At 41.7% G+C, this 138,068-nt stretch overlaps 18 protein-coding genes across 32 annotated transcripts in view; 7 read left to right on the top strand and 11 right to left on the bottom strand.

Moving 5' to 3' along the window:
• Positions 1-8,126: 8,126 nt before the first annotated feature.
• Positions 8,127-12,580, bottom strand: LOC105458414 (zinc finger matrin-type protein 1-like). The gene is made up of 8 exons (XM_011703707.1): positions 12,303-12,580; positions 9,925-10,425; positions 9,734-9,807; positions 9,437-9,589; positions 9,255-9,349; positions 8,687-9,063; positions 8,536-8,607; positions 8,127-8,436 (listed from the first exon to the last, which is right to left on the bottom strand). Exons 1-8 carry the CDS (start codon positions 12,340-12,342, stop codon positions 8,276-8,278), a joined length of 1,473 nt encoding a protein of 490 aa, XP_011702009.1. The 5' UTR covers positions 12,343-12,580; the 3' UTR covers positions 8,127-8,275.
• A 145-nt stretch (positions 12,581-12,725) lies between these two features.
• On the top strand, positions 12,726-14,734 carry LOC105458415 (UPF0415 protein C7orf25 homolog). The gene is made up of 4 exons (XM_011703708.1): positions 12,726-13,302; positions 13,448-13,880; positions 13,983-14,503; positions 14,594-14,734. The coding sequence occupies exons 1-4, from the start codon at positions 13,141-13,143 to the stop codon at positions 14,678-14,680; spliced, it is 1,203 nt and encodes a 400-aa protein (XP_011702010.1). The 5' UTR covers positions 12,726-13,140; the 3' UTR covers positions 14,681-14,734.
• A 4-nt stretch (positions 14,735-14,738) lies between these two features.
• LOC105458419 lies at positions 14,739-17,895 on the bottom strand. Its single transcript, XM_011703712.1, has 5 exons — positions 16,287-17,895; positions 15,707-15,836; positions 15,441-15,641; positions 14,964-15,356; positions 14,739-14,885 (listed from the first exon to the last, which is right to left on the bottom strand). Exons 1-5 carry the CDS (start codon positions 17,442-17,444, stop codon positions 14,815-14,817), a joined length of 1,953 nt encoding a protein of 650 aa, XP_011702014.1. The 5' UTR covers positions 17,445-17,895; the 3' UTR covers positions 14,739-14,814.
• A 552-nt stretch (positions 17,896-18,447) lies between these two features.
• On the top strand, positions 18,448-25,241 carry LOC105458413. Its single transcript, XM_011703706.1, has 3 exons — positions 18,448-18,672; positions 23,654-23,878; positions 24,216-25,241. The coding sequence occupies exons 1-3, from the start codon at positions 18,600-18,602 to the stop codon at positions 24,395-24,397; spliced, it is 480 nt and encodes a 159-aa protein (XP_011702008.1). The 5' UTR covers positions 18,448-18,599; the 3' UTR covers positions 24,398-25,241.
• A 1,333-nt stretch (positions 25,242-26,574) lies between these two features.
• LOC105458412 (uncharacterized protein DDB_G0283697) lies at positions 26,575-47,970 on the bottom strand. 3 transcript variants are annotated; one of them, XM_011703704.1, is made up of 8 exons: positions 47,657-47,970; positions 38,686-38,732; positions 35,642-35,781; positions 34,317-34,532; positions 30,792-31,450; positions 30,461-30,660; positions 30,207-30,372; positions 26,575-29,820 (listed from the first exon to the last, which is right to left on the bottom strand). In XM_011703704.1, the coding sequence occupies exons 2-8, from the start codon at positions 38,723-38,725 to the stop codon at positions 28,065-28,067; spliced, it is 3,177 nt and encodes a 1,058-aa protein (XP_011702006.1). In that variant the 5' UTR covers positions 38,726-38,732; positions 47,657-47,970; the 3' UTR covers positions 26,575-28,064. The 3 variants fall into 3 exon arrangements, with proteins under 3 accessions (XP_011702006.1, XP_011702004.1, XP_011702005.1); XM_011703702.1 differs by lacking the exon at positions 47,657-47,970 and adding an exon at positions 39,778-40,211; XM_011703703.1 differs by lacking the exon at positions 47,657-47,970 and adding an exon at positions 39,473-39,756.
• A 2,915-nt stretch (positions 47,971-50,885) lies between these two features.
• LOC105458410 lies at positions 50,886-54,785 on the bottom strand. Of its 6 annotated transcripts, none has more exons than XM_011703695.1 (5): positions 54,306-54,785; positions 53,998-54,072; positions 51,692-51,814; positions 51,264-51,365; positions 50,886-51,178 (listed from the first exon to the last, which is right to left on the bottom strand). In XM_011703695.1, the coding sequence occupies exons 2-5, from the start codon at positions 54,070-54,072 to the stop codon at positions 51,101-51,103; spliced, it is 378 nt and encodes a 125-aa protein (XP_011701997.1). In that variant the 5' UTR covers positions 54,306-54,785; the 3' UTR covers positions 50,886-51,100. The 6 variants fall into 6 exon arrangements, with proteins under 6 accessions (XP_011701997.1, XP_011701999.1, XP_011702001.1 ...); XM_011703697.1 differs by lacking the exons at positions 53,998-54,072; positions 54,306-54,785 and adding exons at positions 52,504-52,856; positions 53,010-53,282; XM_011703699.1 differs by lacking the exons at positions 53,998-54,072; positions 54,306-54,785 and adding exons at positions 51,997-52,100; positions 52,681-53,277.
• A 3,698-nt stretch (positions 54,786-58,483) lies between these two features.
• On the top strand, positions 58,484-66,206 carry LOC105458409. The gene is made up of 5 exons (XM_011703694.1): positions 58,484-58,979; positions 62,291-62,504; positions 62,926-63,123; positions 63,456-63,602; positions 64,071-66,206. The coding sequence occupies exons 2-5, from the start codon at positions 62,373-62,375 to the stop codon at positions 64,593-64,595; spliced, it is 1,002 nt and encodes a 333-aa protein (XP_011701996.1). The 5' UTR covers positions 58,484-58,979; positions 62,291-62,372; the 3' UTR covers positions 64,596-66,206.
• A 13-nt stretch (positions 66,207-66,219) lies between these two features.
• LOC105458408 lies at positions 66,220-67,577 on the bottom strand. Its single transcript, XM_011703693.1, has 3 exons — positions 67,293-67,577; positions 66,980-67,186; positions 66,220-66,858 (listed from the first exon to the last, which is right to left on the bottom strand). Exons 1-3 carry the CDS (start codon positions 67,395-67,397, stop codon positions 66,625-66,627), a joined length of 546 nt encoding a protein of 181 aa, XP_011701995.1. The 5' UTR covers positions 67,398-67,577; the 3' UTR covers positions 66,220-66,624.
• A 1,697-nt stretch (positions 67,578-69,274) lies between these two features.
• On the bottom strand, positions 69,275-72,992 carry LOC105458407. The gene is made up of 2 exons (XM_011703692.1): positions 72,434-72,992; positions 69,275-70,272 (listed from the first exon to the last, which is right to left on the bottom strand). Exons 1-2 carry the CDS (start codon positions 72,759-72,761, stop codon positions 69,944-69,946), a joined length of 657 nt encoding a protein of 218 aa, XP_011701994.1. The 5' UTR covers positions 72,762-72,992; the 3' UTR covers positions 69,275-69,943.
• Positions 72,993-75,092: 2,100 nt separating this feature from the next.
• Positions 75,093-76,551, bottom strand: LOC105458406 (protein lethal(3)malignant blood neoplasm 1). Of its 2 annotated transcripts, XM_011703690.1 has the most exons (5): positions 76,448-76,550; positions 76,240-76,372; positions 75,980-76,111; positions 75,692-75,895; positions 75,093-75,615 (listed from the first exon to the last, which is right to left on the bottom strand). In XM_011703690.1, the coding sequence occupies exons 1-5, from the start codon at positions 76,460-76,462 to the stop codon at positions 75,233-75,235; spliced, it is 867 nt and encodes a 288-aa protein (XP_011701992.1). In that variant the 5' UTR covers positions 76,463-76,550; the 3' UTR covers positions 75,093-75,232. The 2 variants fall into 2 exon arrangements, with proteins under 2 accessions (XP_011701992.1, XP_011701991.1); XM_011703689.1 differs by having other exon boundaries at positions 76,240-76,551.
• Positions 76,552-78,879: 2,328 nt separating this feature from the next.
• LOC105458404 lies at positions 78,880-80,557 on the bottom strand. Its single transcript, XM_011703685.1, has 4 exons — positions 79,951-80,557; positions 79,507-79,744; positions 79,351-79,445; positions 78,880-79,282 (listed from the first exon to the last, which is right to left on the bottom strand). The coding sequence occupies exons 2-4, from the start codon at positions 79,709-79,711 to the stop codon at positions 79,067-79,069; spliced, it is 516 nt and encodes a 171-aa protein (XP_011701987.1). The 5' UTR covers positions 79,712-79,744; positions 79,951-80,557; the 3' UTR covers positions 78,880-79,066.
• A 98-nt stretch (positions 80,558-80,655) lies between these two features.
• Positions 80,656-84,353, bottom strand: LOC105458405. Of its 3 annotated transcripts, none has more exons than XM_011703686.1 (5): positions 84,103-84,353; positions 83,871-84,012; positions 82,678-83,243; positions 82,288-82,425; positions 80,656-81,788 (listed from the first exon to the last, which is right to left on the bottom strand). In XM_011703686.1, exons 3-5 carry the CDS (start codon positions 82,904-82,906, stop codon positions 81,574-81,576), a joined length of 582 nt encoding a protein of 193 aa, XP_011701988.1. In that variant the 5' UTR covers positions 82,907-83,243; positions 83,871-84,012; positions 84,103-84,353; the 3' UTR covers positions 80,656-81,573. The 3 variants fall into 3 exon arrangements, with proteins under 3 accessions (XP_011701988.1, XP_011701989.1, XP_011701990.1); XM_011703687.1 differs by having other exon boundaries at positions 82,678-83,201; XM_011703688.1 differs by lacking the exons at positions 83,871-84,012; positions 84,103-84,353 and adding an exon at positions 83,361-83,864.
• A 1,584-nt stretch (positions 84,354-85,937) lies between these two features.
• LOC105458403 lies at positions 85,938-93,770 on the top strand. 2 transcript variants are annotated; one of them, XM_011703684.1, is made up of 3 exons: positions 85,938-86,939; positions 87,129-90,998; positions 91,088-93,770. In XM_011703684.1, the coding sequence occupies exons 1-3, from the start codon at positions 85,967-85,969 to the stop codon at positions 92,920-92,922; spliced, it is 6,678 nt and encodes a 2,225-aa protein (XP_011701986.1). In that variant the 5' UTR covers positions 85,938-85,966; the 3' UTR covers positions 92,923-93,770. The 2 variants fall into 2 exon arrangements, with proteins under 2 accessions (XP_011701986.1, XP_011701985.1); XM_011703683.1 differs by having other exon boundaries at positions 85,938-90,998.
• Positions 93,771-94,400: 630 nt separating this feature from the next.
• LOC105458402 lies at positions 94,401-95,547 on the bottom strand. Its single transcript, XM_011703681.1, has 4 exons — positions 95,307-95,547; positions 95,181-95,218; positions 94,807-95,072; positions 94,401-94,732 (listed from the first exon to the last, which is right to left on the bottom strand). Exons 1-4 carry the CDS (start codon positions 95,350-95,352, stop codon positions 94,597-94,599), a joined length of 486 nt encoding a protein of 161 aa, XP_011701983.1. The 5' UTR covers positions 95,353-95,547; the 3' UTR covers positions 94,401-94,596.
• A 929-nt stretch (positions 95,548-96,476) lies between these two features.
• Positions 96,477-104,888, top strand: LOC105458401 (chaoptin). Of its 2 annotated transcripts, none has more exons than XM_011703680.1 (12): positions 96,477-96,720; positions 100,228-100,485; positions 100,604-100,891; positions 101,104-101,341; positions 101,413-101,659; positions 101,734-101,988; positions 102,092-102,408; positions 102,483-102,780; positions 102,876-103,356; positions 103,487-103,750; positions 103,875-104,103; positions 104,220-104,888. In XM_011703680.1, the coding sequence occupies exons 2-12, from the start codon at positions 100,236-100,238 to the stop codon at positions 104,563-104,565; spliced, it is 3,213 nt and encodes a 1,070-aa protein (XP_011701982.1). In that variant the 5' UTR covers positions 96,477-96,720; positions 100,228-100,235; the 3' UTR covers positions 104,566-104,888. The 2 variants fall into 2 exon arrangements, with proteins under 2 accessions (XP_011701982.1, XP_011701981.1); XM_011703679.1 differs by having other exon boundaries at positions 100,225-100,485.
• A 2,720-nt stretch (positions 104,889-107,608) lies between these two features.
• On the top strand, positions 107,609-132,347 carry LOC105458400. The gene is made up of 8 exons (XM_011703678.1): positions 107,609-108,024; positions 125,902-126,003; positions 126,084-126,193; positions 126,374-126,549; positions 130,446-130,676; positions 130,774-130,921; positions 131,081-131,225; positions 131,332-132,347. The coding sequence occupies exons 1-8, from the start codon at positions 107,919-107,921 to the stop codon at positions 131,577-131,579; spliced, it is 1,266 nt and encodes a 421-aa protein (XP_011701980.1). The 5' UTR covers positions 107,609-107,918; the 3' UTR covers positions 131,580-132,347.
• A 190-nt stretch (positions 132,348-132,537) lies between these two features.
• Positions 132,538-135,665, bottom strand: LOC105458399 (methylcrotonoyl-CoA carboxylase beta chain, mitochondrial). 2 transcript variants are annotated; one of them, XM_011703677.1, is made up of 10 exons: positions 135,511-135,665; positions 135,171-135,273; positions 134,587-134,840; positions 134,237-134,508; positions 134,007-134,154; positions 133,529-133,944; positions 133,301-133,435; positions 133,085-133,221; positions 132,926-133,011; positions 132,538-132,858 (listed from the first exon to the last, which is right to left on the bottom strand). In XM_011703677.1, the coding sequence occupies exons 1-10, from the start codon at positions 135,519-135,521 to the stop codon at positions 132,741-132,743; spliced, it is 1,680 nt and encodes a 559-aa protein (XP_011701979.1). In that variant the 5' UTR covers positions 135,522-135,665; the 3' UTR covers positions 132,538-132,740. The 2 variants fall into 2 exon arrangements, with proteins under 2 accessions (XP_011701979.1, XP_011701978.1); XM_011703676.1 differs by lacking the exon at positions 135,511-135,665 and having other exon boundaries at positions 135,171-135,502.
• Positions 135,666-136,841: 1,176 nt separating this feature from the next.
• Positions 136,842-138,068, top strand: part of LOC105458398 — a 1,641-nt gene continuing 414 nt past the window's right edge. The window contains exons 1-5 of one of the 2 annotated variants that reach the window (XR_975532.1): positions 136,842-137,082; positions 137,334-137,368; positions 137,464-137,575; positions 137,655-137,727; positions 137,849-138,068. The exon at positions 137,849-138,068 is cut by the window's right edge and continues 9 nt beyond it. Coding sequence is in view for 1 of the 2 variants with exons in the window: in XM_011703675.1 (XP_011701977.1) it covers positions 137,044-137,082; positions 137,334-137,368; positions 137,464-137,575; positions 137,655-137,727; positions 137,849-137,986 (397 nt within the window). In the remaining variant the exon portion in view is untranslated. The remainder of the gene's footprint in view (positions 137,083-137,333; positions 137,369-137,463; positions 137,576-137,654; positions 137,728-137,848) is intronic. The other variant, XM_011703675.1, reaches the window with a different exon arrangement.

Below are 138,068 nucleotides of genomic sequence, written 5' to 3'. Positions count from 1 at the left end.
TTATCGCTTTTTGAACAGACCGATTAGAAACACGCATGAAAAATGAATCCACTCGAGGCTTGACGCATAATGGGAAGATACGAAATTTCGTTCATCAAGGCTATTCCCATCATTCTCTCACTCTTTCTCTCTCTCTCTCTCTCTCTCTCTCTCTCTCTCTCCTCTTTTTTTCTAGCCGCAACTGAATTACAATTTCCGATAACAGAAAGATTAGCGATCTCCGTTGATCCGGCCCGATACCTATATTCGTCGGGCGCGCCGGAAGCATTAAATTAGTTGCCATAATTGCGGCAGATACGGCAGGGAAAATTGTAATCGTCGCGGACGATACGAGTTATGGTTATTAGGAGCTCGTAAACGTTGGATAGTGATGGCTCGAGCGATCGATATAAGTGCTGAGAAAAGACATACGATGGCTCTCAGGCAGAATCGCGAATGTTAGCGATTAATGATCGTTGCAAGACACATCGTATATTACATACATACATCGCCGATTGATAACACTCTGAGATAATCTATAGAAAAAATCCTATTCCGCGATAAAATGTTTGCTCGATATCAAATCGTTCTACTTTGTTGCAAATCGAATTGTCAGTCAAATGGATAGGTTTTACGGAGGATTAGACTGAAATAATTGTATTACAAGACATATATTATATACATGTATGTACATTTATCTGTATATGTACAAATTATACACATATATCGTGTGTCACAGATCTCAATGTAAAATAAAAGATAATTTTTCTTACTCAACAATAGGATGTGCAACAATGGAATTAAATATGTTGAACTGTAACAAGTACAAATACACTCCAATTATACAGCGCCCATACAACTAATATTAAGAGAAACATTATTGGGTTCTTGAATTTTTTATCTGTCTTCGTTTATTTTAATACTCTCTTATTTATGCAATCTCCGAGGGAAGTCTTTTCAGACACAACCACTTTTAAGACTTCATAAATATAAAAGTCTTTCTCCAATTCCAAGTCTTTCTTATTTAAGCCATTCGCGTCAAACGACTTCGATAAACGGAAAATAGACTACCGATAACAAATAAAGTCAACTAAAAATAAATTATTTATCTCACGGTTGCTCCGCCGTCGATCGATGCTTCCCTGGTCCTCTCCTCCTCTTGCCAGACTCCCTCGTTGTACTCACACTCATTCGCGAAGATTAATTACGCGCAGACTAATCACCGCAATACGATTATGTCGCGCGACACTTTATACGGTACTCCCGACGACACAAGGCGTACGTCCCGTTGTATCGAGGCGGAGAGTTAACGAGAGAAGAGCACGTGCAGTCGCGCGAAGCTGCGACGCGACGTCTCGCAGCTTGATGGACGAATGTCGGACGCGGCGTTCGTAAATTCGCGCGGACGACTTCACGCACTAAAGAGAATTACTGCGGCGCGACGCTACACCTGTTGCTCCCCCGCTGCATTTTCGCGCACTCCCCGCATTTTAAATAATATATAATAATTAATGTTTCACGGCGATTGCTATAATCTGTTACGATATACAGGCGAATAAATACGAATTAAAAGATTAAAGACACCAAAGGCACGATAAACGGTACGAGTTGAAAGATTGACGATGGATATTCGTGAAATGCAGTACGATTGTCTTTCTATCCATTGTTCGCGCGATATATTTCGGATCTCATTTCAACGAACATTTTAAAACAAATGTGCAAACGCCGAATCTATGCTACATAATTGCCAAATATGGAAACTGGTTAAACGTGAAGTTAACGACGACTGTATATACTTACTAATTAAACGCGTTCCAATGCTGTCCAAAACAGCGCGTTTCGCAAACCATAACGTTATAACGATGATTAAAACGACGGTGACTTCACTTTGATATTACGCGAGTCAATGTTTAATCTAGTCAATGTGCTCAATAAAGACGCAATTAATTATCTAATAATGTATGTACAACCGAAACTAAATATTTTCCATACAATATCGAATAAAATCACTGACAAAGTCACGTCTTCCTCGTTCTCGGAAGTCTATATTCGTTTACATATTACTAGTAAATAATATATTATATGTGCAGTTCTCTCGTTCAAGTCGATTGAGCGTGTGATAATAGTAATTCCCATTCCTTCGATTCATTCAAATATAGATAAACCGCGCGAAACGTAATTCCTATCGATTCCGATAAAGCCGTCGTCTTGATACATTTATCAATCGTCACGGAAATTGATTGAATTTCATGATCACCGTGTTCGCGCTCTCCTCGGGTCTCGTCGCGACGCGTCTCCTGCGCGAGAATAACAACAATCTCGGGACCGCGTCGTTGCCTGCCGACTCGGACGATAGCGCGACGACCTTGTGTACACAATGGAACATCGTACGCCGTGACAACAAAAAATATCAAGCATGAATGCGTACCGTCGAATTCGTTTACTATTAAGAAATACGTAAATACGCGCTACGAAAAAAACGCTGAATAACTTGTCCTTTTAAAATGAGATTTTTTTTAAAGTCGCACGTAACTGCCTGTGCCTTTTTTTCTGTGATGCTACTTTCCGATGAGAAATGATCGACAATTAGACGTCGAATTGATGCCGAATTAACGTCGAAATAACACATCGCATCGAATATCGATTCGACATCAATTCGATGTGTTATTTCGCACTGGATTAGTCATCTCGATGCATGTCGCACTTTATTTCGTACTCCGTGAATAGTTGTCATTGTGTATTTTAACAATATGTACGTATGTTGCGTGGTTAACGTATGGTGCGTAAGTTTATCAATAGATGTTAATAAGCATCAACAGATGTTAATAAGCGTTAACGGGGTTTAAGAATTAATATACTCATTAGTTATTCGCACACGATTTTGATTATTTTCGTGAAATTTTTGTTTTATATTTTTTAGTCTACTTATCTTTCAAGAATTATTTTAATTGATTTCTCTCGAAAAGGTAAAAGAAATCGTAGGAAAAATAACAGGATCAGATAAATTAATTTCCGTAAACGCTTTTCCGATTAAGACAACGGGCTTCGATTGGCGTCGATGGAAACGCAATTAGCGTCGGATATGTTTTTCCGTGGCTTCAATCTTGAAAATTGGACCCACGGAAATTATACCGGTTTTGAGCTATCACGGGCTCTTCTTCTTTCGTAGCTGAAGTGAGGCGAGGAAGGTAATCGTTCGTGATCGATCGAGATCGTTTCCCTCTCTATTCCCCTCCGGTCGTGGTTGCGGCCGCGGCGCGGCCCGACGAGTAGACGGACGGCTATTTCCGCATGACATCACACCGCCCGCATTTAGGGAGCGCGCCACGATTTTCTATTTTCTCGACGGCACGACATTGGTGGCCCGCAAAGGCCGGTCCCACCGAGATGCGCGTCCCGATCAGTTTTTATTGCTCCCCCTTCCTCCTTCCTGCCCTCCGACTTCCTCTCAGCGACACGCACCGCGTTCGCCGCTCGGAGCGATGTTCTTCCCACCCCGTGTCTTCCTCCTTCTCGGAAGTCTATAATCATTTACCGCTGTTAGGAAATTCCTAATTTAGTGCCGTATATGAGATTGCGGGTTTTTAGTTACACCACGATAATGTTAAGTGTTTAGATTAGATTGGGCTAAGTTAGCGTCGTTATTCATTTTTATTGTCTCCCCTTCCCCCAACCGCGACATCCTCCTTTCCTCTCTTTCTTCTTCTCCGTTTCTGTTTGTCATCGGCTCATATTTTACAAAGTAATGTACTGCCTAAAAAGGATCATGTTGCTGGAATTCGTGATCGACGAATCCGCGCTAGTTCTCTTTCTATCTTACAAATGAATAAAAAATGTTATATTAATTTCGGGATCGCCCGCAACGTTTCCGCAATTGGACGAAGTTACTGTGAATGACGGAGAGCGATGGAGAGCGTAAAACTCGACTCAATGTGAACAGACTTGTCCCGTTAACGCGTCGGTGATCTAATCTCGAGCAACGATCCACGTCGCGACTCGCCTTCTCCTAATCGAGAAATAATTATACGAATTTGTCGGGACGACCGCCGCCGCCGCCGCCGCCGTCGTCGTCGTCGTCGTCGTCGTCAACTCGCCGTGGAGATTCGTGCGCGTCCGCGCGTCATCGTGTTTCTTCTTCAAGTTTTTTCTACGCATCGGCCGGAACAATGGAATCGACGTCGAGACAAAGGAGCTGCTCTACTCTCTCTCTCGTCCGGTCTGCTCCGGTACCGTTCGACCGGCGCTAACTCGGTTAGCCGTTCGTTAGCGATATTAGAAAAGATCGCGCAAAAATAACGCGCTTTAAACGGGCCGCAGCTGCTTGATTCGCCGACGAAACGCACGAGACCGCAATTAGCTCGGAAGAGCGAATGAATATTAAAATGGAAACCCGCGCTCTCGTGTACACTGCGTCGTGTCGAAAATCTATAAATATATAGATTACACCTGCGTTTTCTTTCACAAATACATGAGCTGTATAAATTGATCCCCCCTCCCACTACTGAAAATTCAAAAACGATCATTACCACTCGATTGGTGGTCATGTGGTAGTATTTGGTAGTCCATTCTCGATGATAAGTCAAAGTTGAACTATCAAACATTAGTAAACGATCATCAAACGAATGCTTACAGTTATGATTACTTATATAGTCTGGAAAGCCATATTTTACGAAAGGAATAACTTTACGCGCGTATATTTTTATTCATATTATTATTTACTACTTTGACTACCAATTATTGAGAATGGACTACCAAATATTATTAAACGATCACCAATCGAGTAGTAATGTTCGTTTTTGAATTTTCAGTAGTTGGGGGGGACAACTTCACACAGCTAAATACATGAAATATATAACTTGATTTATCTAAATTCAGCAATTGATTATACAAGAAAATGAGTGTTATTACAGATTTACGTAGAAAATTTAAGATTTATGTGTTCCGGAGGACTCCGTAGTTTGGAACACTCTCTCGTGTTTATAATGTCAAATCGACATTACATCGCGGTAGCTCCGAACAGGAAAAATCTCGGTAGTCTGCAGGGTAATTTATAAAGTCGGAGTCGTCGAAGCGAGTCTACTCTCGCGCGCGGTTTCTCTCTTATTAATCACCATCGTTTACACCTTGGAATTCAGCGATTCAGCGGAGCCGATTGCTCAACCCGCGTGCATATACCCGAGTCGCGACGCGCGACGCACGGCGCCGGCCATCCGAGACGATCTATCGACCGATCCGTATTCCCTCTCGATAGAGCCAGATCCAATCCGCGGACCGCGGAAGAGGATTTCTGCGCGAACGATTCCGTAACGACCGATTACGCCCCGTTCGGCATCCCGTCGGCTCCCTTATACGCGGTGTAATCCCATTCATCGTTCGTTGCAACATATCGGCCGGACGCGGACGTCTCTTATGCGGAGAACGAGCATCGTCGAGAAAATCGTCGGACAAAATTTCTTTTCAGCAAAATTTCTTTTCAGATGTTTTTTCATGAAACACGAAATGAAAGATATAAATCATGAAATATATAAATTATAAATGTACACAACCATCAGTCCGGTTATATTTGAATCACTTTACGATATTTTTTCCATCTTGTACTTTCCACCGGCTTTACTTGTCGAAAAAATTATTTTTCAGAGACTCGCGACATCATTTTTTTTTAAAGCACTTTTAAGTTTTGACAGCTTTTCTCGATATGCCATTATATTGCGTACCGCGCTCTTTCGTACGATTATAATCTTCTGCGAGAGAATAATCGCAATCGCCGATGTAACGTTTTCTTTTCACTCTTGTTCCCTGGTTATTCATGCGTTCCTAATAGCTCGTAGCGTTGCGCAGCGACTGCGATTTTCTTCACGAGTCACGGCCGATAGGTGATTTTTGCGTGTTACTCTCTCTCTTATCCGAGAGAACCGAGAGCGCAGATTCGAGAGGACAACGACGAGCCGATCGCGGTGGAGCCTTGAACGAGGGAGCGATCGGTCGGTCGATCGATTGATTTTTTCGTCACGGCGTCTGGTTGCACCGCTACTGCCCGTCGCAGGTGGAAGCGAACTCTCTTGCTCTGACCCGATCGAGGCTTCTCAGAAATTCTCTCCAGTCATCGAGACGAATTCCACCGAAATGCGGGGCGGACGATTAATGGCTTTATACGTTCCTTAAAATCTTCGCCGCGTCACAGATTAATTTGTGTTTTTCTCCCTCCCCCTCCCCCTTAACGCTTCTCATCGGCTTCGAAATCGAACCGTGTCATCGTGCTTTAATCATTCGACGAGAAGTTCGCGCGAGTAAAGAGCCACAAAACGCTCCTCCTCTTCTCTCCGGGAATTCGGCCGTTTATGAGGGTAACAACTACCCTTATACTTTATGTGCACGTGTGTCCGCGTGTAATCGGATGCGGGGATAATCGGTAGAAAACGCGTACTTCCTGTCTAAATGTTTAGACGTCGTGATCATTGATCATTGATCATATACGAGAAACGGCGACGCAATCTCAGAACTGGAGCTGATGATATTTCATCGTAGTTTGAGGCATATCAATGCCCCATATTAACAACAATAAGCAATAATAATGATAAATAATAATTGTTAATGTAACAGTGATACGGTTTCTCGAATAATCATTGGTCAACGACGCGCGGATGTTTAGACGGGAGACGCACGCATGTGCGAATATGCTCCGGTTACGCGGCGCATATATTCCATCCGTTCAGATAATTTACGACCCCCGCGCATGCGACGAAATATGGTGCATTACATACAGAAGTGACTCCGCTCTCGGGTTGTAAAGAAAAAGGCGCGGCGAGAAACCGGCGTCTCCCGTGGGAGACAAAAGGACGGAAAAGGGACACGGGAGGTAGGTGGACGTGGCGGGAAATAAAACGAGAGCCGGTCACAGCGTTACACGCGCGGTGCGCGGTCGGGTCGTAAAAAAAATCCGAAGCGCAGGTATAAACCGACCGATCTACAAGTCCGCGCGCGAGGGCGATCCTAATCTCGCGCTGCTGATGCTCACGGCGCGGGGGGGGGGAGGGAGTCCAGCGCTCGGAAAACCAAAAAGAATACCGTATCGAGAGGTGGAGAACGGGAGATCGAGGGGGCCGCGAAATTGCCGGGATTCGTTAGAAAATCGCTGGTATGCGGCGCGTCACGCATCCGGGGCGGCAAGGGGAAAGGAAGAGGCTGCACAGGGGAACGGGGGGGGGAGGGAGGGAAGAGATATTAGAGCCTCGGAGGAATTTCGAGTACACGGCATCGCCCGCGGCGTCAAGATTTCTCAACCCTCTCGCGCGCGCTCGTTCTTACCTTCTTGGCCCTCGTTCGTCGTGAGAATTTGCGGCGAATTCGAAAATCCATGTTTGAAGGCCGCCCGTTTCCTGCGCTACCATTTTTGGACGCCCATCATAAACGTCGTGCTGTCGCTGTGCTGCTGCCCGTTTGCCTTGCCCGGGTACTTCATTGTTGATTCATATCGCTTTACAGCGACGTTTTTATTTCCGCCGCCGTTCTAAGAGAGACATATTCGTCGCGACTGACAGTAAAAAGAGGCGGGAAATATCGTTCCGCCTTACGTATCTTATGAGGTAATTAATAGACGAGAGTTTAGCTCGTTCACTCGTCCATAAACCGCGCGGCAGACGATTGTGTGTGTGTGTGTGTGTGTGTGTGTATGTGCGTGTGTGAGAGATACATAGAGAACGAACGACGTCAAAATGTTATGTTGTACCGCACGTTATATACACGTACGAAGATTTCGCGAATCTCGCGACGCCGACGCTTGTCGCGAGACTTGAAGTAATGATCTCGGTAATTGAATAAATGCGAAAGACGATTAGTCGCGGCGCCGAGACGCGTTTTAATGAGCCGCCGTCTAAATCACCCCGCGCTCGATTTACTACAAATTTAATCTACAGTTAATCGGCATTTAATTTAGATACTCACCTCGCGTAACTAACAGACTTACGTTTCCCATCAGTCGCTCGATCTAACTTCGCGTTAATTCGCAATATTCGGCACTTCGTCCGTCCGCGGTCTAATGAAATTCGCTGGAGTATACCGGTGACTTCAGACTTGGGAAGCACCGAGAGACGCAGTCACTTTTTTCTTTCCAGTGTGTCTCGAACAAGTTATAATTTATTGCACTCAACTCAGAATGAATTTCGTGTATTTCTTTGTCGTACAGCTGTGACCGGCAAAGCGTGTACACGCACGAGAATGATGCAAGGTTCAAAACTGGAAAAAAACAACAAAAAAAGCTGAAACGCTGTGGCATTGTATTAGAAAGTAATGTCATTGTTCACGGTTTTATTTTTTTCTTGAATCTGGCTTTCTTTGCCGCCACCGCGACGTTGGGTAACTTTGGGTTAGACTGATTTTTGTGTTTCTTGCTTTCTACGTGCTGGGCGAACGTGGTCTCCGAGTTTAACGATAGATTGCACGGCGCGCAGTAATACTGCCCTGCAAAACGAAAACGTCGTTCAGCAATCGTTGCACCAGCGTTGCAATATCATGAAAAACGGACTTTTCTAATCTTAATATACCGTAACGATTTCTTACCTGACGGTGTCCGATAAATAGAATAATCTATAAATAGAATAGGTTCCGAGGACGCGTTCTCGTTTTCGGCAGCTGAAACAAAATGCGAAGAATCAATTGAGTAAACACGACACACGTATACATGTATACATAATATGTTTTTTTTGCTCACCAATACTCCCGGATTCAGGTACAGGGAATCCACTGAGCCTGAGCATTCTCAAATGTCGGGCTCCGCGTTTGTGTGTCTCCAACTGATCCTGACGATTGGCCGAGACTCCGCACAAGTCGCAGCGCAACATCATGCACGATGGTAACGTGTATACGGATGGCACCGCGGTCGGATTCGGCACCGCGGACCGATTCGCCACCACGGCCGGATTCGGCACCGCGGTCGAATTCGGCACCGCGGTTGTACCATCGGGTACAATCGGTGTCACAGCCGGGGCGGATTGCACGTCCGTCTGGAAGGCCATTCCAATTCCGTAGCGACCCGTCGAGTCCACCTGATTGTACTGATGGTTCTGTGTTTGCAGCTTCTTCGACGGCCTGCGGAGTCGCAACGGTCTCGTTATTATCACGATGAACATAACTGAACTCGATCGTTACGTGATTTGTTACGCGAGCTACTGAATTGTTAAAATAAATAAATTATTAAATTACCGTCCGTAATTTATCGATCGTTATTAATGTAACTATTATTAGAGAGAGAGAGAGAGAGCTTGAATACAGATCCGTACCTCACACGAGGCCCGCCGTTTGCCGCCCTAATGTGCTTTTTGCCCGCGTAGTGTTGCGTGGCGTCGGTAGGCGACGTAAACCACGTTTTGCATATCTAGCAATGTAGATCGTATGCGAGGTACATTAATATGCGACTTATGTATGTAAATACATAACTGTAGGCGAAACATTGGCCTCTTACATCACAGTAGTTTTGCCAGTCGGTATTGGTCGTACTGCTCACTTGGCCGTCTTCCGTTTTCTGTTTTTTAACGCTCTGATTGAGAAACATCGATACTTTTTTCTGATGCGGCTTGCCGTCATAATGCAATTTCGCTTGTAGCGTGGAGTTCATCTGCAAAGTACGATATCGAGAGATACATACGATGCTCATAATTTTATCGACATGAAATCTACGCGGAGTTATTCTCGGAATAAAACTAGATTTAAACGGAGAGAGGTCTCTAATTATCCAATTATGATATTAGCCGGGTCTTACGACTGCATTGCATAGATCGCAGTTGAGCGGTTTCATCAGTGCCGACAGTTCTCTCTGCGCGCTCGCCACTTTCTCTGAAAAATATATAAACACAGAAATTAATATTTTACATATTAATAATTTGCTATCTATTTAATAATTTTCTCTCTCTCTATTATTATTATTTTTCATTTTTTAAATGCTCCAATTACCTGCATCCTGTGCGGGATCTATGAACTCGTTTTTGCGCTTGAAAAAGTTCTTGCTCTTGTTCTTCCCTATGACTGCGGTCGCCGCGGGAGATGCCACTGGCGCAGTAGCTGCACCCTTGTAAGCCGGGTCGTACCACGGAGTGTAAACCTCTGAGGTATCGCTATCCGGGGGTGCCCACCAGGAGGTTGCCTGCTGCCCGGTCTGCGGTTGCATCGTCGGATGCAGCATGTACGGACTCGGTGGCATGGCGGGCACGGAGTTCGGGAACGTACTCAGGGGAGTACTCGGACAGGCCCCGTCGTTCGCGATCGCTACCGGCGCGGCGACGGTCATCACGTTCTCGCTCGTTGTCGCCGGTCGTTGCTGTTGCGTCGTTGTCAACTGTGCATTGCCGTTCGGGGGTTTGCTCGAGGAAGACGGCGGTGGCGGCGGCGGCGGCGGGGGAGGCGGTGGTGGCGGCGGCGGCGGTGGCGGAGGCGGTGGTAGAAAGCATTCGAGTCCTGTTGCAAGAGAGAAGAAATGGTAAACCGAAGAATTCTATATAAGTCATCTCTGCGCTCCCAAGAAAGGTGGAGAAAAAAAAGGGATCCTCGACACGCGGTGGTTACCACATTTTTCTCGTTTCGAGACACACAGGAATTTTTGCAAAAATCGAAAGTTATAGATCATGCGACACCCCGCGGTTTACCCCGCAGCAACCTGTCACGTTATTGTCATTCTACAATGTATTGTGAAAGGAAGACCTTTCGGGTCTACAACATGGTGGGCTAATTACGGCAGCGGTACGCTTCGTACCCCGTATTATTTATGTCGAATTATTTTTGTCAGCTTGTACCATTTTTTTACTGAGCCTAACGGTAAATGACAGCGAGGATGGTTACGAACAAAGGGAGGTCCGAAAGGACCGTCTTCAACTTTCGTCAAGGGCAAGTTTTCTTCCGGACAAGTTTATTAGCGTATCCTACTCGCGGACTTGCGACAGTATATTATTCTTACTGGCGAACAGGTACTCGATTCGCGCGCCGTGGCAAAATTTCACACAGCGTCGCGCGGCCTACGAGATTTACGATCGTGATAATGATCGTGTGGTGACCGGGCAAGATGATTCGCTTTCGGCGAGAAACGTAGGTATATAGATAAGTCGGGCGCGGCGCCCGTTAAAACGCGATGCCTATCGCGCGCGGCTCTTACACAATTTACGGGGGTATCGCGTTTTTAATTGCACGCGCACGCAACGTACACGTCGCGTTGATTCGCGCGCGCGGGCGACCGGCTGATACAAAAGACCTGCGCGGCATTACGCGATAATACATCTCCCGCGCCCAGACAGCGATACATATTTAGCTTATCACACGTCCGCGCCGCGCTGCTGACGTAATTTATTTCAGCGACCGTATAGCTGCTCTCGCCGTATCTTCGATATTACTCGCATAGACAAGACTTACACGATCGCGTTAGTTACATAATCGGTATATAATTATAGGGCGACAAAAAAATGATCGCGTTTTACTTCATGGACTACGCTATATTGCTGTATTTTAATTTGAGGAAATTAATGTGTTTTCATTTATTCAGAACTACGACATAGTTCGACAGTTAATAAATATAGAATTTTGATACACAATTCCAATTATTACACCCCTTACGTTTGTTGGTGCAAAAATCCATTATTACATTTTACGTTTTAAACGACAGACATTATCGTGTTCATGAAATGGGAATTCATTTCATTTCGTGTGCGTGTGTATATATTTACATTTGATTACCCTCAGTCCTTTTCGGACAAAAATTCGCAAAAGAAAACATGCTCCGAATTATATCGACTGATTGCTCTGTTTACAAAATGACCGTAAGCGCGTTTTAAATGTTCCGAAACAGAGACAATCAAATCATAGATTCGATCTGGCATAACGTAACATTATAAGCTCGCATGTTCGTTGCGTGACCCATGCACTCTTCGACAATGCCGCGTAATTCACTCGTAATGTATATACACACACACAACACACACACACACAGACACACACACATACACACATACACATACACGATAATCGTCTCGTCCGGCGAGTCACGATCCGGCAGCTTTGGAGCTTCGAATATAATCCCGATTATAATACAGATCGCGCGCTTAATTGAGATAATCTTCCGGACCGACGAGACGTTCCGAGAAATCGACGAAACATCTCGCAACGATGCGTCTCGGGACTGTACATGTTTTTTTTCTCCCTTTTTTATTTTTAGCCCCGTTACAGACACACGCACATTATTGCGGAGTCGAACACGGACGTCGCAGCGGAGACGAAAGGGAGAAGGATCGGTCCCCCCCCCCCACCCCCCCGAGGATGACAGCTAGACGACCTTGCGGACGACTCACCCGGCACTTCTGGATTCTCTATGATTTTGACGCTGGACATTTTCCACCCGCTGCGGAAGATTTTGACTCCGAACTCCGTTTCCGTCGAGAGCAGGGGGGTCCGCGCCGCGGCCTCACGTGGACGTCGCGATTCCGCACCGCGGATTCGTCGTCCTCGTCGTCGTCCTCCCGCACGTCGTCGTCGTCGACGTCGTGCCCGTCGTTCTCGTTGTCACGCGCTCGTCGACGACACCGTTTCGCGTCACGTAACGGCGCGTAACGTCCCAACGCGGCTCGCACGTCGGCATCGACTGTCGCTTGTCGCGAGTGCCGGAGCGAAAAGTTTTTACGCGCGAGAGAGGTTAATTGAGGCGAGTTTGACACAAGAGGCCAGAAGCCGACGACGGCGACGACATTACGCGAACGCGTGATATTGACCCACGGCGCAAGATGGCTGCACGCATCACGCACACCGCGCGGGACTGCCGTCATGTGCGACGACCGTCGTGGCATTCGTGTTTCGTGGACAGTCGCGGGGGAGGTTAGGAGTGTTGGGACTTGGGAGTGTTGGGACTTGGGGGATTCTTTTGCGAGCCATAGACTGAGGTGGACGTCTGTGGCCGAGAATTCCATCAGCACGTTTTAATATTGCATCATTCAATTGATTCACTTATCAAGATTTAGTACTGCATCATTCATCTAAGTTGGAAAGACTGGCCAAGTATACCCCTGTACAGGGGACCAGGGCCACCCAAACGAAAAAGAAGAAGAAGAAGAAGGGAGTGTTGGGACTGACTTGGGGAAGGTTCGATTCTGCTCGCACGTCCGACGGGGGACCGTCGACCGGGAGCTCCTCACCATGGCGATGGAGGACGAAATGGGCGACGAGCTGCTCCAGTGCCTCGAGGAGAAAATCGCCAGTGGCCACAGCTTGATCGAGCGGCTGAAACTCATGGACAAGATCGACGGGATTGACAAGCTGATGCGGAAGATTCAGCAGGAGATAAAATTTCTGGAGAAGGCAAGAGATAATTAAATTTCTAAAACGAATCTACTGCGATCTGGAGTTTTCAGAGTTGAGGATTAAATTCTTCTCCATCTGGATAGAGATAGATTGGCACGTTAAGTTGAATTAGCATAGACTGATAACCTTATGCTTCTTTCAGGTGCAATGTATGGGAAACTTGAATAAGAAACATCTCCAGGGCTCGAATCTGACTCATCTCGACGCTATGGTGGCTCGGCTGTCCTGTGCAAAGGATCCCAGCAGCGTGATGAGACCCTTCAAGTATCAGAAATTGCGTCTGGAGGTTGACATAGTGTGTAACAGTGGCGCTTCATGGGTGAAAGTTATAGCGAGAAACGCCAAAGCGTTAACGCTGATATCTCTCGGCAATGGAGAATACGGGCAGAAATCTGTTCTGGACCAGGCCAATTCGTATCTTGTATGTAGCAAGTGTCATCTGCATCACTACAGACCGCCAGATGTGATATTTCATTTTGCTTACGGCGTAGAGGTTCCGCTAGCCTTGCAACTGGAGCAAATGGGCATCACGGTGGAGGGAGACAGGATAGACACGAACGACGAGAATTCGAACAGTCAGTACAATTTACTTCTAAATAAATATTTGAAGAACTAGATCGTGTGAAAGTGTAACCTTATGTATACTTATTGTTCTCTACTTATTTTTTTGGAGGTAGAACAAGATGAACTGGATTTGTCCAAAGGATCTACAAGCGATTCCGAAAAGGATGTGGATCTGCAGTCATTGAATACATCTGTGCTGTCAACCGAAATCAAACTCCTGAATCTGGATGTGTCGGCGCTACTGGCTTACGTTACGAATATGACCAATGGATACGATAACTATATTTATCGGGAGCCACTGCTTACGCAACAAGCGGAAATGGAGAGGAAACGTCCCATAAAACCGATCCTCGAGAATTTGTTTCGCGACAAAGAACTGATGGTCTGCCGGACGGCGTATAACAATTTTATGAATATCATCGACGTTATCGGTGGTCCGAAAGAGGCGCAGCGTGCTCAGGAATTGTTAAAGAAAGTCCGAATCGTCGACGACGTGACCACTGGACGAATTATGGAGCTGCGTTTAGGCGGTAAAATTAAGGACCGATCGCGATTGATTTTTGCAACGGGCGAGAGTATGAAAAGCATCACTGTTTCTGCTAACGAGGGATTTGTAAGAGCGGCGCGCATGCAGGTAAATACATTCGTCGTACAAGATTGTTTCACAAGTTTCACTAAGACAGTTCTTAGTCAGTGTTACACAGATATTGTATTTTTTTTTCAGGGCATCGAGTGTACAGTTTTCTTACACGAACCAAGGTCTCTGTCAGAAATTAAAGAAGGTAACGCAACAAGTATAGAACAATCTTGATATTATTTGGAATATCTAGGCGATCATAAAGAAAATATATACTGATACTAGGCATTTCTATTGTTAATTTATTATATTAATTTATATATATATTACGTAAAACGGCGTTATTTCTATGAAAAAAAAAGAAGCTACTATATTTCATCGTCATTGATTATCTGAACGTTGGACTTGTTAAACTGAAGCTCTAAATCTTCCTGAAATTCTGTAAAATGTAAAATAAGTCGTTACGTGAAAGGGGATGTAAAGTTAAATTTTAAAATTAAAATATTCGACAATATACCATTGATAAACTTGCTGAAATGAGGATTCCTTTCTTTGGCCATCTGTATATATTCTTTACTCTTCTCCTTGTTTTCGAGATGCATGTAACACTTGGCACTATTCAAAAGAGCTTTTAAATTTGAGTCATTCAGTTTTAACGTCCACTCGCAGTCGTGCAAGGCTTTCTCGAATAATCCGAGATGCATGTACGATAACGCACGGTTATTCCACAATACCGAGGAATCCTTACGTTGTTCTAATGCTTTGCTGTAATAAGTCACGGCTTTCTCGTAATCACCTTCTTTAAACGCACCGTTTGCAATTCTCTTTAACGTTTCCGCCCGTTCATTTCTAATTTTGCGATCTTCAGCTCGTTTTTTAGCATCCTTTTCCACGCTCTTCATGAATATCTCTGTTCGTATAAATCGCGTTAATTTATAATTTATCGCTACGAATGGACGAGACAGTGATATATAAAACAGAATGAACAATTTACCTCGCGACATTTTGTTCGGGTCGTTATTTGAATCATCTTTTGACGGATATTTATTGATTAATGACCGATCAGTTTTAATTTTTACCTCTCCGTGTTCACAGATTTCTCTTTCGACACCTTTTTGTAAAATTTCATCGGCTAACTTTTTCCCGCATTCTTGCTCCTCTTGATCGGAAGATGCCAACTTTTTCACGATTTTTTCTTGAATGAAGAATTTCATTGACAGGTATAAATTTACACGATATAATCGCGCGTGTCACACTTACCCACTTCAGTGACACGATGCATGAAATTTTGAAACTCTTCTTCCGTTACAGGGTTTAATTTATTAACAATATGATTTGCCTGTTCTTCTTTATCACAACTTACTTTATTCTGCATATTCATATCCATTTTTTATGTAAAATCGTAGGAACAATTGCAAAAACCTTTTCTATGCATTATAAGGAGAAGTTTGCTTCCAAGGAAACGCTATATAACCGAGTTGCTATGGTTTGTTACGCTATATATCTACTTATGTATATGTATATGTATAATCAAGCCTAAATACATTATCAATAAAATTGTATAAATAAAATGTACATTAAAGAATAATCTTTCATATCATAAATACATATAGATCTTTAAATAAGTTACGATTTGCACAGCTTTATTATGAAAAACAGCAAAGTTATGCAACTTTAATAAGAAAACGATGATCGGTTAGCAACAGTTTGGAACTTTGAATGTTATATGTATGAATATCAAAATGTAATATGTGAGAATAACATGCAATGAGATGTGTATATATATATATACAATTCTTTGTTAATTTATGAAAGTGAGAATAACATTCTAGTCATATTAACTATTTGAATCTTTTCTAGATGAGAATTCCATATGAGAATGAGTGTTCTTATTTAACGAATGGATCATCATCTGAGAGAAAAACTGTGGCGTAGTTTTACTGCTTTCCAAATTGTCATTGTCAATCTCGTCGACTTCTAGAGGATCCATGTCGACGTCTTCTTCCACGTCCGAACATATATCGATTTCGTCCTTTATGTAAACTGTACTTAAATTGTTATCCTCGGCGGAATTCTTCTTAAATTTTCGCCTGTCTAACGGGTCGTTTATTTTATTATCCGACGCAGAAGTGGATGGCCTTCCCGCTGTGATCTCTACCTCGTCCATGATACAACGCACTTTCTGAGAAGACAACGGCTTGCTCGTTATCGTGGAGAGTACACTCGGCCAGTTGATCTCAGGAATCATCGGAAATTCCTTCTTCTTGAGCAGTTCTCTGCGCTGCATCGGGGACGCTCTTCGCACTCCTCTACTTGTACTCGGCTCGTTAATGTCTATAATACTGATACCAGAGTTGCTGGTCTCCAGCCGTTGGCACAGCTCGCTTATGTTGATCTCCTCGCTCTTCGACGTTTCCTGAGGAACTTTGGCCGCCGTTTTGTATGCATTCATCTTCGAAGCAAGCCTCGTCTGCGGGCGCTCCTTACCCTGCATCCTCGCGGCCGTCTCGTGCTCCGCGACGACATTTCTACCGGGCGTGTTCTTGGTTTCCTCCAGCCTCACCCGCGACACCGTCGTCGTCTTCTTCAGCGCGTCGTAGTGCTCCTTGTTGTTGGAACCGTCGGACAGCAACGAGGGCGGGATGTGTCGCAGACCGGTGACCTCGAGGATCTCGGCGAGCTTCAGCAGCCGCCTAACCTCACTCTGGACTACTTGTATCTCGCCGCAGTACATGAAATTCACTATAGTCTTGAGATCGTCGGCCTCGATGTCGTGCAGAACGATCATCGGATGCGGATGATCGTTGGCCAGGAGCAGCCGGCGGAAGAAGGAGCTCGAATTGGCCAGTACCATCTTGTGACACTTGAGGATGGTGCTGTCCTTGCACACCAGGGAGAGATCGACGAATTGCTGTTTCTCGTAACAGGTGTCGAGCGAGCCCACCATGTGCGACGGGAAGCTCTGCCACTTGAAGCTCAACACGGAATCCTCCTTCATCGTGACGCTTTTAAGTCAATTCTTCGAGTCAGGAATCGCGCGATCGGAGGTGACGCGATCAAGGTTACTCGGTTAGCGGCCGCGTTTCTAACAACAGCACTCGCCGCTAACCACGTGCCGCTGTTATCGTCGTCACGAAGCCATCCAAGGATGGGGATGGAGATGGAGGCATGGAGCCGATCGAGGGACAAATCTTCCCGGCGGGACTTTCCGTACGCATGCGTGAAAACGTCACCCCGCATGATCACGTGATAAATTCCTCCGTGGAGCCTTTTATTCTAGATTCGGTGCGCGCGTGCCCGTTTCTTGTACGATGCCGTATCATGTTCTTTATCTTCGTTGTTCGCTGAATGTCAAACAAGGATAAAATGATGCATTATGCGTATTGTACGCGAAACGGAACGTAACTTCGCACTTTTAGAGGTCCACGCTTTCAAGCTTTTCAAACCCATATAATATATATATATATATTTACACACTGCCTATTGTAAGCTATTGATAGCGTGCGCGCGGGAAATAATTAATCCTCGCGTTCCGTACCGCGAGAACGCTATTTCTACGATTTCTCACGATTTCGATTTCGAAATTTCCGCGGAATTCGGGCGGCAACGCGCAGTGGCGCCGGCGCGAGATATCGAAGTCTCGAAAGTCGCGAGGGGTCTCGAAGAGGGGTCGATCGACCGCAGCGCAGCCGGCGGCGACTTCTCGCCGCTCCAATTGGCCTCGACAATTGCAAATGGTCGTTTAATAAACAGATGATTGAACGCGTTCCGCGGCGCGCGGCGTGGCATTTATCTGTCAAAAGCGGTGGCGGCCGGCCGACGAACATTGTGATGCGCCGCCGGCTGACGCGCGTCCGTTGAACGTTGAACCGGCGAGGCGTGGACCCGTGGACGGCCCCGTGGGGCGACTCCTTGTTTTCCCGGCTCCGGCGACGACGGACGGCGCGGGCGACGGGACGACGGCGACGACGGCGGCAACGACGCGGCGGGAGCGAGAGAGCGACAGAGAGGGCGAGACGCGCGAGAGAGCGTGCGGAGCGGGCGACCTTTGAATAACCGACGCGCACGTTTATTATTATGTGATCCGCGGGTCGCGCGCGCGGGTTGACGGCACAAAGAGAAGGTAGACGACAGGAGGAAAGCCGTGGGGAAAATGCGGAGCACCGACGTTTTCTGCTATCTCATCGTGGCGACTCTCGCCGTTCTGTCGACGCTCGGTCGTGCAGGTAAGTGCATACACACACACACACACGTTGCATTTATTCTCGCGTATATCGCATCGTGCAATACGCCGGAACAAAGAGGCAAAGGAGAGCGATAGAGTGAGAGAGAGTGAGAGAGAGAGAGAGAGAGAGAGAGAGAGAGAGAGAGGAAGAAAGTATCATGCCAGGCCCGCTGTCTGGTTGGCAAATTAAAGCCCGAGCGGCCGCGAAATTGGTTCGTCCGAGCGAGCCGCCGCAGTCACCCCAACTTAGCCACAATAGTCTTCTTCCGCTCTTTCTCTCTCCCTCTCGCTCTTTCTTTCTCCGCGCCTCTCTCGTCCCCTCCGTCTCTCCGTCGTTCCTTCTTGAAATCACGGATCTGAAGAGCACACCCTCGGCTGCTACGCGGAATCGCCCAGATCAACCCGCAACACGTGTGACGCTCTCGTTCTTGCGTTTCCGGCGGTTCCACACTGGAAACGTAGTCAAAAACACGTTTTTCCCAACGCGAGAAATATCCCGCGAAATATATCCCGGGAAATAGTCGTTATCCGTACTTTTATGCGTTATTTTTTAGTATAAATTTGTTTTGAATAACCATAATTACGGTGTAGCTTTTACGCGCGAGATGCGTCTTTAATGCGCTTCGCAGAACTGCAGGAAGTACCGAACGGCGATAATTTAGTAATATCACATTTTACGATCTGTCGTCGTTACGCGTGATATGATAAAAATGCAAATGATTGGCGCGATAACGCTGCCGAGAATTACAAGTATTAAATATGGTATCTGTGGTTATTATTCCGGAAAAAAAAAACGGCGAAATAAGTATCGATGAAAATTTCGCTCGCGCCGTTCTCTATCGACGTAATCGTGACGAATTTTTTTACAGATAAAAATACATCGAAGTAAATAGACAAATATACATTATGCTTCGCATATTGCCTCTGTCGATCGAATGCTAAATATATATACATATATACGTCTCGCGTCCCGATTTCCGCTGAATTATTTTTCCTCGCATCGTGCTCGCGCTGATTTATCGTCTCTCGCATTTTTACGTTTGCGTCTAGTTCATTACGAAAGCGAATTCGAAACGCTTAGTTGCGCGGGTCCCTGCTGTTTTTTTTTTCCGGATAATTACGACGTCGAAGAGAGAGCGCGCGCGCAAGAAACTCATCCGCGATAACGTATCGTCTTCTAAAGATATTTTTTTTTATTTTACCGCGCAATTTACAATCTGTGCATACCGATGTACTTCCCTTTTTTTTTATCGCGTGACATAATCGTCGATAGCTTCGGGGTAGAAATCGGACCGTGACGCAATTAGTGCCGCGTTAATTTATTACGTTGTTGAAATGCATGCTTTTTTGTATTCCTAATTAATGTGCTGGATATTTTTACCTCATACATTATATGCCATATAAATGACACATACATATGTAATGCCACGATACATTTATCGTTTCTTTTTGTATCATCGTTTTTTTGTGAAATATTCTGCTTGGTTGCGTTTTCGTGACTTTCCGTTTTGTTACTGTTTTTTTACTGAACGTTTTTTAGATTCTTTCTGAAGGAAACGTTACACTTTGAATTTCTACATTTTTAGTGTATTTGAGAACCGTTTCGTGTCGGCGACGAAGTTCCTTTATCTCGGGAATTGGTCGTTCTACGTTTTTATCACGTAAAGGTTTTTCCGGAAACCTACGATAGTTTATCGGCCACGTAATCGCACGGATCCGCGGCAATTGGCTTTACGACGTGAATGTTTGACGTCGTTTCATCCGCCGTCTGTTTTTATTGATCGTACATCTGGTATATACGCGGACGAAAACGAGATACCGCGGAGCTGATACACGCCGTACGTTCCACATTACAACGGCCCCGTATTAATTTAAATAACCGGAAAGGTTATATAAGCACGCGCGCGCGCGCGCGTCGAAGAATTCGCCGAAAAGAAAACCGGCGGTACGATATTTCGCGTACCCGGCGCGTATTTTAGCCATAGCCTCGTCAGTGGGCGAGGAAACGCGCGCGATTTCCTCCGTCTACTTTGCTCCTACGGTCATTTACACATTTGTTTATTTGAGTTACTGCACGTGTACCGCACGTGGCCGCCCGCCCGTGCATTCATATGCGATAATATAGAGTTAATAACGAAACACCCTGTATACGTTTCTTGAGTCGGAAATAAGTTCACTTGACCGATACCAGGTCTCTCGATATACCAGCGCGTTTTACGTCCCTCCCAAATTCATCTACTTCCCTAACCAATTTCCTTAAAAGGATATTCTATATATAAAATACGCTCCGGGAAATCCCAAGTGAAGACTTACCCGCTGTCCTTCCACGCGGGTATTCACGGGCTCGTACATAATAAACGAGCCCGCGAGGGGATACCGTGTTACGCGTTGCACGTGAAATCCTTCGGTGAATTCGCGTTTACGTGGCGAAACTCGGTCGGATGAAATTGGATAGTCGACGCGGAATTGAGCGAAGACACGCGAAGAGTAGGTACGCCTGGTAGCTTTCTTTTCGAGTAACATTTAGTTTTATGGATATCATCGTAATACGAGTTTTCACTCTGGGAATATTGAATCTGCGCCGGGATCTGTTCCATACAGACTTTTTATCGTACTTTTTTTAAGCATATTTTTTTTGCCGCGCTCTATCGTATCAATCGATATTTAAAAGTCACGGTAGAGCGATAGCGGCGAGTCGACGATTACATATCTTTTTTAGTCACACAAACGAAATTTGCGGAATTGCATCGATTTCGCGTCTCTTATCAGAATGTTTTGTTGTCGATCGCGATGTTTTTCAATAATTCGAGATATGAACTGACAATTGTATCTATCATGCCACTTATGCCGTATGGAGTATCGGCAAAATATCAGTCACGCGAATCGTTTTTCTGTCAATTTAATGCTCCATCTTTTACGTATTAAGGAGCAACGTTTTTACTCATCTACCAAGTTTCGATTCTAATAACCGTATGAAGATTTTATGATAATATTCGTCATTATTCTGAATGCGGATAATTCGGGACCGCTTCGATCTTAGGTGATCGTTCGTTCGCAATGCTTATGTGTCGTTCCATTCTCCTCCGATATCGCTTCGGATCTTATATTATCGAGAAGGAAGATACTTACATAATCCCGGTGTAATCTTAACCCGCGGTAGGAATATCTTTTCGAATGGAATTCTCCTTCGATTCTCTATACGTACGGTTTTCGTACGGCGGATCGCCCGTTGCGGGACTTCATGAGAGCCAGATGAACAGACTCTTTGTTCACCCGAACGATCCGACTTTACGACGTTATCGCGGAAAAGTGATCCGTATTGTGCGCCGCGGCTCTCCACGAGAATGCAATAAACGGATCGAATATGATATCCCGAGATTCTGAAATCGTTGAAACTTTACACCGACGACGACAACGGCGGATTCGCCGGTCTGAATTACGTGATTATATTCAACGCGTCTTATGATCAGGCTGACGTAAATTGTGGCGGCATTGTAGGGTCGTATTTACGGCCGGAGATGTGTATTGCTAATTTTATTTGCGAAGGTGTATAAACTCGTGAGGAGGAATTTTTTTTCAACGTAAAAAAAATTTCCTTTATGGCGAACACACGTTACTGTTTATTGACGACAATTTATGACGTGTACATTTCTGCGGATATCCATGTCGATATTTCAACGAGAGAGAGAGAGAGAGAGAGAGAGAGAGAGAGAGAGAGAGAGAGAGAGAGAAAGAGAAAGAGATCACGTAGGACGACGTTATAGGATTAATGCAACGGCAGCTATTTAAATAAAAAATAAGTCCCATAATACGCTTGATTCAGCCTCAGTGCGGTTAACATCCCTCGTATGTGCTGTTGATAAAACGAATTCATCTCTATTAACTGATTCAGCCAATCACGCGTCACGCGGGCTCTCGATGGAGTTACGAAAATGCTATTCATCCTCGTGTCTCTTTGTGTCTTCTATTCTGGATAAGATAATGAACCGTGTGTTGACCGGCGATAACGAGAAGGATAAGGAACACAGTGTTCGATTAAGTCTCACATGACGTGCAGCTTAATCATTGATTTATACATATGTAGTGTACATGTTGCATTGTCTTGACAATTACATTGGCTTTATCTCTACAAGATTACACGGGCAGTCTCGAACAAAACTTTCGAATCGCACATAATTCACAAAATCTCTTAATTTAATGTAGGATTTATTTATAACATTTTATTGCGTTTTCGAACGATAAATGCTTTTTTAAATGAAATAATTAATTTTTTTAGAATAAGAATCAGAAAGTGATCTATAATGACAGAGTATGATTCAAATTTTCCTCTTTATTGCTATCACAAAATTGTCGCGTTTATGATTGGATTATAGTTTAAATGTGTATCATAACAATTATAATTTTGAAATTGTATGCCGTATTTGAATGTTATTTATGTCGATTTTATGTTTACAAATTGAATTAGCGTTATTTCAGCAGCGAGTGAGCTGGAAACGAATCTTTCTATTATTTCGACAGATAAATTGGCAGCAAATATTTTCAGTTGACAAGATTAACATGCATAAACTTTATATTATATATAGCTTGACAATTCGTACTATTGGTTATTATTATTATTATTATCTCCTTGTAATATCTTTGTGGATTTCTCAGCAATTATTTATTTTCCGAGCTGTTTTAAAAACGCCTATAGGTCTATTTTCGCACTCGTGTATCATGCTTATATGAAATATTCAATAATAAATGTAATTATTTCTTGAACTTATATTATCAAATTACAAATATTTCACATAAATGTTCCTTTCACATGTGAAGGAGTATTCTGCTTTTAATTCGTTCGATGCGTATAGCTGCAATGTTAAGCGGAGATCTGTATCGCCGGATTTACGAGAATACAAATTGGAGAGAGTGCTGGACGTTGTCGATTGACTCATTCTTGATGATTCATTTACCTTTAAAGTGTTGGTGGCGATTCTTTTCAGAAAGCGACGACGAAGCGCACACGATACGACCGTGTAACACTTCGGAACTCATCCTTTCGCAGTGCGGTAAAAATCAGAGGTGCCACGTGAGCAGCAATGGCCAGCAATTGTGCGATTGCCAACGTGGTTTTGATTTTGTTCATGGCGAATGCGTTAGGGCTACATCCACGGTCGTCGACGTACTCTACACCACCCTGAAGCCAGAGCAGAGGACCGAGTCAGGAGGTACGTGCACATCGGGAAATGCGTTGCTGAATGTTTGTTTGCTTTCTCACAGATTTTACGATGAAAATCAATTTAGAGATCGCGGTTATTCCGTTTAAAGAAGATATATTTCGGAAGACATTTTACGGACAATATCCGAGTGTAGTCGTCCGTCCTTGTTTACGAGCGTCTTTAACTCACGATTAGATAACACCACTTAACTTGCCTATTATTCATTCATTGATATGATAAGGAAGCAAGATACACAGGAAGAAAAAGATTTGTTAAAGCTGACGACTACCAGCAGTAGCTAAAACGCCAACGTTTGGCGACTAAATTCTCAATAAATTTGATTTAGGTAGCTCCGTAGCCGCCGGTCTGCTAATACCCACCTTCCTCATAGTAGTCGGTGTGCTACTGTACTTCGGCGCGAGACGGTACAAATGGGTGCAACGATTTCGGCAGTATCGTCACAATCGTTACGGCAATGTCATAGTCACAAGAGATGACGATGACGACGACGATCCACCGATAGCGTAAATATTGATAAGTAAAATGTATGAGAGAATTATAGAGAGAGAGAGAGAGAGAGAGAGAGAGATGCACTGGCCGCGTGTACCAAACGATCGAAACTCGAATAGATGCGGTGTATACTTGTCTGTTGATAGAACGTACGTAGTTACGAGATACACTATAGAGAGTGGACTTTGATACGGGAGTACACAAATTATATATATAGTCGGTCCGGCGACGCGCTCGTTTGATTCCTTTAGGAATCGTTACCGTATAATTCCGTGCATCTATCAGCAGGGAAGTACATCTAACTAGGTGCACGAGAGGCAAGGGATGAAAATGAATCACGAGGCCAAATGTAAAGACGCACTTGCGCGAGTAATTATGCTTTTATAATTAATCCGGAGATGGATTATCAAATCACGTCGTGTCGGTCGTCAATCCGATGATCGCGGGGATATACAAATATTACATAGTTTATATAATTATAATGATTGCATCGCGTATAGAATTGTAATAATTACTTGCAGCTCCAAGAGATGGAATATTTTTTGGCTAGATTTTTACCCATCGCTTATCCTTTATCCATCGCGGACATAAAAGCGTTGTTACTCTCACGCTAGTTGCCGAATCTATATTTATATGTGATGGTTGGTTAAGGAATATAAAGCATAATGGAACTACGTTTACGATAATTCTAAGCATTCACTGAGAGAATAATTTTTTACATTGATATTAAAATAAGCTGGTCAGTAAATCTTACATAATATTAATAGATGTATAATAATCAGGTGATCGTTTCTTTCGTCACCTTCCTCGCTGTAGCTGAAATTTAGGAAAATTATATTAAATGTTGTGTCATTATTGTGAATAGGATTACGTCTGTTTTAAAATAATATTCGGTGACATAATATGATTTACACTAAATTTGTTCCTTTTTAAATTTTCTTAAATTACGGTTAATTTTTGATCTCTATAATAATAATTACATTTAAGCATCAAAAAGGATATTTAAATTTAAGTATTGTAATGCATAATAATGCATAATAATGCATAATAATTACTATAAATATCTTTTGCAATTTACAGGCAACACAATCTTTCTATTAATCCATCACTGATAATTAATTTCTCATCCGGAATACCTTGTTTTTTCGTGACTCTTACTTTTATGACGAATACCAAATAAACCGAATTATTTTCATGGATCCAAATTAGTACTTACTTTAACTGCAGGAAATTTGGAAACGATTGCATTTATACCAAAAAGGATGCAGGCTTTTTAATCTCTTTGATGTTTCTGTAACATAATAAAATTTGTAAATACTATTTACTTTGCTATTCAGGATTGCATACTCTTGCCAGGAACAATTTCTTCCTATAATTTAATCTAATTGTGATTGGAAAATGTATCTATATATCATTTATGACGAACGTGGGCTTTGGCTCGTAAAAGATTAATAAAATAAGCTTCCGAGAATTATACATATTATATACGTATCCTATTCTTGTACTCTATAATTTTTGTACAGAATCTATTAGAGAAACCCGAGGGGATCGCGTAGCAACTATTCAGTGCATAGCAATGACTTTGGTCGCCGTCTAGATTTGATATTTTTATAGTTCGCAAATACAAATCTGAGAATGGCGAGTGGTACTGGCGAATTAATACTATTACATTAGTTTTAATTACAGCGACAACTCACGTTTATTATTGATCCAAAGTATGGCTAGTGCTGTCTGCTCATTTGTTATTACGGTCGGTGCATTTAATTGATTTGACTGAATATCCTGTTACTATTGCAGCCACGTTTATACAAAAGCCATGGTAGATATTTGTGTGTATATCAGTTCTTTGTCAGAAATGTATTCAAATGTCCCATGTGTTTTATTTCTATCGAAAAAACTGAATATTTACAACGATTGCAATTTGTGTATTCGTGGCTCCGTTAAGTTTTCAATCAAGTCTCTGTGATGTATTTTATGTTATGACTGAATTTTTATTGTTTTCTTGATTGCACTTTCTCGGCACAATGATCTAATTTTGAAATATTTCCGTGTAAATATTACATACTGTTGCTGATACCAATGTCCGATACATTTCTATTATTTTATATATAGGGCGTTTCTGAAAAATCTGATTAAACTTTAAGCTTATTTCCATTAATCTTTATAGGAATAAAAAAAATCGACGTTGATGCACATATATTCGAAAAAGCTTTAATTCCGTATTACAGTTTTTTTATTTTAATGACAATTAAATTCCAGATCTTTCGAAAACACCCTGTATACATTAACAAGCAGTGTACGTAGCAGCATTATTTAAGATCATTTCAAAACAATCGTCGCTTTAAACTTTAGTACGAAATTACTCGGTTGCCTTTACAATTAGCGAATTTCTCGACCTTGTAATATTTATGAATTTCTTTTAATGGCAAATATTTGTTGTGTAATTTTTGTCGTACTATAAAGTACAAATAAAAATAAAAGTCCAAAAATTTTGCTCTCCAAAAACATTTTCAAGTGCTACGTTTGTGTAATACAGCCATCAAGATGTGAAGAGGGGCAATGAATAACAAGTAAGTATATTTCCTCGCTCTTTTATATCATACGTAAATATCGACATAGCTTTAAGACAAGATATACGCTCAGGAAGACTTATCCGCTAGTAACAGCTATCGAATTCGACAATAGAACTTAATGTATACATGTAGTTTCTTTTTCATACAGGACCGCATATTTCGAATTGCATTTTAACTTGAACGAATGTGCATAGCATGTAGAGTTACACGGTTATTTACAAGTTTGTTTGTATAATTCAGAAAAATGGAGATATCTTTTCAGCACCTCTGAAACTTCAGTGACGATTTCGGCTAATGTGGATGACACGTATTAATATCGCAAATTAAATTGTTATTAGAATGTATCACGTTTTAAGCTCTATTATATTGCATCACGTTGCCAGCTCAGAGGAAACGAGTTTACTGTATGACATATGCTATTGCATCTCTATAATGCTACATTATTTTAAGTGGATCTATGTGTAGTCATTCACAATTTCTCTAGCGAAGATCTCAGAACGAATTATCTATGATCGGCGTTATCGTTGAACATTAATCCTGCCTTTGCTTTTCATCGCGGTACGTGTGGATAATAATGAGTATCGATGAGCGTGTGTGTGTGTGTATGTGTGTGTGTGTTAGGATGATTAATATCGCATTGTTCTCTGTGTTTGACTATCGGATTGTGATTTCTTTTTCAAAGGTATATGGCATAGCGCCACTTCGCGATTGACAATATATAATCTCTCGTCCCTTTTCTAATTTGCAATAATTTACATCGTCTCGAAACCACGCGAGCTATTAATACCTAACTGAATCGTCTGCAGATTATTTTCTACCCTCAGAGCGGCGCGACGGGTGCGTCGCGCGTTCTTTGGAATGAAAGACACTCGATGATCTGATCGCAACGGGGCTAAGGGTCGAACGCGATGGGTCCGTTCGCGGAAAGCCAGTTTCATAAAAGAGCGCGGTGTTTCTCTTCCATGAAAGTGTCTTTCCCAAGTCGATTGGTGGCAGTATATAAATTAGTCGTTTAACGCTCGCGAGGCAAGATGGTACGGCCTCGTGAAACCTCAAACGCTTCCTCGTATAACACTCGCAATCACGTACATCACGATGTATATATATCTCTGTTAGTACGCCGTGTAATCTTGCCATGGTCTCTGGTGTCTGTATTGCGCTCCGCTGACCTGTATAGCCTCCGGCGTTCTGTAATACACCGTTCGGCTCCGATCGTTATTGCCGATGTTCGTCGGCAGGAACTGAGGACTCGGAACGAACGATTTTTGTTGATGCTGATGTTGCTGCTGCTGTTGCTGTTGCTGTTGCTGCTGCTGCTGCTGCTGTTGCTGACTGATCGGCCGGGAGAGCTTGTAATTGTTTTCGGAAGGCTGCAACACGGTGTCTCTACTCAGCTGTCTGTGAAGTGGCAGGACGAATCCGCTCGGCAAATTGGCTTCCTGAACCAAGGTCGGCGTCAGGGCGTCATTCAGAGTAACGTCGTACTCGCTCTCGGGGATATCCTGAAGGGTCACTTCGTTGATCCTCTGCTTCGCTCTGTAGCTGCCCGGTCCCGACGGTAGATCCTGAATGTCCTCGTTCCTGTACGTCGAGCTGTAGATGTTCGACGTGGTCTCGACGGAGGGAAGTCTCACCTTGCTGCGGATCGGAGAACCCGAGGATGTCTGCACGTTGCCGACATTCGCGTGCTTCTCGCTCGAGTAATTCTCTATCCATTTAGGCGGTTGATTCTCGATTTGATGGTTGCGCAAATCATACGATTGATTCTGAGTGGAGTATCCTCTGGAGGAGTTCGATAAATCTTCCGGGCCTCTCGAGACTTCCTCCTCGTTGTCCTTCTCTATCGGTTTTCGTGGCGCCGGTCTGGATATCACGCTATCGTACTCGTCTTGGCGTTGCTTCTTCTGAAGGTCACTCTGGACGGCTTTGTAAGCGTCATACGTTTGCTTATTGTCCGCTCTCAGGGGCGGCTCCTGATGATTAACGTTTCTATTATCTTCTTGTTCTTCTTGTACGTAGTAACTCCTGTATTCGTTTTCGCCTAAAGTGCTTCGGTGGTCGGTCGTTGTTTCTTCGTCTCTTCTGGGCGAATGCGGCGCTTTAGAGCCGACCGGTGATAATCCCCTCGGATTGGGATTACCGCCTCGAGACGGTAGGAACGGCCTTTTCACGATGCGAACGGTGGTTCGAGGTGGAGGAGGAGACGGTGGCTCTTCCAACGGTTCGTCGTAATACTCGGAAGAGTACTCATCCGGATACGCGACTTGATGATGACTCTGTTCGTTTCTACCTTCCAGGTCTCTATCTTGGTAATCCACTTGCTGAGATGTTCTCTGGGATTTATCGGACAAATTTCTGTGATAATCCGGAGTGTCGCTCACTACACGACTACTTTGAGTCGAAACGGGTCTGGCTGGTCGTTCCGGATAAGACGGCTTTTCCGATCGATCAGTCACCGTGTCTTTAGAGTCGTCTTCGGGCTTACGAATAAGCTGTTCTGGTAAGCATGTCGTCGTAGTTGTTGTGGTAGTTGTAGTGGTGGTTTTCTCGGTTGTTCGATCGTACGAGTTGGGTCTCCTGGGTGCTTCAGTAGCATCCGATAGATCCTTCGATCTCGAGGAGGATCGCGGTCGCTCGGCGTCTCTCTCGCGGTCGAGAAGCCGAGGCGAGTACGGTCGCTCCTGTCTATCGGAATCTTGCGATCTTCCACGTGAATCGCGATCTGAGGATCTCTCGGGATTGCGATCTTTTCCACGCTCGAGAGCTCGGTCTCTATTTCGGTCCCTGTCGCGATCGTGATAACGATCCCTCGAGCGATCCTGATACGTTCTGAGTCGTACCTCTTCCGGCGGTGAGTGATAACGAGTTCTGAAAAATTAATTATTATTATTAATTATAATATTAATTATTGTTAATGATTATGAAGTTCAATGGTTGCATTAAACTTTTGTACATTGATTCTCACAACACCCTTGTTTTTATATATTTGTTACAAAGCCATTTTAGAATTCTATGAAAATTTTGATAAAATATGTTATCAACAATTTGCCAATGATGTATTTCTTGATGTTACAGTTAAAATGAATGTAAGATATAATTAATGATTTTATATCATGATATTTCGCTTCAGTCACAAGGATAGTTATTCTTTTTTAAATGTAATACTGTTTATGAACATTGAAAATGAATATGATTTTGTTTAGTAGTTTAGTTCATTGAATATAACTTTATCGGTGTTGTGTACGTTACCTTACCTGAGGGGACGATCCCGATCCCGAGTTTCATACAAATCTCTGTCTCTGTCTCTGTCCCTGTATGAGGGTCTTCTTCTGAGCGGCCTCCTGCTCGGTCTGGTATCCTCTAACTCGTCATCGTAGTAATCGTCCTCTGCCAAATCTACTGGTCGCCGTCGTGGCTCCTCTTTAATCACAATTAATATTATTATTTTAAAGAGCAATTTATACACTAAGTTCCAATATAAAAAAATTTTATCAGGTAAATATTTTACCTGTCGGCTGCGCAGGGGTGGTTTTGTACGCGTATTTATCTTGCTCCGAAAGTGGCACCGGTCGTCTAATTTTCGGTGGCGCTCTTGGCCTCGAATAAACCGAACTGCTAGGTGCAGCCGGCTTCACCAGGCCCTCCGCATTGGATGATGCACTCGCCGAAGGTGCTGTAGACTCTTTATCGTCGTAATCATCTCTATATCTGACGTGAATAAGAATGAATAAGTTTCGTAAGCGTATACCATTTAAACAATGCAATACCAAAAAGTTGTTGCATACATAAGATATGTCGAAGTGGTTTTCGATAAGATCAACGCGCCAGCGTGTTCTCACCTCTTATCGGAGTATCTTCGTTCATCGGTATCCCTGTTTCTCGACTCCGGCCGTCTATCGTACACATCTGAATCTTCCACCTCCCTCGTCGTAGATCTGACACCTTGATCCGGATTCCTTCCCCGAGGTCTCAAATCATCCTCCAGCGGGTCCCTCGGTCTGGGTGGATCTCTCCTATTTCCTCTTGCCGGGTATCTGTCCCTGTCGTCTCTACCGCGCGCCGGCGGATCCCTGTCCCGGAAGTCACGATCACGGTCCCGGTCTCTGAACTCACGATCCCGATCTCGCCTGTATTTCCGATCGTCGTACTCGTAGTCGTCTCGGCCGATGAAATCCCGCGGACGACCATAGTCGTCGTCGTAATAATCTTCCTCGTAATAATCGTAAGGTCTTCTTCTCGCTGGAGGTCTCCTTCTGGGTGGAATCCGATCGCGTGCGGCCGGTCGACTGGTCGGCGCAGTGATCGGCGCCACGGTGGTCGTGGTAGTCGTCGTAGTCGTAGCAGCTTGGTAAAGGGCGTCGTTCCTGTGCCAATACTTCTTGGAGTTGGCGCAGTCGACCTCGGACACGAAGTGACAGATGAAGGTCTTCTGGTCGAACGCCGTGAAATTGGCGCATAGGAAGTCGTAGCGAGTGCCGAAGAGACAGTGATGGTAGACCTTGAGGAAGACACACGTATACGACGTTAGAATTATCGCGACACGTCTGCCGTATCGAGAATAAGAATGGCGCGCCGTTAATTGCGATAACGACGGTCATTAAAAATACGGGATGGATTTTGACGCTGCATGGGCGTTTACGAAATCGAATCGCGATCGATAGGTGAAAGTGGGCGGCAAATCGGCGCCGCGTGTCGGACTTTCGAAGATTTTTGAAGGCGCCTCGGTCGTTTTCCTTTTTGATCGCCCGCCGCGCGCAATCTTGCTCGCGATTCGTTACGTCGGTCGTCCTCTCGTGGTAACGAAACCGTTTGGCGACATGACGATTTCAGCACACTTTTCACCGCGAACGAACGCGGGCGATCTTGCCGCACGCCACCACGTAGCTTTCACACGGCGGCGCGCGAGTGTGCGAGTGCGAATAATTGCACGGAGTCGCATAAATGTGCATTCTACGGCACGCTCACGAATGAAAAAGGCTCTCGCGTCTGAGTGTGTGGTGAGGGCTCGGTGGTATTATCTGGAACGCACAAACGCCGTAGAATTATCTAGGGGAATTATCTAGAATCATTCAGAGCACATCCTTTCGATAAATGTCCCGGCACCGTTTCACCGAGATCCACCGTAAAAAAGTAGAAGCTAGCTCTGATCCCTGCCAATAATAGATCATGAATCTTACTCAACTCGTGAACATGTAAATGTCAGACGATCATCGAACGTCTAATCGTGCGTTTAACGAGTCTCACGCGCGTATATGCGGCGTTGAGTGATTTCAGTACAGTTAGAATTATTGTAATTTTACTGAAAGTTTATCCCTATTCCAATTTATCTTCCAGTTCTTTTCATCAAATATTGAATTGATTTAATCAATTATCGAACAAAATTATTTGCTGAATTTCTTTTAATGAATCACGTATAATGCTGCACGTTCAGAGATTCCGATCCCCGATAGTTTCAACTCTATGAAGAATTTACGGTGGAAAGTCGGTGGTAAAATGTTCAGTCGGTCGAGACTTCCTCCATTCCGAATGCGCAGAATAAATCACGGTTATTTGCATGAGAACTAGAGTTAGAATTATTCAGAATGCATCATTCTTTATTTCGACGTGCGTTTCCATGCGATCTTATGGATCCTTAGTGTCATGAATTATGAGCGTTTATTGTCCCCGCAAACGTTATAGCGTTACATCGATCACGTTCTGGAAATATTAATCAGCAGGGTCATTACAATTGTAAATTGTACCCGAGACGGGAAAGAGATTAGAAAATAATCCAAGCGATCGCAGGTGATTTCCCGCACCGGAAGCCGGCGGCGAATTAATTGCCCATTTCCCAATTTCTCTTCCGCGACAAATCTTTCGCAAAGCGCACAGGATGACCGGTCTTCCCGACACGTCCTTTTTTTTTTAACGACGCGCCGCGTGGAGCACGTCCCGGCCGACGAACCCGGGTTCGTTACATTTGCATGACAATGCTCCATTCGCTCTCTACAGTCCCGCGAAAATGATCGATAAGAAAACGAGCTGAGTCCGGTCGGAAAGAGGCTACTTTGCAATCGCTTTCACAATTCTAGGAGTTCGCGAGCGCACGTGAATCGCGGAACGGTCAGGGACGGGAAGCGTAGCGGACCACGAAAGTCCTCTTCCTCGGCTTCTTTCCACGATGACCTTGTTATTGCGACCGGCAAAAGGTTTTTCACTTTCGATATTGATTTCTACTTTACTTCTGCAACTTTACTTTGCAACAGTGAAACGATTAGTGAAACATTAACAGTGTATCCAATCAGTTATTTGACACTCCTTGAGAACGTCGCTACTTTAATTATTTTATCAACGCATGTAATCGATATACATCGTGATGATACATTATATGGCGATTTTATGTACATGACGTTACGTTTATTGCAAATTCTCGATTAGTCGTGCAATTGCCACTTACATGACATTATATAGAGATTTATCTTCGCCGATTATCTACGTCACACGATCGCGTATCAGACGTGTATCAGATATTGGCATCGCGATGATTTAAATTGCAACACGAGCGATGTCGGTTTTTTTCCATTTTGAATAATATGAATATTACGCTATAGGCCTCGTGCTTATCTACACAAACACACATACACATGCACACATACACAGTTGCAGTAATTACTACTTACTACTATCTATGGTAATTACGAGGTTGTAATTTTGTTTCATTCAAACGGCACGAATGATTCTACAATGATAATTTCTTAATCGGTCGTTTTTATGTATATCGAACCCGTAATGTGTGCAGAGATTCGCGGTGAAACGATCGCTCACTGCAATCTGATGATTGGTAAAAGTGTGCTCAATTGATACGCATTTTTTTGCATTCGTGTCTCGCCCGAGAACTCGCTTTCGTTCGTTCGTGGTTGCTCGCGTTCGATGTTAATCGCTTATCAATCAGGCCTTCGTACAGATGCCATCGACCGATCGCTGGAATCGAATAGTGATCACTGTCTTCCGTCGACATTAGAAATTAGAAGGCAATGCTCTCGGATCATTGACACCTGTCAATTTATTACGCGAAGGAGACATTGGAGGATCTGTTCTTTAGAATTCAATCAGGCGACAACTGATTTCCCTCACGCCGCATTAGAATTGGCATCTTTTTTATCCAAGAGATAATTCTAGCGTATCGTCCCGCTCAAACTGCATACGCAGCAGCGTCAATGTTTTAATAAATGGACTTCAATCGGCGTTTGTGTCGCTCTCGACACATCGCGCGTTTGGCGTAGAAATTTACATTACTTTTTCTCTGTATCTCTCCAAAGCGCATCACTGTTATTTTCTCGATACTTTTTTTATTTATATTGTAACGTGCGATTAAATTTAATTACCTGGCACTTGTGCGGCACGCTGGCGTAGAATCCGTCGTGTAAGCCGTCGCATTTGAAATCAATATCCTCGGGTATACTATTATAGAATGGATAATCACTGAGATTATAGCCATTTAACTCGCGCGGTAGATTCGGATCCCATATGTAATCGATCTGTGGAATTCCTGTCAAGGTGTGCCCAGTCGTCCCGTTGGTTTCTGTCGCGACCGTTGTCGTCTGAAAAACAAGACGAACATTACAGCCCCTCGTCGACTTTTTCGCGATGTTGCGAAACTAATGGCGTCGAAGACGAAGAGTTTGAAAAAAAAATTCGAAATTACTTTACAACAAACGTATGAACTATGTCGGATCTCAATAAAATGGCTTTCATTTCCTGGGAGCACCAGCCCCCGATTCGATACCGATTTTGCTGTAATGACAGTTTCCGCGTACCGTGAACGGAAAAGCGCCGTCCGATATAGAACGGTATCTTGTAGAAAAGTTATTTCACGCTCGAAGAGGCCGCTGTGCGTCGTGCTATAATGATTAGCGATGATGAGCACCCCGCGCTCGATTTGATGATGTCACCACTCGCTCGTGTTTGCGCGCGAAGGTGAACCTGTCGCGCGCGTGAGTTTCGCTCGAACGTTAATTGATTTGACGCCGGTGTGCATTAATCAAAGACACGGCGCCTCCGCAGATGCAGACACGACGGATGAGTCGCGATGTCAAACCGGATTTACGCGGCGTAGGGGGTTTACAGCCCGTGTGCGCTGTCTTCGTGATTTGGAACACGACACGCGATGTTTATCGTATTACCACGGTGGTCAATGCGCTCTACCACGCTTCCAAGATGTATTACCGGCTAATTTATGTCGTGTTGCATTTGCGAGATTCCCCTTCCCCCTTTTACTCGCGAGGAAGCGCCGGCGAAATGAGAACTCGTTTCGGTACACGATCGTCGTGACTGTGGCATCGGTTTTGCAACGTTTGACGATAAACGATCATGTTTCGCCTACGTCGTGCCGCCAGAGCAACACGAGCGCACGATTTGAAACGAGGATGATACCGGTATAATTTCAGTTTCAATTCGATTTCAATTTGAAAGTGCGCCTAAAGTACATTCTTATTTATATAATATCAAAGATTGCATTCACCAAAATTATTTTGATTATCGTTGATCTCCAAGATCGTATATTGATTCTATCTAGCTGACGCAAAATTAATCGTGCTTAAATTTGAGAACGCAGTATCAAGATTTATATAATTATTTTTATTAAAGGCTTCTAGATAATATTCAGTTAATCGTATTATTTTATGAACTATTCTAGATATGTTTTTCTTACCTCCGAATTTGCCTGATCATTTTCTTCCACGTGAGGCTCCTCGGTGGTGGAGGTGGTGGTCGTTGTTGTGGAAGTTGTCGCAATTTTAAATTTTGGCCTAGTCTTGAGTGCTGCGGAGACGGCGTGGGCCAATAGTATTCCTAAAAAAAAAAAAAAAAACGATCTCGTTACTGAGAACGTAAAAAAATGTTTTTATTTAAAAATCATTGAGAAGCATGAATCGGTGTCATGACGTCCCACGTCGCGCGGACATAATCACGTTCGTGGTAAAAATAGTTCGGTTTGCTCGCCTGAGGAGTATCGATGGCCCCGATGAGTCGTCTGATACATTAAGGAAAAAGGACATCAGGCATCCGTGGATTACGTAAATCGCGAAGAAGCGTCGGCGTTGCAAAACTTAAGACGAGGAGTGTGGTGAGAACCCAACATAAGTGTTGCAATTTTCTCTCGCCGAGCGAGCGCATTCGGTTGGGTAATTGTTCTTAAACGGATCAAGGCTGTCTATTGATCATTTCCTTTCCACATTTTGTTGATTTACGATACAATATATGAGCCACGTATGCTAATATGCGGTAAACCGGTAATACGCTGCAATCAATCTTCAGTCAATCATGAACATTTCATTTTTACTTCGTTGGTTTCACAGATTTTTAGAAATCTGTGGTTGATTCTTGTATTTGTCTCTCTCATTTGTTTTTATTAAATAACTTCTTATTTTGATCAAATTCCCTTGTTCCTATCTCTGTGTATTTATATCTCTAAAATAAACAGAGAAAACCTATATGCCGCCTCCAGTTGTTATTAATGGCTCCGTAAAGCCTTGGTACTAAATCACATTTGTGACCGTTTTGAAGTAGTTCAAGGCTATTTTAAGAATTAGCAGCTGAGGAAATTAAGATACGAGGTGTGGACAGTCCGTGAAGCGCGAATTAAGGCAGGAATTGTTTTTTCGCTTTCTACAAGACTTATCTCCCGACGTTATATATCTTTATGAACGTTGTATATCTTTATGTACTCAATAACTCATATACGCTGCGAAAGTACCGCTAGGAAAGGGAAAAATAATAATTAATATAAATTCTATCGCTGACATTTACTTGATTAATCAGTAAAACTTAGGATACAGAAAACAGTTACCAGCCAGGTAACCGACTAACAATTTCTATAGGATATACAATCGCTGCTTTTTACGACCGTGTTTCTTGCTTCCGTTATTTTCGATACGAATCTCGCGCATGGTGCACGTACAGACGGAAAAACGTGTTCGCGCCTTCGTTGAATCGATTAGGGTTGCGCGACAACGTGAACGCGGCTCGTGGACCGGAAAGTGGATGTCCTCGAAGGTGATGTTGAAAATGTGTACGGTAGGCCCGGCGATCGTATAACGGGATCATACTTTTCCAGGCTGCGATCGATAAAGAGCCGCGCCGCACGCGGGCTTGGCGTTGCATAAAAATGAATTATGGGAACGCGCTCGCATTCCGTTTGTGGGAAACGTTAACGTGGGCGTGCTCTCTTTCTCTTTCTTTCTGCAAACGTTTATACGCTAAGTCGGTTTTTGATGACGAAATCGTTCGCTATTTCTACGTCGATGTATAAACAAATTGCTTCATTCAATTGTCTATCGGCGACGCGTAGTCTCGATCGAATGGGAATGACCTGACATTTTCTTTCCTCTCGAAGGGCGTGGACCGGGACTTCTTTCTCGCCTTGGCGAGATGATTTTCATTAAGGAATTATGATGCGACGCGAAACGCATTTACGTGCACGTTTTACGCGCGGCACCTAACGCGCTGATGCGCAATGATGATCAGACACGTTAGTTGTGAACATCGTGTTCATCGCCGTGAGATTAATATAGCGTCGCTAATTATCGTAAAAAGTTTTACGATGCCGTAAGAATAGCGGTTTGAATTATTTCGTGATTCTCAAGCGAGATTTTAAAGACCTCCGCGGATCGAGTGTTGCCCAACCGGCGAAAATGTCAGAAAGCATTCTAAATGCTAGCACACAGCGTCACGTGACTGATGTAAACCGCTTCAATGAGTGTTACGGGCGCAGAGCAGGTCGATAGCGAGTTGAATTCGCGGTACGCGCTTGTAAACAGCCGCGACGTAGTCTTTCCTCGCAAGCCAGCTTTCATGGAATTCCGTTCTTTATCAAGATCCCGAGCTTTTTTCTGTCGCCGCTCTAAGAGCGGATGACGTTAATGCCTGTGTTTGCCAAGTATCTTATCCGGAATTTTCGGACTGTCAAGATTACACGTTTCATGCTTCGCGACGAGACAAAGGAGTCCTCTTGGCATTCACAACAGGTCCCTCTTTCTTCGTGCAACTTTTCTGTAAAGCATTTTTGCCGAATCGCACGTAGCCGTGAATCGCAATGCGAATACCAAATGTGTTTGATGTAATTTATAAAGATTTAAACTCTTGTTTCTCTCGGTTGACCAAGACACCCATTTCGCCTTTAGCATTTAATAATAGACTTCAGTATTTAATAATCTATGGGATGTCTTTTATAAGACATCTTCTAATTAATATTTATGATTGAGTAAAATATAAGAGAATAGTTTATATTTTATAGTTTCTAAATTACTTTTTCTTTTATATACAAAATAAAATGTTATAAATAGCTGTCAAGTTTTATCCGTGCCAATATCAGCAGGTCTAACTTCTCATTACTCGTACATTGTGTTCAATTTAATTTGCTTGTCATGGAAGGTAGTCGCTGTTTTGTATTGTACGAGGAGTCGCGTTGAGACTCGATTTACGTGCGCGACGTAAAATTCTCGGGTGTAGAAGGTCGTCCACTGTCTCTTCGGCATTCCTCCGTGGCCGTGGAAAGTCCAAAAATACTAAGGACGCGACATCACGGCGGACCGCGAGATGGACAAGGGAGAGATTCTTTCTTTTGCAGAAAGGTAAACAGGATTTCAAGAAATAGTAGAAATCGAGTAAAAGTCCCGCTGACAAGCTCCGTTTAGTATCGAAATCATGATCGTCGAGAAACGAAGAATCATCAGATTCTGTAGAAATTGTGCTTACCGTACAGAGCGAGCAGCAGCAGCCATCGTTTCTCCCGCATATTGGCACTGTAACAAACAAATTGATTACGTTAGTTATGTAATAGAATAATTATTATTTAATTAGTGAGTTGATTTGCGTTCCAATTTAATTTCAGAGATTAAATTCTTTGATAAAATTTGAAGGATAATTAGGTATATTAATTTATCATTTTATTAAAATTTCGACACATAATTTATATATATAATTTATAAATAATTCCATACGCGTAGGATTACATTTAAATATAAAATATAATCATATATAATACTGTTAATTTATAAACGTCGAAGTTCTCAATTTTATGTATTATTTTTGGAATAGTTGTCTCTCGTCGGCAGTTTTTTTTTTTGCGCAAGACGTCAGAGAAGGACATAGAGATTTCTACGATTGCGAAATATTAATTGAATTCCTCGGGGTATTGAATGACAATCGCACGGCACTGTGCATCGGCACAGCCGAGCATAATCAAAGCGGAGTGCCTTAGCACCGCGCGTAGACTGTATGAGGTGCTCGAGCATATGGGAACGGATAGGAACTTTCTCTGTGCTGTCACCACTGCTAACCATATAATGCAAGGATAATGCGAGTGTTATATAAATGCGCGATCACGTAATATCGGGTGTGACTTTGTAGTAGCGGTTGCGAATGTCTAATTATTAGAGCCTATCGATGCGCCTAAGAGGGCACACAGGTCTGCTTACAGAGCACTTGTAGAATTTTTCAAAGAAGATTCGCGATGCGGTAATACGCTGGCTCAATAACTTACGTTACGATCATCACACGCGATACTTGCTGCGTTCTTGTGATAATAACGGGTTCGCATCTTTACCCTGGAGGTTGAGATCGCGTTGCCTTTAGAATCTTTAGGTCTTGCACGTCACACACTTAGTTCTCGCATATCACGCGTGCAGTATATCACGCATAGTATCCTGCCTGTCACGACTTTTACTTGCAAAGTTTATTGAGGATTGAGCTAAATTGTCACTTCGTAGATGTAACGGATGGCCTTGATTTTTCGATCACCGTCGATAATGCACGCTCCGTAATGGCATCATGCTTTTAAGATTTTACCTCTTTTTTTTTCCCCCTCGCCTGGGTGAAAGTAACCTTGCAACCTTCCAGTACCAAATTAGATTACCAATGGACTTGCGTGGACTTGTTGTAGTAACACGCCATGAATGTACTATGCTGGTCATACACTTGTTACGACTTGTACGGTCGGCTATTAACTAAGTTTGAGTCATCGGATCTAATCAATTTGAGAGACTAGGTTTGTCGATGAACGCAAGATTATAAAACCGCTGGGTGATCGGTCTTTGATTAGTACAAATTAATCAATAACGATGATCTAAGTGAGACGCGCAACAGGATGCGAATTCCATTCTCGTCTATCGCTTCTAATTAAATGGAGAGACTGCAGGCACGTGAGTTTCGAACGTAAATACACGCGATTCCTATGTTTCTTCTCAGTTTTCCGCACAGAAATGTGCCGTACATGCTCGCATTAATTAAGCGCTCTATCGCGCTCCAGTTCCCAAACAGATTCTTATCGGTTCTGTAAAAGTAGGAAAGAAAGAGAGAGGATACCTCCCGCACGCTGCAGCCGTACAGGACTGCATTATTCAGTTACACAAGTTTTCGTAATTGTTCCTTTTGTCCGTGTCACAACGCGAGGAACGAGTTCTCAGACGGGTATGGGAAGTCCTCCCTAGATTACAGATCAGTTTCATTCGGAAGCTGCGTAAATTAGACCTGAATCCTAATAAAATTTATGAATTGTTATTCGACACGGACAAGTTTCATCTAGCGAAATATATTACCAGCTATGTTTCGTAATCATCAGCTGTTATATAATTTACTGTTTATTCTTTCAACGGTACTTCTTATATTTTATCCACTTCCTATGGCATATCTGTAAGAATTATAGATAATTAATTGTAATACTTTACATATTGTATGAACATAATAGCCTTTGACGCGTGACGGAGAGGATTATCATGTTGCCAGAAGACTCCACTTTATCAATTATGCATTACAAGAAATGAGAGATGTAATCTCTAATTGTGATCTGCCTGTGTTTTGATTTTTATCGCATATTGAACATTTTCCGAAAGAATCTTCCTTATCAAGATACATGCAAAATATGTTACCAGTAACGTTACCTTACGGTAAACTACTTTATGTTACGACATGCGAGTAACGGTCACCCACGCCCACTAAAGGTCACCGGAAGTGATGGTACAAGTTGCTCAATTGATTCGCCTTCTTAAATCGAACTTCGCGAGTGCAGCAAAAAATATGCTTCAAAGATTCTCGACTTATTTATCTTTTTTTTTCAAACTTCTTGAATAATAAAAAAATTCCCAGACAGAATATTAATTAAAAAACAACTGTGAAGAAGCCGATATTTATATAATTTTTAAATCGTAAAGAATAATTTCTCAAAAGATATTTAGAATTTTAATTTTAAATTAAAAATATTTTTCATTTTAATTTCGAATTTTGAATCAACTTTTTTGTATAATTGTAATAATTTATACTTTTATGCCTTTTTTTTAGCTTTAAAACAAACGTTTTTGAATAAATGCTAAACATTGCGTTAAGGCGTGGTTACAAAAGTCGATAGCCTTCAAAAGTGTAGTATGCCGAAACAGCAGGCTTTCATTTCCTCATGCGTGCTATTCGAATACTCGTTTCGAGCTGTATTATTTAATTAATCGTCGAATCGAGAAAAACTATGTATCGATGTCGACTGTAACGCAACGAATGCAACGAGAGAAAGAGTTAATTAAAAAATATATATAAATGCGATAACATGGAATTCCGATAAGAAATTTTTTTCACTTTTCCAGAATGTTGTTCTTTCTCTTGTTAACGAGCACTTATTAAGATCCGACGGAAATAATATGAGCTTATGTATATTATGCATATTATAAATATGCAATTTAAAAGAATGTTAATTAGACTTCAAATAGGATTGCATAATTAATTTTATAATTTAATAATAGTGATTTGTCTCGATGCCGCAAATTTACATAAACAGCGAGAGAAAAAAGATAACATCAAGAAATATTGAGCTAAAAATATATTTTATATATTTTTTGCTATGCAAAATTTCTGCTAGAATCCATGTTGCCAGAAGCAACTCATGCGTTTTGTAAAATATTGGAGCAACAAGTTTAACAAGATTTGTGCATAATATAGATTTTTTATTATCATTTTGCTTGTTTTTCCAGACCAGCGAACAAAGATATAGACTAGGTCAGACACGCCTCACGTATTCCAGTGCGCGATCATATCTTCATAAAGCAGAGATCTGCTTAAAATAGATCTAATCCGTCGCGATCCGTCACATCAGTGGATCAGTCACGAACATAACGCTTCTCGCTATTTTAACCGTGCTATCCGCAGTCGAGCGGTGTTTGTTGCATTAGTTACAAGCATTGTTTGCCTTGTAGGTAGAAAGTGTGCGATTGTGCAAGGTAAACATATGCAGGACAAACGTTAATAATCGCAACGGGAGCTGTTTGGCCGTGCGTGCGCGTAAAAAAAAGAGAATATCTTTCGTAAATTAGATCACTATCTGTTTGCGGAGTATATGAAACGTTGAACTTGCTTGGACGTACGCCAGGGCCGCTTCGGGAATTTTTGAGCGCTGCGACCAAAACGAAATTCTACGCAGCTGTGCCCGGAGTGAAGTAAACACGTCTCGAGCAGATCATGACGTTTTCTTCGCGAATACACATGTATATTTACAAGCGACTTCATATTTAAATATAAGAGCGCGTCTGCAATATGCAAGAATGATTTGGAGTCTGGAGTTGGAAAGGCAAGCAGATGATAAAACAAAATTTATAATATTATTACGGTATTGTTAGAAATAATTTAAAGGATATGCTAAAACGAATAAAGTTATATTAGGACAGAAAGATTAGAATTAACTTATAAAATACATTTTATTAAAACATATTTTTCACTTTTCAAAAATGAGCGACTATAGAATTCGCTATTCATCTCTTATTGTAATGTTTCTTCTTAATTCTACCGCTTTTTAAATAGACGTTAGATTTATTTATATAAAACGTTAATAATTTTCGTTATATCTTGCCAGTATATCGCGTTTCCACATTCCAAGCTTCCGTTCTGACACTAGAACGATTTCTCCTATTAGAATTTAGAAATTCTTCCATAATCCATTTATGTGCTTTCCGCGAGGGTAGTGTTTCGTTGATTTCACGTTTACCCGCGATAAGCGGTGTTATTAATAATTTACGTATATAGGAAATATGTCTAACTTCTTCCTCAAGGCGAAGTAAAAATTTAACGAGTAGACACGGCACGAAACGCCAATAGCCTACGGCCACGATAGTATTCCGAAATTAGCCCCTAACACCTGCATTCACGGAGTTTAACGTACGCTTCAATGACCACAGAATTGAAGTAATCGGTATCGTTTATCGTGGTAACCAATCGCTTGCGCAACAAAGCGATAATAAATAATTGCCGTTATTCCTGACGATTAATTGCCGCGACGCCAATTTTGGCGCACGCAAAACGTGTCACTGCATTTCGACGCAACTAATCGAAATTCAACCTGGTACTTTGACTCTGATTAGGAACTGTCATTGGGCAACACTCAGAATTCGTTCGATCGAGCCGATCAGAAAGTGTTTCGGCCGTTCTTGCTGTGCCACGAGACGCGAGAACCGGCTTCGGAATAAATGATTTCACTCTCGGCTGAGAATAAAATTTATTCGACCGTAAAGAGCATCGGTCGCGTCATTTTACCGATTTATTGTGTAAGATCTATTTTTGTGTACAAAAATACAATAAATATCGGCACGGGAGTAAGTCCCGTTGGAGAAAAAAAACTCTTACAAGTTACCAAAATTATCGATGTATAAAAAAAAATATTGCACGTTTGATAGATTCTCGATGTATATCTATTCCACAGATTAATTATTAATTAACCATTGACTATTAACATTATTAATAGCCCTGTGCTATGCTTCATTATGAGACATTTACGTAAGCGCTACGTGCGAAAAACGCGCCAGATAGATGCTGTTTTGATAGCCGGCGAAACTATTCGAAAGTTATTATTTAAGAGCGGGGCGGAGAGTGAAAAATTGGACGAATCCGTCTCCTACGAATTTCTCCCCTAAGAAGAGGCTTGTGCTCCGTGTATAATTAGCGCGATTAATGTGTCGTGAAGCCGGTGCGCTGCCATCGTCTTCCGACTCTTCCTATTCCGTGCGAACGATTGTTCGTTAGAGAGGAGAGCACAATGAGGGTCCGACGGGGGGTCCATATAAGAGATATTTTACGGTATGACGCTTCCTACCGCAAACTGTAAACTCTATTGTATAAGTTATACAATCTAGTTTATCGCTCCCTGTAGGTACTTCGATCTATTCGTACGTAACTCAACATCTCCGCAGCAAATGTAAGATGCTTCAAGCGATCGAATGTGATAATTGTGATAAGAATATACACTTTCTGCAGTAACAATTACAAATTATTTAATTATTTTTGCCGAAATATAGTTTGCAAAATAAATGAGTATTCATCGGTAGTATGATCCCGAAACGTCGTTGCGTAAAGGAGGTGTGACATACTTTTTACTCGTTGACACGATCGCCAGATCTGGTTATCTTACTATGAAAGTGCTGATGGCCAGAAAAATTTCGTTTTGTCCTCAGGCGAGCTTTCAGAAGTCTGATTTCTATCAGATAATTAAGATATTTGTTGAGCGTACGATTCATTTCTCAAGTTTCTGCTGACGTATATTTGATTTTCAAAAAAAAAGGATTAAAGTGATTGATTAATGGTTATATCAATTATAATAATTTTCACTGACAATAAGCACTTATTAAGCTCATCAGATGAAATCCATGTCCAACAATACGCTGACTTTTTGCCTGATAGAGATTAGCGGTAACTTATTGCACGTACCGTTATTCTTATTTGTGCGCCACTCGGAGTGTACGCGTTATACACGTCTCCGAGCTCTCGTACCGCGCGCCTTCGCCCGGGCTATCCTCTCTCATTTATGTATTAATTCTCCTCCCCGCGAATGCGATTATCCTCCGAGAGGTTATTTACAGCGAGACGTGCCGGCGGGTACAAGATAATAAAGTAACAGTTACCGTATACCCCGAGACAGTTAAAGTGCCTAACGCCATCGTTGGGTGATTAAAATTTTATTTATCCCCGCTCGTAAGCGTATCCCCCAGTGCAATTATTCCCAATTGAAGCGTACTTCGGTAATTACCACGAGCGGTGATCAAATAGAAGGTATTTTATTGTAGCTTCACTTTTCCCGAGCGCATTTTCTGCCGCGCAAGTGTTTCTCCCCTCCGTGTCAATCGTTCAGTGCCTTTCCAGCGCGGAGATCCGTCCGGCGCACATTAATGATCACCGATCGAAAACGGTCTTTTCGCTCGCTTGATCATCGCTCGAGTCACACGGATCGGCCATAAAGCTATCCGGGCGTTCGATTATGGCGAAGTCGTTCGTTTATTTTTCCGCCGGCGTATCGGGAGAAAGCCGACCGCCGCCGCCGCCGCCGCCGTCGCTTGCGCTCGCGCTTGTGCCCGCGACGACGAACGTGGATTATGTCGTAACGTCGTGGCGCGGTGCAATATTGTTTATGAAAAAGAACCCGCCAAACAGGCGAGCACGTGCTGTCGATGCTACCGCTGCGACTCTGCTGCTGCTGTTGCTACTGTCGCCGTCGCTGCTGTGTACCCTTTCGTCGCGTCGCGCCGATCCATCGGCGCGCCGAGAAAATGGGCCGGTCGCGCGGGCCGCGTGATTACGAAACTTTTTTAATTACGTAACGAAGTTCGCGCGCGGCGAAAATTCTCGCGCGTATTGCCCGTTCACGAAGACATATGGATAACCCTCCGTGGTCCTCGCAGAAATCGAAGAAATCTACGCAAATTGAATAATCTTGACCGTTGGAAGATTTGAGATATCGATGATTTCTAGTCGATTCTCAATTTTTTCGCTTTGAGAGAAGCTGGTAAAACCAGCGCGGCACGATTTGTTTTAGAGTCAAGTCGCGCGAGCGTTAGATGGAATTGAGAAAAAGGTTGAATTTCATTAAGAAGAGCTGTGGCAAGGCGTGTCGCGTCTAACGCGCTCCTCGCGTAAATTAAATTCACTTTCGAACGTGTGTACAATCGCCTTGCGGAATCCGCGGATTGAAAGTGAACGTGGTGGACGCGTTAGAACGGAGCGAGGCGATGAATTTACACGGGCCGGGGAGAGCGAGAGAGACGTAGAGAGAACGGGCCGATTGGGGTACGCGCCGTCGAGGTTACGGAAAACATACTCCGCCTAATCGATGAAGTGGTATCGGCCTCGTGTGTATACGAGGTGAATTCTTGATTTAGATAAATCCACAGTGTAAGAAACGCAGCGAATGCAAAACGCTATCGTGACTCGATTGAAAGTTAAGGCGCACGAGAAATGTCTTGCCCTATTGATCGATAAAGCTGTTATATCAGTCCGCGATCGCGTTTTCTCACACTGAAATAGTTTTCAATAGTATTAAAATTTACGTGAGAAAAAGAAAAAGAGAAACAAGAAATCACAAATTAGCTAATTATTTCGCTCGTCTTTCTCAGGGTCTTTTTCGAACGAAAGCTTTTTTTGTTCTCGCGGCTTCGTGGCAAACGTATGATTTATTTCCTGCCAGTAAAACGAATAAATTACCATAAGACCGACGAAAGTTTTCATCGGGAATAAGATTCGAGGAGCGAGCGTGCACTGTGCGTACCTGATGCGTGCGTGCTCGTTGCTTGTACGTGTGCGTATGTATGTGTGATTGAATGCATGCGTGTGTGCACGCCGTCACACGTGTGCGGCGACCGAGTATACGTCTTTAAGCCGAACGAACTCTCTTCTCGTTACTCGCGATTCCCAACGAGCAGATTAGAAATTCGTGACTTCGCTGGAACGATATATACTCGCTCGACTACTCGCGATGGAAAACGTTGCGCAAAAGGGATCGAAAATTGCGTTACCGCGCGGCCGTTTTCGGGCGGAATTTCGCGCGGCTTTTTCGATTTCGCGCGCCTATCCGCTCGTGCGGAAACGCTTGCGAGTGGAAAGTGATCGAATGTGGCAAAATTCGATGATAAAACCAGTTCGCTCTCGTTGTCATTGCTATCGAGATGCAAAAACGACAGGGGGGAGGGAGAGACAGGAAGGCGCGCAGGATGCGGCAAGCAGCGAAAGTCCTGTCTTTATTGCGGTCTTCGAAGCGACTCGCTTTAATGCTCGCGTTCCTCATTTTTTTATAGATCCTTTTCTCTGTTCACTCAAATGAATCTGAGAACTCATCAGCCGCGTGTTATTTATTCTTCGTGGCGATATCACTACGTTTATATAACTAATAAATATTGAAGATGTTAGCACCTCGAATTCATCATTTTAAGGATAATGAATGCCTCGAAACTTTTTCTTGAAGCTATCTCGGACCGAGATGTGCATGAGCTGTGTCGTAAGAGAACAATGATATTTTAACTGCGGGCAGGAGCTGACAGCTCCTGCTAAATAAACACTGTGATTATGGTCGATGAGGCAATACAAATTTCATTAAATTCGCCGAATTGTCGCGGCGCTTCGCTTTCTTTGCTTTCGAGGAGCGTAACGCGCCACAGAGATCCAATATTACGCTCGAAATTAATAAAACATATAGATACATTAGTGCGTTTCACCGAAAGATTAAAAACGTTTCTCGTACGAGGCAACGTTCAACGTCACGAGAATTTTGCAAGATCGGTAGCTACGCGAATCTTACGTCGAAATGAGAAAAAAAATTAAAAAATTCATTTTTTTTTTTCAAATTCGTTCGATCTCCACGATTACGCAGCTCCGGCGATAGTGGAGAACGTAATTTGTAGCGCATAACGCAAACATGATGAAAAGGTGATCAAACCTGTCTCTCTCGGCTCCGCTCGTTTTTCGCTAATCCCTCATGAAACCCACCGTCCTCACATCGACTGGCACTTGAAATGTAAAAACTCACAAGTATATCGTTACGATTACGAATGGGAGGTACGGAGCACCTCGTCGTGCGAGATTGACGGTGACGTGCGCCCGGAAAAATGCCCGCCGTGCGGTTTTTCGGTGGGACCGCGGACGACGGAGACGAGACGACGGTTTTTCGTTTACGGGTGCGGGGCGAGATCGCGGCGTCCGGTCCGGCCAGAAGACTGCGCGATGGAAGTGGAAAAGCCACCAGCAGGAGCGTTGCGCTCCGACCACCATCGTCAGGTTGAGAGCTTTCTACGACCGACGATGAGGCCGGAGGAGGGAGTCGAACGGCGCATTGGCGTCTTCGGGGCCCGATCGGGGCATAGGCGTAAATTCCTCTGGAGGCTTAAGGACCCCGGAGAGAAAGGCATCGGAGAGAGAGAGACTTGGGCGAGCAGGCACGGCACGTAGAAAGACACCTGCGTCGCCACCTGACAGAACGAGACGCTCTCGCGCTCTCGCTATACGCCACGCAGAGCCCGGGTTCGATATCGATATATGCGCTGTAAGGTCATTGCTGCGTGCGGCAGCACGCAATCCGTGATATTTGCTCTCGCGGCCTGCGATAGTCATCGGATCAATCCGCGGCACCGCTTCGCAACGAGCCACCCAGACGTATAATTACAACGAGCCCGACATATGTGAATGATTATAGTCGCGTTCTGTTTGATGTCAATTGATAATCTATGGCAATTATGGATGGTTAAGTATTGCTGGCGCTCGAGCTTCGTGAGCGATCCAAGCGCGACAAATGGATGACAGATAGGAGTGGAATAATCGGTCGAGTATCGGTTAAATGAATAGTTAAATTTTTATGACATTTATAATGCGATTCGACACCTATTGTCACGATAGCTTTGCGTTCTATTTTAGAGAAGATGGAGAGAGGGTAGGGGTGGGAGGGACGCATTCTATCAAAGGTCTCTCACTGCCTTCGGGGTATTCCGTATCCGACGCGGTCCCTTCGTCATCTGTCACTGACCTGAAACCTAGCGTGCACACACCACGAAGGATACCGTATGAGAGATCAATCAGAGGAGCCGAGTGAAAGTGGAACGTCGGACGTTAATATCTTGACAAAGGATGCCGGGGAATAGTCGTAGGCGACACGCATGCCTTCGGGGATGTTTCAAGCGATAGGTAATGATCCCGCGTGTGATCGCGACACCGCGACACCGCGGCGAATCCTGGTGAAATGTAGGAAGCTGATTTTCCACCGTTGACGCGGATGTCTTTCGTAATCCTCCACACGTGGAGAGACACCGCGCACGGCCGTTGTCGGGTTTTTCATAAATTATCTTCAGGGTCGCGGATCAAGTGGATAGCGTTGCCGATACCGAAGGGAGTAAACCGGATCTCCGGGCGACAGTCGGGCGATTAAAGCACCGCTAATAAGCGAACATTAAACACGCAGAATTTGCATATATGCTACTTATCGACGAGTGACATTTAAAGAAAATAGCGATACATCATCTGCGACGAAGATTTCTTCGGGAATAATCGTTATGAAGTGGTTGCGAGGATTGTCATACTCCCGACATTACGTCACGTCGCGCACAAAAGATTCATCGCATTCGTACTTTAATAGACAATGAAACACGTCTAATAATTTATCTCAATACATCTATATTCGCATAGCGTAAAGTTTATTTATACTGCTAGTTATAAATAGGAAAAAATTCTAACAGGTTGACGTACGTTTACAGCTTCTTTGTTTATTCGTTAGAGACAAACTCCGCTGTCAACCGAGCAGATTTAATTGCCTTTGTTGCTAATTGTTGGAATCAAATAAATTATACACGAACGCTGAGAGAAAAATTTCGTTTGTTTTCAAGAGAATTGAAAATTTCATCAATAATTCACGAAGTCTCGAGTCGTGGATTCTCGCTGCAAAGAAAGGAGCGTCTGACCTCGTGTCACAGGTTTGTCCACTCCTACGAGGTCCACGGCACTTTCTTGACCACTCGAGAAGTCGACGCGAGTCCTTTCTTCCTCTATTACCAGCCACCAAGGACGACGCTTCTCGTTCCTCGTTTTCTCCATTTTTCTCTTTTTGCTCGAATTGCGAGCTCGCTATGCTCGCAATCGTGGGGGCTTTCTTCGCGCGGAAGGCCGAGCACGTGAAATCAGGTTCGGTTTTTTGTAAGGCTCGAAAGGTTGTCGTCCTTAATGATTTTTATGTCTTAATTTGATTTATTTAAGGTGTTTTATTGCGCGAGAGCGCAACATTATCTTCGACAAACATAACTGCGCGCTTTCCACGCTCCAATTATCGTATATACTTCAACATAAATCATAGGCTGTACTCCACTGAGCTTTAATTTAATATTTTAATTTGCAATTTTTCTATCTATATCTTCTCAATGTATATCGGAATACAACCGACCGGATGGGACATTGTAAATAGCATATTAAAAGTATAGGAGTCGATCAATTCTCCCGTCACTTTTACTATCGTCGTCGTTAAGACCGTCTCCATTTAACGGAATAGCGTTTAATCGCGTTATCCTTGGGATTCTATATAAAAATGCGTTTTTATGCGGAAGAATCTATAATCGAGTCTGATAAATCGACGACAATAAAGGCTACATCGGCAATTTAATGATCTGCAGAAGTATTCAATTGCGCGAACGTGATAAGCTATAAAAATAAGGAAGCGTATTCCTGGATCGAATAAGGTCGAAATTACGAAAGAGACTATAGCACTGCGGGTGTTCCGCGTAACGAGACGCGCATGCAAAATGCAAACGGAAAACTGTAACATCGCAGCTAGTGTCTAAGAGAGAAAGATAGAGAAGAGGGTGGGGTTCGGCTGGTCAGCCACGACGAGCTCTCACTTTCTATTGTCCGATCATGCCAAGAAATTGTCGGGCATGAATTTGATTTAACACTCTTGCCGTGAACAGCACTCCTTCGATTACAACAATTTCGCAATTAATTCCTCGATTAAAATGGATATTTGTATTTTTTAATTTCACGATTTCTTTTTGCAGTATACATTTTTTGATAAACACTTCTCGGAAATTTCGTGCAAAATGTAGCGTTAGAAATATGGTTGAAAATGATGTATTTTTTTAATTTCGTGAAAATGTAATTGTTCATTTTATAGAGAACCGTAGAGAAATTTTTAATTCTTTTTGTAAATTCTATTTTATTTAACAGCGATAAATAAAGCAGATATCTCTGTTATTATTCCTGCATCGGCAAACTAGGGATTCGCGAGTTATTTTCACCTTCCTTCACAGAGTTATATCCTTGTTGACGTTACGCGTTCGCGAGAAGCTTATATATAAAAGAGTTTATTAATGTACATACAACACTATTTATATAAAAAATATAGGAGTTGTTAGATCTTATTTCCATTCACGTCTCTGTAAAGCTCGTCGTTGTTGCCGTAAAGTCTCGGTGAATCTTGGCAGTCGACCTATTAAAATTAATTGAAAGAGAATCGAGAATTAATTTAAAATAATATTGTATGCCTCTAAATCCTGTGTATATAATTTAATTACCTTAAACCACCAGTCACAAACGCGAGTGGTTTGACTAAATACTGTACCGTTCGGGCAAAGGAAACTAAACTGACGTCCATTTGGTAAGCACCAATGCCACACCTTGAATGAAAAAGAAAAAAATATCAACTCTTTTTATAATTATTAATTTATTATGATTTTCCCAATTTAATTCAAGTTAAACTCTCCAATATTTTAAATTTAGAAATAAAACCTAAATTTATATTATTCTCCAAGCAATATTCGATATTGTATATATTTAATAATCAACTTGTTTGTTTAAAATTAATCTCACGTTAGTTCTCTCTTTTAATTTAATTTGTTAATGAGATCAATAGGTTTTCATTAAGTATATGATACAACTAAATGCATTTAAATAATCTCGAAATATTAAAATGAGAACTTGTTCGGTGACCATATGGACGCACCTGACATCTGGCTTCGGGATCGGCATAGTATCCAGGTAGCTTCCCTCCACAGGTAAACGCAAGTCCAAACGGCACTGTATTGTAAATTGGATAGTCCACGCCAGGTGTGTAACCATCCACTTGCTGCAACGCATAAATAATTAAGTATGTGGCTTGTAGAAGATAATTATTCTTTTTTTTTTTTAACAGCTGTCACCGATTCAACCGCAAATCGTTTTCCTTGATGAAATGAATCCTTTATGAATCTTTATTTTAATTTTTTTTTTAAGTGATTACATAATTATCACACTCTATTTGGGGCGTACATACGTTCTAATTTGCATTGCAAATTACGGTGGTTGCATCGAAACAATTAGCGAAAACAGTGGAACTTGGAGAAGCACAACCACGTAGAATCACTGTTATTGTTCTGTTGAACAATAACAATACGTTTCGACATATATCATCTTGACAATGGAATATGGCATGAATGTGAACACATGCCGTAAATCGGGCTTCCTCTCTCTTTAACGCGAGCACGCATGTTCAGCCCTAATTAGCTTACATCAATAAATATTATAATTTATTTCTTTGCATTAATTATCACATGCAAAGCAATGCAACGGTTATATAAAAGTGTCCTTTTAATGATGCCCTATATTACACAAAAATTGCTCTATTTGAAATATTATTTTTAATGTTTTAAATAAATTATTATTTTCTCAAGCATTTTGATTAAACTATGTATTAGAATAAATTAGAGCGACATTAAAAGTATTAATCTTTTTACAACCGATATTAAATTAATTAGCATTATTTAACAATGTTAATACATCAATGTTTTCCGGTGCTTCACTTTAGGGCTAGAAATAGAACGCGATACAAGAGCGTTTTCGTAATTGGCCATCAGTCAAAACGAGAAAAAATAAAGAGGCAGTTGCGACACGGCGCGTCGGTTCGAAACCGTTCAGTGCGTGCACGTGCCAATGTTTGACCGGAAGTCGGGTTACATTGTTCCTCCCTAGCGGATGCGCATCTCCGCGGCTTTGTATGCGATCTCTTGTTTACGATTTCACGTGTACGTATGCAGATGTATGGTCCCTTCCGTCTTCACCCGCCGAATCTAACTGGTTGACTTCAACGCGCGTGGTGAAAAGCCCGGAAAAGGTTGTCTAGTTACGTTGCACTTTTATTTCCAAGGAATATATGCCACAGTGTCAAAGTTTAAGCGGATCCGTGCGATGCATATTTAATGAAAATATTTAAGCATAAACGTAGCAAAATTACAGTCGCGTATAGTTCAAAGAAAAAGATAATTTTAATAAATTAAAATTCTTACTCGGGTATAAATAAATTTTGCTTGTGAAAAAAAAAATCGAGTTTTTGTCATTACAGAATGACGTTGTGAATGATGTCGTTAGTCGAAGCAGGATAGTGCGAACATTGCATAAATTAATTGACTGGTCTTATCTTTCCGTTTGTTAGCTTCGTGGCATTGAAGCTGCGTTTTATTTCTCGGCTTATTATTCTCTATCCCGATTTTCATCGGTTTCGCGTTCATCATTTCCGGTGAAATATGTCTTTTAGCTGCTAATTGCAGGATCGGATGCGACGAGCCCGAATGTACACATGCATTGTCTACTTTTCATTAAAAAATTTTAATTCAATATAATATTTTACAAATACAAATATTATAATGTGTTACAAATATAAATATTTTTCGATATTACATAATAATTTGAATACAAATAAGTTGAATATTTTTGAATAGAAATAAGAAAACGTGACAACGGCTAATTAACCACGTGTTACTTTTTTTCAGAGATCTCGTACTATTGTAATTGTAATAACGAAATCATGAGACGTTTCGAATTTCGGCATTGTAGAGATATTCATGAGTTGCACTTTAGAATTCGTCCGGATTAAATTCAGAACAGACTTCGTCTAACGAGGCGCTTCGTGCGCGGACGAGAGAACATGTTCGTGTAACACCGAGTTAATTAATGAATTACTTCATGTTACCACCTTAAGAGAAAGATGATGCGTGCAGGCACGGTTCAGTCGCTGTTATTGTTACGCGATACACCGTGAGAAGTGACGATGAAAATGATAATTTTAATATACGTAGGTAGGTTTTGTAAAAGTGGAGTATTTACGAAATATTTCCCCCGCCATCGCGTCATGCATATTGCGTAATTATCGTGTGATACAATCTTTCTCATGGATTCATAAAAAAATTTTTTTTGACAATCGCAATATTTGCGAGTTTTGAGAAACGGTTTGCAGGAAGATTGAATGACTACTAGGAACTTTTACTTTTAACTTACCGCCATTGCTTCATAAAGTAAAAACGCGCCGAGAAGCAAAAGGGAAGCGCAGATTATCTGGTACCTTGAAATCATCTAAAAAATTGAAAATTTAATTATTCGATAATATTAACGCACATAAATTAAAAGTATATGAATAAATATTTTTTACAGATACAAATAGACTTAAATTTACAAATATTTGTTTTATTAATTTCATTGTTATACAATTTCAAAGTGTTACTGTGGATTATTTTTGACAATGAAAAATACTCGAAATTAGTGAAAAAGAGACGGGGTGGAGGATTAATTGCAAGTGATTTGCTTACCTTTTCGAAAAATCTGATCCCCTTAGTCCGCAGTGTCGTGCTGCGTGGTGATCATTTATCTTTCCGTGTTCCCTGTCCCTTCAGTTTTTCGTGTACCGCACTTACTCGATTTGCTTCGGGTTCGTAAGGCGATGCTACTTCCAAAGTATCTTTCTCAAAGGATTGTTCCACGAGGTGGTGGTATATATATGGCTTTAGACATCAGCCGGGCAAAAGGGGGGACTCTTGAGAGTCTCTCTTTCTTGGGGCTCCCACATCAGACGAACGGAGAAAGAGAAGATCCCAGAGCGGTGGAAGGAGGGATGTTCTTCTGTGGTGCAGCAGATTCTTCTTACGCAATCGTCTTTCGTGCTCTAACACCCGTGAAAATATTCGTAACCATCGTACTTGAACCGCTGTGATACCTATGCTCTTCTTTCTGTCTCCCTCGGAGATATGCATATAGTCCGAATAGAAGAAGTCCAAATAATTAAAATTTTTTATTCTTTTTGCATCTGGATCTTTATGGAAATTTGTTAAACTTTTTATAAAATTTTATTCAAACTTTTTAGTTATTTTATTATAATAAGGCAAAAAAAAAACGCAAAAGGGCTAAGGCCCTTTTTTGAGTAATGTACCACTCCGAAATGTTAAATCTATCGAAAAATTTTAAAGGAGGCTTAATCAAGATATACTCAATGAATTAGCTACTTAGGAGTTATGTATCTAATTATCCTCGCTGTCTTAGAATTGCAAACGACTAAGCGAAATGCCAGTTATGCAAGTAAAAATATAGTTCGCACCTGAAGATAAGGAATTAAATTGCAAGATAAAAAATTCGCAATTTAATTTACATCTCGCACTAATGAGAAGGCAACATTTTTTTTTATTAGTGTTATGAGTACAGCTTCTAAACTGATATAAGTGGCAAAGAAGGGATCTAGATAGCACAGAGAATTCGATAAGATTTTAGTCGTATGTTATTAATTCTGACAATGAGTTAATTTTCAGATGCAAAAAGAATTTGATTTCTAGAAGTTCTAAAAAAAAATTCTTTTTACATTTGAACACAAAATGAACACAAAATTGATGACATACGACTGAATATACGAATGCATTCTTTTTGAACTTTCTATGCTATCTGGAATATTATACATATATATCGACCGCAAATTCTTGTTTTTGTAACGTCAGTCCAGCGTTTTTCCACTTCGTCAGAATATGATTGACGTATTATTTTGTTACATAAGCGATCAAATACTCTTAGCTCGCGATCTTAGATCGTATCGTTAATTACTGTTTTGTACGTCCACGCTGGAGAGGGTTGAGATCAGCGCGCTGATCTCTTCAGATACGATCCTTTTTTTCCCCTTTTTTTTCATTTTAGATTTTTCCGCGAAACGGAAATGCCCGTCAGCAGGTCGGACCCCGAAATGATTTGTTCTTATCGTGCGAGATACATCCAAGGTTGCGCTGTCGCGCAACGCTCACGCTCGTCCGTCATAACACAATTCAACAAAATGTGAATCTGCGTCGTTCTGCCTCTTATTGCTCCTTGAAATTCTCGCGATGGTACAATGGCGTGATGTGGCGTACGCCATTCTTGGTTTTGGCAACTAACACTTTCACCCCGAATCACAATGACACAGTCCCATCAGTATTGCTATATCTGTTAACGTGCTAATGCTGTGTTATGTACGTTAATCCTTTAATAACCGCGAGTGGTGTGCGCGCATTTATCTAACATATTTAATGTATAATTGCGTACTTTGACGAAGATATTTCGAGATCTTTAATTTCTAAAGTTCTTTTGGAGGTACTAAATGTCCTCATCGCTTTTATTAATCTGTGGGACAACGATGACATTTGCGACAAGATTTACGCGATTTCGTTATGTGACGCGTGCGCGAATAACTGTATACGTATTTCAGGAAAGTATCTTCATAAGCGCATCAAAGACATGACCCTGATGATACATCGCGCAGAATTAAGAAATCGCGAGTCGCATCTCGCGCGAGGTCGAGCTCATTCATTTGCATTCTGCTGCATGCGCGCCAGCATCTTCCGCTCCGAACCCCCTCATTTTCGAAACGCGTTTCGTGCCAATTAACGATGGATAATTGACACCTCCGAGCTTTTGCAGATTGACATGTAAACTCAGAGGAAAATTAGACATCCGGCGGTTACGGGTCGCCGGTGACGATACGTCACGAATTATATGGCATTGTTTTGCCTTTGAAGCAAAAACTTTAAGTATCGTTTTAATCTTTCATAATCGTATCAGTTTAGGTTGTAAAAGACTGATTATATCTTTTAATTTTTTAATATTATATATTTAACGTAAGTTAAATTATTATAAGTTTAACGAAGGCTCCTCTGTGTAAAAAAGGATAAATAAATTCAGTAGTTTTTTACGCCATACGGAGCAATTCTTTAAATTGCGTGCGTTACGTCTCGTCGATTTTGTATTATTAAAACATCGCGTTATATACATATATATACACATACAGACACACAATAATATAACGTGCGTTTCAAGAACAACAGGAAACAAACACTAGGAGAGCGCATCCCTTCTCTCCTTACGGCCGATTTCGCACGGATCGTATTGCAGCTCGCGTTGCGTGCGGATGCGGAGTGCCCACAGACCGCGGGCGCGCAGACTGTTGTTCTTAATTAAATTATCTGTCTACTAGCTAATTAGATATTGAATCGATTGCAAAATAAACGTGACAACCGTGGGAAGATCTCTTTGTTACTTTTACGCGCGAACGAGACTGACGCTGGAAAAACACCGAGGAAGAAAATGCCCCTCCTTTTCCAATAACTCAGTCATGAGCACATCGTTTATGTTCTAAAATAGTCATCATTTAAATTTACGCTGAGAAATCGTTGAGCTGTAAAACGCGGGAGAGAGATAATCCAGAAATAAAAGATAAAGTCCATGACAACCGTTTAAATAATTTTCTTAGAAAGAATTTGTTGTTCGGTGATCTCTGGGAATTCTCGAATCGAGTCCTTATCGATGGTTTAGAAACATCGTTGCATTTCTTTCTAATAATAGCTGGAGTATGATGCCTGAGAAATGTAAGAAGATATACTCCGAAGGAATGTTTCTCGCACAGGCATTCGCGCGGCCCAGCATCTTCGCACGATCCGCTCCGCGGTGTATAATCCCCCGCAATTTCATAACGCCCCGACTTCCGAGCGTCTTCTTTCCTGTCGCCGGATGCCAACAAAGAGAGGCATGAAAGTTATTCTCACGTTTTTACCGCCGAGCGTCAAATAATTCATCGCGGATCGGCGATAGTTTCTGAAAGAGAATCCGAGAGATTTCTGAAAGATTTGTTGATCGGTCGACGATAAGTCCGGTGATATAACAAATAAGCATTACGACACGCATGCCGTCGTATTAATATATTTTTAGCTTCTCGAGGGGAGGGGGAGGAATGAATTGGCGGGAGCGTTTCCATTCATTGTTTCCATCTACGGCTACATCGTTTCATATATTAATTGCAGGTCGCTCATTTAATTGCGAATCTTGCGTATATTTTATTACGTCATATTACGCAATGCGATTACGATTGATATCTGTGTGAAAGATGAAAAAGGGGCGAACTGAGAGAGATGCGTAGATTTGGCGAAGGATTGTAACATTTTGGCCTAAACAATTGCTAAATTTTGTTTCTCTCGCCATTAAAATTTCCGACGCTGTTGCGCATTGTTTCTATCGCATAAATTTGATTGTGTTTTACTTATTTAAGTATAAATAAAAAAAAGGATTACAATGGACAGTGAACGTCAGGAAGTTGCAACAGCGCTAATGACTCTCATTATTACTGAATTTTATATATTGAAAACCGTAACTTCAGATACGTTTGAAAAAATTGTTATAATTTTTATAAATAACTAAAATTATTATACTTTCTGTACACGTGCGTGTATGCGTGTATATGTAGACATGTGACTAAACTAAATATTCCATGTGATGCGCATTCTGTGATAATTCAAGATCAGAGCCCTCGATCTTGAAGCCGAATCTGAAAAGTTCCGCTTCCTCGTCGGCGATCGTGATTACTCTCAGCGGCGCGGCGTTCAGGCCTTATCGCCCGTGTCGCACCTCAGGTTTATTGCAGGTGTACTTCAGCCTCATACGTAGAGGCATTCGCGTACGTAACGTGTGTACGTGTACACCTATATCTCGTGGCTCGTTCCGTTTTATCAGTAGCGTGATTCCGAACGAACGAACGGTGCGCGGCGCGCGCTGTCCCACATTTTCAGTCGCACGTACACGACAGTGCATACCGCAGGTGCCTGTCAATCGTTCTCTCCTAGAAATTCCGGTCTCGGATCCGCGCCGAGAGATCCGCGGATTCGCCGTGCAGAACCGCGGCGCGTCTCGTCGCACGCGGATGCACCGTCGCCGGCGTCCGTCGTCCAGCACGGACGCGACAATGTTTCCGGAAGCGTGGGCTTTTTCAGCCGCCGCCGCCGCCGCCGCCGTCGCTCGCCGCAGGTGCGTCGAACGGTAAGAGATCGAGATCGGCCCGATTGCACCTGGGTGGAATTAACGCACGCCACACACTCGAAGCCACCTCGATTTAGAACGTGCTGTATACGTATACGTGTGTATATGTGTGTATGTGTGTGCCTTCGTCAATCATGTCAACCGTCGCCGGGCGCAGAGAAGTGAAGGTAAATAGTTGAAGGTAATCCACCGCGTTTTTTTTTATATTCAATGCTCTCCGATCCGATTTCTTTTTTCGAATCGCGGCGCGAGTGGTAGCGCGCGATCGTTATACAGATCGATCTTTTCGTCCGAACGGATCTGTGATTTCTCGCGATAAAGAGCATCGCGTTTGTGTTTCGTCGCGCGTTGCGACTTGCCGCAACTCGACTTCGATCGGGTCCGACGGCTCGCGACGATCATTGTAAGTAACATGCGGCTATTGTTTAAATTAACGATCGATGCCGCGCTCGACGTGGCTATCGTAAATTTTTCGCCCGATAGTCTCGCTCCCGTCGTGCTTATGCAATTGCACGCATCCCTGCGTTTGCGCCGACAAACGATAAGTCGCTCCACGTTGAGTAATTGCGCGTATTTTTCTCGCGTCGAATATTTAACAATGATTCAGTCGTAAATCTATGATACCTGGTGTGTGCCGTCTTTATCGCGGATAACTCTGCGAGATATGATAAAAACGGTTCAATAATCACGATGACGCACTTGGTTATTGTTTGAAGAAAAATAATAATGTCAAATAATAATCCTCGCGAATCAATGATCGGTGAATCACTCGCACCCGCACTCGCATGATTGAAAAACCGTTGAAGAATGCAGGCGATTTCTTTCTTTAACTGTACCGTGTTAAAACCGTCATTATAAATAAAATGTATATCCTTACACTCTTATCTCATTGATAACGTTCTCTATCTGAAGTTTGAACTTGTGTAACATCAAGTGTTTTATCGCTATGTTTTACGAGCCGTGGCAAAACAGTTTTAACTGCAAAAATGAAGAAGCTCATAAAGAAAAGAAAAACAAGAATTCTGTCGGAATCATTGTCCGGTTCCGTCTGAGTTATTCATCGTTGCGTATCGTATGAGCGTCGACGTAATGAAGCATATAAATACGCAAATAAAATGCACCAGTTTTTATCGGACGCCATATGGAACGATTTTTTCTGCGGTTAAATTCCACCGGCTTACTTTATCAGAGATCTTAATATATTACGATAGAAAAGAGATATGCTTGTATTTTTAAGAATTCATATTAATACGATTTGATTGTCGACGCGACACACCGTCAGGTTTTTCCCCAACGAATTCAATCCGCCGCGCCGCACCGTTCGAATTCCGTGAGTACGTATGCGTGGCACGCATCGTTAGAACTCCTTCGTGACACGACCGTAATAGCTTCCGGTCAGACATCCAGCGGCGCTCGTTTCCGGTTTCCCACCCTACCACGTGCATGAAAAGGGGAATTGGTTGATTTCGCGTTGTCAGATGTAATCGCCGGCCAAATATTGTATAACGTCGTGTTAATTTCCGCGGCGTTTGCGACTTTTTCTCTTTCAACAAGCGCGAATATCGCGCCGGTGTGTCGACGAGAATGCTGGCAAATATCCGCAACGTGCCGCATTATACGGGCAGCGCGATTGTCCGCGCCATTAGAGTGTTTTTGACGTTTTTTTTTTATTAGTAATTTTCTTTATTATCTCATATTATATAAGAAGCTGAGATTCTGCAAAGTATCGTCGAGCAGTGTAACGGAAAGCTAGGAAACCGTAATAACGAGCAGCGATTCCATTTCATCTGCTAACGCTACCGTTATCAAGCATCCCAAGAACCTTCTCCTTTTGCCGCTCACGTACGTGCACACGGGTGCTAATTAATTATCGAGGTGCCTTCTAATTTCTCGATGGTATGCGCGATAATAATGGGTTTAACATGCGAGCGTCTGTTTAACGCGACGGTGATTCCGTCGCGCCGATAAGAGAATATATAATACTTGCGTGAAGCGTATATTTTAGAAAATCTTGTTTTTACAAGACACCCGTTAAGTCGCTCGCACTTAACAGTCCTGCTATTGTACGCGGGTGTAACTCGACGACAGGTGTACAGATACAGACTACGTACAGGGCGTCCCGTAAAATGCATTCCTCTCTTACCCGCTATTTTCCGTGCCACTTTTAGATTTGTTTTTTTTCTAACTTGTTTAAAAAAATTTCTGCAATGCACGAATAATGACTGTAAAATGCAACGTATGTCCGAATAGCGATCTTTTTAATAGAATTAATTTTAGTACATATTTATTTAGTACATATTTTTAGTAAATATTTTTTAACGCTAAATAAAATTAGTTTGTGAGAAACCACATACTATTGTAAAGGAAGTATAAGATTTTATTTAAAGAATTTTGTTAGATAGTGATTTGTAATTGTATTAGCGTGATTGTAATTTTTACAATTCTACATTTGCATTTTCAATTGCATAGGTTGGAACTTTTATTTAACGCATTCTTGAAATAACGCTGGCGAATGCCTCGTAAGCGCGAAGCTGAACAACAGAAACACGCCACACCTGTAACCGACGGAATACATTAATGAATCCTTCCTCACCTGACTATCGGTCACTTGACTCATTTCCTGTGGACTGAAAGAACCCCCCCGGTACGTTTAAAATCGCCGATACAATTGCATCCCGCGCATCCGCTGTCGGGATGTAATCACGGGGACGCGAACAAAAACCCGTCATTGTCGCTACGCGTATTGCAGAGAACAGTGAAAGTTAAAACAGTGAACGTCTGACTGTTGTATAAAATTTTTTTTCGTACGTTTATTTATTATAACATAACGAGTAATTTGGAAAGTAATTGGACTTTCAGTACGTAAAATTTAACATATTGAATATTAAAAAATTATGGCTTAAAGTAATTATAAAGAAAAAAAAACGAACGAGTAAGTAATTATCGTTTAAAGTGGCAATACGTGTATAATACAAGAACAATAAGATCGGAATAATAAGCGCAATAATTATTAATTCTCTTATATGTTATAACGCGGTAAATAAAGGTTCTGTCCGTGCAATTTCGCTGTAAATAGTACAAATATACGGTTCGGTGTGCAGTGAAGTGGAAGAAAGGAAGAAAAGGAGGCTCTTCGTGGCACCAGTACGATGCAAGGTGCAACACGTGCTGCCCGACAGCTGTTTTCCGGTTTAAATTTGGACGTTAAGTCCATTTTTAATTTCGCGCCCGGGCGCACCTTCAAATAATAATAATTACAACGTGACACGGGGTGAATCCTCCCTGTGTCTGCCGCAAACTCGCGAGCCATTCATCGAAACGCGCGGTTTATTCATGTACGAAGGGAATGCGACTCGGCGGAAGTAGATCATCGTAAGAATTGGAGGCATCTTCTTCGGTATCCCCTTTTGCTTGAAGATTATAGGAGCTGCGAACAGCGTAAAAGAATGATGCATCCAGATCGGCAAATTATTTACAGGTAGTCTGTTATTTCTGCCCGATGTAAGAAACGAGAGAAAAAGGCAAGTGGAAGCGGCAAATGTTTGTATAATCGTCTAGCCATGGAGGACGAAGACTTTGGTTTCGCGAAGAGGACGGATAATGTCCTGAAGAAGGTCTTCACCGTTAGCAATGCGCAAACACACAAGGATACAGTTCATAACGTTGAGCAACTAATCTATTCCCCACCTAAGGTTGGTTTCTTACTCGTGTACGATAAAAAGAATTTTTATAGGATCCCATTACGAATAATAATTAATGTCTAACATAAACCGTCAGGAAGATAGATTTATTTATCCCGAGATAAGCCTATAAGAGATGCACTTTCACATTACGATCTGCTTACGACTATAATAACATTTCCAGTGTATATAATGATTTTTAATATGTTTTTAACAGGAAATAAATATAAATCTTTATTAATTGTATCTTCTAAATATTTAAAAAAAATCACTAAAATAGATATATATTTGAATGCGATAACAACAGAGAGATTCCTAAGAGATATTCTTTAAGTTTTGTAAAATGGTGACATGGAGCGTTGTAAAATTTACAAAACGCGTTGTGGAAATATGAAAGTGGATTGACGTTTACAACTTAATAAAATGCAATTAGACATCGGAAGTCGTTGGTGGAGGTGGATCAACGACACCAGCGCCTCTGATCGGGGCCGGAAGCGAGGGCCCCGAACGCGCGTCAACCGCCGCTGGCTCAGTCGTGCCCAACACGCCGAACATACCGAACGTGGTGGAGTACCATCTTAAAGTCAAGCCTAGGTCAACGACAAGGCATTGCCGGCTCGATAACGTTCCCGTGAGTAGCGTTTTAAGTCTCTCTCTCGTGGAGAACGCAGGTAGAATGACGCGCTTGGGATTATTGGCTGCGAGAGGATTTGCCGTTTCCATTAGCGTTATTTATCATTAGAATGTTTGCTGAGTATACGAAGCGTTGTTTGTTGTAAATTGTCCCGTTAGTCTACCACTTTGTGTTTCGCTTCTTCTTCATTCAAATTCAGGACGCACTCGCATTCTTTTCCTCTCCGTTAGATTAGATTACAAATGATCGCTCCTGGATCTTTTAAAATTTCATCCTTATTGTTAGATAATTAATATACTCGTGCATTAAGAAACGTGAATTTGAAACAGAGGGACCAGCCTCAGGAAGAAATGAAGAAGGAGAAGAGTCCGGTGTCTTCTGACGATAAGAAGAAAGATCTTGTATCGAAGCTGTCACGTCTGTCCATCGACAATAATGTTTTCGAGGGCTCTACTGATTTACCGCAAGTATTTCAGGTACAATTTTAAATTTTTTAAATAGAGTTTAAACTTTTCTTCATATTCACTCTATCTGCAGCTCTAATTAAATATGAGTCAGGACATAATATCACTCTGCGACACGATGACACTGCATAATGATAGATAAACACTCATATAATTTATGTACACATTTTATCTATTTTATATAATGTATAAAAATAATTTTTTAGAAAAGAAGAAAACATTTTAGATTTTAAAGCATTAAATTAAAAGTTTAATTAGTGTTTTTAATATTTAAAAATTTTTAAATAAAATAAAATTTTTAACTGAAAATTAAATAATCTATTTGGCACGATTTTTTCACAATTAGTATTGTAATTTTTTTCTTTCTTGCTGAAAGAAAGACGCGTCATTAAGAAACGCAATTTCAAAGCTTTGTTCCAAGAATTTATCCTTAGCGAGGCCCGTTGCGTATTCGAGTATTTTTAGGCGAACCGTTTTCAGGTGAAATATTTGGGATCCCATGATGCAAGAGGCCTCTGGGGTATCAAGCACACGAGAAGACCTGTCGATAATATGGTCTCCGCCGCGAAGGCTCTGCCGACCAACACAATGCTCCCGCTTATCAAGCTGGTAGTCTCTCAGGAAGGAGTTGCCTTGCTACCGCTAGACAAGAGGAAGCAGGACGCCAAGAATTTATCCAGAATGTATCCAATCGAGACGATTTCCTACGGAGTGCAGGATCTCGTTTACACCAGAGTCTTCTCTATGATCGTCGTTCGCGAGACGGAGAACTTTAGGAGAATCTCACCGTTCGAATGTCACGGTTTTGTCTGCGAGTCCAAGTACTACGCGAGGCAATTGACATACGCCCTCGCGGCAGCCTTCGAGATTTACTCCAAGAACGTAAAGGCTCAGGAGAAGCTGACCGGAGTCACCGTGAACAACACCGCCAGAAAGAGATTCGCGATCGATCTGAGAAGCCCGGAGGAAATCGAGGCGGACCTTACGATGGATTCCGAAGCGTAACTTTCAAAATTTATTATTATTTATTAGATTAAAATACAAGTAGATATAAATTTCTTATCAGAAAAATTTAAGGCAGGGATAATTTTTAGTTTAGAAGAGGTCTACACGAAGAAAATGAAAAAAAGTTCAAAAACAATGAGCTTGGCGTACATTTCGAAAATCTATTTCGAAATATACGAGATTGTTTTATATAACGCGCGATGTAAAATAGATTATTATATACCTCAAATAATATTTTTTTGAAAAGGACAGTGCAGGGTAGAAAGTAGTTTTAGATTTTCAAAAAGATACATTATTCGCATTTTTGTTACAATAAGAGGATATATTTGTATTATTCAATCAGAGATTTTTAATTTTCCAGATATTCTTTAGTTTTCATACACGGTGTTGAAATCGAATTTAGAGAAATATATATTTGTTACAGTAACTAATCTGACATAAAAAAGAAAATTTAATATATCTCGTTGGCATAAATTGAAAATAGATTGAAATGCATTTAGTAAATATGCTGTAAATGAAACAAATCGGTAGATAAGTTTATGTAAATAGTTACAGATACAATTATAATCATTATATTGAGTAAATAATTATTTTTTATTAATATCGCGGATTTACAGCGCACTTTTTATATAATTTTCAAAAAGGGATAATTTTCCACGTCAGAAGAAATATATTTTAGTACATACATCTTTTCTAATACAAATCGATTCATTTAATTAATATTCAAAATTGCATCTATATGTGCACTACGAATTAGTGCGTCAATTCGAAGATGAAAAAAAATATTTATCGTCAAAGCGTTGTTATGTGAATATGTGTGTTTGTATAATTGTTGCTTGTTTTATTATTTTATCGGCATTGTGAAAAGTTAGGTAGGTCTCGACTGTCCGAGACATGATAGCTAGCTATCCAAAGATATCGAATAGAAAAAACGAATGGAACGCGAGAGTTGTGAATCACACTTCAAACGTCGCGACTTGTGCGATTTCATAAAAATTTTACGATGATGATTGACGAATCGGACAATGATTTTGGATCTATTTCTAGCTGTCTTACGTGTGCATGTGTGTTTCCAGTTTAAGGTTTTATTATTACTCTAAACTCTTTAAAGCTATATAACATTATAACAAACGGAATCTATGATAGCAACAGAGAAATCGTATCGTTACTTAATGCACTTTTTATATTTTTTTAATTGTTTTATATTAAGTTCACGAAAGACCAATATCAATACATATCAATCACTGTAAATAGATAGTGTTGCCAACACTTTTTTTAATTGTGTACATATTTTGCTTATTTAATAAGTTCTTTCTTTGATTTTTTTTTTTAATACGTTTGCGAGATTATCGCGTCACGATTTTTACACATTTTAGGCTTGGGACAATCGTGTAACGTTTTTCCTCGTACAATCGTGGTCTTGCGCTTCAGCTATCAGTATTAAGTGTATATTTCCTGTACTTATGTTAGTCATAACAAATATTTACATGATTTTTATTACTTATTATTTTATTATTTTATCATTTTCATTACTTCAACGTATAAGATCTTCAATGCAGATAACGTGTGCATTTTTTTTTTCTTGGAATATATGTACGAATGCAACAGTAAGAGATATTGTTAATTTCTTTCCAGTATCTTTTATTCGAATAATTACATATATGAACATTTAATGTAATTTTACACATAATTATGTAATTGCACATAATTACGACTTACGTTTTACTATTTTGCTGGTATTGTACAAAATTTTATTTTACACATATCACGTAATTAATTTGTGAAATGACGTATTTTACATTGTACATGTAACAATAATTTAAATTTTAGTTCTATTTGCATTATAAAGCACTACTATTATAAAGGTTCTTGCGAGGCAAATGTATAAGCGAGTATCTTATATTCTAAATGAGCATTTAGTCAACTTTGATTGAGGCAAGCTAAAATTTCTTTTAACCGAGATTGGCAAATCACCATATTTTATAAAGCAATCTCTTTTAAATGAGATGCAGAAAAAGAGATATTCCTCTTAATAAAACTGGTACGTCTCTCGACTTAGCAATCTCGAATTTTTCGGGAGTGACTTTTTCGAGATCGTTTCCACTTCAGGTTCCAAAATCTTCGTCGCATTTTTCTTCCCTCGATTTTGATCCGCCTCTTCTTCTTCTTCCACCTCCTTTCCAATGTCCTCGTTCAGAGAGTAATATTTTTCCGATTCCTCGCACGGTATCGAACTTTCTGTATGTGTGCACACGAACGTCGCCTGCAAATAAATCAGAATATTATAGTGTCTCTGATTTAAACCAAATAAAAAAAAATAAATTGCCACTTGTATGTATTTAATATCAATATAAGAGCATCTTGATTTTTTCTTTTCTTTTTACTTGGTTGAAGACTGTCTCGGCGGGGCAAATGAAGCTCCATCTAATTGAGCCCCTTGTTTGCGGCATGCACACGTGAAACACTTGGCATCCGTTCTCCATGTCGGCATAATAACCGTAAATTCTGTCCTGGCACGAAAACGTGTCGACGATGTTCTCGCGAATGAGCGTCGCGTTGTCGGGGAGCCGCAAGCCGCCAGTTTTAGATTCCTAAGAAAATTTGGAAAATTCGATTATTTTGAATCGCGTATGCAATAATCTGTGAAGACTTCATTGGCGAAGACGAAATACAAAAATATCGACGTTTCATAAAGACCTTGAATACTGGAGTAGGTCTCTTGGATTTCGGCTGCTGCGGCAAGCTCAGAGCTATCGCGAGAAGACCGAGAAGTAACACGGCGAAGAGCTCCTCCCGCGTCATGATGTTAATGAGATAATTTTATCGTCGCGGAATACGCGTGTCTTCCTGCGCGTGTTATCACTCCGAGCGCTGGTGGTCCCTCGTCACACTGCGGTCGGTTCCTCGGCAGATGTGACGTTTTATTGTAGTTCTGTGTTCGGGGATCTTGAGAAGACTGATGATGTGATTCGCAGAAGGGTGTTATATAGCGAACTGCGCGTAAAGATCTTGAATATTGTATGAATGACCGATTCTCGGTACATTGAAATCAGTAAATCCATCACGTTTGGTCTGCCAATGACCATCGTCAGACGTCTACATCATCCTCGAAGGCCCGATGCAAATGCTCGCCGCTTACGGCCTGATGATGTGCTCATTTGGCAATTTTTATTTATATTATTCTTAAAAGCATAAGGAAGTATTTTGTTGCATGGTCGGCGATTCTCTTTATGTAGAAAATCATGTATTATATACATGATATTTGATAGAATATTTCTTCTTTTGTGGGCTTTATTCGCTCATTTTCATTCGCTGATATTAAATTAATTGAGCATGGTATTAAATTCTCAATTATGATTTGCCAATGCAATGATTACAAATTGTTTCGTTCATTACTGTTTTTGAATTTTTCAAAATTGTTTCTTAACAATTGCGTCAGAAAGTAATTATGTTTAATTGTGAAACATGTTTGCAAAACATTAACAATTGAGTTTAAAAAGATATTAGCAGTCAGGGAGGTTCTTTTGTTGAGAAAGGATTATTTCTAAAAGGAGCCTAGTGCGTTGAATTGTCTATGAGGGTCCTAAACTAAAGAGACGTGCACTTTGAATATAAATTGCGTCGCAAATATAAATTACACACCATACCAACAAACGTGCCGAAATTCTTGGCGATTCAAATTTTGGGCTTTACTCGAATCGTAACTCTTCGATCTCACGGACTTGTTGTCTATACCATCGTCACCTATTTTATCCCCAAACGCGACGTTAGTCCCATTTCACGATTGGCTGCGTTCCAAATCAAAGCTTCGAAGACGAGATGTCTTTCGCGCGAATTTGGCCGTCGAAATTCGAGGGCAGCCCCGGGTGGGCCTTATCTTTGTTAAGGCCGCGTCGCGAACGGCATTTCTTCGGGATGTGAATACTTAATAGTATCAATAAGACAAATGTATCCGATTACGAAATCGCGTTTGCATTTGATTATCGACAATATGCATGAAAAGATATTCTCGTGTGGATAATAACCTTTCCTAGAAAAAAATATAATTCCTCGGCAATAATAGAATTTTTACATGGAAAATATGGGATTTTATTTTTTCATTAATCTGTTAAAGAATAAAAGCAAGTCTTACAATTAGAAAAAACATGTAGATTACGTCGTAAAATTCTGACATTATCACTAGCGTCAAATTCGTAGAAAAAAGACAATAGATTATACAATTTCTTCTCCCCGTTGTCTTTTTACAAATTAAATTTTAATAAATTAACGGACATTTTTATCTGAAATTTATGTACACAGCGTTTCTTTACGTTTTATTTAAGATTTTTAGAACAAATGTCGGATACACGGTTCTTTTATGAGGAACTTCTTTCTGCGGTCCATGACGCATCGATGCGCCGCAATCGTTGCACAAATCTCGTGCGTTTATCATTGAAACGATCAGTAGCAAGGTGAACACCCTGAAAGTATCGTCGCTCCTTAAGGATTCCAGTCGCATTGTCCGCCGTGCTATGACGAGGAATACAAAGATTTTAGGATGGTCCACCGGTGTGCCTGAAGAAGGCCGTTGCGACTCGTGCATCGGAACCGCCAAAGTTTCTCTCTGCCGCGACGTGATAATTTTTTCTTCGTCGATAAACGTAACACCTGCAATCGCGCCTTAAAACACAGGCGAGAGAAATCGTATACTCGTATAATTTATTATCAAAAATTTTAGTACATGCTTCTATGGAAATTAATTGGTAGCTATTATAAATTATTATTGTCTCTTGTAAAGAAATTTTTTTTTTAGAGAAGGTATAATCTTTCTACTATCATTATATACATAAATTTATTTTATGATAAACATTCGAAGGACATTAAACTTAGAGGTCTATGTTTTGTGATTTTTTTTAGTCACGATACGAGTAATAACATGTTCTTTTAATTAAAATAGTTGATCCTAAGAAATCTCTTTGTGGCGAGATAGAACAGGTACTCGTAAGTAACTTTGGTATGACTTAATGCGATTATAAGGAGTACTATTTTTATATATGATAATAAGAGGTCAGAGAAATCTCCGATCATCCATCATTAATTATAGTGAAATTCAAGATGATCGTGTAACATATGCCGGGCGCACATGCAATAAATTAAATAAATTAATCGCTATACAATGTATAAATATATCGATGTAGAGTCGCGAATATTTCCTGACTTTCCAAACTAAAGTTGTCAACTAAAAGATAAATAAAGAACGACGAGACGGTGATCATTTTGCGACGAAAATTGCGTCATTGTTCGATTCTTCCTCGATCTTTTTCGCGCAAAGTGATCGTTCCCTCGGTCAAATTTATGCGTTTCCGATGTCAGTCCGTGGGTACGTAAGCTCGGTAAGCGAGCTCTTGCGGCGTCTCGTTCGACGATCTTCCCCAATAACCGTGATCGTCGTGATCGTAGTGATGCTGATGCTGCGCGTGCTCGTAGTAGATGACCTTGGACGGGTGGCCCTTCTTGAGCTCTATCCAAAACCTGGCGGCGTTCAGTAACAACGAGACGACGGCGATGATGAAGAACTTGAACTGAAAGTGGGTGCTTATCAGCTGCAGTAACAGGCTGAATTTCGCTTTCAGCAGCATCACCAGTCCCAGAAGTTTCTTCAGATGTTTCTTCTTGAATTTCTTCTTGCGTGCCTCTTCTAAACCAAAAATTGTACGTTTTCTGTTACATTGAATCCCCTGCGATGCGGGACTACGTGTAAAAAGGAATTGTGGAACGCGAGAACGCGGTAGATAATTGCAAGTGAAAGCGAATGTCGGAAATGATGTCTATTTTTTTTTTTAAGAGATGCGATCGTGGCATTTTTGCCAAACATTGTTTCAAACAAATCCGCAGACTGTGGACTGATCTTAATCAAAGCACGCAATCTGGCAAACGTAACATGAGGATCTCCGGCGCAGGTTGACCCACAAACCTTAACCTGGAGTGTATTTCGTCTGGCTTACGCGCCACGTAATCGTCCGCAACCGGTACGACTTTCTTAAAAAAGAGCGGATCGCTTTCGCGCGGCCGAATTTTCTCATATAAAAAGAAATATCTCTCTTCTGTCTTTTATAACGGTCAAGATGTCCATATATAGAGTGGATCGAGAAACTCGCAAAATGTCATTGAATCCTAATTTCATTCTCTTAAGTTCCCGTCGACGAAATGTTAAATCGATATGCGAATCATAGCGAATTAGCGTAATGCCCGTCGAATTACTCAATTTGTCGTCGTCAATTTACGTCGGAAGTACCGTACAGTTTTTTACGGTACGCTCCAAAAGATAACAAAGATAATATTCCCGGTACCGTTATTCATCAGCCTGCAGATTTTGATATATATATATTTTTTTTTTGGTAGATTCGGCAATTAATATCTCGTTAGAGTGATTCTAATACAATCGTGACGTACCGTGTATCTATTTCACGAACTTAAAATTAACGTTTCCGGACCGACGTTTATCTCTTCCGTCCCCGTATGATTCGCGTCTGTTGAGTTTTGCTGGAAAAAATGGCCGAGAAAATGGCGAGTGATACGATCGGTACCGTTACTGTCGATTTGTCTAAGTCGTGGCATTAAATTAGCGTAAACTGCGACGTCGGCGACACGCGCATACGGGCACAATTGCATGCAGAAACATTTAAACAGCTCGCCAGTGACCTAGACGGGATGCTTGTGGGTCTGATCGCGCGTTAACTTGCGGTTTACTTTGCGCGTTAACTTATATTTACGCTTGCATTTACATCCGGCGGAATATCAATAAATGGTTAAGCATTATGGAAATAACGGTGGAAAGTTCGTTTATCTTTACGTACGCGAGATGCACGCTTTCCGAATTCGCGAGATTTGCTCGCCTTGTCAATGTGATTTACTTTCCCGCATCGATATCAGATATAGCTAAGAACGCCGTTCATTCATAGATTCCATTCATGATCACGGCGATACTACTTCCTTTCTTGTCGGCTCCGTTTCCGATGGAGCGTTGAACGGTACCTCTGTTCACGATGTTGCGAAGTGATTTATAATTACGATACTTAATTGGTCGTATCACGTTCATAAATGATATATTATTTATATTGTGTATAATGTAATATTACAACGTGATGTTAATGTTGATCGGAGAAACAGAAACCGCATGTGTGAATAGTTAATTATCGTAAATTTGCATCTCAAAATTGTTTCTCACGTTTTCTCGTTTTATTTAAATACCAACGACAATGGTTTCGGGAAAACTAGAAAAAATAAGATGCGTAACAGAGAAGAAAATTGGCACAGTAATTTCCACAGTGCACCTGGATGAACTGACTTCCTGTCGTCACATCTCCAGTAAAGGAGGCAGTTACGAGTTCGGAAAGAGTTAACCGACTTTGTCCAACGGTGCCTCTTGGGAAGCGCGAAAGAAGTTACGACGTGCGTGGACGACCTTACACATTGCGTTCCACGTGCCGTCTCATCGCGATTAGAAATCTGAATTGCGAAATCGTCGATCTCGATTTACGACAGCTTAATTACGCTGACACACTATTCAGCGGTACACCTTGTTTATACGGAAGTTAGTAAAAGTTTGTATTATTTTAGAAGGATGAGTAGTAAAGAATTGTATGTTATTGATTGCAGAAACTGAGAAAATTTGAAATAATCGATCAAACCTAATGAAAGCGGTAATTAAGGAATATCATATTATACATATATAATTAATATAAGGAATATAATATTGTATATTATCTCGATAAGGAAGTCGAGACAAGAAATCATGAGTTATTGAAATTCTTTTCTCATTAACGTAATGATATTGCTATTCGATTTCTAATTTTCACCTTTATTGTCGTCCTGAGCATCATCCTCGCCGACGATTTCTTCCGCACCGTTCTCCTGCAGCTCATCAACGACTTCAGCGATGATATTGCCAGCTTGTTCGATCACCGCGCTCATCGGCTGCTGCTCGCTCTTCTTCCCGGTAACTTCCAACTCGATCTGGTCCAGGTCACGGGCCAGTCTCGTCCTGAGGCAATTACCGACGTTGTCCGTGAACATACACTCCAGAATGCCCATGTCATCTTCCTTTGAATCGCCCTTCTCCGTCGCCGTGCAATGAGCGTGCAAAGCGAGTCCGAGGACCAGGAAAACCGGCGCGATTATCCTCATGATTGCCTGTCTCCTTCAAATTTGTTGACCCTCACCGATTGGAGGCGCACCGTTATCACCACGAAAATCGCGCGATAGCTTCCCTGACGACTGGCTACCACGTTCGTGTCACCCTCTCGTATTCCGGTCTATTTTTTTTTCTTTGATCTTGACCGTCAACCGTGGCCTTGGACCGCGTGTCACAGACTCGAAGTGGTTGTGGAGCGTGCGTGGTCGAACATATATGAGACCGGTGTCCCTTCCATCTCAACTTCCGCCAATAGTGGGTTTGGTTTCATATAAGCCTGGCGGGTACCCCTCCACCGTCGGTGGGCTTTTGTGGGCGCCACGACGAAACGTACGGTGTCGCTCCAGAGGGACGTTCGGCTCCGCGAATTATCGAATGGAAACGAGCTCGATATTAGAGTGGGATATGTCGTCTCTGTACAATGCTATTAATACATGGCGAATAATTCATGGATCGGCAACGAAATCATGACAACTTTCATTCTCGTTATCTCGCGAAAGTCCCATTTCTTCTCTATTTTCGTACTTTTTAATTTTCGTCATCCAACTTTTTCTTGAGTCTAGAACTTAAAAAAATGCGAAAAGAAAGCGAGTACAGTACTTTCTTTAGTGTGCTTAATAAATTGCTTTATTAATTTTTTTTCTACAATCAAAAAAAACGGGATAAATTCGGATTATACGTGACAGCGATTTTAAAGTAGTTTACGAGCGACTTGGCACACGCGTTTAACAGTACGTGGACCGACGATAAAAATTTCATTTGATCGACAACACATGCTAACCCAATTCTGACATTTCAAGAACGAAGAGGTATCAAATCCCAATGAAATGGCTGCTTTCGAAAAACGTCTGAATCGCAGTACATACATGTCGTACATGTTCAATATATCCCTGAACGTTTCTAATATGTCCAAACATTCGTTTATCGCTCTATGCATTCTTCTCGAGTTTAGCTCGTTTGATTTCATCATATTTAATGGTTTTTCATTATATTTAATTATCTCGACTACTGATATTGTTTGTTTAAATCTATCTCCCTTAAAAGCCTTTCACTGAATAGGTTGAAATAACACTTAACGTTTCGTTCAATTACCATAAGAACGGTAATCCGCGGGGCGCTTTTCAGAAGTTCAGAGCCTCGCAGTCACGCGCGCGTGACAACTCGACTGTCACAACAGTGTCTCGACGGCTTTTGCGCCGTTAATTAACACGATCCCCGGAACGTACGTGTAGTCGCCGGTTTCGTGAATTATGCATCAATCACTCGGGAATTTTCGCTTCACCTTTCACTATGATTACGTTCGCCCTTTCCGTATTTTGCTCGCGTCGCCTTTTAATCGTCAATTACACGATGTAATAGGTATAGTGGCACGCGCGAATATTATTACAAGTTGCGCATACGTGGAGATCGTACGCGGAACCTGTCATAATGAAACGAAATACGGCTTGTCCGCGTAAAGGTCTCCTCGCGCGGTCATTTAATTTACGTTTGTTTATATAATTTAAATTTTTTTTTTTTTTTTTTAGAGAAAAATATACCCTCTCCAATATTTGCACGTGTAACTTACGAGAAAAAGGATAGTCGTGCAAACCAAGTGTAACATGCTTTGTAGAACAGAAATGCATCGTGAGCTGCACTACCGTTATCTCGTTATTATTTATGTGACAGTTTTATCACAGTTTGCTACCCTCGAATATGATTTTCGAGTCATTCTATAATGATCTCCGAAACATCTGGCTGATGCAAGTATCAAATACTTGCCCCGCCTATATATGCAGTACATATGTATACAAACAATAGTTTTATTACAATTACATTTTATTACAATACTACAATGCTTCATGTGACTGAAAGTAATGAACGTTATTTGTCTTCGTAGAAAACAACGTTTAAAAACTAGATAAATTTAATGATATTCTTAATTGCGAATTAGTCCTAATTTTACTGGCCCGGCTACATTTTTGTTCGTACCGTTTTCCTGTTAGACGCTAAGGAATGACTCACATACAACCCGTTTTTCGCGTTTGTCGAAGGTTTCAAATAAATTGTGAGAAATCGCGTAAATTAAAAAAAATTTTTTAATTGTTTTATTTATTTCGAACTTGTAATATGACTTAATCTAAAGTATACTTTTGTAAGTGCATATTATTAAGTGCATATAAAAAAACCGTCTAGAAGATGATATAAAATTATGAATAAAATTACATTTCCGAAAAAAAGTTATATTTAAGCGGAAATTATTTTACAGTTACTTTACGTCTGCAGTTAAATTATTTTTATATCAGCAAATTATTGATTTTTTTTTAGTAAATGGGAAATTAATTTGTTATTAATCAATTTTAAAAATCGAAAATTTCTAGACGTGGCTCATATATATATTACTTAAAAAAATGTTAGCATATATTCGATAACACACACAAATCTCAGTTAAGATAAAAATCGGCATTATATAAAATTGCAAATTTTACGACCAGTACCAACGAAACGAGTATCCTTTGAGACCGTGCTTCTCGTCGGCCGCGTTCGTCTGCGGAACGAACGTGATGTTGGGCTGATGCCCGAATTCGTTGGACAGATACTTCACTTGCGTGTCAATACCGTTTTCGTGCCGAGCTCGATAGCTACCGTCCTTCCTTCCGCTGCGATAGCCGTCCTCGCGATGGCCGTGCGACGTTATCGTATAGTTGAACTGATAGTACAGATCGTCTGCCATTTTCTCCAGGACCCGATCACTCACGGCGACTTTATTCGGACCGTCCTCCTCGGACAGCAGCTTTTTCGCAGCCCGCACCATGCTTCTCGTCACGTTTTTCATGTCTTCCTTCTTGATGATCTTACTTTTCTCTTCTGAAAGAGAGTGCGACAGTGTGAGAATTTATAGTTTTCTTATTCATCGCTAACAGATTCTTTTTTTTTTTGCCACCTGTCAGTATCTTCATCATCTGCTTTAAAATCGGATCCATCTTTTTCTGCGGCGGCGGCGACTGCGTGGTCGTCTTTGGAGGTTTTGGCCGAGCGTCCTCTTGCTTTATTGGTAGCTTACAGCTGCTGCAGGCCTTCATTACAGCTTCGATTAATTTCTTCGCCGCTTCCGGTCTATCCTTGAATATCTCTTGCGCGTCCTTCACTTGTTGGCAAATGCACGAAATGTTCATACATTTAGAGCTATCGGGAAGTTACGTAAAGTTTAGGTTTATCGTAAGCAACTCACGACTCGTTATTTTCCGGTTCCTCTGTTTTGTAATAATAAAGTCCCCATTTTTATCGGTCCTATATCCAGTCTCGTGATAAACAGCATCAGCCGTGATAAAGCCGTATTCTCCGGTAATGAGCCCCTCGGCGTCTCAACGAAAAAAATGAGAAAAAACGTCACGCTTAATTTCATTATTTCGACACAAGGATTATATTTCAATTCAAATTATTTACAATAAGAATCACGCCCGACACTTTATTTTTTTTCAATCGATATACCTTTCTTCTCAAATCTATGTTGAAAATCGACGATGTTGAAGGAGAACTCGTAAGGTCTGATATTTTCCTCCGCGACGACATGATGTTGCGCGACCAGACAGCACAGCAAGCACACAAGATCGCACCATCTCCTCTGCAAATGAAAATCGCGTCTGTGCTTTATCGCGTGATAACGTAGTATTTTCCTTCGCCGGCCTTGGATCCTCACCACGAAGGACGACATCCCGCGGCTTGATCCCTGCGGCTTCGAGTTCGCGCGACTGAATGACGGCAGGAGCGAATCCTCCGAGCCTGCAGAAGGTGACGTAATAAACGAGAAAAATGTTCTCGTCTTCACGGCGGATTATCTATGGAAACTATCCGACGACGAGGGAGTAGAGGAAAGCGTGAAGGGGACAAGAAGGAAAAATCGGAGAGCCTTTGACGTTTATCTCGATGGGCAGGTATGCTTTCACACATTTTGCATACTTGGCGGAGAGATAATTGCACGGCGTTTCGTTAATGGTCGTAGATCGTCCGTAGATCGAATGTACCGTGGCCGTAAATTGCATTCCACACGCTACAAGATTTCATTTGCTCTCTGTGACATAATATTGGATTTTATCGACGACGTTCTTACTTGACAATGAGAGAGTTACGAGTGACACAAATAGGCAGAAAAAGCGGTAAATATTTATCTATGACTTTATGCAAGTCATTCAGTGAACACATATATACTTATCTTTTTTGTTAGATCTTTTCATTTAGCGCATTAGTTTTCAGTTTTCCCCGACATGCCATTGCTTTTTGTCTTAAAAGTTGAACCTAATATTATGACAGATTAATTAACATTAATATTTATTATAACAAAAAAGATTTAGATTTTTTTTAACGCAAGAGTTAATTTATTACTTAAACTTTACTATAAAATGTTGCAACCAATTAATTAAAATTTACTGCATAAAATTAATTTAAATTGTCCTTTGACACAGATGACTTTTTAGGTGGTAAAATGATGCTTTTTTCTAATGGACATTAACAAGCAGAGACGAGAAGACATTTACATTGATCACGATAAAGCTGTATTTATTAGATGACCTTTCGTTTTATTCTCACACTTAACGCTGTCAGATCGACGGCGGTTTCTTGTTAAGAAGCGAACGCTGTTGGGAGTGCTGGACGACGCGGGATTATAATAAATTAATGCACGTTCAATGCGCATAGGTCAGCTAATCGGACACTGTGAATAATGCCTGCAGAATCTTGCAATTTTTAACGCTATTGTGCGAAGCATACGACATATTCTAGGAAAATCTCGTTACATCTAATTTGCTTTGATTAAAATAAATTGTTGAGAAAATCGTGAAAGGTGGCCCCGATAAAGTATCGAAGATATTATATTTATTAAAGAAAATCCTCTTTTTCGCGCGCCCGCACGTGTTTTTGAGCGTTCGTAACTCGTAAATGGAACATTACGGTAAAATGAGGGTCAGGGCCGTTCGGGGGTGATTTGCGTCGATTCGGAAATAGCGCCTCGAAAAACCTCATCTGAATATACGACGCGCCAGACTTGACAAGATTAGAAATCGCATGATCATCGAAAGTGGCACCGTTACAAACTTCTGGTCATGGTGACTTACAATCCTGGAGACGAAGCCTGGACGTGTCCGCGTAGTTTAAAGCTGCACGCATACAATCGAACATGTGGAAAGTGTCAAATACCACAACTAAGTCGACGGGATGTTGCGAGAGAAAATTCTGTTTTCGTGACAATGTAGAAATGTACAGTAAATATATTTACTGTACATTTATCTATAGATATTAGGATTTTTATAGTCGTGAAAACTTGAGTTTCCAATAAAATGTTTCCTCTAGACTAGCCTAATATATTCACGAATTGTTCGACTTTTCCGATACGATCTGGAACAGACTGGAATTAGAAACTCCTTTGGAATATCGAATTGCTGGGGAATCGGCGAAAGAGATCTAAATTCCTTCACGTAACGCGATGTTTACGCGATTCGAGCAGTCCGCGATAAGCGACCGTTCAATTCCTACACTTGCCGGGTATGCGTGGTGCATCATGCATTTTGTAGTCCAGTAAACGGCATGATCTGATTTGTACTGTGATCGATTTAGGAACGACGATCTCCGTGGCATACCAACAATAACCACCGCTCGCGGAAGGTGGGTTTCTGGCACGTATGCGCAACGCGAATATCGCCGACATACGTCTCGACGAGTACAGTTCGCCGTTGACGAAACTCCTTATATTTGTGCTACAATCAGCTTGTATATCCTTCTTGTTCGCGCGTACGCCATTCGCGTTTCCGCCGTCACGGGATTTTTGTTTTATCGGCGAGAAGCGCGATGACGGAATTCTAATTTCGATTTCGATGTCGAATTTACCGAGAGAGAAATGAGAGAACCTGAATGGGTATGTCTGCACGCGAATGTGAGAATCTGGACCGAAATGCCGTTATGTGGAGACCCGAAGTGTGTCAGCCGACATCTTGATATCGGCACGCCGCTAAATACAAGGCAAAACGCGGACAGGTGAGCAGCCGACGACCAATAATATATTTGCTCGGATACTGCGAGTCACAATTTTCAATAAATATAAATATATATCCAATATATATGTAAAAAATAATTTAATAATTTATATATAAAGTAAGGTAATTTCAAAATTTTATAAATTTCATAAATTAATTTTGCATTTTATGATCTCTATATATCACAGATGTCCTTCGCACTTTCGAATGTGTTGCTATGGGAAAACCGCAATTGATCAGTCTTCATATCACAAGAATGTATTGTTCTTATTGTCACACTCGTATCGCGTACTTCATCTACCGAACCATTCATCCTCCTCGTGTTTATCGGGATAGCCATGGCGATAGTGTATGTGATGATATGGCTGGCGGATCACCACTACCTCCGAGTTTTCCGTCGAGCTTTTGATAAAATTGTAGATCATTATTGCGATTGCTAATTGCGCCACCATGATGCTCCTCAGGAGTGATATTTTAATGGTCGCTATGGCGCCCGGTAGGGAGAGTATCTAAAAATAGACGGATTTTACGATTTTTTTCTAGCGGGACATCTTAATGAGAACGGCAAACAAGAAACCTGCATAATGAATGGCGTCATCATCATCATCAATCCGAGTTTCTGCAAAGGATTCTTCTTCTCCTGCTTGCTTCTTGGAGCTTGCACTTCCGTCTCTAAAGAAGAGAAATCTTAATCTTTCTCAAAGTGCGAAAGTAAATAAAACAGTGTCAATACCTTGCAGTAGGTCGTGAACTCTCACATGAATATTGATTTCACTGTCCTCCAAGGAAAACTTGACTCCCGGAAGGATTTTCAAACTTTGGGTTTTGTTGAGACTAATTTGAGCATTATTCAGTCTCTCTTCAACGCGAGTTAACACTTTCGACGTTGTTACCAGCCAGATGATAATATGGCAAATGAAGATTTTGGTCCCATTCATGTCCTCGAATTTATAATAGATTTTTATTATTGGCTGAAATATACATATCACAAGAATTACAAATTTTTTTTCAAAATTGAAGATGTATTCCTGACGATTATATTAAATTTGTGTATTTTAGTGTTATAGTAAGCTCTCAAAATAATAAATCCATACATTTTTTATCTGTATGTAAAATATGATAAATTTGATAAAGACTTACAGCTATTATTACTACATTAAGTCAGTGCACAACTTACTTTATACGCAAATGTAGTCTTGAGTTGCGTAAAAATACGTTGTCATATGGTATGCTAGATCCACACTCGTATAACTTTCACGATAATTATCCGTCTATATTACACTATTACTAATTCATTACGGTGTCATCATCGATACTATCTCGCGATTCGCGAGCACAGATATATATTAACTAAGTGAACATGCACTAACGAATCAAAAGATACCGAAGAAAACTTGTTTAAAGAGAATAAAACAGTATTTGTATTTTAGAATTAATTTGTTTTATTCGTCCGGTCTTCTCTCCGATATGTGTTGTGCAGCGCGTCGTTCTCCTCTTCGCTTGCCATGTAGACTGCATCGTGTTACGCGAAGCGCAGCAGAGATATTTTACTTTTTTGTTCGTCATATACCCCACGCCAGGTTACCTTAGGCCGGGAAAACTGGGTCTCGTTTTACTGGAGAATGCTATTTACACCGGAACCGACGTAATGCGAATGCACTCGCTCAGTGATTCGCTACACTGGCCGATGAATGTATTAATTTTATGAATGGGTAATAATCTTCTTTATACATGTGTAAAATAACATATTATTTAATAAAATATTATAATTATGTTTTAATAAAATTGAATTCTATTTTGGAGAAAATGCAAAATCTTCTTGTCATCAGAAAAGGTGAGAGAAAAAAACGTCAACAGAAAACATGCGAAGTATTAACAAATGTCTGAAAGTAAATATATAATTTATAAATACATTACAATAAAAAACGATGGATAATCTATCGTATTGTGTAACATAAATATATTAATAATAATCTTATTAATAATATGAGGTATGTATGTAGTTAATTCTTAAATATAAATACTTTTCGTTTTGGTACGGAAATGTAGGTCTACGTTATACATATTTCTCATAGTTACAGCCAAATTAATATTTTGTAGTTCTTGTTTGATGAAGGTAATTACAGAGATTATGTTTTGTTTTTAATTCGCCATGCAATGTGCAATAGAACGTTATCCGATTCGTTTACATATTTTGAAGGTGCGTCATGTGGTACATCTTATATGCGTGTGTGTGTAATAAATGTTATATTATAATAATTAAACTATTAATAAATAATTACATATTTATTGCGTTATAAAAACGCTACTCATATTTCCTTTAGAAAAGGAACTTCGTATTTCTTTGATAGTAAATACTTTGCAAACTTATAATTATTATTATAAGTTAGGAAAATTCCTTTGGTATACCCGTATATGCATATTACATAATTTATATTGAGATACGCTAAGAAATTGGTCGCTGTGTCACAGTACGTAAAAAAATTTAATATTCGTTAAATTGATATTTCAACTCTTATTTTTCGTACGAATAAGCTTCTAATGCTTCCAATAAATAGCGTCTGGATGGCTGAAAGTATGGCCATCGCAAATATTAATATTTACAGCCATTAAAAGTCAGGCATTAATAATAATATCTGAATAAATTAATGGACGCAAAATCACAAAGATTATCTCAGAAAACGTACAAATAACGTCGCTTCTAGCAACGATTATTACGTTTTGTTGTAACCATTTTTTTCGTAAGTGGCTTTTCAATAAAAATCTTCTGGTCGGAGAATGTAATTTATATATACGATTTTTATCCCTTATAGTAAAGTTGATCCTCATATGCGGGACCACTCGAGTCCCAGCTTTGGTACATTTGTGGGTGAACGTGTGGAAGAAAACCGCTGTGTACATGCACGTGAACTGGTTGCGGTGCGTGGTAGCCGGATGGCCATGGTTGCGGTGCGTGATAGCCGGAATGAAGTTTTGCCAGGAAGGTACTGAGCTTAAGCACTAGCACCATGATGCCTGAAAAATAGTAAAACGCAGAGACTGAGACTTCCGTTTCGTATGTCAAAACGATTCATAAATTTTACGGATTGAAGAATCTTGTAAAACATAATATCCCCCAGCAGCAATGAATGTAACGGATGGATAAATAAGTAAACTGGTCGAGAAACTTGTAAGAAAGTTAAGTTGCAATAAAAATTCAACAATTAGCGAGATTTTATAATTCGCAATGATGAATAATAACGTTAAGTAATTAATCGAAAAGAAATGAACAACGAGACATTTTTTTAAAACAAATAAATAATTATCGGAAATACTGGGCCAAGTAAAAAATCTTACTCTCGTATAAATCTAACTCTCATTTGAATACTGGACTCATATGCAGTAAATAGGTCAGCAATATCACCTAATCATGTATGCAGGTTACACGGCTCGTATCTACAAGACAGCCACGTGTCCGTTATACTTTGTGTGGGTGACACTTTTCTTGACTGAGTACGAAAATAATGATGCTTACCTACAAGAAGTCCCTTCGCTGAGATTGCGGTTATTATCATCAGCATTGTCATCATTACTCCCATTTTATACATCATCGGCATCAGCATGAACTGAATTCTCTTATGTCCAAAAGTGCGGGACTCTTCGTGCTTAATATCTGAATAAAAAACATATTAAAAAACATATTAATATAATTACGATTATTATAAATCCATGTATCCATAATCTTTATGGACTGCTATTTTAAATAATTACGTACATTATGTATGTATAATAATTATGTATAATTATTATACATACATAAGAAAGTATAGTGTTTAAATTCACGTTTGTAATTCTATTGTCGCAAAATAGCTTTTCTGTTTTCATAATGCTCTATTATCAATAGACGTGAAATTATGAGCCTCACCTTGAACTGGTTTTCTTTTGAATGGGTTAACCAGGATACTCCGAAGACCGTCGACGTTCAGATTCAGCGACGTTGGCTCCGAGACGAGCCCGAGTTTCGTGGCATTGCATCGTGCGATTTTGTTGCTGTCCCTCGAAAATTTGACATCCGCGGCACTCGTTGCACGCACATTTTTCGTAAATGCAGCTGCCAATAGCACATACGCCAGAATCCAGCCAATCGCCTTCATTCTCAGACCGGTTTACCACCACCCGGACTCATCGACACTCACGATCCTTTTTCTTTCAACCGACCTTTTTCCCTCTGTCTTCTACTGAATCTCCTGTATCGGACTAACACGAAATACGTGTTATTCGGACCCGCACGAGCAACCGTATGATTCCCTCCAACCAACTGAGCGGTTCGAACTCGAAAGAGAATTGCCCGCTCGCTGCGCGTCGACTTTCTGCGCACCTCTTTCGAATTCCTCCTCGATGCCAATTTTACAAACATCTAAGCAAATCCGAAGAATGATGACCGGCATTCTAATGTTAGAAAGTATTCTTGTAACAGTTGTAACATATCTCCTACAATAAAATTACAGAGCGATCAGAGATTCGCTAATTCACAATTGCTCGAGAACGTTGAAAATTTTGCTAACAATTAATAACTTATATAGAATGTAATTTTTAATGTAAATTTACCAGGGTCCTCATTTTTTAGTAGACTCTTCATTTAAACATATTACTCTTCATATTACATTTTGACAGTGAAAAAAAGAAGCCTATGTATTTTAGGAAGGGATTGTTGGACTCGCTTTTTTTTTTACTCAATTTCACTTGCTTAATCTAAGAATGATAATTAAAATTGTTTCAGTATTCGGAAAATTATTTTACCACATTTTAAGCAGAAGAAAACAATAATTCATTTTATCGTTTTGTCGAGAGCCATGTCAATAAATTTCTCTTAATCTATTTTATTAAAATCGTGGATTTTTTGCACTAAAGAATCACAAAGTGATAAAATAAATTATTATTTTCTTCCGTTTAACATGAAAAAAGATATTTCTCGGATACTGAGGCAAGTTTAACTACAATTTCCGTATTCGACAAGTAAAATTAATAAAACAAGTAAGAAGAAAGATGAGCCCAACGATCCCTGCGTGCTCTCCAAATCGCCTAAATGCATAGATTCCTTTTAGGAATGACACACACCTACTGTCTTTCACTTTTTACGTCATGTCACTGTCATGGTCGTCGTGCAACGACCGTTCACGCGTGGCCATCACCTTGAAAAGGAGTGGCTGTACCAAGAGTAGTCGGAACGCATTGCTTCACAATTTTCCGATGAAATTCTCTGTAACACACGCGCACACCCACACTTGTATAATCTCCATTCAGAAACATTTTACTGTTTGGAATCCATTTGTGAATAGTATAAAGATACATTTTTTCAACTAATTCTCCTGGTACTGCTTATTCTCCTAGATACCGCCGCGTCAATCTGCTAAACGCACAACATCAGCAAGCACTTATATGTGCAATGTTGCTGCAAATAGCCGTCCTTAACGAATGATGCACTGCGCTTCCAACTAACTTAACAACTGCTCACTGACCTCATCACGAGGCATTACGAGGAACATTATGCGTCATAAAATTCATTAACGGTCTGGCTTCAGTAAGTAGCTCAAAGAAAAGTCATGGTCACGATGATCGACGTGGTTTACCTCGATACGCTCGTTACAAAGCCGACAGAGAGATTGCTTTATCTACAGCTAGTTACGTTAATTCAATATAATTTCTGAACAAGGTAAATGTATACAATTTTTTAAAAATGTTTAAAATTATTTTAAAGAAATTACAGTGTATTTTTTTATATCCTTATTCTTGCAGTATAAAAAAATGTATAAATATTTTGGGCGTTAAAAACAAGCGATTAGGACAGTATAAAAACGTTCGCTAGCAAAATTGCTAACGAGAACAGAACCGCGCGAAACGATGCCGAAGTAGTAAAATCGCATTACAAACGTTGTGGACGCACCGTAAGCAAGGCAGACGGTAAAGAAAGGCAATACAGGTTTATTGCATCGTCTTTGCGCAGTGAATCCAGTACGAAAGGAGCGAGGAGAGGGAAGAAGTAGGGAGCATCGTGCTACGACCATCTTGGAAAATAAAATTCGTTGTAAAAATGCATTACTTTCCGCTCCCCACCTTAGGATTGCCCCTTCTTCCTGGCTCATTCCTACGAGTCTCGATTCCTTCAAGGACTAAAAATTCAACCCTTTACACCGGCGCGCGGCGCGAGCAGAGAGCGCGCGGGCAAGACTGTATTAAATACAAACGCGAAACCTGATCTGTGATCTTTATTTATGCAACGTCGTGTTTAGATCTACGGATTATCATTTCCTTTGCTTCCTTCGATTTTTTTTTAAACCAAGTTCGCTGATCATTCGCCGCCAATTAGTTTATTTTTACATTCTAATTAGTCATGAATTTTTACTTTTTCATGAAACACGCCTTGCTCTTTTGTCATCGACAGTAATTAAAATACATTTAGATGATACAGACGTTTCTTTTTTTAATTGGTTAAGATATTATTATTATCAATAATAATTTTCTATTAACGACAAATGATAGCTTGTAATCAATATCATTTCATTATATAAATTTTTAGAATAAAAAGGAGTAAGATATTTATAAGACATGCTAAAAAAAATTAATTACGATTCAGATTTTTACTTTAGATTCTATTTCTCGGTATGCCCGATGTCGAGTATACAAGTCGATTTTTACGGTGCAAAAAAGGATATGCCGTGCACTTAACTATGTTTATGACGTTTCTCGTTCTCTTCTCCTAGCCTATTACTCCTTACTTCTAAGAGTGCTCGTAAACCGTATGTAATTGTTGAACGATCTGAGGTAAATAAACTTCCTCAGCTTCGCGACAAATAATTCATGTTGTAAACGCTCGAACGATGCGGACTAATTTGCGCGATTAATTGCGTTAAGGAAATCGCGTGTCGGGATAGATCGATGCACCTGATGCCATTGCCATTTCCGCGCAGGAAACGCAACCGGTCGGCCACGACAAACTCGTTGGCTGCGAAGCTCGTTACCTCGCAACCCCGTAGAGGGGCACCGCAAAAATGGAAATGCCAGGCTGTTATTCATCTACAGGTTCGCTTCTTCGTCCGTGAACTGGCTGGAGTCGGCGTGCTTTAGGCGATGGTATGTGTATCACCATGCGTGAGGCATGGCTGACCATAGACCGGCTCAGAAGTGGCCGAGACATTCGCCTCTCGACCGCGACCATGAGAGCACTCAACTCTCGACGCCCACGGTCAACCGCGAGCATCCACCGGCTCGCGCCTCTCTGTTTCTTCCTTCTGCTTTGCGTCCTTCACGCACGAGCGCGAAGTGTGCCTCACGATGACGGTGGGGTCATCGCGGACCAAGTGCACGGCAAGATTTCGGAACCGGTAGAGGTGAGTGATCCTGAGGGCGTAAACAAGGAGGATGTGAATCCGGCACGGAAAAGCTTGGTGGGAGCAGAAGTCTACACAGAACATGACGCGGATGAAGATGAAGATGAAGATGTTAGCCACGAAGAAAGGAATAATGCAGCGGAAGAGGTGCTCGGCGAGGAGCCTGAAAAGATCCAGGTCGAGGCTGCCGGTGATGAAGGTAGCGTGGCGAAAAAAAGGCGACGGAACGACGTGAGCCTTCCCGATAAGCCTGTGTCGCAGGATGGCGAGAATGTCGCGCAGAACATCGAGGAGAAGAACGAAGGTATTCGACGATTTGACGCTCAGGTCGAGTCTGACGATACGTCTGCGGACCAACGGACAATACCGGAAAGTATCACAGAGGAGAATCCGGAGTCGCAAGGAGATACTGTCGAGATCAACGTCGAGGAATTGCACGCGGATGTGAAAAACGTGAACGGCGATGAAGATAAGGCGGAGCAGGAAGGAGAGAAGTATGTTGACACTTCCTCCAATCTTGAGGAGAATCACGAGGACGTTGCCAGCTTGAAACAGACGGAGGAAATAGAAACGGTGCAGACTGAAAAATTGGCGGAACATAATTTGGATGAGGCACAAGCGGAGAATATCGAGGGTGTGAATGAAAATGTACGCAACGAGCTTCGTAGCTTGCAGCTCGCACAAGTGCAAGAAACCGAAAGTAATCAAGAGGAGCATGTCGCCGACGAGGTTTCGAACAACGAAGAGATCGGTGACAAAGATCTGGATAAGAACAGAGAGAATAGAGCCAAAGTTTCAGGTAAGTCCAAGTACAAGAGTTCGACTGTCTACCTGAATGCTGAAGAGGGCAATTTGCCTGCTCGCGAGCAAGAATCGATCGTAGACGGTCAAATAAAAAAATTGATATCTATACGAAATGACGCTCTTGAATCCGTCGTTAACGATGCGAAACAATCGGAAAAATTAGACGAAAAAAGTTTTCTTTCAGAAAAATCGGTGGAGGTCGACGCGGTTGCCGCTGAAAAAGACGAAGAGATTCGCAATCAACGTAGCGGCGAAGTGAAAACGACTCAGAGTGAGAATCTTGATGAATTATCTCCAACGACGGAAGCCGATTTGAATCGGTTTCAAAAATGGAAGAGTCAAGTCGCGTTTCTTCAAGAACAAATCAAGAATAGAACGTTCCTGCAACATTTGAGAGAGCAGGCAATCGAGGTGCTCCCCGACATTCCAAAATTCACGGAAAATCAGTTGCTGGACGTTTTGAAGAATATCGTGCTAACGCGGAAGTCACCTGCGAACGAAACGTACTCGGCTAGTTTGGACGCGGCCGAATTGACGGAGAATCAATTGGAAATAATAAAGTGCGCCGAGCAATTGGTGGAGACGAAGCAGCGGCAGTCGTTCGTGGAGAACGTGGGGGAATGCGTTCGCGGTCTCAGCGTCCTGAATTGCATTCGCATCTTCGTTTGGCCCGTTGTGCTCGACAATGTCCCGGAATCAGTCAAGCAGTCTCTGGACTACGTGCCAATCGAGATAAACTTGATCGATTTATTTCAGGGTAACAGGGCCAAGTCCGCGAGGTCCTGGGAGAGCGGCGTGCATCGTCCGAGGCTGCTGACGCCCGAGTTCGTTGTCTTCAACATTCTGAAGGGCGCTCTGGAATCGAAGGTCACCTACGATCTGGCGCCGGCTTTCATCGATCCGACGAACGAAACCCTGAGGGCACTGCTCACCGTCGGCCAGCTCCAGATTCTACAGATGGCCGAGAAACTCTTGCCCGGTGAGATACGTCGCGAATATTCCGACAGGATGTTCTCGTGTGTGCGCAGATTCGAGTACTTCAGCTGCGTCAAGTACTTCGCCTGGCCGATGGTGAAGCAGTATTATCCGACGCTGCCGGCATTCCCGGACTATCAGAGCTGGTATCCGTCGATAGCGTTGTACCCGCAGTATCCCATCGTACCCTTCCCCAGTTTCGCGGGCGAGCTTCCGGAAGTCATTGAGGCCGACGCTACGAGAATGCGGAAGCCTAAGCCGGAAGCGGTGATCGTGAACATCCTTGAAAATACCTTGAAAGAACACGCGAAGGTGCCGCCTCCGGCTGTTGCTCACAGCACGGATTCTTACGTCGCTCTACTCCCTCCGGAGCAATTATTGTCGATCCACATGGCTGAACAGTTACTTCCCATCCCGTATCGTCCAGAATTCGTTCAGAAAACTGTTAAGTGCATTCAGGAATTCAACTATGTAACTTGTATTAAATATTCCACCTGGCCGACGGTCAAGCAATTTAATCCCGGATTATCTCTACCGGATATTTCCGATTGGCTACCGGACTGGCAGTTGCCCGATGTCTTCGGCTATTTTCCGACATTTTCACTTCCCGATTTTTCTTCGTTTCTACCGCCGATTTTCGGAACCCGACCACCGACTACACCGACTCCACCGGCTACGCCGATTCCGCCAACCGAAAAACCGCAATCCGGTGGTTCCGCCACAGAAGGATCGGCTAGTCGGATTTCCACATCTCATAAAAATGAAATTTCTTTTAAAACATCCAGCGAATTAGAGAACAAAGTTACAGAGATTTTAACAAAGGTACGTAATTCTCTGAAAGCGACACCAAAAAATTCGCATTTTGTTGTCAACGAAAACGTAATTGTTCTGACAACCATCACTGAGAAACAACATAACATATTACGATTAGCGGAAAGTCTGATACCGCCTCCGGCTCGGGCTCCTCTTGTCGCTCAAGTTATATCTTGCCTTCAGGCGAACAACGTTTTTCTCAACTGCACCAGGTACATCATTTGGCCGACAGTCGCTCTTTACGTTCCTAATTTTCCCGAGTTTCCTGATTTATCATCTATTCAACAACCATCGAAACAAGAAGATCAAACGCCACTGAAGGATAAGGACGCCTTGCATCAGACTATCAAGGATCAGCAGGAGTGGAATAAATTGCAGACGAATTCTAACATAAAGATTATCTCCAGGACGAATATTCCACAGAATAACGGGCCTGTGATCAGCGTCACTGGTACTCGATTCGTGCCAATATTCACGGAACATCCTGAATCAGTGATACTCAACATTCTCAAGACGGTTCAGCTGTCTTCGCCAAACGTTCGAGATGATCCGAGCATCAAGATCACCAGTACGCAAAAGTTCGACGATCTGTTTAATGATCAGCAATTAACTATTCTTAAGATAGCAGAGAGCTTGCTACCCGATGCAGCTCGTCCTGCTTTTGTCGATCGAATGACAGAGTGTGTTCGCAAGGGCGATTTTCTGGAATGCTCGAGGAGCGTGTTGTGGCCGAGTTTACTGGAGTATTTCCCTAGACTTCCCAGCTTCCCGAATTTCGGAGGACATCTTCAAGCGGCAAACAGTAAGGCCACGTTACCTCTCCAGAATCTGACTGATCCATCGCCTTTCTCGGAGACTGACGTTAAAGTCGGCCAGCACGGAGACGCTACCGTTACCATTACGGACACTAGATTTTTTCCGATATTTTCGGAACATCCGGAAGGCGTAATTTTAAGAATTCTTAAGGCCGTGCAGCATTCTACGCCGGGTGCTGTAACTTCGCCGGTTACTTCGAGATCACCGCAGATTGCGAGTTATTTCACGGAGCAGCAAGGTAACATCGTTCAGGCCACAGAAAGTCTGTTACCGGAATCAATAAGGCCAGTCTTCGTGGAGAGAATGGTCACTTGCATTCGAGAGAGCACGTTCCTTGAGTGTACGAGGAATATAGCTTGGCCAACAGTTGCTCAATTTTTCCCGAGGCTGCCAAACTTTCCCAATTTTGGAAACTATCTGCAGACTCTGCCGAGGACGAAACTCGATTTATCGTCGATCCTGCTACGCAACGCTTACTCCGATAATCAGACGTCTAATGAAAAGAGTGAAAATACACCGACGACTGCTGTAGAAACGATTGAGGATAAAATAGAGAGTGTATTGAAGGAGCTGCTGAGCAAGAACTCGTCGCCGCGTTTGGAAAATTCCTATCTGGATGTCGATAATCCTGTGATAGGCACTCTTTTGACTGCTCGGGAAATGAATATTGTTAGATTAGCGGAGAGAGCGTTGCCGGATTCGGTACGTCGCGATTATGTAACCAACATGCTGGAATGCGCGAGAAGCAATAATTTCATAATCTGCACCGAACACATCACTTGGCCGACCTTGAAGCAATTTTCGCCGTCTTTACCGAACTTCGGGGAGTTGCTTGGTCAATTTCAAATTCCCGGCGCGGGTCAGATTCCCGGTATCAGCCAGATTCCTGGTATCGGTCAGATTCCTGGCGCGGGTCAAATCCCTGGTATCGGTCAGATTCCTGGCGCGGGTCAAATCCCTGGTATCGGCCAGATTCCTGGCGCGGGTCAAATCCCTGGTTTCGGCCAGATTCCTGGCGCGGGTCAAATCCCCGGTATCGGCCAGATTCCTGGCGTGGGTCAAATCCCCGGTATCGGCCAGATTCCTGGCGCGGGCCAAATCCCCGGTATAGGCCAACTTCCTGGACAGATTCCGAATTTACCCGGATTCGGAAATCCTTTTGCCGAGAGACCCAGTCTACCACAATTTCCTCTTCCTCAAATCCCTATGTTACCGGGCGGAATTCAAACTGGCATTCCTCAGTTTCCAGGATTGCCTAGCTTTGGCAGCCTAAATTATCCGCAATATCAAATCCTGTCGGACGCGCCGCAAGAGTCGAAGTTGCAAGAGCCAAAGCCACAGGAACCGAAGCCGCAGGAGCCGAAGGAGCAGGTTCAGTCAAAAGTTACGCATGCGGTGAAGGCAAACCAGATAAGTGGAGAATCGAGGGCTTCGAATACTCCGTCAGTAGGTGAATCAGTCTTGTCCGTTAAACGCAGACTGACTCTCTTTTTCAATATTCAGTTTATTAATCTTTGATTTTTTTGTATTTTTTTTTAGACGAGCAAGGAGTCGTTCCCGGATATCTTGGACAACCGTCGGACATTCTCATAGATGTTTCCAAGGAGAGAATCCACTTGTCTGAACTTAAGCAAAGTCCATTGTCGGAATCTGTTCTCCCGAGCGCGTCATCTAAGAAACACGAAAGGAGACGAAGAAGTGCCGATCAATTATTAAATTCTTATTACGAGACCGAGGGAGAAATTGAACGGGCTTCGGGGACGGCAATGGACAGCATGTTCCCGAACATCACAGAATCCGAATTTCTTCAGCTTCTAGTTAATATTTCGAAATTAGCAAAAACTTTGAAAAAAGAACCCGAAGAGAAACCGAAGGAATACTTTGTGGATACGTTAAATTACACGGTCAGAAATTCTTTAACCGCCGATCAGTACGAGATCATGAAGCTGGTGGAAGATTTAAATGAGCACACTGCGAACCGCGGTTTGCTGTCGCAGGTTGTTCAATGCGCACTCAGCTTGAGTTTCATCAGATGCGTGGGCATTTTCGTCTGGCCAGTAATCACTAGTACCGTTCCAACTTTGATCGGCTTGCTGCCCTTGCCCACACTTCCTTTCATCGGACGATCAACGGAGATTGAAGTACAGCATTTCTTCGGCATGTCCACGAACGATTTCGAGAAGGAATTATTAATGAGAAAGGAATCTATGGAAAATACCTTCTTGGAATGGTACAAGACAGCGGTGGAAGACAAGTTTCAGGTTGATCTGGGTTTCCTGAAGTTTACTGGTTACGGGAACGGCGAGGTCGGTATTAGTTTCAGTGGATTCCGCGAAGGTAGAGCTACGAAGATCAAAGACAACAAGAATTTGCCGAGTATTCTGACGATCATCAGCGACATCATGGAAGAGGTACTCGATCAGCGGCCGGACAACGAGAAGCTCAAGAAGGAAAAAGAAAAGAGAGAGAGGAGCCTGGACGACGTGCAAGAGGCGAACTTTCAGCTTCTGCAAGAGAGCGACGAGTACGCGGGCATAAAGCGATCCATGAACGACGATCAGATAATCACCATGTTTCTGGATAAAATCAAGGCCAACGCGACAGATTTCGCCGATGGTGATGTCGGTCAGTTCCTCAACGTAGAGAACGCACACAACGCCTTCAGCGTACTCTTCGGGACCCGTTTGAACGAAAAGTTTGCGAGCAGACTAAAAGCCTTTACCGAAGAGCACCTTAAAAAAAGTAATCCCGGGAAGCATGTAAAAAATCATAGCACGGAGGAACTAAAAATAATACCGTTGAAAGGAGAAATGACCTACAAGCTTGAAAAAGAATCTATGGAGAGTGACGAGGACCGTAAAAGGGAACACCGTGCGAAGAACGAATTCAGATCTTTGCTGGATGAGTATTCAGAGAAGTTAGCAAAGAAATCGGAAATTTCTATGGAGAAAATTGAGAATTCAGATAACGAAAATAGGATAAAGGACCCTGAATCGTCCTCCGAGAAGAATACACGCTCTGAACTGAGAATCCAGTTGCCACGTTTGCGAGACGATATTATATCCAGGAAAATCACGAGCGCGGCGATGCATCTCGGAAGAGCGTTGAAGATGAAGATGACCCATTTGATGCCCGGAATCGGTTTCGTAATAACTTTCATCATTCAAATGGCCTTAGCTCACGCGAGAGCGGCTGCTTCCATGGCTGGTATGATCAGCAACATGGCCCTTGCATCGGCCATGTTCGGTATGATCCGACAGAGTGTATTCGGATCAGAAAATCCGAAAATCAAATATGTATACGATAATGATAAAACGGGTCCGGGAATTACTTGGCCACATCATCATAGATCATATTATCACTATGAAAAATAGTATTTTGATTTGTCTGATCAAGTCTACTTATCGTTCTTAATGGACACTATATTAAAATCTTACGGGTCCGGGGATTTCTTGGCCACAGCACCATAGATCATATTATCATTATGAGAGAAATAATATTTTTTTGATTTGTCAATCAAGTCTACTTATCGTTTTTTTACGTATACTATATTAAAATCTTATATTAAATGTGCCTCGTTAAGAACTTTATATACGTCTCTGTCGTTACAGACTTTCCTCGAAGTCTGAAACAAATCGGATTATATATTGGGTTAGCTTTAATTCTTTATATTATTATCGTTGTGATCGCATTCATAAGAGAACATAATTTTCAGATAATTACTCAATTTATCTAACGATTCTTTACATAAAAAGATTTCATTATTTCCTGGAAAGAAATTATAGTCAAAAAATTAGATATCAATTGTTTCTGTAGACATGTATACATCCACGACATTGTCTTTCACGAAATATTTTACTTACATTATACAGCAACACAGAATTCAAATAAAGTATATTTTCAAAAATTAGAATAGAGATAATATTTAGAATCTGAAGAAACGGAATTTTCGTAGATGGTTATGGAAACAATCCCTCGCAATTTTAATCACATGCGCCATTTCGCTAGAAATATTTATTTCATTGTCATAGGGGTTTTATGGGTGGTGGGTGAAACTTTATCATATTTTCTTAAAGATTAAGATATAACAAGCACGGCATTAAAAATTATACATAATACAGTTATATCGCAGAAAAACTATTGAATTGCTAGCGTAGATCTTAAGACTGATATGTTCTTAATATCTGATTAAAAATAAATGAATTGTATCTATCTTGTATAATCATCGCTGTTTCCCTTCAAATTATAATTATTAATTAATCAATTTTAATAAGTTATTTTATTTTCTAAGAAGCATTTTGATATCAATACAATTGTAAAGTTAGGTAAAAAAAGATTTTATTATAATACAATTTTTGAAAATATTTAAGTTCTTAAAGCTTTTAAAAAAATATATATATATATTTATTTAATATATGTTTAATTTGACTTGCAAAATTCGATTAAAAAATAAATAATAAATATAATCAAATTATACATACATGTGCTGCAACATTGATATCGAAAATACCGGCGCAACAACTTTCAAGAGCCTTGAGAAGCCAACAGTCAGAAATAGACCCGAGATTATTCTGAACTACCACGCTGAAGGTCTTCTCTCTCTCTTTTCGTATATTTCCTCTTTCTTTTATTTATTTCGCCAGTTTTATGCGTTGCATGCGGCAAAAGATGTAAATACGCAACAAGAGCACAAAAGAAACCGGGATGATACGACACGCGATCGCTAGAATGTTGAACTTCTATAAAAGCAAAATAATATCTTAGAATTCTATAAACATTTTTCTCGTCTTACTGTTTCTGTAAACATTCTTTTAAATATAAATAATGTATCAATTTTTATCCCATAAAATATTGGCATTAGAGAAAAAAAACTACTTTTAAAAACTTCGCATCTGTGGAACGTAATTAACAGAGAAAAAAATAAAATTAATTAATTCCAATCAAACCTGTTTGACGTATAATAATTTGATTTAACGGTACAAATGTAAAATATGTAAATACCTAAATACGTATGTAAATACCTAACATAACGTAAAATAAGAATATTTTTAGTCAATCACGAGTGGCAAAACAGAAGGTATTACATCCTCTTGAACCACTTTCGATTCATTTTCCTCTATGATTTCTTCTGTGATCGTCCTCGATTCGATTTCCGCAGAATAGGTTAACTCATTCAAGTAATACCTGCAAAAAATTATTATATCAGAGATACATACTTACGTTTTTTGATTAATCTAACTATCGTAAAATGTACATACCATTCGTGAGCGTGCTGACAATCAATATTTTCCTCGTTCGTGCATATCCGCTGTTTCTGATCAAATACTGTATCATTAGCGCAGATCACTGGGAATCCATCGCCGGAATTTTCGCAAACGTGAAATATCCTGCAATTGTAATCCACATCGGCGTAAAAACCGGACGGCATATCTTTGCAAGTAAAGCGAAAAGTTAGATTGGCAAAGATATCGGTGTCACTTTGTTCACTCGATATCTCCTCGTAGGTTTCCAGACGATTTCTATCCTACGAACAATATAATAATTCGTAATTTTTAATTTTAATTACAAAAGCGACGATACATTAAAAATAAAATATAATTCTCGAAAAACAATTTAAAAAATAGATTCTTACGAATTGGCCCAAAGTAAATTGATTTGTCACCTTTATATCTGTGTAACAAAAGAAAAATAAAATAAAACATAATTTCAAATTTTCAAGTAATCACCGAAGTTTGATACAGCTAGTTTTAAAACTTACTCAATAATAATGAGAAGTTGAGCACGTATATTATAAAATAATTCATTTTAATCGCAATTTCTAAAGTGCAAATTTTTTAATTTTTTATGTCAAAATTACAGCTCGATATTGGCGGACACTATCACTCGATTATTACTCGACGGATAACGCAACCGACTGCGCGACCACGAGCTCTTTGTCTGAAACTGCAGAACTCGAAGAGCTCAATGACCTTAATAGCTGTGTAATTTCTGAAAAACGCCCGTCATTCTTCCTCATTATCGTTTAAACGACGCTTAACTATCGCATCCTGCTTTGTCGAATGATGTGTTCGGAGAACCAAGAGAAGTTCTCTAAGAACAAAAATCCGAGTAATTTTTTTTTCTATGAAGATATTGAAGATTAAAAAATAATAAATACATATTTGTTACCAAGAAGTTTTTGTTGAAACTTTCTGGCATAAAGGATTTAATGTAAAATTTGATTAAACTTTTTAGTTGAAGATGTTTATTTAAATTAATCTGTGTACCAACAGATGTCGGCTTCATGCCATGAATGTCGCGTGACTCCGTTGAGTACCAAGGTAACTACGTGAAGATACTTTCACTGGCATCAACCAATCCTCAGGCGCTACTTGACGACTGACTTTCTTCTACACGAGGTTTTGCCAGAATCGTTACATGTCAAATTGAATATAATATTATGCATTAAAATCACGCAGCAGTATATATTTATTTGTTTGTGTAGCGCTTCTAATTAAAAAAAAATAAAAATGCAGACTAAAAAAAAATAAAAAAATAAACGAAGAAATACTTATAACTTAATAACTTTGTTAATATCTTTATAATTTTTAATGTTATCATTACAAAGAAATTAAAATTGAAAAAGTTGAAACTCTTTCAATCATTCATTAAAACGATAAAAATTTTTTTACTACTATTTATTATTATTATATATTTTTTTCGATTATTAATTGAATAGAAAATTTCGTCAGGTCAATAACGCAGCTGATCAGCCGCGACCTTCGAAGGTACCGATTTTATCAAAATGTGATCGCGTCGAGACTGTCCGTCTTTCTCTCGCAGCAGCAAAAGGTGGGATGTCCACGAAAGGACAGCGCGTATCAACTGCCAATGAGGGAGGCCTTACTTCTGAAGCTGCCTTTCTCTTTGCCTCCGTGCCTCGACTCAGTTTTCACGGCAGCTTCAGCCAGGAACCACATGCAGAATGTCTTGAAGACACGCGGTGAAACACTCGAAACGTGTATTCCTTTCTGTTCTTCTCTCTCTCACTCTTTCTGCTCCTGCATGGTGAAAGAAAAAGGACAACCCGCTTGGCGGCGAACATGTAACCCTGAGGATACCAGCAGTGCATCCTTGAGGAAAGTCACTACGGCCTTTGCACTTTTGAGAATCGTTGGGCAAAGTGTAACAAGGTACCGCAATTAATTTTTGTAAAGAATCGGTAAAATTATTTTGTCTCTATTATCTCAAAATTGAAAAATACTCGAAAATATTGTTTCCGTAAAAATTTCACGATTCGTCGACTGGTTTTGGAATAGTTGTAGATATCATGTTAATGTCTTGTATCATTAAGAAATGGCTCATCAAGCGGTTCAGTAGGTTTGTTATATTTTTAAATACAAAACGGTGCTAAGTTTCATAATGTTCGCGGCTGGGTATCCACGTGTGTTTAGGCGCGTCATCTCTCCGCTCAGCGAACGGTGACTTCAATGCGCGCACAGAAAACGTTACGCTTCTACGTTACCCGAACTAATTATCTTTAATGTCTAACTGACTCACGAAGCGCTTTGCACTTTATTTTTATCTAGTTCATTTGCAATAATATTGCTTTATATAATTACCCTAACTTGATGTGCATTTTAATAAAACATAAGTAAAATTATTTTCTTTAGATGTTTATTATTCTTCGTTTATTATTTAACATTAGTTTTTATTTCCATTACGTAATTTTGATTTTCAGATTCTTATAGAACATTGTAATAGATTTATAAATAATATTGTTTTATAAGTTACGAATTTTATAGAATAATCAGGTATATTTTTATTTTAAGATTTTTTAAAATTATTTTGAATAATTATTGTATAGAGATGAGTATGATATTTTTTTTGGAAAAAGATGTAATGTTACAAATAAAATATTGTGTGGAGAAAGAACGTGCAGACGTAGAGTATTGCACCGTGCGGTATTCACAAGGACGACGGGTGAAACAATATTATTCGCACGTATTATGTTGAAGAAATGTACGGAAAAATGCATCTCAATTCAACGAGGGAGTTTCTTTTATAATGAGATTTAATTTTAGTATTTGTGCGTATTACGAGTTGCATTAGAGGTGCATTTTTTTTTTTTACGTAAAGTCGACTGCCTTTTGCTACGCTAACACAATAGCTCTAATTGATAGACTTTCAGAAAGTGGAGCGTGGCGCAAGTTCTTTTTCTCTCCGCTGTCGTTCTTTCCGCTTTCGAGAAGCGGAAGTCTCACGTTCGGGGAAGCCTACTCTTTATTGATGGCTTTCATCGAGTTTCTAAATATTTTTCAAGAATCGGTAAATAAATGCAAGCAAAGAGTAACGAGTAACTGTTCGAGTTACTTGTGATCCAGATACTCGAGATAATTTAATAATAAATAATTGAGTATTGCCAATGCGTTACGTCAACGGTACTAGCGTACGTTCATTTTTCTTTTACGATCCCGATACGAGTTTGGTGTCACGAGAGATCAGCGTGATTCGGTCCAGTGGCTAGTTCCTTGGTTTACGAGTTAGAAAGACCAACTGAAATAAGTGAAAGGCGCGTGTGTTTTTCTCAGTATATCGTTTTGCTTGTGTGGAACTGCTATCATCTCATCGGTTTCAGATTCGCTAGATTTTCCTGATGACAATTTAACGCTCCTATAAGTATAAATTCATAATTATACCTTTATACTCGGCACACATCTTGCTTGCGATAAGAACGATGCAATATGTACCCTCCCTCGCGTTCATAATGCAGGATGCAGATGCTGCTGTTTTTTTTTTTACATATATGCGCGCTCGTATATTATATCGCGAGCGTTGTAGACCGATGCTTGAACTAGATCACCGTGCCTTTCTTCTTGCCTGCTTGAATTACTAGGGCTGTAATAAGGCATAGTTTTCCATTTCTCAGATCGGTGGGTCCCACGATTACTTTAATTATACGCTACCGTTAATTGCGGGAGCTTCGCTGCGACGATCTCGATTGGTAGGCACGCTGGGATGTATCGAAAGTATAAATTCAACTTTCATTATTATCGCACAATTGTTAATTAATGATAAAATATATCGCAAATTATTTTTCACACAATAAAGAAAAATGTAAGGTTAGATTCATCAGAGAAATGTCGTAAATGGGGATGAGGAGTCGCATCATAATATAATTAATTATTAATAACGTTAATTGTATTTTTATCATAACCCCGATCGATCTTTATAAATTCACCCACATCGCACAGAGAGCAGATGATCTTTGAAAGGAGGTCAGTTATTATACAAAGATTATATTTGCTAATCGTCCAGGTTTCGAAAGAAGGACAATCAATCTGCAATAACCGCAGCGCAGCGTCCTGCATTGCACGCAACCATTAATTTTCTATCGAAATTTCATGCACGGTTACGCAGGTAGCTCAGCGTTTTCGCGATAATACACAGTGAAAACGCATTGGTCTAATTGCGTTAACATTTCCGGATGGACAAGTCGCTTTCGTAATTCTCTTTTGCAAGATGCGCAACGCGAGGCAAATCGCGATTGACGTACGAGTTAAACGTCTCTATGATAGCTTATAATTTGCGACGTGACAGAAAGCGTGATCGCCGTAGTTGCGTGCCTCCTTTCTAGGCTCGCGTAGGAGACGCAATCGTCAGCGCACGATCAGTGAATTAATTATGATTGAATAATGAATCGGCGAAGCGTGATCCAAGGGAGCATCATCCATGAGATCATGATTTTTGCGCGGCGTCTCTTCGCTACGCTCCAATGGTCAACGCTGCGTAGGTCAACATCGTGCGTAGGTCGCGTCTCGTCGCGTCGACACTGCCTGAAAAAAGCAGCGTCTCGTCTTCAAGGACGTTTTTGGGCTATCGTGATCTCGATAATCTTAGCGGTTAGTCACCTTCCGCGCGCCGCGCGCGGTATCGAAAGATCGCAGGATCTCGGCAACTCGCGTGGGATAATAAGCGGTGAGATCGGATCGCGAATTGAACGACTGATGTAATCGCTTTTGCTTAAACACAGGCAACAGGAACTTCGAAGGGCCGTTTAACAATTCATTCGCGAAAGATTGCGCAGAGCAATTGCGATTTCAAAGCAAGCTGCGATTTTATTTATTAGGCGCACAAAACTGCATCGTTATCGGCGTATCGATCTATTGCGTACGCGATTAACCAAGGGAGTTCACGCAGCGAAAACTTTCCCACATTTCTGACGAGACGTGCGTTGCATCACGGAGCGACTAATTGAAACATTCATCCTAAAAAATAAAGATATCACAAATTCGCACTTCGATAAGTCAAATATTGCTTTTTAGCCTTTTTGTAATATGATATGAAATATAAATGTAATACAAATTTTTCAACATAATTTGTGCAAAAATCTTTTTCTTTTTCCTCATGAGCTTGTCCTAATTATTTTTAAAGAAGAAGCTATATAAATTATAATTCTTCAAACAGTATACTTCATCATGTAAAAATTATCTTGAGAAATCTTTTCTTTTTTCTTCATTATTTTTAAAGAAGAGGCTTTATAGATTATAATTCTTTAAGCAGTATTTCCTCATGTAAAATTATCGTTATGCATTTGCACTCACAGTTATTATATAATTACAAGATGTAAGTACGTAAGACGTGTTACATAATTATGAAAATGTTAAATAGATTTCTTTTCGTTTGTGCTTCTCAAGCAGGGATTAAAATGTTATCGCCACTATTGCTGTTGGGCATGGTCGTGTCCATAATGGGCGGCTACGTGCCGCCCGGGCCGAGATTCAGGTGTCCCAAAGACACGATCTACATTTACCCCTGCACTTGCCTGCGGGGTAGCGACAGGGGTTTATACGTCCGCTGTGAGAATACGAATCTGGCCAGTCTCAGTCTCGCCTTCACGAATCTGGGAAACGAGGGCATGCCGATCGAGGAACTGGTTCTGTACAAATGTAATATAGGTGAGTCGAGATTTAATATCATGTCCTAGAAAAATGGAGAGATACGCGTATGACATTCTTGCGGAAGGTGATGAAATAAGTCGGCTGAATGAACAATTCCACTTTTGCGAATCCGCAGTACGATTTTACGGGCCCGCTCTGTACCCGTTGGACGTGCGAGTGCTGAAGTTCATCGACACGCCGCTGAGATTGATCGAGGAGCACAGTTTCCTCGGCGTGAATCGTACTCTTCAGGAGCTCTACGTAATAAACAGCAACCTGGAAAAATTTCCTCGTGAGGCACTGCAGGTCCTCGGCAATCTCAGCCTACTGAGCATCGCGGGACATCGGATGTCTACCTTGCCGGGAAATAGTTTCGGTGAAAGCGCGGCGGCTGCGAAGTTGGAAAAATTGGAGATTAGTAACGGTAATCGTAATCTCATCGCTAGATAACGTCAGTAGGAAATACACACCGTATTATTATCTGCGTCAGATTTTTAAAGCAATACAATTCTATGAACTTAGTTTTTTATTTTAAAATATAATTTTAATTAAATATCAATGTTTATATAATATCCATATCTTATAAAGAGATCGTAATTTAAATTATAATTTTTTATTAACTTTTACATTATTCAGGTACACTTTCTTCCTTGCCTGTGGAAGCATTAACGCCACTCAAAAAACTGAAATCTCTTGATCTTCATGGCAACAAGATAAAAGACTTAAAGAGGAATCAATTCAAAGGTCTGAGAGACACCGAGTTCTTGGACATCTCTCATAATTTAATCGACAAATTAGACACGTCTCATTTGGCCGATCTCGTCAAGATGAGCTGGTGCAACATGTCGCATAATGCTATCGCCGATTTGAAAAGGTTGACAGGCTTGAAGAAAGTAAAAACTTATTATTAAATTTTCAACACATCTAAGATCGCTTTCGTTTTAGAGGAACCTTTGCCCGGAACTCCGTCTTGAAGGTCTTGAATTTGAGCCACAATAAGATCAGGAAACTTGATTCTAACACTTTCCGCGGTATGCGTTTTCTTAGACGCTTGTATCTGAGTGACAATCAAATCGACGACGTGGGTCGTGGAACTTTCGGTTCCGTTACCAGGATCGGTACCATCGATCTTTCACGGAACTTTATTAAGAAGATCGACTTCCAAATGTTCCATCAACTGCAATTCGCTGAGGTATGTGAACATTTGAAAAAATTATACTTATCCAATTTTTCTTTAATAAGAGATTAACAAATTTGTTGGAATAGCTTTTGGACGTTTCTGAGAATTTTGTGACGATCGTGGAGAAGCTGGCGTTCAAAGATATCTATTTGGCGAAAGTAAATCTGTCTCACAATGAGATTTTGAAGATTGAACCAGGCGCATTCGAGAATTGCGCGAACATCACTTTATTGGATCTCAGTCACAACAAACTCGAGAATATCTCGAAGTATTCTTTCGACAGTGCATCGTACGCTATGGAATTGCAACTTAGTTATAATCTATTTACGGCTCTAAATCAGGTGAATAAAATTTTAATGGAAACGACTAGACATATCGTCTCATTAAGATATTTATTTTCATTGTGTCTATATAAATATCATTTAAAAAAATATCTTTTGACAGATTCCAATGCACAATATGACGGGGCTAAAAATATTAAACGTTTCCCACAACCTGATACATTCTATTCCACGGAACACTTTTCCAAAGCTGTACGAGCTCCACACGATCGACATCTCGCACAACAATTTGTCCGAGATTCATAACGCCGTATTTCAGACGCTGTTCAGCTTCCGATTCTTGAACATGTCACATAATTCTCTGGAGAAAATAAAACCGTCGACGTTTGGACCGCTGCCAACGCTTCTCGAACTCGATATGAGTTACAATCAATTAAACGACGTTGCACGCGGTAGTCTCACTCGACTGGCCAGCTGCAGGTATACATGATCGTTCATTAAATAAAATTCAAAAATTTCATAGGCCTGCAATAACACGCCTATTTACATTTTAGGAGTCTAACGGTAAAAAATAATCGTCTGACGAAGATTTTCCAATTGCCGATTTCTCTGGGCCATTTGGACTTCTCGGAGAATCTGCTGGATGAGATTCCGAGTACCGACGTATGGCCTACGATGAATGCGCTACTCTCGCTGGACCTTTCGCGGAATCGGCTGGGCGATAACCTGCAAGACGGGAGCTTCGAAAACCTGCTGACCTTGAGAATCTTAAACCTGCAAGCGAATAACATTACAAAGCCGCCCTGGCAGGCGCTGGGCGGTCTGAGCAGCCTGCAGTATCTTTATCTGCAGGTAAGACAAAAGGAATTTTTGTAGGGGGAATATGCGTTTTCCCCCCTGCTGAGGATCGGTAATCTTCCGGATTTTTACCGGCGGAAATGTTTCAGGATAATTACTTGACGAAACTGGAAAAAGCCGCCTTCGGCCGTCTACCGATAGTGTTTGAGCTGAACTTGGCGAACAATAAAATAAACAACGTAACGAGCCGGGCGTTCGAGGGCCTGTTACAGCTGCTGACGTTGAACTTGACGAACAACAACATCAGCCACATACCGAACGGCGCGTTCCAGGGTCTGGTATCCCTGCGGACGCTCGATCTATCGCACAATAAATTGGAGAAGCTGGACAACAAGACGCACGGACTGCTCGACGATTGTCTGTCTCTGGAGAGGCTCAACCTCAGCCACAACAAAATATCGTTTATTACCCGGAAGACCCTGCCGAACGATCCATGGATTCCTTATAGGCTGAAGGAGGTCGACTTGTCCTACAATACAATGCCGGTCGTTACCTTCGACCTCATCGCCGGTGCTAAGAAGATTCAATACTTGAATCTCTCTCATAACAACATTAATGAGATTAGGAGATGTGAGTAGTAAACTGGGAATGTCGTTTTTAATAGCTCCGACAATTAATCGGATAGTAACGTAACGGACTCATCGGCCTCACACTTCCTGCTGGGTACATCGTCGTTTATTAGAACGTTGCCCTGTTTCAGATGTAATCGGGAATTTAACGGCTTTGAAGACGTTGGATTTATCGCACAATGACTTAAGTGACATCTCCGATCGAGACGTTTTTCTTCCGCCGTTAAATTTAACCAACCTGCATCTGAGTAATAATCATCTAAGTCATGTGCCTCTCGACAAGATTCTACCGCTGCCGAATCTAAAAGTTCTCGATCTGGAAGAAAACGAGATCGGCGTCTTCGACGACAGGTTCATGAAGATTGTCCAGAACGGCACGGTGCTCAGATACACCGGTAATAATAGATAAAATAATTAAATATAATAAAAGATAATGAAGATCATAATTAAGCTCCTAAAAGAAAATTATATTTATAATCTGGTTTTTCTTTATTGATATATATATTTATATCTTATTAGGTAATCCCATGCACTGTGATTGTCATGCACGGCCACTGAAGAGATGGCTGAAAGCTCAAACGCAACTTCCGACAGAATGGTCGACCGTGCTGTGTAAGAGTCCGAATTATCTCGAAAATAAATTCATCTCGGAGGTAACCGAGGATCTCATGAACTGCGCCGAGAGGGACACTCAAGAGGAGCCCGAACTCGATATCACACCTGATGTGAAATATCGAAGCATTGACTAGTACGTGATATTTTAACTGTATACACTGCATTTTTTGTTAAATTTCCGTTATAAATAATTTTGTCTGAAATTTTCTTGAAAAAATTTTGGAGACGATAAATCACGACTTTCTTTAGCAATACCGAGGATAAGAGTTGGAAAGCGACGTGGTACGTGACGTCGCGCGAAGACATCGGCGACTTTTACGTGGTGGTGCGGGAATCCGGCAGCAGCAAATCCATGCTCGAAAAGGACGTCGTTTACAGCGAGCGTTCCTTCAGGATCCACGATTTGAGGGAGTCGAGCACCAAATACGAGCTCTGCGTGCTCGCGCGCGACTCCGAGGGGAACGTCAAGCATTATAGAAATTCGCAGTGTCAGATTTTGAATCAGCACGACTTCGGCTCGTCCGCCAGCCTCAGGGCGAGCCTGTACTACGTGACAGTCGCTGCTTCCGTCTGCACCCTTATGAGATTTCGTTAATCTGCCGAAACTAGTATTCACAGTACTTAGGAAGATATCTTACGTTCCGTGGAGATATATAACGAGATCAACACACGAGGAAGTTATCTTCACGTATCGTTAGCTGGTTAAATATTTCCAATCATTCCAATACCTTAGGCTTTCATCGCGTTGAAACGCGAAAACGATGTGATTGTACAATAAATTAATATATTCCTCTGAGAAAGGTGATACACTGTGTGCGTTGTACATAGATCGTATTGTATTTTGCTCGGAAATAGGGACGTTGAACGTCGTGTATTTATTTTTGTAAAATATATTACAACCTTGTACAAGTCCACATACATTGCTGTTATTTGAACAACGAACGAATTAACCGAGATTCGGCACGGATAGGAGACACGTCTAATGACCGTGATCAGATCCTTGCGATAATATGCAATTAAGCGAATGAGGGGGACGATTAGTCGACGATTAGCGGGCGAATCATCTTAATAAGGACCGGCTAATCCCACGACGTTAATTTGCCGTCGCGTCGTGTAGCCGTCCTGTTCCGCGACTAATAAAGCGCCCGCGAGTTGCTGAAAAAATTCTCAAGGAAGTCGCGGCGGTCTCTCGGAGCTTTGCGTAGTAAGATTATTTCATTATCTCGTGAGGAGACCGTAATTAGTCTCCACGATAAAGCGTAGCGCGTCTTGTTGCACTTAAAAAAAAAAAGAAAAGAAAGAAAGAAGGGGGTCTCTAATGAGGGCGAGAAACAGTGGAAGTCGTTGTTTCCGCGAAAGGGCACGCCGTCGCGAATTTATTAGCGCCGTTATTGAGACGTGCCGATTAACGCTAGCTCGTGACGACGACAACGAGGACGACGAGGCGTTGTGGTTTTTCCTTTATTATTCGCACTTCGTTAACGCAATCGCGCGATGGCAATTATCGGTTAGCCCGCGTGATCACGATATCTCCCGAGAGAAAGAGACAATGCTCCTGCGCGCACGCGAGTTCGGTGGATTAACGGGAATTTAAATTACACGACGCACAGCGTATTTGATTAATATAGCTTCGGTTGGCATACCGGAAAAAACAATGCACACACGCCTCTCGCCGTTCTGCTCGACGGCCTGCTCGGTCGCCTGCCCCCTCGATCGGGATTAACGTCGGTTTAACGCTTAATTAACGGAGTATTCTTCGGCAAAAAGCGCCGTTGCTTCAACAAAATTGCAGACGCGATTTTATGATAGGTATGAATATGTTGATTTTGAAATCTTGATTTTATTAATACATATCCTATTATTATTTACGTATGACATAAATTGTCTTTTTCCTTACATTGTTTTTGTTTCTCATATGGCAAATTATCGCAAAGTACGAATCAGTGGAAGGGAAAACGTGAATAGAAAAAAATGAGATGTTAAAATATAATGCAGAAAATTTTTGCGTCTTCAATTTCTTGGATCTGCGAGATATCCGCAAGAAATGAGACTTTATTTCGATATGATATCTGGTTACGAAATATCTAGTCAGACACTTTCACCAGAGGCCCAATAATGGCTAAGAAGTATCGTGCACGAGCGGGTACGAGCTCTCACGAAGAATCACGAAGATGGTACCTGTGGGCCTCGCGCGGGACAGACATCCGCTGTCTGGGCCTTGTCCGGGGCCCAGAAGACCTCGAGGTTCTTAGGCACGAGTAAATTTACATTTGTCTCTTCCCTCGCCGACAAATTGCCACGACAACGTCGGACATTATTGGCTCTCGTCGTAAAAATTCGTAAAAAGCCAACTCTCAGAGAGAAGACAAACATATTTAAATCTCATTTACCATCAATTACCATTGATCGAAAAAGTTCGCACGCCTCCTCCGTGACCTCGTGTCAGTTTGCTATCATTTATTTCCTAACTTGCCAATGTGGATATTAATTCATCGTATTCGATAAATATCATCGTTAAGGCTGTTAATAGCGTTTTTTTTTTATCTGCGGTACTGGTCGCCACACAGCCCAAGCGTATGAATAAAGTAGGCAGAATACATTTACATACGCCGCTTTGGGCAGTGACTCACGATGCATCCATGTAAGGCTCAGAGCGAGAGGTGCCGTTGGCCCCACACGCCTACGTTAAAACGTTGCCCGCCCGTGTGCTTCGAAGACAAAGGGGAGGGAAAAAAAGGAGTAAAAAAAAAGAAATAAAAAAAAGAAAGATAACCCGTTCTGTAAAAGGCTTCGTCTGCGCGATATCGACTCACGATTCAGATATCGAGACCGCCGCGCTCGTCCGCAAGGCCCAAATCCTGGCGCAGGATCGCACGTATCGGCGCGATCGATTGCAGGGTGGTTGGAACACGCCTCTATCTGAAATACCACGATGAATCTTCTTCAGCCTATAAATCAATTAGCGCGTGAGAGAGACTTGTTATACCTTCCCGCAGTTATTCCGGTCCGCAAGCTCATTCCGGTTACCAGATAAGCGCGCGACGTACACACGCAAACGCGTGCGCATTATACGTGTGCGATCGTTATACCATTGCATTGCGATCGGTTTGCGGCGGCTGCCACTTTCTCATCCGTGTGTCTTTTGTTTTCTCGGTGACAATGGCGTACGGGGGGGCCCGTCACGTTCGCCACGAGTGATGCTGGGCCGCAAATCCGGTTACCGCAGAAAGATCGATGTAACTCCGAATAAATGGCGATTTATAAAGAAATTGAAAAAAATAGCGTAGCCTCTATTTTTCATTTTTTTCCCACGTAATAGAATTAAAGAGAACAGCCATAAAAATGAGAAAAATTTCAATACAGGTTGACGTTATCATTACAATCTTCACGCATTATATTCACTGGTATTTATTCAAGATCTCAACCTTGCTTACATCCGGTGGGTTCACCAGCGTGGAGTCAAGTAAAAGAATCGATCTCTCACAATTCGCATCGGTCAGGTTTATCATTAAATTCAAATTGTGTAAAATCATCTCTCATTGAAACGTTTGATACACTTCTACGCCACTGGTCGATGTTGCAGTCTGGGTCTGCTGGCGGTTCAAACTCTCCCGCCACTCTCCTGTCCCGTCAGTGTCTCTCGCGTGTTCGCACGGGGAACATCGCTCGCGCGCGTCTTTTGCCAAGGCCCCAACTCCGGCCCCGAGTCCTCGGACTTTCCATTACCGACAAGGATATTCGTTGGCGTAAAATTGCACTTTCGCGGTGAGAGGTGAATTGCGCGCGGTTCCTCGCGCCCGGGCCGAGCCGCGTTCGGCTAAATGAGAGTCCGTCGCGGATAATACGAAAATACTCGGTCCTCTTCTTTCCCATCCTTTCCTCTTCCGCATCCGTCCCTTCTCCCTTCTCCCCTTTGTTTATCCTGTTCCCGACGCAGATCGCGAGTACATGATCCGCGGGCGTTTCGTAATTACACGGAGAACGGACATGGCCGACCGTTTCTGGAGACTGGCCCTGTGCTGGTTATGCATCGTCGGACTCGCAAACGCCAATGGTGAGCGATACATTTAATTTGAACCAATCCTATAGATAGGCGGCGGTCCCCGTGACCATCGCGATTTTATTTAAAATAATGAGCGCGCGCAGGTGAAAGTAACAAGGAAATGTACGCGTCGAAGAAATTCTAAATGTATGTACCGAGCATGGACGACGTATACCGCGGTGTCCACGCTCGATTATAGCGTTCCACGGTAATCAGTGACGAGGAGGGAAACATGACAGTCCGCGAACGAAAGTGACGTTCCTTTGTTCCCGAGCCGATTACGCCGACGATCGACGCGGTCGACGCGGCATAACAAATAAGCAGACGCGTCGCAGAATGCATCGTAAAGTTTCCGAAGCACCTGACGCACACGCGCGCGTCTAACAATAAGTAGGATGTCCTAGATCGCGATGCGTACCCAGGTATCACGAGAGAGGATCATAGCCTACCCAAAGCGCCACTCAAGGTTGCGACGTTCCCTCATGCGTCGCGACGACTCGCGCTCGTTATGACTGACTTTAGACTCGTTACTGTTGACGTTAGGTAGACGTTTTCTTTCCTACTTCGCTTCACGGTCCGGCTATTTATGAAAATGGCAGTGTCCGACAACGAAACACGCACGCACGACGTGTTGGAGAGACGACTCGTTTTGCGAGGACTCGCGGAGCGAGAGTCCTCCTTTCCTTCGAGAAACACGAGTCTCACGTGTGCGTCGAGCTATACGAAAATCGTTAGGCGCACCCATCGCGATGAGGTTCACCCATACGTTTTCGGATCACGTTTGCCGATCGCAAATTCTCCTCGCGTATGTCACGCAATATTACGGAGGCGTACAGAATCTATTCTTCTCCCGACGTGTTTTTTTTTTCTCTCGGAAGTGAAATTGCGAGCTGTGCAAACAATACGCGGCACTCGCATCATCCTCGAACGCAACGTGCAATTAAAAAATAACTGCAATCAGGGAACGAAACTCGTAATCGCGCGCGACACTCGCAATTAGGGCAAGGCGGGGGATAAAAGGCTAATTATCTGTTAAGGGCGCCGCGCGCGGCTTGGACAAACAAGAAGGGGCAGAGAGCGACGGTACATCGGAGTTAATTCTCCACTTATCGGGAATTATTATCTCAAATTGAAGTTAATCATATCCCTTTATCGTCCATCGTTGCATCGGTGGAAGTGGACCGATTTGCGAGTTCAGTCGCGCGCATGGGAATCGAGGTTGCTCCAATTGTTCCTTCCCGAGCCTCCCTTCGTGTTGACGTGCAATTAATTAACCCTAATAGCAGCTAGATACGTCGAATAAATTGTATGGTTTCGCAAATGTGAAATTAGTGCGATTGCGCGCGGGATTGTGTAAGAGGGAAACACGTGTGTGTGCGCGGAAAAATAATTACCCCGCGCGCTGGCTCTCTCGCGCGCGGAAATTCGTGCACACGCGACGTGTGCTTCGTCGTGTGTGAGTAATCAGACGTTGATGAATCACGCCATGACTCCATCGTGATCTCTCCTGTACGTTACCGCGGCTATATTTGTATTGGAAAATTGCACGAATAATTACATAAACTAGAACGATCGCGAAAAAAGAGCGTCTGATCTAAAAATAACGCGTAAGAAACTTCGCAACGATTACATCACGCTATACGCTTCTTTTTTGTACCTAATACTTGAAAATTAATCCCCTCTTATCGAATAAAATATAAAGATATTAGTTAATTAATTCTACGTAGATCGTCAATGAAGATCTTCTGCCATGACATGTGTGTGTTTAGGAGAAAATTTATTGTTTCTTATTATTATACTTACTGGATAGCTATTATTATACTTATGCTGTAGTTTCGAATTTTCTTCACCAGTAGGTAGATAGCAATCGACTTCCTTCCCAGTATCATTACTCCATCGGAGGGAGGGTTACGTCGAATTCTCATCGCCAGTCGGCAAAATTGATTATCCAGGCACACGTAATGGGCATAATTGAGCCGACTTACGGGGGAAGGCAGACGCGGGAGAGGAGAAATAGGATTCTGCGATAATCGTGGAAAGAAAGGGAAGGTGAGGCGGGAATGCAATTTTCTGTGTTTTGTGATTGCGCATGTGATTCCCACCTGCCCTTCGTTCTCCGCTAGAATCCACGCGGAACGATCTTAACTGGCTATCGTCCTGGAATTAAAGGGAAACACAATGTGAGCTAACTCCCGCACTAACGTGTCCGTAACGGGAAAGACACACGGAGCCTACGATCGAAGATTAAATGCGTTGGCGAACCTTCCTTTCTGAGCATATATCTGCATAGAAAAAGCTTAACTGACGGCGAAGACAATTCTTTACGACCGGAGATGATTTATGAAAATGAAATAACACCTATTATTGTATTTCTATTTTAATGATATTGCCGTTTCTAAAAGAAGACTCGTCTGTCTGTATGCTTTACTAAAAGACTCGCAGAAGAAATATTTGTACATATTTATCGTGAATTTCGATCTGAGGAAAAACTTTGCGCAGAAGCGTAATTAGATTTTCGTAAACAGTTTAGCGCAAGAATGGACAGTTAAATTACACTATTTTTTTTTAAATAAAATTCTTTACGCGAAAAAAGGATATCGTTTTTCAGAATAGGGTGCTGAAACATGTCAGTCCGTTCTTGCAGTGAACGCGTGCGAGTGGGAGAATCATGAGGAAAGAGAAGGTGAAATTCGATCTAAGTAGCTCACCGCGCTGTTGCGCCTCGCGCTCTATTCTCTTATTTTACCGCCATTACGGCTATTAACATCATACTTAATTGCTAGATCGCAAATCTGAATTGCAGGTATTCCTTTCCGCGGACGGAAATCTTCTTATTGTTTTTCGCGTGTGTAGCCGCGACGCGTAATTGTTGTAAATAATATGTATCTTTTTTACTTATGTTTATTTCGCTCTTGTATTACAATGGATAACTTAAAATATAACTGACTTTTCTTGCTCAATTTATTCGTCTATCTAGAGGAAAATATGATTGTTTATCTTGATGCCCCCATCTCTCAGGGAGAATTCACACCTTGACAGAAAGGCAGAAAGCAGAAAAGCAGAAGCCAATCAGAACTCGCGTTGGTAGCAAGAAAAGCAGAAAGCAAAAACTGTCGATTATCAGCATGAGTTCTGATTGGTTTCTGCTTTTTTGTTTTCTGCTTTTCTGTCAAGGTGTGAAATCTCTCTCATGGTATAATTACAGCGTTAAACTGTCTTCAGTAACTATATATTCATTCCCACTGCTCGTTCTGGCAAAATAGGCTTGATAGCTGCCTTAAACAGTGTTCCATGTAGTTTTCTGATTGCGTAAAGCAACTTTTTTCCGTCGACTTCTAATGAACATTCTGTTACTAATAACTCAAACTTGCTGTCAGGATTCCGGTCTTGAGTAATCAAAATTGAAAATAAATTTCTTGAAACCATACATCCTTTAGTATAATCTCCTGATGATTAATGGATGTAAAACGAATAGTAGCTTTTCCAAACGCTGTTAGTGTTTGCGTTCCAGCAGTCTTAATGCTACAAGGTTCTTTAAATTTTTGAAAAATAATCTGAACAATTTGTTATGTGGCTTGTTGCTCCATTATCAATCCAGTCTGATGAATCTTCTTCTACGGTGCAGGCTTCTGCGTAAATTGACATGAATGCCATACTTGCAACTGCGTTATACTCTGCTTGTTATCCTTCGCGTTATCATTCCTGTCGTCCTTATTCTTTGTATTATCCTTCGACGGTCTTCGGATATCCAATGTCTGCAGTCCTTTACCTAATGTCCAATTTTCTTGCGGTAATTGCAGATATCATACCTTCTTTAGATGCGCTTTTCTTAGCGTAACCTTATAGAAAGGAAACTTTAGTTAATATAATAATATTTTACTCCAACAGTCGGTGGATCGATGATAGATTTAAAAAAATTGACAATTGACGAAGAGAATGAAGTCATACAAAAAATTGAGGCGCGCGTTCTGATAAAATGAAATGTCAGGCCGCACTCGCGCGTGTTCAAGGATAATGAGATTTCTCGCGGTTTCAAAACTATTCGCTTCCTAGCGTTTTTTTTTTGTATGGCCGTTTCTTCGCGGAATTTTTCCCATGTGCCGCTCATGAAGGTCGATTTATTCATTATCCGGCTTGGAAACCGCACGGAGTTTTACGAGAAAGCGAAAACGCTCGCCGAGCGGAAAAGGGATAGGGCAAAACACAGTTCCACCGACTCCGTTCGTACTCTCCATAATCGCGCTCAAACACGTGGCCAGGAATGAGGAATAATGCGACTGGCTGGGAAGATCAGCCAGTTGCGTACCCAGGAAGTTGTAAGCCCACCGTTTTGAAATATCGAGACCCGTTCGTAAAGCCTTTGAACGTTAAACGAAAAGTTCAACTCGAAGAAACAGGAAGGTGGCACTTTAACATACGTATTACCGTTATAAATTTTACTTCACGAACGATACTATAGAGTTTATGACTTAAAGAAAAACGAAGTTTCTTTAGAAAAAGAAACAAGCTCGGTTTCAATTAACTTGATAAGCTGCTCTTTTGTCTGTTTAAATTATTTATCGTTCGCATTACGAAAAGAGCAATAGCGCGTTATCTTTGAGATAATTAATATAATTTGAGCATAGCTATTTATTTTATTAAAAAAGCTTTGTAGAAAAAATCAGGTAATCTTCAATTAAATAACACTCATATGTCTATATGTCATATATTATAGCATATAATGTATACTATATATAAGCCAGTTTTTCTTCTGGAAAATATTAAGAAATTATTATAGGAAAATATTAAAATCAGAAACACGCGTTATTCAATACAATTTTCTCACACTGCAAAATATGCCGCTAATAATTACTTTTCTCTTCGGAAACGTTAGTTTGAGGAGAGGGTAGAATGACACCGTAAATGTTACAGCACTGTGTGAGGGATGAGGATGTGGAGTATGGGGAATGCACAGGGCCCTGGAATGGGAAACAGAAGTGGGAGTGAGAGTAGGAGTGAGGAATCGGTTGGGAGAGGCCATAGCAAAACCGGTTGCCAATCTGCACGGACGCGTTGGACAGAACGCTGGGGAGATCATCGAGAAAAGGCCAAAAAGGCCGAGCTCCGGTTTCCAGTAAACAGATCAGACTTTTCCTGACTCACGGATCAGCTCGCGTTTATCGACGAAGTCGGAAGAGATCAAGCACTGTTCGAATTTTTCTTCCAAATCTAAAGCGCATATATTCTAAATTTAAATCGGCAATAAATAAAAAAAGGCTTAATTAATGTGAAATCAAAATTCGCAATGACGAAGGGGTAAAGGGGGAGAAAAATCATCTTTTTAAATAATGCTTTATCTTGATATCTAATATTGTATTTAAACAATAATTGTTCTGCGTAAAAAAACTTTATAACGACGATTTATAGATCCTGAGTTATGTACGATAGCGCGAGGATATGTAACAGGAAATTAATAAAATAAATGTCTGAAGAGCGCGTGGGGCGATGGCTCGCGAAAGGGATGCACGAGCGTGACTTGATCTATTAAAATGTCATTAATCAAGCAAAGAAATCGAAGTCTCGCGATGGCTATCTCGAGATCGATTGCCGCACTGATGTACCAGATAATCGATGTTGCACTGTCGTGCGTGTTTGACGTAACGGCAACACTTTTTTCCAGTCAGTCTATCCAGACGTGCTATCGGCCGGGATCTTTTTCCCTCGCCGGCTAGACAGAATCATCCGTGCTCGGCTTTCTTCGGCATTTAACGTAGATATTTCCTTCTCAACACCTCTCGTCACACCTTTCAACGTTCTCTCGCTCGATGACCTTAGTTTCACGAGTCAGTCAAAAACGCGGACACAAACGTTTCCTGTGTAATTATTTATATTTATACGCGAAGGATAATCTGCATACATTCTGCCGCAGGCACGTTCAGACACTAAAAAAGGAAGTGATCGAAGGTCAATGTGGCATATCGAATGCGCGTGAAGTGAAGTGGCAACGACAGTAAACGTTCAATTTCTCGTAACTCGCAAATTAAACGACGTCAGTTGAACAGTTATCCACGACGTGGCACAAGGAAAAGAACGTGGATGGATAGTGAACCCTGACACGTCATTTTTGCGATAGCTTTATGAATGGCGACCCAACCCATCGAGGAAGGCGAACCGTTTGTCACGCACGTTTAATGATCTCGGCATACCCCAAGCTCCATAAACTCGCTATCTTTCCATAATTTTTTTTTTTTCTTCGCAACGTGTAGGAACGTTCCCTTTCTGATTGGCACTTCCACGGGCGTTCGCCGTTAGCTATATAATTTTTATATGTTGAATGTGACATAAAAGCATCCAACATTTTAAATCTTAAATACAGTTTTAATTAAATGCCTTCAATCCAAATTTTAATTATACAAATTTAATAATGTAATCACATTTATCATACGATCGCAATGATTATTCTTCCTATCCGTCATTGACTGATAAATCTATCACTTGGGTATTTATAAAATTAATTTAGAAAATTATTGTATATTTTTCGAGTTTTTTGGAAATATCGCCTCGAGTTATTGCCTCGGGGCAATATCGTATCTTTACGTCGATTCCTTTCGTGAGCATGACCTCTTTTCTCAAGAGTTCCTATGTTGGCTATATGTTTGTTCTTCACGTATGTGTGTGTATGTGGGGCCCAGCCAAATATGGCGGATACCGGTCGGACCACTTGCGTGCGCGCGTGTCACCCAGTACATGCGTAGCGTTACGGATACGCGCGTGTGCACGCATCATATGTGTCTGCGCATATGTGGAGATACGATCAGACAAGAGCGCGTAAAGGGACAAATTCTCTATTTCGCATTTGGACGCGCTTTTGCAATCTTCGATAATATTAACACGATCTTTTATTGCCCCTTTCCATTTAAATGATGCAAAAAATAAAAATGATGTAAATAATGTACGCGTTCGTTGGAGCAAGTTTACTCGCATTACATTTGTGTTGTAAATTAATCAAGGACTGATTGACTTCGTTATGCAATTATTTAAAGACAGAGCCAACTGTCTTAAAAATTCTTCAGATTTCACGGTGAACTTAGGAGAAAACGATCCACGCTCAATTTTGTATATTTTTACGTTTTAATCTATAAATAATTTATAAATAAATGTTCCACGCTCTATCGTTGTAGTTATCAAAGAAACAGTATATGTCGCACCCGACTATCTCGTAGCAGGGTAGCTTGAAATCTCCAGTGAAATCTCCAAAAGAAGTAGCAGAATTCTAAAGAATGAACCTCTCGACGAGATAACAATTAATAACGAATAAAACAATATTTTTTACGTTAGCATTAACGTGACCTCGATGTAAGTATCTACCTTGATAGTTGCTACCAGGAAACGTTTTGCAATACTTTGCCGTACGTTTCCTGGTAGCAACTGGATACGGCAAGGATACGTGCCGGTAGGACCGAAAAACTCTTCGATTTTACGGTGTTTCGCATCCACGGAGCATCAATCGCGATGTAACGAATGATGCGCGGAACGAAATTGTTTGCTCACCGAACTTACGTCATTTATCACGAAGTGTTATCCTGCTACTTTCCTCGGTACCGGTTCGCTCCTCCACGGCAAAAGAACTAATTCGTATAAATCGCTGTTTTCCTTACGCCCTGTGCTCTCTTTCTCACTGTCAGGAGCGTTCATTTTCATGATTGATAATGATCCGGCGAGCAGCGAGCCACAGGTTACACGCGAACTTCGTCATTAGACACGTGTATAATCAGCTAATCATTAATCACGCGTGATCGGTTTTTTTTTATTTGCCAGATGCCACGCACCGCCATCAGGCCATCTTCCAAATCCGCTACTCACTCCCGTTCACTGATATATATACATATGTTATACGTTTTATTAATAAAGACACATCTCTTGACGAAGAATTAAAGATACGTTCGGACGAAAAATTCTTGATTGTAATCTCCGATTAACCGCCAAGGATTAATGGAAGGATTAAGATTTGATATCCGGTATCTCTAGATTATATTAATTAGATTACCTACACTTCAACGTTAATACTCTTGCATATCGAAAGAAGACGCACTAAGTAAGCACTGTGACGACTGCTTACGTTCATAGAATAAATTTCGAGACGACTGCGTGTTTTCATTTCGCAGAAACACGATGCGCTGCCCGAGTGCATGCACTCCAGTTGTGCATGAGCATTTGCGAACTATTTTCACTCGAAACGGTGTCTGATAAACATGTGGATTAATCGAAAATTAATGCTAATGGGAACAAATAATCGTGCGGCGCTTTATAAGGAAGCGGGAGATAGAGACCTCGTAAAATGCGAAATAATCTTAACGAAGTTGAAGTAAAAGTAGCAACTTGAGTTGCAGCGCAAAGAGGGAAGCGGACGCTTATATACTCAAGGCCGCGCTGCGATTATTGAACGTTCGTGAAAAACGACGGTGGTTCTCTCTAATCGGGGAGAAAATTACAAAATGACACGACACCGGAGTAACGCGGCTGATTTAACGATTTAATAACAGCGCCGGAAAGACAATGTCGGTTCCGTAACACGGTGAATCTGTTTTTCACGAGAGGCTATCGGCCTATTGATTATCGTGCGGCGGATAAAAGTGAGAATGTGTCGTCCTGCAACGAAACGGGAGGATCGTCACAGTCTGTCATTTCAGTTTATTACCTATAATTACTCCTATAACTTGTCATTTGCACCTGCCCCGATATCCCGCAGCCACAGATATTTACGGACTATGGCTATATGCTATTGCGAACCGTGATCACTTTTCCTTCGTACGATGCGTTCGTCATAATTGCAACATTTTTTTTATATCTCTTTTCATGGCTCACACTCCATAATTATCCCTAACGTCTTATCATTATTCCATCAGACATACGCCGCGGATTACTCTACATTCTAAGTTTCGAATAACGATAGTATATAGCAGTCAATTAGACGAGCCTAGTGAAAAGGATCGTAAAACATTGGTAAGGTTTTATTTTAAAGTATTTCTTTTTTTTATGCCCAACAAGTCTCGTTCTTTTTTTAACGGCACTTCGCTTCGGATTTGGAAACATTTCAGTAGTTCAGTAGTTGAAAAGCGTGAACGGTATATATCGTACGGCACATCATTAGATAAGACATCTGTGTTGTCCTTATATAGAGAGAAAAGGTAACGAGGACTGCTCGCGGATTTTTTATTAGGTGCTTTATCTGTTATATTTTATATAATGCAACTACAACTTAGCACACGTTACCGCGTTACTCCCACTTGCCGAGCACCTTCCGCGGGAAAGAGGGACTCGAGGAAACAATTAAATCCTGTGATCAGATAGCGCTGCGAGTATCCTCTGGAAAATGTATTCCGTGCTCGGCCTGCGTCTAGCACAGTCCGGATAACAAAGCGGTCTGCCGGAAGTCAGATAAACTCGGGGGACTCGATTCGATACCTCGAAGACGACAGCTCCGCGCGCGCGTGGAAATGTACAGGAACAAAGATTCCTATATCCCTCCGCGCGAGATCCTATCTCATCCAATCGATTTACTCTTGGAAAAGTAAATTGATTTTAAATGACTGATTAGCGAGCGATATTTGTCAGCGTAATGCCGACAGTTATTCTAAGGTGGTAAACGATAATTAATTGTGGTCATAGCAACCGTCGTAGAGTTACATTGATCGAATCATATAATGTTTCAAAAAAGAAATAAGAAGAAAATTTAAAACAAGCATCGAAATCCGAGAGTTTTATAATTAAAACTCATATATTTATGGTTTATATTAACGTAAATCATATATGTTTTTTTGCCACATCTTGTAAGTACATCTTATATAACGTGTAATTTAATAACAAGCTGCAATGATTACTCTGATAAATAATTGATGATTTCTACGTCACGGAATATCCGCGAATGAAACGGAAGAAATTTCACGGGAGGAAAGTTTACATAATTCGCTACGATTTGCAGATAGTATCTGCGGCATCCAGATCTAAAAAGTGCACAATGGACTATAAATAACGACACGTGCAAAAGCGTTTTGTGCACCGCCGTGCCGAGCCATAAAATTGTTTAAATAATCGCGCGGCTATGCTCCGCGGGGCGTCGTCGACTTAATCGTCGGGATTACCGAAAACGCATGTATAACGGTAAATCCTCGGTAGCGCGCATAATTTGTATACCGCGTGACGCTATAAATAATTCATTACTTTTTCGCAGCATCCCGCACCGCCACGCTCCGGGTGGTAGGAGAGCCTCAACAGGAAGCAGAATATAAAGCGCGTTCCAAACATTGTTGTCTTAATTTAGCTTCATATACTCGCTTGTCGAAAAGATAATTTCTTGTCGAATCTAATTTCCGTTAAAAATATTTACGTGTGTGAAGTCCGCACCCCAACATTAAAATTCCATAGTTCTGATTAGAGTTTCCACTTCATTTCGAAGAGACGAAGAGTTCTCTATAGTTTACAACAAGAGTTGTACTTAATAACAATTTTTAAATCATGAAATTTGATAAAAGATTAGCACACTATTTTTTTAAATTTAAATTAAAAATTGTTTAGAACCCTTATAAACTATAGAGAACTCTAAGTCTCTTACAAAATGAAGGAACTCTAATCAGAACTGTGGAATTTTAATAGTGGGGTGCTAACATTCACACATGCAAAATATTTTATTGTCTAGAAGTATCGTAAATAACACGTTAGATATTTTTCCACAACTAAATATTAAGAGATCATAAAGGCAGGAAGATAGTTTCGTAAAAATTGTAAAGTTGCGATCATCCGGAAAATGTCACTTTCAAGCTTGATCGTAAGGATCGGAGCTTCGTCTCTTGGAGATTTCTCTGATTGCTGCCTGCATGTGACTCGTCCGTCTTTTCTAACCATTGAGGCTTTCCGGGAGAGTCGGTACGTGATGGACGATCGATCGTTTCCGCGCTGGTGATTACTCGCGACGGTGACGTACGGTAGCGCCGATATTAACGACGCCGCGAAAGAGACACCGGCGAAATTCAAAGGCGACCGTCGCTTTTAAAGGAAATCTCTCTCCTGCGCGATTTGTAGTCATTCGGACGATGTTCGCTTGCAGCTCTCGCCTCCTCGACTTGCCGTGATATCGGATTGTATTACTGTCACTGAACGCGCCTCGCTTGTGTCACGCAATTCTGCTTGCCTTTCGCGTGTAGCGTGTTTCAAAAAATAAAAATTATAATACACGCGATACTTGCAAAATCTACATAGGTATACGATCGGCAGAATCGATGATTTCTTCTTCAGAATTAAGAGACTACAAAAGCAGATTATTCGTTTAATGCAGATTTTGATGACGATGAAAAAGAAAATAAGCACAGGATCAATCAGATAATATATAAATAATGTGATGCACGCATACTTTGTGACAGAAAAAAATTATATAGTCAAAGGATAAAATCAGGATTGCGTAAATTAAACGGGATAATAAATGTCTAATGCTAAAATGAACTTTACTGCGTTAAAATCTTATGATGATTATTAAATCAGTATTTAAATTAGTCGGTTGGAACTTATTACATTATCATATGTATAGAGCGATTTATCTTATAATTATCCGTTCGGAAACGGAAAGTTTTGCCTGGCAAACTGTTGCATCGAGCCATCAGACCATGCCAATCCGATCGCAACCGAAACATCGTTTCCCCGATGGGCATAATAGCCCAGTCGGATCCAGGAAGTCGGCAGAGAAAGTACCAAGGAAGGCACTAACTAGATATCCATCGACGTACGTGCCTCATCCTCCACGCGTGCTCTAATCCCCGACGATCTGTACCCGGTCGTAACCGGTCTCCCTTCGCCGTCCGGCGATTCCGTCGTTTTCCTCGAGTTTCGATCGACAGAATTGTGGGCCGCTAATGATCACTGATGATCAGTGATTTACCGAGCTGGCGGCCCTTGTAATCGGCGTGCGCGCACTGCCGCGGCCAGGCAAAGGCAACCGGAATGGAATCACCGTTACCGCCATGTATTCGCCATGGCTCGCCAGCGTTTCTCTTTTATCACCGCCCGGCTCGCATTGCATTGATTAAGAACTTTTGATCCTGTTATGCAGCCCCACCTCCCTTGCCCCGCCGTCACGCGTTCGATTGTGGCGCTAACACTCCGCGAACGATAACGCAAGTGATTCGCGTGCGTTACTTGACTTCCTTGTCGACGAAGACGTTTCGCTCGTTAGAATTATAAACAGCGATTGAATTTTACGCGTCACGTAGTGATTGATATACGATTTGCAAAGGATCAGTGCGACTCGCGAAAATTATCGCGTTGATCTGCAGCTTCATATATTAATAGAATCAACGAAGAATCTTTCTCTGAAAGGAAAAGAAAACAGTACTGTACTTCCGTACTGTTTAATGAATAAAACGATTAAAGTTAATGAGATGGAATATATAAAAATAGGAAATAAGATCCGGTATGCGATTACGTGATTTTTGTGCTACTTAAGCAAGGTCGTAGAGAGAAGAGAATAAATACAAGTGGAGTAATAGCGGCTGAAAATTATACCGTTTAATGCGAAGTGTAATTACAGGACGAGGCGGCGTATCACTTAACGATTCGTAGAGTCTCTATGCTTTTTCGAAATCTATATAAACCACAGGTATATAACGGGAGTAAATAAAAATAAGCCGATCGCAGCTCAAAATAAAGCACTCATTCTACTCGCAGAGAGATTTACGTTCGCGGAAATTAAATGACAAACTAATGTCACTCACCGATCCGGTATTATAGCGAAACAGAGTGATAATCGCACTTACTATATATTGAATTCATAATCTTAACATACCGCATTATACATTTTCCTCATTATGGAGATCATATTTTACCCAGTCGTTATCGCGTTTCTATTTGCGCGACGCGATCGGTTTTTGCGGTAGGCCACCGATCCGGTTCGAGCTTATGACGATCCATCTTTAACTTACGATAGATAATGCTAATAGATAACGTTAATACGATGTGTCACATCCGTACTTGAGTCTCCCATGACACGTCATCGTATCACCTTGATCGCAATGCGCGAAAAACCTGCAGCGCGCGCAATCGCCATGTCCATTTTTTCCCCTACGATCGTTCGGTACTGTTATCCACGCAGCCAGCACGCGATAACTCCCCGCGAATATTAATTGATTACTGTAATGTACTGTGACCGTCGCGGTTACCGTTGCTCGGTTTGTTCGCTTTCGTACGAGAAAAATTGACGGATCGTTTCATTATTACGCGACGGAGCTGGTACAATGAGAATAGCTATACATAATACCGCGCGAAGAAGAACAAGAGGAAGAAGAAACCGCGGGTTTCTTACGCGAATGTTTGTGCTCCAGGACCAACCGATCTAACGTTAATACCTACGTTATTTGAAGCTTAATCGCTTCCGACACAACAACGAAGTATTCAAGCGTAATAGGCAGGCAGCGCGTTTGATTTTTGCCCCGCCGTGGAAAGCGGAAAAGATGTTATTGCACGCAGGACCGCCGATCCTGGCATGTTCGATTCTTTGCGGGAGCCCGAACGCAACCGTGCAGAAGCGTAATTATTCATCTCGGTTCTCATCTTAACACTTCGCAGTAATGGCCACAAATTATTGTAATTTCGACGATCGTAAATTGGCGCAATTTACTCTGCTTCTTCTTGGTAGCGCAACGAGCTTGATGGTAGTCGCTTGCGATGTACCGAAAGAAAATAAAATGTCATCGAACTCGCGGCAGAGATTGGCACTGTTATCAGCAGTGAAACCGGCGATTGCGGCAACTGAGATTGCTGGTTTTATTGTTACAGAAATATGAATGGAAAGTGGGAATCCAGGCGAGCCGAGGAAAAAGGATAGAGCCCTCGGTACTTGGTGCTCTTTCAGGATCAAGTCGTTATAATTTTTATCTTGAGAACTGTCTTGCTTATGAGACTCTCTCTCTGAATACAACGCGGCGTTTTACGGCGCGACGGACTCGTTACTCTTGAGAGGATTTAGGCGCGTTAACGGGAATACAAAAACGAAAGTAAAGTGGCGGCGCGGTAAGCTCGTCGGGCAAAAACCGCGTCGAAGATAATGGAAGCGAGCATAAGAGAGTGGGTCGCGTGAACCGGGTCACGGGGGGGAGTCACGGTGAAAAATTCATTTTGGTCCTGGCGGAATTAAATGATGAATCGACTTATACGAGAGGAACGCACGAAAAGCGGGAGCCCGCGCGTTGAAGGCGCATACACGAGGAAGGAAGAGGTCGGAGGTCGCGAATCTTCCTCATCAGTCGGGAGGTCATTATCGGTTATCTTGCGGAAATCTTAATCTTGCAAGCCGAAGGAGGCGCGTCGAAGTGCGCGAAAGACGACGGGGGGTGGGCCGGTAGTACGGCGAGCACCTTGTAAAGGAGAAGGAGGGGGAAGAAGCGGGAAGGAAGAAGAAGCGGAACTCTCCCAGGATCGACGGGAGGAACCGGAGGTAGTATATATGTACTGCCTCTACTCGGAGTTTAATGGTGGAAGAGGAGCGCAGGAAGAAATGAGAAGCGTCGAATAATAAGGAAGGATAAAGGGGCGCGAGCGAAGAGAACGAAGGAAGAAGGTCAGGTTCACGGACCTCGGGTTGAGATCGAGGGATTAGCGAGTGCGCCACATTCGAAGCTGATAATTACGCCCGATAGTACGTGAGCGTGGCGTCGCGAATAATCTCGGGCGGGGTAAATGCGAGAGAAGTGCAGGATTCGTGATCGGGGCGGACGAAGCGCGGCAGAAAATAATCCGGCGAGGTGGATCCTAGTCTACCCTGACGTATTTTGATTAATTCAGGGCTAGTCTCATCAACGTGGATTTGTTTCAGCCTCGGTTTAATTAATCCGTCATCTCGGGAAGGCTGCATGGGACTCAAAGAAGATGGAGTGTGAGATTAAAGTACATTTTTCAATTCTCTTCTTGATTTTTCGAAAATTCCCTGTATCGAGGGAAGACGAGACAATAAGAGTAATATCGCTATTAAATTTCTGTAAACGCTGAAACTTTCTTGCTCAACTGATTTTTTGCGCATCGTAATGGTTTTCAATCCAGTAGCCGATTTATAGACCTTCTGACGGAACAATGCAGACGCGGAAGCGTAATACTGGATCGCCGCTTTCGAAGACGGTGACCACGCCGAGGAAAAACCACGTTGCCGCGGCAAGCTCAGGAAGAAGGGAAGAACAGTGGGTGAAGGAAGATAAAGAAGAAGAGGAAGAAGTAGAAGAGAGTGGTAGCTCGGGCGGGGAGCGGCGGCCGGGGAGGGGAAGCTAAGGTCACGGACCTCCTTCTCCGAGATCGGCAGAAGATCAGCCGCGACTCGCGCCTTCGCTACCTTCGCGAGAACGCTTAAACTTGCTAATGGAAAAGACCGCCTTCGTATAGGGATGTTTAAAAGCGGCACGCTGCGCAGTCACGTAATTTACGCGTTAACTGCGCGCGCGGGACGGCCTGACTGACAGACGTTGCATAAAGTCCGCCTAAGATAAGCGCCAGGAATGGGGGGACCAGGGTGACGACCGGAGGAGAGTCATTAGCGAGGGGCAGGGAGGGGGATGAATATTCGCGACACGTTTTGTGTCAGAGGTGACGGCCTCCGTCGAAAAAGAAAACAAATGAAAGTGGCTCTTTCCACCATGAATACGGAGAAAAACCGCGACGTCGTCGTGTCGCGCCGCTGGCCGTCGACACCCAGCGGGTATGCTGATGAAAACGAGTCGGCGCATATTAAGCGGATAGAACAATTTCAACGAGTCGTGAGAGAGAGAGAGAGAGAGAGAGAGAGAGAGAAAGAGAGAAAGGAAGTACCCTTCGACCATCCTCGCGCGGTGGTCGTCCTCATGCGTGACTCGCATCGCGTGGATAAAGATGAGAAACGCTCGAGATTCGAGATAATCTCTCCTACGTTCCGAGAACGGGCCCGGCCGGGGAGACGTATGGTCCCGTTAAAATACGTCCCGGTGATTTCCGCAGCGCCTTATCGTCGGGTGTCATTTCGATCCGTCGCTCGTCCCCGTCGTCGGGCAAACGACGGAGACAGGCGCGCGGGACTCGAGGACTTGATCAACGCCTGTCAGATAGTACCTGCTAATCCTCCGGAGTGCTGCAATCCGAGCGCGCAGCGAGCGCGCCGCGGACTCCCGACCGGCTGCTGCCGCTGAACATCAATTTGTCTGCCGGGGAAATAAAAGAAAGCACACACCAGTCTCCCCGTGCACTTCCTGATGCGCGCGCGCTCGCCTACAATGTATATTAAACATTCTACCGGTCGTTCAGCGTCTGTCAGCCGACGTGGCGCTTGTTTATCTTTGCCTCGCGAGCGAGACGACTCCTGCAGACCGCGCGGAACATGCGTGAAGCCCACTTCTCTTTCTCTCTGGATTCTGGTATCGCCTCGAGCGATCAAATAAGCTGCCAAACCACGTAGAAGTTCAGCTCGGGGGAGGCTATTTCTCATTAAATCATCTCGGCTACTAGTTGCATTATTTACTTATCCCCCTTCTTTCTTCATTATCGTGGTATGCTAGACCCGCATTGTGTTTCGTGAAACTGCACGGAAATGAACTAAGCTACATGTACTTGCGCGAACAATCGGTAAAAGAGAAAAAAAACTTAACTCTTAATTTAAATTGGCTTGTTTCGAGCAAGTCTACCTGAAACGTCTAACGGAGAATTAATGATACCAGCAATACGTTCGCGCGGAGCGTTATTAAAACGTCACAGCTCGCGATTGTTCATTCTGTCATTCATTATCGGGGATCGCGACATGATGGAGGGCTGGTTGCCGATAGTTGCCAGAGGCCGACTGCTTATTCCGAGATGCAGTTGAGGGTCGGTTGCATCGCGTGAAACTGCATAGGTCCTCACCTCGGTCGCCTTGTCGTGGGGGAAGGGAAAGAACGTTCGTCACGTTCCCTTAACAGTTGCGCGTTGCGCGCACGTGACGATGATACCTCACCGTAAATTATTGCCCGATGCGCGCCGAGCTCGCTGCGAAGCGCGTGCGTTAAGTACGGAGAAAATATTGCCACCTCCCGTATCTTCCGAGATTAATGTTGAATTACGTCCGCGACGATATCCGCGGGATTGTTCCCGCGTCGCTTCCTGCTTTGATGTTCCCGAGGACACAATCGTCTCTTTGACGTTATTACAGGTCGTTCCGAGTATCCGCCGGCATATTTGTTAAGAAAGATTCTTCTCTGAATTGGCGAAAGAGCTTGCATATATGCGGGAAAAATATATGCAGAATTATGTCGTAAAAATTATAGACTTCCCATTTGACATCTTTCGTTGACTTTCCTCAGGATTGGGACACGCGCGATTCCTTTCGATATATGGCTTGACGTCATCTGGTAACGGTGAAAGTATCTATCATGGTATTCCATGAATAAACAGGGTCTAAACCAGTGGGATATACATCACCGCGTATTTCCCGAGCGCATCGCTGCGCTCTTCGCTTTTCAAGGTCGAGACGTTTACGACTTTATGGGGCAATTACCGTGGTATACAGCAACTTAGTTTGCGGATACGGCTAACTTCTGCTCATCCTTCCATAAAACAAAATCGTAAATCGGCTTGAAAATCCTTCTCTCTTATCGAGATATATTTTTTAAAATATCGATTCCATCGTGATTAACAGTAAATGAGCCGACTACTGCGTGCACATATAAAGATCGTAAAGTGTAAGAAACGGCAAACAGCTTTTATGTTTTGAAGAAACTAATTTAATCGCTGCATTTATATTTGAGGACTCAAAAAGTTCTATACAATTTTCCTTTTTCTTTCACACTTTAAGAATAGACGTTTTAAATTATATACCTAATATATATTTTACAAATGTATTCCATGTCTCTCATAGAAATATTTATGTTCACATTTCAGTGCAAAGCAAAGTGAGATGTACCAAGCAATTGATGGAGGTGGATATAGTGAGGAGTAGTCCGCAGGCGAAGATATATCTCCAACAATTCAAGCATTTTCCGGGTGAATATATTCAAACGTTTTACGTTAAACGCCGCGCGTAAATCAAAATTATGGCTCACATCGAATTTCTACTTTTGCAGACGAGGCTTGTAAGCCGCAGTTTCACGACGGCGTAGCCACGTTTAAATTATCGCTGCTGGAACAGGACATGTTACGGTGCGGCATCACAAGGGTCCTCAACAAAGTCACGGTAATAATTTTTTTATTTATCAAAACTCCAATTGTAACTTATATACAAATTGCGCGCATTATTGCGTACATTCCGTTTTTTTTAACACTCGTATATGGAAATGCCCAGCGTTTACGTAATACGCGGGATATATATATATATATGTACATTGTATCGAGATTATGAATTTTGATGACGCAGGGTCAAAAGATGTACTATCATCGGGTAATAGTGGAGGAGCCAGCGGATTCCAGCAAGCACACGTTCACGGTGAAATGCGTAATCACCGAAGTTGTCGTGGAGCCAGAAATCGCCGTCGCGGCCAATCACACGGCGGTACGGCGGAGCGTTCTTCCGGCGGGCTTTCAGGAACCTGAGTAAGTCATCAATCATTCGACATTAAGGCGTTTGATATTACGGCACGAGGTATCCGGCATTCGCCATGACGCGAACGCAATCGCACTCGCTTTGTTGTTGCGATAAATATGCGTAATTCATCGCGGCACAAGTAATAACACGCAATAAAGTCGGGGAGATTGTGAGTTCTGCGTAACGTAAATGGAAGAAATCGTAAGGAGGCGCGCATCCTGCTAATGAGCGTGATATTTATCAAATCTATTAGATTGACTTAGCAGGCCCCGGGAGATTCTCCGGACCTTGCGCAGTCCTTTTCATTTCTCGCCAGTCATCCGACAGTGTTAATCGCGTCGTACCGCACCGCGCGATAGACAAGACTCTCTTTCTCTCTCTCACACTTCCCCCTCGTACGAAATGATCTCCTCGGCATGGGCAAACGAGTGGGTTTAATTACCCGGAAGTCGCGCCTCTCGCGGCGCGAGTGTGAGAGAAAAACTTCTCTACGGAAGCCCCTGACCTGCCGTTTTGGCGAACGTGACAATCGCATCCTGTCGGGTCAACGAGTCCTAGTTTCATTCGTCGCGCAAAAAGCGGTACTTGTTATTGATTGGCCACGATTCGTTACAGATAACTTAAACCAAGAAAATTCATCGTCACGTCCAGATCGTCTCAGGCATCCTTTTCTTTCCGATCGGTTTTTTGTTGTTTGAGAGAAATAACTATGTTTGCTGAATGCAAAGCGGGGATATAATTTACTAAGTGATACACGCCTCCTTCCGTTCGTCCGCGAGACAGGAAAGCCTGAAAGAGTTTCATATCTCGTCGTTTCATATCTCAACGATGATACGTAATAAATGATTTCAAGATCACTGAGTATAATAAAGTGCAATTACATCGTATTCCACGCCACCCAAATGGATGAATATAAGCGTTATCGTTTCCCGCGTCATCATAGTCGTAGATCTCGTTTACGCCGTTAGTTTCGCAGAACGGGTATTAACCGCGAGAATATCGTATCTTATTAAATTTGCAATCAGGCGGTCTTCTGGGGCATGTCGAAAAAAGTTTTTTTTTCCAACCGGCAAACACAGGCGTGAGCCGGCGACTTATCGGCGAAAAAGTAAAACTAGCCACCGATCTCGCATGCCTGGTATAGATGTGATGATGCAAAGCAGATCGGCGCAGGGGTTGTTTATCGAGGACGGCGAGATTGTGTGGAAAATTCGATGATTACAAAACGATCGACCGGCCGATCCACATTCGAGCGAAATAAATCGTCCCACCTGACCTGAATATGCATGCGAGCAGCCAGCTATAAGACCACTGGCTGGGAGTCATCATCGGGAGTTCGTAATTTGCAAACGAGTCGAGATGCTGCCGTCTCTGATTTATTTGCACAACGGTCGAACGCAGCGTTGCAGCTGCTTGGAAAACCAGTAATATATTTCAATCCGCGGAGGATGCCTAATCGGCATTCCTGCTTTTTCCTTCCTTCTTCACCTCGAAAATCGCTTGACGGGTCACTCACATCCAGTTCGTGCGGCCGGTGTTATTCCGACCTGCGTTTACTCCGGGGAAACGTGCGGTCCGGCGCGAGTACGCAGAAATAGGCGAGGAATGGCCGGCGATTGAGATACAGGGAAAATTGCATCGAGCACGGCAAAAGAGACGTTGCGATTTATGGCGCGGCACAGGAAGATGGAAGGCATAGGAGAGATGCGGAGGGAATAAACGTTGATTATGGAAATGAGCTTCCGCGACGTGATTAAATAACAAATTCTTCCCCCAGCCTCGGATTCAAGTGAATTCTGGAATTACCATTTGAGTAGACGCCAAGGAATTTGAAAGCTGAATGCTTGAGAGCCCGCGAGTGAGACGCGGCCTCTTCTCGAAATCTTTCTCCAAACGGGAAGGCCAGACATTAAGTGCTTATTAAGCTCGCCCGAGGAATTTAATAGCGGGACATTCTGTGTATATATAGTTGAGACACGCGGTGACATTACGAGAGTCGATTTTATGGTGCGACGAACGACGGAGCGGCCCAAGTCCATTGCGCAACGGTTCCTTTACAGATGGTGGAAAAGCCACGGCATGCGTGCGTGAGCGATTTTAGCACGTTGAACGAAGTACGAAGTGCCGGAGTGGGAGAGAGAAGAGAGGCACTACCTGTCGGTAGATCCCTTGCCTTCCCCCGAACGCAAGTCGCTTCGCCGGTCGACATTCTTCAAGTACCCTCCGGGAACGTGCTCTCGAGGAAACACAGCGAGGAATTTTTATCGCGACCGTCGCCGCGCGCGTCGTCCGGTCGAGGCACTAATTTATCGGCGTTAATCGAACATACACTTCGGCGGATCGGATCTCGCGCGAATTCCGCGACATCTCTCCCCGCCGCCGCTCGTCCGTTACCGGGAATTCGCGGGAAATCTTTATTATCGTTGAATTATCAAGTATGTTGCGACGTCGCTGCGACAATCTCGCGGGATCTCTAGAGTCACGCGACGAGTAAAATCTCCCCATTAACTATGTCCTGTCGACGGCACTGCGCTGCCGCGACTTATTCTGCCATGTGCATGCTCGTCCGCGACCGGGACGAATCTATATAGTTATTTATAAGGGATAATTATTCTCGATTAGTTCTGTTCTTCTTCTATAGAAGAAAATTCGAGCGGGCAGTTAAATGCGAGAATTTCTAAGGATTCCACCTGGCTAAAGCCGACGGCTCTCGGACACTCGGAATGAATTTCTCTGCCGAGTGCATGCCTGATGCATCGCGTGTCTCCTCCAATAGAAAATAAGTCGCGTAATTAAGTAGTTTTTACACAGCGTTGTATCGCGTCTACGAAAGGTCGTCACGCGTCGGAAGGCGACTTAACAAAGCCTGTTCTGCGTCGGGAGATAACGAAAAAGGAGAGCGACGAGTTCGGCGAGGAGGGAAACGTGTAAAATAACACGAGTCGCAGTCATAATAATGACTAATGGTTCCCGATGGTACCCGTCCCGATACCTTGTTATCGAACTGCGCTCGTCCGTATGCGCGCGCGCATTTTTTTTTTTTTTACTTTAGAACTCGATCTGCCCGTTTTCTACCCCTCGCTTCTCCTTCGCCGCGTTCGGACTCCTTGTCGCCTGGTAATTTCACGGTCTACCCATTCTGACGAACATTCGTCTTCATTACTTCGTCTGTCACCATACATGCGATTTCGCCGGACGATGTGACGTATACGCCGCCCGCCTACCGTGGTCCAGCGCTACAATATATGCCGCGGAAGCGACCGATGAGTCTGCACGAACTGGAGTATACGGCGTTTACCGGAATTGATTTACGTATGCGCAAAAAGGCAACGAGCGCACGAATGGTTCGTCTTTTTTTTTTTTTCGTTAAAATAGATCGTGCTCGGGTCGTGCACATAATCTTCCGCGATTTTGCATAAAACCGTAAAGTGGGTCGAATCTTCCTATGGAGATAACTGCAACACAGGCCTTCGTTCTTGCGCTTTGGCGTGTACAAACTGCTGCTGGGTTGGAATTGCATATTTGGATACGCAACATTGATCACCGTGCCGGCCAGGTGCTCGCCCTCTTGACTTCATTTTGGAAAGTAGGCGATTGTAACCTTGCGGTTTGCGATTCTGTCCGTTCGTCATACAATTCGTCACGGATTCGACATGTGACAATCCGATAGATTTGATCCACAACAGTTGAACGTATAAATCAAGACATACCACTGCGTCTGATGTTTTTATGTAAGCCCAGTAAGGCAATAAAAATTATAGAAGAGCAAAAACTCACAAAAAGTTTTTAGAAATATTATCTCAAGTTCACTTAAAAGCTTATAAATTGTTTTTAATTGTAGTACTTGTTTATATTTTGTTTGTAATTTTTAGGATTTTAAAGGAATTTATTCATCCTGTTTTAGAGTGATCGACATACGTGAGGAGATTCAAAAATCGGCACCAGTGCCGATTCTCGGCGTCGGAGTGAGGCAGGGTGGAGTCTTGGTGACCGGCGAGCTCAACGTCAGTCCCGGCACGCCGTTGCAGATGGAAATATTTTTGGACAACGATTCGGCGCCGATCTACGGCCTGCTGGTGACTTACATGTTGGTCACCGATACCAAGACGCAGGAGGAAACGATTATTATTAACGGGTAATTGATCAACGTAATTGATGCCGTTGCAGGCGCGAACTAAAGAAATACCATTTCACATTTTACATATTATATAACGCATAATATTTGCGCGCAGGTGCTCCGTCGATCCTTACTTGTTCGAAAATTTCAACACCGTGGATGGCGACTTCCTGACGGCGAAATTCCGGGCCTTCAAGTTTCCGGAAAGCACCTACGTCCAATTCCGCGGCACCGTTAACGTCTGCTTGGACAAGTGTCCAGGGGTATGACTTCATTCTTTCGTAGCGCACGATTTTTAATACCAGCGGTTTTTAAATTACATTTGCACAGTCGTTATCTCTTATTTTTCCGCTTCGTTAGACGCCGCGTTACTTCCCGCTCTCGTCTCGGCGTTTATTAAAATGTGTGCGTTTGGATTTCAGATCGAATGCAGCAACGGCCAGATCGGTTTCGGCAGGAAAAGGCGAGCCATTGAGATGTCCAACACCGACAAGAATAAATTGTTCGAGGTAACCATGTCGACGTTCATCAAGGTCGATTCCGCGGATGACGTCATGATTGATAAAGGTATATATCTTCATCTCGGAATGTAAATGAACGCTTGAATAATTATCGTGCATTTATCATGTTTATGGCTCCTGTTACGATGCGTACATGTACTTCGTGTTGTTAGTACTTTCGGGATTCATCAGGAAGGGGAAGAACAGGACGCACACGAAGGAGAGGGCGGTAGTCGCCGAGGAAGTCAGGGAGCAGTCCGATCCGACGACAATTAGAACGCACGAAAGAGCGTTCCTCGCGGAAGAGATAAAGGAACAGTTTAAATATAAGGTCACCGAAGTGGTACTCAATGGTTCCTCGTGTAGTGCACTGAGCTTGTCTCTCCTTTTGGTTCTTCTTTGCTTTTACAAATTCCTGTAGAGAATGAAATTCTTGTTTCCTGACAAACATGATCGCTAACTGTAAATAAGACGCAGTCTGAGATATATTAAAAACGTGGATAAAAGTGTCGCTTTCGGAAATGACAATTAACTTGCTCACTAATAATTGAGAGACTCCCCGATCGTCGTAACAGCAGATCACTAATTATATAATGGTGATCATATAGACTGTATAATCAAAATACAAGTATGTCTAAAAAGAAGAGCATTGAATGAAATTCGATTTAAAATGTCGATGTTTCAAGGTACGCATTTCCTCAAGTGAAAATTTGTCTTCAATGTAAAACTGTCGTCCATATTGAAACATTTTTATGCGTGATACTAAAATATATTTAACGAGAATCAAATGTTAGGCGACAAGTTCGATAAAATTAAATTATCGAATTTGAAATTCAAAGAAAGTTTACAAATGGATTAACTATCTTGGCGCTAACATAATAAACAGTAACGTACATGATTTCTCCGCTCTGCGACCGCCGAATTTTCAATCACGACGTTTCAATTTTAGTTTTATTATACTTTTTTTTAATTATATATCGCAAGTAATTGCCGTATCTCTTGATAGAGTAACTGCCAAAAGAAAATTGGCCTTTGCGAGTGGAGAAAGACGAAGACCTAGTCGTGCGACGAGGTGTAATATTAAAATGCGACTTAATTAATTACTAAGTAATTATTAATTGCGTATATTTGTAATCTCAGTTTAATTATTATGTTAAATAAATCGATAGCAGACGAGGCACAGCGATCATTTTCTTAGTCATAATTATTCCCTAATACCCATTAAAAATGAATTACAGTAATGATTTTAATTTGATTTTAATTGAGCCAAAATATAAGATGCACCATTCTGTGTTACTAAAAATGTAGTAAATTTTAAGTAGGAAGATGCATTCTGGAGGAATTATAAAGTTACATACAAGCATAATGAATCAACAGCGTAAAATATAACATATATTTGGAATGTGTAACAACGGTAGAAAAATATTTTTTACAAAATAGAGTTTCTATATAGTTTACCATGTATACATGTATAAAATATAAAATCGCAAAAATAAAAAATTGCAAATATATAAAAAGATGTATAAAGTTTAACAGTAATATTGGACTTTCAGGATATACTTTCACGCGTTCTGTACTTGTGCTACATTCGGAAAATCCCGAATTTAGAATCAAGTATAGGCGCGTTCAGACTTGCTGACAAACTCAGACCGAGTACGACTCGCGTGTCCACCGGATCGATCACACCGTCATCCCACAATCTAGAAAATACCAGAATATTTGTCAAATAAAATTAATATCTTTTTGTACCCAACGACGATAATTTACCTAGCACTGGAGTAATATGGATTGCCTTCTTTCTCGAACTGTTTTATGATAGGATTCTTGAGATTATCTTCCTCTTCTTGAGTCCACTGCAAAATACATATTTATATCAAATATACATTCATATCTCCGTGTTAAAGAAACACAAAAGTAAAATCACACCTGTTTGCCTTCTCTTGCACGTTGATCCTTGGTGATTTGCGCTAACACGCTCGCTGCTTGTTCTCCTCCCATTACAGATATCCTAGCGTTTGGCCAGGAGTAAAGAAAACGTGGAGAATAAGATCGACCGCACATTCCTATTCAAAAAAATATTCGTATTATCATACACTTTTTTCTCTCTTCAAAAAGAAAATATTAGTTAAGAAAAAAAAATACCGTAGTTTCCAGCACCATAAGAACCTCCAATTATTACTGTGATCTTTGGCACCTGTGCGCATGCTACCGCCGTTACCATTTTAGCGCCATTTTTGGCGATACCTCCCAATTCTGCGTCTCTACCCACCATAAATCCTATATTGATAAAATTGTGTTATATTATATTCTGCTTAATGTAAATTTTAAACCGAAATATAACACACGTGAATGATGTTCATGTAAATGTACCTGTAATATTTTGCAGAAAAATAAGAGGGATTTTTCTCTGAGCGCAAAGCTGCACAAAATGAGCTCCCTTTAAAGCACTTTCCGAAAACAATACACCGTTGTTCGCGACTATGCCGACAGGATAGCCGTAAATTTTAGCGAATCCCGTGACTAAGGTTTCGCCGTATTGCGCTTTAAATTCGTGAAACTTCGACCCGTCCACGATCCTCGCGATAACTTCTTTCACGTCGTACGGACGTTTCAGATTCGTTCCGACGATGCCATAAATGTCATCGATGGCGTGTACGGGCAATTCGATGTTTTTACTGATTTTCACATCCATAGGCGGTTGCAGATTTAAATATTTTACAATTCGACGCGCAAGATGCAAGGCATGCGTGTCGTCTATCGCGTAATAATCGGTCACGCCAGATTGCCTAAATTTTGAATATAATTAGCACTTACCAATGGTCCAGCGTACAGCGTTTAAAACAATTACCGACAATGAAGCGCAGCTCCGCCCAGATCCTCCGCCGAGACCTCTTCACCGGTTGATGCTTTTACCAGTGGTGGGCCAGCCAGAAATATTGTACCTTGATTACCAACAATTATATTTTCATCCGCCATGGCAGGAACGTATGCACCACCTGTAACATGATTACAAGAATGATAAATCCTATGTAAAGTAAAAAAAATTAATAAATATCGATAATAGAATAATAACGATACCTGCTGTGCAACTTCCCATAACCACCGCGATTTGGGCTATCCCTTTGGCACTCATGTTTGCTTGATTATAGAAACTTCTGCCAAAATGCATTTTATCCGGAAATACATCGTCCTGCCTGGGCAAATTTGCGCCTCCGCTGTCAACTAAATATACGCAAGGCAGTCTATTTTCCTCCGCAATTTCCTGAGCTCGTAATTGCTTCTTGACTGTGATAGGATAATATGTACCAGCCTTCACAGTAGTATCATTCACAACTATTATACATTCAGTGCTGAAAGGTATTTGATTGATACACTAACGTCAAAATATTTAATGTTCGAAATATTAATTTTGTTAGCTATTGACATACCCTTCTATTCTTCCAATGCCGGTAATGATTCCACCTGCTGGCACCTCCTCCTTACCATACATCTGATAGCCCGCCAATTGCGAGAACTCCAAGAAAGGTGAATTCTTATCTAAAAGAGTATTAATCCGCTCCCGTGGTAAGAGCTTTCCTTTGCTTGTATGTCTGTCTTTGGCTTTCTGTCCACCACCCTCGACTATCTTCTCCACAGTCTCCTTCAATTGATCAACAAGACTTTTCATTTGCGCGTAATTCTCCTGCAATATTAAAAATAATCACATTTATAATATAACTGCAGACATGTACTTTATTAAAGAAAATATAACTGAAATAAGCTAATTTTATTCATATTCATATTTTACAAAATTTGTGTAACAGCAGGAAACACATGTTTAATATTATTCATAATATTAATCGAGCTCGAAATATTGAGCTTGAAATATTAAGCTTGAAATTGTAAGCTGTATTGAAATTATAAATTATAGTAATTATTACATAATATTATATCCTGAGAGAAGTGGCACAAAAGTATAGCTATGAAAAAAAATGAAAGACTAAAGTGAATAAACACAACTTTAATTCCTAACCTGATAAACCGGTGAGCTGGTGTCCTGCGTGTTGCCTATGACGGACGCTTCCTCGTGATAAAATCTGATGAAAGGCCGAAGATGCCTCAACAAGTAACGACTTCTGTACAACATCATTTATAAATATCTTTTACCGCCACGCGAGAAAAATGACGGTCAACAACAATTGATACGTGCAAGTAAAAGGAGTAAAAGTTATCCAACTTGAAAATCACTGACGACTGACCCACATGCTTAGGACACTCACGTGATAATTGGTACCGAGCGTCTTATCGCGGCGCCTTGGAGCCACACGCACAAACACACGCGCGTGTACGATGCTACGATTAGATATACGTACATGTGTCGCATTATTCGGCATTATTTGGCATACATTAGGCATATATTAGGCAGGTATCAGGCATGTATCAGGCATATATTAGCATATTATTGGCATTATTCGCTACATAATCGACGATAACGTCTAGGCTTATTTCTAGCCTAGAAATTCTAGGTTAGGTTAAATGCGCCTGGTCGACGATTTCCGTAGGCTTCGAGATTCGAGAATCTCGAACGTGCGCCTATCGATAGCTCGTGAATCGCGGTCGGTACAGAACGCTCGCATCGCGGCGAGTGCCGGAGTCGGGTCCGCGTCGTTCCGTATTTTTTTCGCGATCGTTGTTATTCGGAGATAATCCCGCGCGCCGAAATTACTCGCGAAGCGTCGGGCATTCGTAGTGTATTGAATGTCGCGTACGATCGTTAGGTAACGCGACTCGATACTCGGAGATATTCCGAAGATTCGGAAATACATCCCTGCAGCGGGAGCATCCTTCCATTTTTAGCTAGCGCGAATCCGAAATGCGGCGAAAGTAGTGCGCTGGCACGCACGGTCATCGCCAGGTACGGATATACATTCATTTCTATGTTTATTGCTCGAGTTTCGGTATTTCGAAAATCGTACAATATTGCCATGCACATTGGACAGATTCCAAACGGCGATTAATGGCAAAACGCGCCCGATTTCGGGTTCGAAAGTCGCGATTCGCCGCCATGTTGCTCGCGAGCGTCCAAAAGTTACACTCAGCGCGTCTCATAAATTGATCATAAATATTGACGTCATGAAACACACATCGATATCATGATTTCGATATCGATCCGCTTGTGTACTTATATATACATATACGTACAAAGTCAATCAAAGTCTTTATGCGTATATCGTTCCCTATTGAATTACCATAAAACACAATAAAAAGCAAAAGTTTGCGCGTAAAATAATTAGGTATATGTATGTAGTTCTGTAATCCGCTGCATTGATATATTTTTTTTTCACATAAAATTGTAGTCACAAAAAGATAAAATTAACAATGGTAAAATGGGTGGATGAATTAAATAAGAATTAAATAGAGAAATGGAGAAGGAGAAGAATATGGAGTTTTTTCTCATCTATATTGTTTATATGTCTTATTAATAAAAATGGAAAAAACTCTTTCTCTCTCTCTTTCTCTTTCTCCTTCAAATTTTTGATCAAATATATAACTAATATCGAATTTTCTTTACACTATGATACACATAAAATGCCAATATTGATTGGATGATTATGAGAATTTTAGTTTCCATTTTTCTATTTGCAAACAATTTTCGAATATTAATTTAGGCAGAGCAATTGTTAGATGGCAGCAGCTGCTGAAAGCGCTCTTGGAGTCCTGGCTGCACAGCTGATATACGCAGTACACATGTATACGCGCTTCGTGTTGTTGTCGAATCGAAATTGTAGGCGGAAAAAGCAGATTAGATATTTCTTTGTCAGAAAGATATTTTTTTAAAAATCTCATCCGAATTAATCAGTCGTTCTCTTCGTCATTATATAGAGGCTTATTGTCGTGCGACAAAGATGCCTAATATAACCAATTTAACTCATTTTCCCTTAAAGGTATGTAAATAAAGTATCAACTGCGTTCTCCCCTATCTTTCAGTGTGTGTATATCCAGTGGTGTTTTCATCAAAATAATTACGGCGTAATATTGTATTTTTTTGCAATTGCCCAAATTGACACTTGCGTGTACATTGATTTCGCAGTTTATTTCTGTTTTTCTAAGAACAGTTTAATTTACAAATGTATAAATAATACAATGCTCAAACAAAAACAGAAAATGATATCGTTTATTATTGTATTTTTTTCAGCTCATATTTACAATTCACTTGATACTTGTAACATGGTAAGAGCAGCTTGCATGCCGTTGAAGTGGAGAGATGTTATCTACATAAGAACTTGTATCTTTATATTCTGTGTTAAATATAAAATACGTTACAGGGCTATGCAGGGAGGTTGGTGTCCAAAATCTGTATTGTTCTATAACCTACTATTCTTTGTTTGCATATTTTGGGCTGTTCGTGATGTTGAGTCAGACGAACCGCTGCAATTTGTAAGTTATTAAAGAAGCAGGAGGAGAGTTCATTATTTTTATTTTATTTAAAATTGGCTGTGATTATGCATTTTTACAGGCACTTTTCATAAATGTAATCTCTATAGTTCTTGATGTGATCACATTGGCAATCTATAATCCATATTACATCCGTGAGTATCAAATGTATTCTATAATGTCTTTTCCATAGTGAATGAAGAAAGAGGAGAAATGGGATGTTGCAAATTGTTTATTGATCTACTCAAAAGATGTATCTGTCTGATTAACTTGCAGATGGGCCAGAAACGTTTAGCGCAATCTTCATGATCATAAATTTGGTCGCTCGACCTATCTCGAGTATATATCTGTTGCGAATAGGCCAGGCGAGAAATGGCAATTTAGCCACGGTATTCGTACCAAGTCCTGCCACGGGTTAGTAAATCACTGGTCACACCAGTGATTTACACTTTTGTATCTGCACTTTTTGTAATATGTCAGTGCTTCAACAAGCTTC

The sequence above is a fragment of the Wasmannia auropunctata genome, unplaced genomic scaffold (genome assembly GCF_000956235.1).
Source record: "Wasmannia auropunctata unplaced genomic scaffold, wasmannia.A_1.0 LD334538.1, whole genome shotgun sequence".
Taxonomy (NCBI): domain Eukaryota; kingdom Metazoa; phylum Arthropoda; class Insecta; order Hymenoptera; family Formicidae; genus Wasmannia; species Wasmannia auropunctata.
Note: the sequence above shows the minus strand (reverse complement) of the source record. Positions and strands in the feature narration are given on the sequence as shown.

Coding starts and splice junctions, on each gene's coding strand:
- LOC105458414 (XM_011703707.1), bottom strand. CDS start 12,342: ATGTCCAGCGTCAAAATCATAGAGAATCCAGAAGTGCCGG. Junction 9,590..9,733: donor GCGATCTATGCAATGCAGTC/GTAAGACCCGGC, acceptor CGTACTTTGCAG/ATGAACTCCACGCTACAAGC. Junction 9,350..9,436: donor ACTGGCAAAACTACTGTGAT/GTAAGAGGCCAA, acceptor CTACATTGCTAG/ATATGCAAAACGTGGTTTAC.
- LOC105458415 (XM_011703708.1), top strand. CDS start 13,141: ATGGCGATGGAGGACGAAATGGGCGACGAGCTGCTCCAGTGCCTCGAG. Junction 13,303..13,447: donor AGATAAAATTTCTGGAGAAG/GCAAGAGATAAT, acceptor TGCTTCTTTCAG/GTGCAATGTATGGGAAACTT. Junction 14,504..14,593: donor TAAGAGCGGCGCGCATGCAG/GTAAATACATTC, acceptor TTTTTTTTTCAG/GGCATCGAGTGTACAGTTTT.
- LOC105458419 (XM_011703712.1), bottom strand. CDS start 17,444: ATGAAGGAGGATTCCGTGTTGAGCTTCAAGTGGCAGAGCTTCCCGTCG. Junction 15,837..16,286: donor CTAGAAAAGATTCAAATAGT/TAATATGACTAG, acceptor GATTTTACATAA/AAAATGGATATGAATATGCA. Junction 15,642..15,706: donor GCATCGTGTCACTGAAGTGG/GTAAGTGTGACA, acceptor TCTTCATTCAAG/AAAAAATCGTGAAAAAGTTG.
- LOC105458413 (XM_011703706.1), top strand. CDS start 18,600: ATGCGGAGCACCGACGTTTTCTGCTATCTCATCGTGGCGACTCTCGCC. Junction 18,673..23,653: donor GTCGACGCTCGGTCGTGCAG/GTAAGTGCATAC, acceptor GATTCTTTTCAG/AAAGCGACGACGAAGCGCAC. Junction 23,879..24,215: donor GCAGAGGACCGAGTCAGGAG/GTACGTGCACAT, acceptor AATTTGATTTAG/GTAGCTCCGTAGCCGCCGGT.
- LOC105458412 (XM_011703702.1), bottom strand. CDS start 39,902: ATGACCAGCATAGTACATTCATGGCGTGTTACTACAACAAGTCCACGC. Junction 34,533..35,641: donor ATGATCAGGCAAATTCGGAG/GTAAGAAAAACA, acceptor CTTGTTTTTCAG/ACGACAACGGTCGCGACAGA. Junction 31,451..34,316: donor GCGTGCCGCACAAGTGCCAG/GTAATTAAATTT, acceptor GTCTTCCTCAAG/GTCTACCATCACTGTCTCTT.
- LOC105458410 (XM_011703695.1), bottom strand. CDS start 54,072: ATGATTTCAAGGTACCAGATAATCTGCGCTTCCCTTTTGCTTCTCGGC. Junction 51,815..53,997: donor TACTTTATGAAGCAATGGCG/GTAAGTTAAAAG, acceptor TATGCGTTGCAG/CAAGTGGATGGTTACACACC. Junction 51,179..51,263: donor TTTGTGACTGGTGGTTTAAG/GTAATTAAATTA, acceptor TAATTTTAATAG/GTCGACTGCCAAGATTCACC.
- LOC105458409 (XM_011703694.1), top strand. CDS start 62,373: ATGGAGGACGAAGACTTTGGTTTCGCGAAGAGGACGGATAATGTCCTG. Junction 62,505..62,925: donor TAATCTATTCCCCACCTAAG/GTTGGTTTCTTA, acceptor AAATGCAATTAG/ACATCGGAAGTCGTTGGTGG. Junction 63,124..63,455: donor GCCGGCTCGATAACGTTCCC/GTGAGTAGCGTT, acceptor AATTTGAAACAG/AGGGACCAGCCTCAGGAAGA.
- LOC105458408 (XM_011703693.1), bottom strand. CDS start 67,397: ATGACGCGGGAGGAGCTCTTCGCCGTGTTACTTCTCGGTCTTCTCGCG. Junction 67,187..67,292: donor GACCTACTCCAGTATTCAAG/GTCTTTATGAAA, acceptor AAATTTTCTTAG/GAATCTAAAACTGGCGGCTT. Junction 66,859..66,979: donor CCGAGACAGTCTTCAACCAA/GTAAAAAGAAAA, acceptor ATTTATTTGCAG/GCGACGTTCGTGTGCACACA.
- LOC105458407 (XM_011703692.1), bottom strand. CDS start 72,761: ATGAGGATAATCGCGCCGGTTTTCCTGGTCCTCGGACTCGCTTTGCAC. Junction 70,273..72,433: donor TGCTCAGGACGACAATAAAG/GTGAAAATTAGA, acceptor TTTTTGGTTTAG/AAGAGGCACGCAAGAAGAAA.
- LOC105458406 (XM_011703689.1), bottom strand. CDS start 76,462: ATGTCGTCCTTCGTGGTGAGGATCCAAGGCCGGCGAAGGAAAATACTA. Junction 76,112..76,239: donor ACATAGATTTGAGAAGAAAG/GTATATCGATTG, acceptor TTTTTCGTTGAG/ACGCCGAGGGGCTCATTACC. Junction 75,896..75,979: donor GAACCGGAAAATAACGAGTC/GTGAGTTGCTTA, acceptor TTTGCCAACAAG/TGAAGGACGCGCAAGAGATA.
- LOC105458404 (XM_011703685.1), bottom strand. CDS start 79,711: ATGAATGGGACCAAAATCTTCATTTGCCATATTATCATCTGGCTGGTA. Junction 79,446..79,506: donor AGTTCACGACCTACTGCAAG/GTATTGACACTG, acceptor TCTCTTCTTTAG/AGACGGAAGTGCAAGCTCCA. Junction 79,283..79,350: donor TGACGCCATTCATTATGCAG/GTTTCTTGTTTG, acceptor GTCTATTTTTAG/ATACTCTCCCTACCGGGCGC.
- LOC105458405 (XM_011703686.1), bottom strand. CDS start 82,906: ATGAAGGCGATTGGCTGGATTCTGGCGTATGTGCTATTGGCAGCTGCA. Junction 82,426..82,677: donor CAAAAGAAAACCAGTTCAAG/GTGAGGCTCATA, acceptor TTTTTTATTCAG/ATATTAAGCACGAAGAGTCC. Junction 81,789..82,287: donor AGCGAAGGGACTTCTTGTAG/GTAAGCATCATT, acceptor ACTATTTTTCAG/GCATCATGGTGCTAGTGCTT.
- LOC105458403 (XM_011703683.1), top strand. CDS start 85,967: ATGAGAGCACTCAACTCTCGACGCCCACGGTCAACCGCGAGCATCCAC. Junction 90,999..91,087: donor TTCGAATACTCCGTCAGTAG/GTGAATCAGTCT, acceptor ATTTTTTTTTAG/ACGAGCAAGGAGTCGTTCCC.
- LOC105458402 (XM_011703681.1), bottom strand. CDS start 95,352: ATGAATTATTTTATAATATACGTGCTCAACTTCTCATTATTATTGA. Junction 95,219..95,306: donor CAACTTCTCATTATTATTGA/GTAAGTTTTAAA, acceptor TTTGTTACACAG/ATATAAAGGTGACAAATCAA. Junction 95,073..95,180: donor AATTTACTTTGGGCCAATTC/GTAAGAATCTAT, acceptor TATTGTTCGTAG/GATAGAAATCGTCTGGAAAC.
- LOC105458401 (XM_011703680.1), top strand. CDS start 100,236: ATGTTATCGCCACTATTGCTGTTGGGCATGGTCGTGTCCATAATGGGC. Junction 102,781..102,875: donor TGCAGTATCTTTATCTGCAG/GTAAGACAAAAG, acceptor GAAATGTTTCAG/GATAATTACTTGACGAAACT. Junction 104,104..104,219: donor AAATATCGAAGCATTGACTA/GTACGTGATATT, acceptor GACTTTCTTTAG/CAATACCGAGGATAAGAGTT.
- LOC105458400 (XM_011703678.1), top strand. CDS start 107,919: ATGATCCGCGGGCGTTTCGTAATTACACGGAGAACGGACATGGCCGAC. Junction 108,025..125,901: donor CGGACTCGCAAACGCCAATG/GTGAGCGATACA, acceptor TTCACATTTCAG/TGCAAAGCAAAGTGAGATGT. Junction 131,226..131,331: donor TGACGTCATGATTGATAAAG/GTATATATCTTC, acceptor TCGTGTTGTTAG/TACTTTCGGGATTCATCAGG.
- LOC105458399 (XM_011703676.1), bottom strand. CDS start 135,287: ATGATGTTGTACAGAAGTCGTTACTTGTTGAGGCATCTTCGGCCTTTC. Junction 134,509..134,586: donor GGCATTGGAAGAATAGAAGG/GTATGTCAATAG, acceptor AATACCTTTCAG/CACTGAATGTATAATAGTTG. Junction 134,155..134,236: donor TATGGGAAGTTGCACAGCAG/GTATCGTTATTA, acceptor ATCATGTTACAG/GTGGTGCATACGTTCCTGCC.